The sequence below is a fragment of the Corapipo altera genome, unplaced genomic scaffold, assembly GCF_003945725.1.
Source record: "Corapipo altera isolate COAL_440 unplaced genomic scaffold, ASM394572v1 24b, whole genome shotgun sequence".
Taxonomy (NCBI): Eukaryota; Metazoa; Chordata; class Aves; order Passeriformes; family Pipridae; genus Corapipo; species Corapipo altera.
Window position 1 is genome coordinate 13,683,777 of NW_020884888.1, and position 144,179 is coordinate 13,827,955.

Genomic DNA, 144,179 nt, shown 5'->3' on the forward strand with positions numbered 1-144,179 from the left:
ACAACTTAACTTTAAGAGCAACCAAGATATTTAAGGAAAATTTCCTCCTAAGATCTTGATACTACGTAAGTGCAAATAAACAAAGGGGGCTAATGCAAATGCAGATATCTACTGCTGAACATAAGACAAAACTCTAAAACATAATATATTCAAGATATCTTTGACCATGATCTAACATTGTCCTAATGACTAAAGCAAGAACATTTAATTTGGTTACAACAATTCTGGCATATATATAAGTGTTCAGACTTCAGAATTCCTGAAAATGTGCAGTCCTTTTGACTTTGTAGGTTTCAAAAGTGTGCAATTCATGTCATTAATTTAGCTATCGAAGTCCAACCACAGATTTTAAATTGGAAGACGTTGACCTTGATATCTTTATTTCAGTTTCACCAACTGAAAAGCAGAGATAACAATATTTACCTATCTCAGTGTCTTCTGATTATTAATTGCTGCTTCTGAAGCAGTTTGGCTATGGAAACATTATTCCTTGATGCTACCCTTCTTACAGAGGAAGTTAAAGGACTTTCTTCTTGCTGGATACGCATGAAACAATCAAAAGGAAATCACAATAGACTCATAGGATGTTTCCAAAGAAAATACAACCACACGGAAACATCTATTTCCTTTACTGAATCAGTAATGTACTTCATTTAGAGTTGTAAAGAAAATACAGGCAATGAGAACAGTGCAGGAAGGAGATATTGCCTTCTCCACTTGGTATTACCTGTTAACTAGCACTGTAAAGGGGGTCAGAAGGACCCTCCATACTTGCCTTCTATGGCATAACATACTTTGAACAGGTACAGCTCTTCAGCTTAATACACTATATCCATACAGAGGAGTATAGATAGTAACAGAATTGAAACCAATAGGACTGCATAGAATTTACCACAAAAGTCTAATCAGTGTTATCTACTGAATTACTCCCCTAACTCCTTCTGTAGCAAATTAATGGAAATATATTTTCTTAAACGTAAGAATTCTGATAAAAAGGGATGAAACAGAGTGAGTAGGATATTTAAAATTGCTTAAATAATGATCACGTGGGAGGTATGCTTTCTAAAGAGGAATATTTTACAGATAATCTGCTTTCACATGAACATCTCCTAGGATGAGTCCCATGATGTTTGTGATTTGTGAAAATCGCATTATGAAAACACTGAGAAACAAGAGAACCACTAGGTGAGATAAGCATCTGTTTGTTTTAACCTGTCAGTATGGCAATTTAAATGATTTCAGGAAAACAATAGATAATATCCTTGAAGAACATTGCATTTCTGCAAAGATGTAAATGAGTATGATCCCCTTAAATACAAGGAAACCTAATAGATAATGCACACAATATGGAAACAATAATAGCCCCACAATTATTCTGTGAGTTTCTGAAATGTTTTTGAACCATACACATCTTATCAGGGCACGAATTCTTTAAATCACTTAAATACGTGCACAAGGCCTTTCCTGAATATGTAAGCATATTTTTCTTTAAATACAAACCTTTGGTTATTCATATGATTGCATATTCTGGTAAACACCAGTTGACACCAGAAAGAGTGTCAACACAGTTATCTCAGGAAGAGGTGGGAGAGAAAAACTAGAAATCCTCTGAGCATGATTCATTGCACATACAAGGAATCACATTTCCAAATATAGGGTCTAATTATTTTGATACTGTATGGAGAAACAAATACAAACTCTGAAATCCTGTACTAAAGCAACAAAGTGGACTTGCATCCACATGGGCTTGCTGGAGACCACTTTGTGTCTCAGTGTCCTGGTTTATATTTAAGAGTGTAGAAGAAATATGTGGAGAAAAATCCAGTATGCTGAATATATTAACTGTGTTTGTCCTAAAGTGCTACTTATAATTTTCTGGCCAGCATTCACTATGTTCTGAAAAGAGAACTAGTTTCAAGATTGCCTCTTGTAGCTCTTGATGGAGCTACACCACACGTATTCAGATGGATTTCTCTAGTGGTTCCAATGAGAAACCATATCCCATTCCTCATTTGCCTGATTATATAGGTATGGATAAGCCATTTAAACCATGAGTCATTTAAAGCATTTGAGTAATGCCAAAATAAGACATCTGTATGTTTGACGTTATATTGTACACTGCTCTGCTGGATTTGAGAAGTCTGCAATACAATTTCAGCATCTATAAAATGGTTATGACATTCACCTTTTCAGCACGAGGTGAGATATTTTGCTGAAACATGTCATTCAGTGCAAGTTATATTCTAAAGCACTCCAAATTCTCACAGGAGAGTGGTATATAGTAATAAATTATGACAGCAACTTCCAGATTTCCCCTTTTATTTCTTTACTCTGTGAAATTGTTTCTGTTTCTGCTTTTATATCAATATTTCTCCAGTACTGGATTGCATTAGATAGCATGTCCAACCCCCAGTTTGAATTAGACAAAACTGAAACAGAAAGAGGATTAAAACCATAATATTTCAGAAATAGAAACTGGGTCACATATTAAGGCTTTCTCTAGGGTTTGTCAGAAAGATTAAAATTAGAATGAATTTATCACTGACTTCTTTACTATTTGCTGAGTTGGGGCAACAATAAGGATAGATGGACATGTACCTAGGGTGCTTCCATGACTCGAAGTCAAATACCACCAGAACCTCTATCAAATGGTAATGTCCTTATGTGTCAAATATCCCAGGAGTAGAGAGATGTACCATTATTGTCATTCAGGAGCAAAACCTCAGGGAAGGAAAGGCTCAAAGCTCCCACAGTCATGCAGGAAATCTGTAGAAGAGGAGTGAACTGATCAGAAGTGTCAGAGTAGACATGACACACACTTTCTCCATATGGAATGGTATCAGCAGGCTTATTCATACCAGCATCAAACCAGCCTATTTTTGGTCACATAATTTCACAATAAAGGAAGAGGAAGAATTTTAGGTAAATGTGAAGCGAATGCATGGTTATCCACTGTATGTGGAAAGTAATTCCTTTCGAGAGGAACAAACAATTTTGGTATAAACATTACTTATTTATTCTAGATACCCAACTGAATGACACATTTTCACACATGTGTGTGGGGAGTCTTCTGCTATAATGGAGTGCAAAAATAAGATAACCGGTCACAAATGAATTCACATGCACACTAATTCCATCACCCCACACACCTCGATGATCTAATAATTATAACCTAGTACTGGAATATATATGGGATTATTTTCCCTAATAATTTTTATACATGTATTAATTTCCAGTATTGTGGTATTTTGGTAAAAAATATCAAAATAAAGAAAAAGAAAATTAATCTTATCATTTGAGAGACATTTTTATCTCCTGCTCTCAATCTTTGTTAGCCTTCATCCAATGAAAAATAAATTCATTGACCTTTCAAGATAGAATTGTTTCCACATTATTGTGTGGTTGTGTAGCATTTTAAAAAATAATATGCAAAGTAAAAAGAAAAAGCAAGTATTTTGAAGAGATGATTTTTATAATCCACTCTTCAGAGACAGCAGACTCCCAGACAAAAATTTTATGCAAAGTTCTGGATTTCCTCAGAATTTTAATAAGGCAACATCTGGACAATAATAAATTTTTAACAGTTTTCTCCCAAGAAATTCCCTAAGGCAGAAATTAGGAGAAATATGAAAACAAAAGTTCCATGCTCAAGAATTATTGAAAAGCCTCAAGGATCTTCACCATCAAAATATTCTACAGTAGCATATATTTGAACAGAGCATCTCTGTGGGACCTTGAACACCATCCATCTCTTCCCTCTGCACTTGCACTGGCTCCTCCATTGTCAGTCTTTTACCTACCATGTTCAAAAATATCAAACCACACATGAAAGCAGACTATTAGTATATTTGATGTACCTTACTAATGCTACAACTGTTGTTCCTTACGGTCTTGAGGAAATAATTCAAAAAGAGTTAAGTAACTTCCAGACTTCCTCCAATGAAGCTGAGCCCCACTGATTAGTGCTTAGGTGGTAGGTGCACATCTTCCACATGCTCCTTGCTATCAGGGAACTGCCCTACCTGATCAGAACTAGCACAATTTACCTTGAGAGACCTACCTGCTACTAACCACTGCTGTCCTCAGGGAGCTCAGCACTGGCGGAGCTTGCAAGGTTTGACTACAAGCTAAGCCAAGATCAGCTAGACAGAAGCCAGTGCCTTGAGGAAGTATACTTTTTCTAGAAAGGTCCATGTTTTGGATTTCAGTAGAAACAAAATACAGGTTCATATTAAAAGCAGAACACCAATTATTTTCAGTCACAGCTAGTAAATGAAATTAAATAATTAGTATTACAATTTTATACTTATGTCCCTTCATTGTACTAATTGCATAGAAATACCAATGGGCTGGTATTAAAAATGCTTTAAACAACATTTAATCTGACTGATCTGGAAAATACCAGCAAGTGAGAAAGTACTACCATTTAGCAACACAATTGCTAATATTTCTTATTCTCAGGCTCTGCTCTCATCATTCAGCTCAAGTCTTTGGTTTCTAGGAAGCATATTGCAACTTCCACCCATAGCTCCTTAGCAGATGTTACTTTTCAGATCAAGCAGGATTTCACACCAAGGTCTTAGGAAAACTGAGGCTCCAACCCTACTCCTTCCAAAGAACTTGAAAAGTTGGACAGTCCTATCAAGACTCTGCTGAATCTCTCCCCACCCCCACCCCTCCATCCCCACTAATAGAGTAAATATGAAAGCAAACTCTCTCTCCTTGTCTCTCTGTAATTGAGAGGAAATGTTTCCTCAGTCGTTTCTTCAAATTAACTCTTTACCTTGAATGCCTTCTTTACAAGTACCTTGCCAGTGGTACACCACCTGATGTTTTTTGACTAGGTTAATTGCACTTTGATGCCTCACAGCAGCTAGCCTGATCATCCAAATCAAAAGTACATTATTTGGCATAATAAACATGGGGTTGGATTTATTAGTCTGCTAGCCCTGCCAAGAACTCAGCAACTCCAGAAAGCAGTTTACTTATATACTTGCCTAAATATTGTCTTGAGACTAACTTCAAGCAGCAAGTTTTTGAAGCTGCAACCAGTCTGTCTTGAGGATCAGTGCAAGACTTGCAGGCAGTAATGCTGAAAGTCTATCTCCAGAGATCCAAAAGATGCTGTCAGTAAAATGCTATACCCCATCTCTTTTAGAACCTTGTTTCCCTCAGTGTCCGTGTTTTCCTCCATGGATCACCTGTTGTGACCCTTGGCATGGACCAGGTTAGCGCTGGGGTGATGCTGACTTGGGTCACACCACGAAACCCACTCCCCACGCTGGTCTTTTGGAGGTTCCTGTTCCTCTCCTGTGTGTGAAGATAGGCAGATTGCTCGAGAGAGGTTTCCTTGTGATCTGAACATTTCCTTTAGTGGTGCTGGTGGAAGTGCCGTGAAAGAGAGGTTCCAGCATCCACAGCAACAGCTTCTGTGCATCTTGAAAATAGTTTTTACAACGTGTTCAACAGAGAGAGGAACTAAGGAAGTGAGGTGGCTCTCATGTTTAATACTCTGGTATTGCTACCCCTGCAGGTACTGCCAGGTAAGGATATGCTGCTCCATCCAGTCACCTGCTCCCAGCACAAACCTACAAAGCAATGGATGAAGAGCCAAATGTCTGCAGAAAAACCTGCCTGATGTGCAAGCAAGAGTTTGTAAAACCCTTGAAGCACTGAAACTGCTTAAGTTGCCAGTTTGTGGGAATACACCAGGAAGGTACCTAAGCAGCTTAAATGCCTTACCAACAAATGCTCACTCAGCCTCAGATTCTTGTCTGGTAGATTTTTACAGGCAGATGAACTAAGAAAGAGAGAAGTACGCTCAGAATTTCAAAAGTGAGTGTACAGATGTCAGATGGGTAAAAATAAAATGTAAACAGGCTTCTTGTTATTCAGAAATTTCAGACACCTTAAACAATGAAAACAACCAAAACTGAACATATTTTATTTTATTTTGGAAACCATGCTTTTGTTCTGATTAGATTTCATTTTTTAAGAATACTGGCAATAACTTTCAGTCTGTTGTGAATTTTTTCCTTAGGTTAAATTGTTGAATGTGAGAAGGACACATAATAGTCATTGAGTCTTACTATTTATCTTACTATTATCTTTACTATTGCACGTGAATCTCATTAAATCTCAATTTCAGAATTGTTTATAAACAGAATGGCTTACAAGCCTTAATGAGGCAAAATGGGGGCAGTCCCATGCTATAGCCATTCCAAAAATCTATTTCTTCAAGGGAAGCTTTGTCTGCATAAGGACAGGTGGTATCTGCTCTGGGTATTTTAATTTCCTGCCTTGGTAATTCCCAGCAATAAATTTTAATGGGATACAGATTATGATAATGACTAATAGTTCTGGGGTATTTGCTTTAAGATGATAATGTTTATTTCTTTGCTTTTATTACTAAATTTTATAAATAGCTGCATTTAACTTCAATTATATTAAGTAGGTTTTTTTCTAGATGAAAGGTTGAGGCTGTCCTCCTACAAATGCCATGAAAACAGCTTTTTTTAAACATATATAATATGAAAGCATTTGAAGACTTACTCTATGGCCTTTCCTCACATTCTTTTAATTTGATTTACTCCCAGAAGCACAAATTACAGAAACCCTGCTTGTCACGTACAAGCTGTGTCACTGAAAGAACCAAGAAACCAGGCATCATCTGTTTTACATCTATAACCGTGCCCAAGCAGAGTAGCCTTGGTGGGAGCCTCTGTGTTACAAGATAAATGGTTACATTAGCATCTTAAGGAGTCATGTAACTGTTTATGTCCAATTAGGTGCACCTTTATGTGGCAGCTTATTGTCAAGCTGCACAGAGATTGAATAATGTGAAATAGTCTCAATAGCAGTTGTAAAAGTGAAAAGTTCAATAGGAAACACCGTGTCTGCTCTGCACCAGCCAGACACCTTGCTTTGAAAGCTCAAGCAATATAACACTATTCTTTGAGAGAAAAGATGAAAGTGTCAGGCTCAGGTAAGAGAAATCAGATTTCATCTCTGAGATCCCCACAGAACCACTACAGCTGTGAGAGAAAACGGATTCATTAATAAGATGGTAAGGTAAACTCTGAACACGAAAAAAGACGACTTTTCAGAATCAAACTTTTTTCCTGTATTGGAATAAGTGTGGTTTCCCTGTAGTTAGCACTAAGTTTTTTCAGGGTTGTTTTTTTGATGGGGTTTGGGTTTTTTTTTTTCCTCTTCAAAGTTGCTGGTCCCTGCATCTTTACTAAAAATTCCATATATTTAAAAAAAATAGTTAGAATTATTTTGGGGTTTTTTTCCTTCTATTTGAAATTACTAGAGCCAAAAGTCTTCCTTGGCTTTTACAGTGAGTTCAGGCTGAGAACAATTCAAATGCTCCCTGCCAGCTTCAGAGTCTCAAGCAAAAATTAAGTTCTTCCAAAATAGAAGTGCTATTCTAAGAGGTAACATTCTTTTGAGCAGTTCATTGGCCACACTAACTGAGCTGGAAACAAAAAGTTAAATGAATGGAGCCCTTTAACTCTGTGAATGCAAATACTTAAGAAATGGATAGGCAATAAGTGTAAGAAGTGAATCCTGTGGAGCTGTCATGCTGCAGGTAAAGCCAGCTCAAAAGCATTTTGTTTGGGAACAGACACATACAGCAGTATTGAATCAAGGGCCTTTCTTTACCAAAGGAAATAATGGAAGGCAGATGGCATTAATACAAGTATAGCTGGTAATGTACATCAGCTATGATCTCAGAGGTGTTTGGAGGTGAGAGAATAGTTTAATCTCCTTCTTTCCCAGTTTAGCTCCTTTGCAGAAGCAGCCAATCCAGGAGCTATTTAATACTAATTCTGATTACAGATATCCTCCTGATGGGGTCTGGGATAACCCCACCAGTCAGGATCAGCAAGAAGCTGCTGCTGGGCTTTGTATCACCCATCATGTCTGGTTTACACAATGTTTTCTTGAAAGACTGTAAACACCTACTATTCAGGCCCCTTTACTTAGTTACATTTTATTTTTCATTCAAACCTTCTTTTCGTGTAAAAAGCATGGATCATACACTGTCTCACCTTGTGCAGAAATACCAGTTTATTTCTCTCCTGTCCATCAGGCAGGGACTCAGTCCCTGAACATTCACCTGCTGAAGGATGTCAGATATATGAGGTTCACTTCAAAGAGCTGTTGAAGAAAGGAAATATCCTATCTGGTTGGCCAAACGGTTCCTTCCCAGTGTTTCCTTGCCAGAAAGCAGTGTTATTCCATGACATTTGAAAGGGAGAAAAGATTTTAGAGGAACTGTGATAAAGCAGGAACTCAATTTATACATGCATTATTCTTCACAATCTAATCTCCAAATGCCTTCCATAAAAATTAAGTGCCTACCATCTCTACAGCTGGTAAACTGTCAGGGCTGATTTAATTACTTGCTTTTAAAGCTCTGCTTCAAAGCACGGGAATTCTGTGCGATCGTTCTCCTTAGTTTCAGTATTTATTTCAAAAGAAGAATTCCACACAGGCTAGCTGTATTCCTGAAAAGTTTTCGCGCTGCAATCGCGGCTCTCGGGATCACGCCGAAGGACCAGCGGAAGCCGCTGCCTCTCACGCCGCGGGTCCCACTCCCTGCCTCTCCCAACCGCGGGTGGGCTCGCCGCGGGCCACCTCTCGGCGCAGCCCCCGCCGAGCAGCGCGGCACGCCCCTGGACTGAGGACGGGGAGCCCAGGGGTGCTCAGGACGCGCCGGTCCCCTACCTGTGGCTGCAGCTCGGCGCCCGCAGGGAGCAGCCGCCCGCTCCCCCCGCACACCGCCCCGACACCGCGCCCCTGCCGCTCCGCCCGAGCCCCAACCTCCTCACTGCGATGCTGAGCGGATTACGGGCCGGCACTTTGACAACTGCTTGCGCTCCCCAGAGCCGCCCTGCCTGCCGCAGCCTCTCCCCGCTCTCCGCGGCGGCGGCAGCTCCCCTGGGCCGGGCCGGCGGCGCTGAGCGAGCCCGGACCGGCCCCCAGGGAAGCCCCTCCGCAGGCGGCGGCATGTCCCTGCCCGGGGACCCGCCGGGCTGCTGCGGGGCCCTCCGCGGGAGCGGGCTGACACTTGCGTGAGCGGGGACAGCGGAACCCCTCGCCCGCCGCGGGGAAGAGCGGCGGCTCCCGGCGGGGCAGCGCTCTGTGGGCGGGGCGGGGGCTGCGGGGCGCCGTGAGCGCCCCCCGGGCAGCGCCCCGAGGCCGCGGAGCCGCTGGCCGCTGGGCCGGGCGCCCCTCGGGGCGGAGGGGAGCTCCCGCGCCCCGGCCCCGGGCCCGACATGGTGCTGCTGTCGGGGCACGGGGAGCAGCTGGCCGGGGAGAGGGTCTGCCCCGCGCCGGCGGCGGCGGAGGAGATGCCCGGCGCCGAGGCGGAGAGCAGCCCCGAGCAGGGCACGGAGGGGGCTGCCGCCGAGGGGCCGGGCGAGGAGGCGGAGGAGGAGGAGGAGGAGGATGACTGCGAGGAGTACGAGGACTTCTCCGAGCTGCCCGACACCTGCAGCATCGCCTCGGACGACTCCTTCTACCCGCCGCTGGGGCTGGATGACGACGACGATGACACCTGGTCCCAGGACGGGGACGAGCGCGACAGCCCCGAGGCGCTCAGCCTCTTCCGAGCCTGCTGCACCAACAACAGCATCGTGCTGAAGGCGCTCATCCGCCAAGGCCCCGGGGAGGAGGAGGTGCGGGAAGCCGACCGCAACCGCCGGGTGAGCATCCCGCGCCGCGCCCCGGGAGCCGAGGGAAGAGCGGCTTGGCTGCCGCGCCGCCTCTGCCCCTCACCGTGGAGCAGAGTCAGAGGGGAGGGGGGCGGGGGCAGCAGTGCGTGTGTTGGGTGACACCCCTCTCATTTACTGGGGTGCTACTGGGGCACGGGACCCCAAGCAGCGAGGAACGGAGAAGGTCGTGAAGCTTTGCCTTGCTAGGCATGACTTTCCACCTTTGGCTAAGGAAAGTCCAGTTTATGGGATGAGAGAAAGGCTGAGATTCGAGTTTTCCCGCGATCAGTTTTGAATTGGGTTTTGTTTTCCCACAGTTTATCGGGGACGTGAGTGGCTGGTAATGGCTGTGTTCAGCATCACTAAACCTTCCTCTTTTCTGGATGTCCATCTGGGATGTCTATCCCCTGCAGTACTTCATACTGTTCACCTCGATAATTTGAACAACTGATAAAAGTTCATGGGGTTACTTTTTTTTTTTTTTTAACTTTCTCTCCCCCCAAAATGTAAGCTTGCTCCTGTTTCCTAGGATGCCAAGCAAGGCTTGGGGTATTCCTGTGCTGAAATCATAATTTGCAGTATTCTCCTGGTATTTATTTTGTTGCTGGTAAACTATTTTTGGAGTCTGTGTCAGTACAAGCTTTGTGATTCAGTTTTTGCCTGTTACTTAGTTAATTGCAAGGACAGAAGTGTACTTCACTAAATCAGAAGTTGAAAACTTGAGAAAGATGTCCTGGGTAATGTGTAAGTGGGACATTTAAACAGCAATATTGAAGACTAGCAACAGCAGTTCCTTTCACAACTATCACTACAGTTTGTATTAAAAATAAGAAATTTCTACTTTTAGTTTGCATAAACAATCTGCAAAACATTTCTGTGACTAGTCTGTGACAGGAATATTTTGAAGGAAAGCCTGTGTTATTTTAATTGGGCAAGTGACTTGCACATTCTAGCAACATAAGCGGTCTTTACTTCAAAATAAATGTCATCATTTGTGTTTGGTGCTGTTTGGAGAAGGGCTTTTCTTGCATTTTAGATGTATGTACTTGTAAGATTTTTCCTACAAATACCTTTATTTCCTCTCCAAAAGATTGGTTTTAATACAGATTTTTAGTGATCTAATTTATCATAAATTTCTGAAAAAGATAAAAGTTTGTATTAACACATCTGAGGGAGCGGCAACCTATGGCATGAGGGTGGGAATGAGCAACACAGGGCAGAAATATTTTAACTCAACTCTTCTGCCCAGGCCAAGTTATGGTGTTGTTATATTTTAGCTGGTAACACATGAGATCCAAATATTCATTACAGGAGATTTTGAAGATCCTGCAGATATACCTATCCTTTATATTAGTTCTGTCCTTAAGCTGGAGCCCAAACTCAGCCGTGACACTGTGGGGGGGTTTGGGCTCCAGCTGCTTCTGAAGTCTGCTGATTCAGTGTGTCTCAAGCGTGTGATGATGCAGGAGGTTTGGCCCCACCATACCCATGGTATAAAAGACCAAGTGCCCCAGAGCTGTCCTCTCTGAAAAGGTGGCCTTCCCACCCAACAGAGGGTAAGCAGCTGTCTGTGAAGCTGCAGAGATCCCCTGCCTCAGGGCTGGGGTCCTGTAGAGGTGAGTCAAGGGGTGTAGAAAAGTTAGTGTAGGCATCAGCCCGTCATCCTGCAGCAATTCCTTCGGCAGAGGTGATCAGATCAGGGTTGTGAAAACAGTGAATTTACCTATTTGGACAGCTCCTCCCTTCACCACCCCCCTTCCCAAAAAAGAAGTTGCTCTTTATCTCTCCAGCTTCACAGAAAGGAAACAAAATTGTAACTTGAATCCAAAAAGAAAGTTTCTCCTCTCTGTTCATACTGTAAAAAAATAAAATAAAATTATCTACTCGGACAAATATTCCATTTGACCTACAATTAAACACTGACATCAAATTCTATTTTCTCCATTCTTTATGAAAACAAAGTAAAAGAAGTTCTGGAATTCAGCAACTTCTGAAACTTTATGAATGATGTGGGAGACATTTGTTCAGTTGCTCTCTCTGCCTCCCTCACAGAAGTGCCCTAATCACAGCGGTTCAGAGCAGGATAGTCTATCTTTTCCAGATAGATGTGAATGGGATGGGAGAAACCTTTTGACCAGGAAGCTGAAACTTCAGGTTTCAGGGCTACAGTCCTGATGTCCCCTCAGGACATCAGGGAAATTCTCATTATTTTGCAAAGGAAAACCACCTTTTTTTCAGAGAACTTTACCTGACAAAAGGTAAGTTTTGCTCAGGTCTTTTATTGCACCTTCTGTGGATTTTTTGTAGCTCTAGAATTTGAATATAAAGTCATTGGATATTATCCATAAACAAAACAATTTTGCTGCCACAAAGTAACAGAAAAAGTTACATACACCAGTGATGCTAATGAATTTTTTTGGTTGCTGAAACTTTTAATGGTGGCTTTCAGCATCTTCTTTCACCAAGATAATGTTTGTTTACAATGCTATCTTGCATGCTTTTATCGGAAAGCTTTTTTTTTTACACTGTGAACAAATAAGCCAAACTTTTGTTTGTTCCAAGTTTTTGTTTCTTTTCTGTGAGGCAGGAGAGAGAAGGAAGAATAACTTGCTTTTTGAGAAGTGGGATGGTGAAGAAAGGGCTGTGCAACTGAGTATATTAACTATTTTCACCATCCTGATCTGATAACCTCTGGTAAGTACAGTAAAGTTTCATTTTCACAAAATAAAAATCGGGCTTTCTTCGGAATAGGCAAAGCAAGTAACAGGTTATTGTAGTAAGATGATACCATATTTTGATTTTGAAAGTGATTAAAGTCTGCTCATAAAATGTAGCATGAAGAAGAAACTTCAAAATGCCCTAAACTGGGCACAAACAGCCCTTCCTTTGGAAGGAATTAGTCTTAAAAATGCTAGGATCCAGAGGCAACCGTACTTATTTTCTTTCATCCTTTTTTGTCAGAATACATCAAATTGTCTCTTTTGAGTCAATTTGCCAAGGCTTTTTGTGTTGTTTCTTCAGAAGCGTGTTTTCCCCATACTCTGTGAGCTGCAGAACCTCCTGCCAGGCGCAAGTTTTCATTAAATTCACCTTCCTGCAGTAAACCAGACTTCACAACATCTGATTTATTAGTCACCACATGTAGCCTGAAGATCTGTACCTTCCCTGTCTCGTTTTCGTTACTGTCAAGACAACAACAGTTGTCTGTGGACGACCCCCAAAGGGCTGATCCCCCGATCTTCTCTTGTACTGCTGTCTGACATGGAATCCTGAAAGACTGGCTTGGTACTGCTGATTTCCTCTCCTTGCGCAAGCTAATACTGAAATAATTGGAAAATAACTATGACATAATAATACACTAATTGTACATCATGCAGGGTGACCTCTCGTTCATTAATGTTTATGCATTTACCTGCCACAAACTAGCACTAGAGAGGGATTTGAAAATATATATGGGAAAATAAAATCATGGTTCAGATGAAATTTCCTGACCTGACTGAGACTATAGTGTCATCTGGGTAATGGTGCTACTTTTCACTGTGTTGCATGGAGACTGGTTCTGCCTCCTCACTACCTACATTTCTAGAATTTCAGATATTCGCATCTCGTAATTTTAACATCATTTAATATCAAATTTTGCCTGGTGATCAGGATTATAAATATACTCAGAAAAACAGAGTTTCAAAATCTGGTGTTACTTAACTGCAGAATGCAAGCAAATTTAGAAATTTGCCATGACAATAGCAAAGGCATTAAGAGATGGGGGAGAGAAAGAAAAGAAGCTAAAGAACATTCCCTTGCCAGATTGAAAATAGTCACTGCAGCTAATCCACAGAAAGGTTTTGTGTTAACCTTCTATGTGGTATAGCCTGTATTAGTAGGTATTCTGTAAGCCTGTGTTTTAGGGGTGATCTAGGTGTGAGAATATTGTTGTAGTCTTTTTCAGCTTTTTGGTTTTTTATGTCATTGTTCAATGAGTCTTTTGTCCAGTCCCATAGGTAACTATGGAGATAACTGTGGAAATGTTTCTCTGAATGCAACCTAGGCTTGTTTGTGCACTGTACGCTGTGAATGTTTGTTTGGGAATGGCATCACTCATCCAGTTTCCTTACTGGACCTGTGACAGTATCCAAGGCATCAGGCATGTCATGTTGGTCTCCTTGCCCTATGCTGCAAACTGCTCCTTAGCAGGGCAAAGTGGCCCGCTGGCTCCGAACTACCACAACAAACTTCTTCAGGCAACTCAGCCAATTTAGGGAGTGTTGTCCTTCAGTTTTCCACAGAGAGATGCAAGTGAATCCTACATGGGGCTGACACCTGAATTTGTCTTTGCCAAAGGGCTAGGCTTGTGAAATTGCAACTGGTTGTGAAGGACAGGGAGGCAGTGGCTCAGCTCCCACTTTCTGGGTGAGGGAACACTGTGCTGGACAATACTTTTCTAGGAAGTCTTGTATCACAAAAAGATGCCAGAGCCTGTGTAACACTCCTTTAACCTGTTTTATTATTTTCATAATCTTTACAATGCTAACTTGTAAAAATAAAAAATAAGCAGTCCAACATTTTGTGACGAGGGATGAAGAACTCCCTGTCATATGTTGCTTTTCAGTTGTGCTGGCACATAGTGTAAGACATCCCATGTCAGAGAAAGGCTTTGAAGAACATCATCTGCTACAGTGCTGGGAATCCTTTTTTTTTTTTAATTATTATTTTCATAGTTTCAGTTCCTTCTTATTATCTTATACAAGGTATTCACATGAGAACAATTGTATTGAAACTTAAAATCAAGACTCTAAACCATGAAAGGGAATTTTTTAAGGTAAAAGTACTTTTAAAAAGACCCTGACAGCAAAAGTAATCTAATTTAAATCCTTCAAAAAGTACAGAAATACGCAAATACAGTAAAAAATACCCCTGGAAATATGTGTTTGTGCTTAAAAAGGAGGTAAGCAAGTAAGGCAAGGAATAATAGTTATCAAAATACAGAAGCTGCTCACAACAAATTGGGAACTCTTCAAATACAGTAATTACAGCTCAAGGGAAGTCATCAGAAAGGAGGAGATAGAGCATGGAAAATATGAAGTCAGCTGGCTAAGAGGGAATTTGGTGAGCTAACCAGAGCATAGGCCAGATTGATACAAGTAGGCACTTGGAGGCATTATCAGAAGAGCGTGGGCAGGTTAGCTGTCTGCTTGCCCTTGTCTGCATTCATCTGGAGTGTAAGGCAAGTAATACCTTTGTAAACCTGGTGCAAGAAGATATCCTTTAAAATAAGTTGACTGAATAACTTGACTGAAGAAAAAGTATATGCATGGAACACAATTTCTGTGGAGTAAAGAGAACAGTTAATAAGGACCATGAGGGTGCGCAGACATAAAGAATGGAAATGCAGGTCTTTAGTAGACTGCTGGAAATGCATGGCCAGACCTGCTGCATTCTCCATGGAGTTGACAGGTAGTGAGATATAATTTGTACTTAGTGTCAAAAGCAGCATCAGCTAATAGATGTAACTCTTATTGAAATGGATAGATACAGATTTAAAGGCCACATGAGAAAGTTGTACAAATTTAATCTAGTTTCAAGTAATGCAACTTTTAGAGAAACCAGATGAAGAGTAGTTTCCTTGAGGAATGTTGACAAATTGCTTAATGCAAAGTATATGGAACAGAAGGGATGTTTTCAGTCTGATAGTAGCACAGAAGTAAAGCTCATATCAACCTTTAGTTCCAGTTTAAGCAGTGTTTCATGTTGGTGTCTTAAATCAAGCATGTGGACTTGAAGAGCTCCTCAGAGATGCAGGGATGATCCTGGCTACCCAGGTACAGGTTGACTCCAGATGTTAAAAAATATAGCTACTTTTCAAATGTAATGATAGTCTAACAAGATTGGTTGTCTGGGAAATATGTCATCAGTAATTATGACAGATATATAATGGTGTTTTTAATATAACTTGTGACCTTGAGTTGCCTTACTGCCTTTTTCTAGAGGAATATTTAAGCTTTATTTCACAGTGCACAAAGTGACACTGCTAATTCCTTCATCCCATTAGGAAATAAAAATTTATATTCTCATTAAGATATACTCAGGAAGGAATATTGGCAACTAATTTCCTCCTGTAAAGGTTCCCAAGATTCCTCAATAAATTTTTAGGGAAATTTTACTGAGAAATCTTGGGAAATTAAAACAGATAGCACTGCTACGAACTATTTGATTGCTCTGAAAAAGTGGGTCCTGTTTAGTTTCAGTAGCCTGTAGGAGCTGCTGGGCTTTAAGTATGCTGAGAAAGAAAAGGGATTCAAAAGCCTCTAAATTCCTAAAGTCTTTGGCTCCAAGCTAAGAATTTACCCGTAAGGTAATTGCCGTAAGGCAACGTCTGTACCTCATCTATCAAGGCTTTAGGTCTCAAGGCAAGGGCTCCGAGGAAGAAAGAAGAAATTTTCCTGTCTTAGGCACTGGGTTCAAAGCTGCCTGCTAAGAAGTACCACAGGAGCGGTGAATCCAGGTGCCAGCTGTGAGGGACAGCAGGTCTCCAGTGCCACATCTTTCAGCATCATGAAGAGCCGAACTCTCATGTGCTTTGTTCCTGCTAGTGCTGGAAGTAGTGGTGTGGGCTGTGGCTCTCGGAGGCTCAGAGTGAACACTGACAGATGGAAAGGCAGGGAGGGAGATGCTGAGCCCCTCATCAGGGAGTTCCCTTTTCAAAGGTGTGAGTTTTGCTTGTTTTTCACTCAGTCTGACTTGTTACTGAGTTTCAAGGGACATTTCAAAAAGGTTTTTGAAAGAGGCATTAATGTTCACTTTTGTGTGCGGCACAGAAAGCACTTGTTGTCTTACTAATTGTAGTCACACAGTCTTGTGTGTGTGCTTGGGAATATAAACTGTGAAAATAAGTAATGTCAAATGTTGAACAATGAGTACAAATAATCAAAATATCTATTTGGAACTATTCAGACATTTCAGCAGGTACTGTTTTGTTCAAAATCTGTTCTACTACTCAAGAAGAGAGAGATTGAAAGATTAAAAAAGCAAAGCCCTGTTACACATTTTGGAAAAGATTGCTGTGTAACAGAGGCCCACAAAAATCAGCTGTTTTACTGTCATACTGCTACATGTTGGTAGTACTTCATCTTCACAGAAGAGAATGATAGTGAGACTGAATAATAACTCTTGTATGACTTTACAGGTGCTTGTTGCTTCCTGCCAGGTGAGCCTAACGTTCATCAGGTTTATTTTAAATTACATTTCATTAAAATACATATTTCTTCTTCAAAAGAGAAGTAATATGTAATCACCAAGTAAAATTCACAATTAATTTTGAAATATAGGTAGATTTGGAAGGTGTAAGCAGCCTTGTAGAAAATCTTGCTAGATGAGCATGGAGTATGTGAGTGCATTGCCAGAGGAAACCATTTCTGGCATGAGAGCTCATGCCCAGCTACTCAGAGGTAACCTGTCTGCTGTGGACCAATGATGACCACGTAGGCGGTGCTTGGCCCAGGTTTTCTCTGAATCCCAAGCGGTTTTCCTAATTTACCATTGGTTTTTAGGCTTTTCAATTCAAAGTGCCAAAACTAGCATGATTTGTTGTGTTTTGAAAGTCACACTGCTACTAAAGTTGCTATAATAGCTATTCAAGATGGTATAATTGCTATTTGCTGGAGACTTATTTCAGATATGATAAGATAGCTTCCAAGTAGGATAACATAGATCATAGAATGCTCCAGTTTTTCCAAAATTGGTATTTTTATCATTAATTTTCTTAACTTTTCCAGTTTTTATACTTCATGTATATAAGTTATTAGGTTCTGGTTAGTTTTGGTTGGCTTTTTTAGCAATTGACAGTATATTGCCTGCTAACAGATTTCCTGCATATTCTTTCTGTATTGTCTGTTATTGCACTGTGGAATTAGGTTTATCTTGTGTGACTGAGGTAGAGTTGCACTAAAAACTAGAGGTAGATATACTAAAAACTTCTGATAGATTTTTTTAAATAGAAAAGAAAATCTCTGGAGAATGTGAAAGCAAGAAAGAACTCCCACAAGCTTTATCAGAGACAGGAGTTTACCTTTCATGTTTTCATAAATAAAATTTCTCTCAAGAGGTTACTCTTTTAAATTGTTTAAAATATTATGCCACATAGGTTTCAGTTTATCCATTTCTGAGGGTTCTTTAATTAAATACAAAAATGGAAACTCTCCAACCTTGGCTAAATATAATCTTTTAGCACACTCAGTGTGTCACAATAAGAAATTATCAAGTACCATAAGAAGAGGATGGTTGTCACAGAGTCTGTGGTTGCACATCTGTCAGTGAATTAGCAATTCAAATTGTATCCACTGTGGGAAAAACTCACTATGTGGAAATAGTTCCCATTTTTCAATTCTTTTATTTTCTATTATGTCTGTTAAATTCCACAGGGAGCAATTTAAAAGCAAGCTGATGCAGAACGGGAATGACTCACCGTTGGGCTTTTGTTGCTTCACACGTTTCGGATGTATAACGTTCCGAGCCTGATCCGGTAATACCCTCTCGCATATGAGGGTCTGGAGGTTTTTTTTGGTCTTTTGCCTCTTTGCCTCTCAGTGCTTGAGTCCTTGTCTTTAGGACAGCCTGTGTGTAGACAGACCAACTGCTGGTGGCAAGAGATGCTGCCAGCAGCAACCCTGCCTCAGAACCGGGCCCTGCGGGAAGTTTTGAAGTTTTGTTTCTATTACTATGGAGGAGAGGCCTACACATAAGCCATTGTTACTAATTTTCTGAAGTGGAAAAGTGGCAGATAACAGAATGTATTCAATCTGTTCATAAAAGCAGTCTTTCAGGGTTTGGCACTTTTTCCCCCCTTTTATTTGGCTTTCTTTTTTCTTCTTTTTTCTTTACAAAACATAGGGATCTTGCTATTTGTAGGCAGCTATCTTGCTAATAGTAAAAAGGCTCAGATCACCTGTTTGCCATGTGATTGGGAAACACAGGAAAGGTAGCCATGTATTCATAAGTGTCTTTAGGTGTGGAAAGGGAAGAAGAAAAGGGAAGATGTTCTTTAAAAGGTGGGAGAGTACTTCTGTCTATCTGCAAGTATGACATGGGTTTGATAAAGGTTTTAGAGAAGGAAGAGTCAAAGCTCAACTCCATAAAGGAGTTAATTTAAATATTTTTCTTTCTACAGAGAAAGATTTTCTATAAAGAGCATGAAGTAAGAATAGCTTATTAGACAAAGAGTATAGGATAACAAGTATTGGCCAGTTTCGGAAAATGAAATATCAGAAATATTAATGAGATCTTAGTGTTTAGACTTGAAGAGCCCTTCTAAGCTCTGCAATAAAAATAAATAAAAAATACAAACATAGTAGAGGAGTTTTCTGGTTACACTGAGACAAGCTGTACTACATAGTAAATGCCTAGATGTATGGAGCAACAGCAGCCAGAGGAAACCCATATCTGCGAAGTAACAGGTTATTTTCCTTGCTGTGCTGCAGGAACTTTGGAGGCACACTGCTGTGTTAGGGGAGCCCTATCTGCAGGGAAAACTGGGCAGTATAACCTTTTCAGAGACACTGTTCTACCATGCTGCTCCAGCAGAGCTCCCCAGGCAGAATTTCCAGCCTGGAATTAAACATGCAATGTTCCTGGAGGGCAACCTGGCCAATAGTTTGAGTGGTGAACAAAACCATTTACCTTTTCATGGGTGACAGGGAAGGAAAACACTTAATTTCAAGGTCCCTGGGAATGGAGTGAAAGCATCTCCCTTTTACCTCAGCGACAGGTACAATCCCCCCAGGTAGAGACTGTCCCACAGGCTGCAAGCAGCATCTGTGCAGAAGGATTCTGGTGGCTCTGGGGTGCCCCATTAGCCTTCTTCTAGCACTAGTCAGTGCGATGAAAACCCTGCTGTGTCCTACCACCATTTATGTAGAGTGGGACTGAATCTTCCTTGCCACCTATTTATGGTTGTTCTTTCTTTTGTTTTACTTCACTGATGCTGTACCATCTGTGGGCATTTTGCAGTCCAGAAAATTCTTCCTCTTGTGAAGATGCAACAGGGATGTACCATCAGTGAAGATACCCATGAATAGAACTGCCTGTGGAATCAGAACTAGAACTGAGTACTAAGTACACGATAATCTTGTTAGTACCTTACTTGAATTGAAATAGCATGTAGGCAGTTTATTGAAGTCAGATGTTTCAGTGCATTTGCAATATTTATCTTCATAATACTCCCCATGAAGTGTATGGGATCCATTACATATATGTGGAAAACTCCCTGTAAAGCAAGATAATTAAATGTGACAGGCAAGAGCTGCCTCACCGAATTACAACTGTGGCAATATATATAGTTACCTGAAGAGTTTGAAAAATTTGCATTTGAATTGCAATAATATAATCAGATATCATAGTCCCTTCCCACTATGCATTGCCTCCTAATCATCCTGTTAGTGATACATGAAGCAGACATTGAAATATTTAATGGCCAACTTAGACATTTTAGAAGCAGTGAGCTCCTAAAGCTCCTGAAAGGAGGTGGTAAGGTGAGGGTCAGCCTCTTCTCCCAGGTAACAAGTGACAAGACAAGGGAAAATGGCGTTAATGATGAATCATTGGAACAGGTTTTCCAGGGAAGCGGTATAGTCACCGCAGGTATATCCCTGGAAATGTTACAGAAATGAGTAGACATGGCACTTTGCAATACAGTCTAGTGAACATGGTGACATTTGGTTGAAGATTGAATTTGATCATCTTGGAGGTCTTTTCCAACCATAACGATTCTCTGATTCTAATATCAGCATCCCAGAACAAAAAAAAAAAAGAAAGAAAGAAAAAAAGAAAGAGAGATGGTGAATAAATGTCAGCCTTTCTCTTAAAATGAATCACTCAAATTATTTTCTTCTAAGGCGCGAGATTATGAAATGTCTTTCACTTGCTAATGCTGTTTTTTCTTTCTTTGGGCATTTTTAGCTTGACCTACTTTATGCTTATTACAGTCAGCACAGCTAATTTATGAGCAGAGGCTCCATTCATAGATGGGTGCTGGCAGAGCTGAGGTATTCAGGTATACATCCATGGAATAGCTACTGTGCATTTCACAGATCACTTATCATCCTCTAAGGATCTGAGTTCAAATAAGGAAAAAAAAATAACCCAAAGGTTTCGAATAAGGTGATACTGTTCTCCAGTTCTTCTCATATCTCAGGTCTAACACTCTCTTTTCTGCTATTGTTAAAACTGTGAAATCCCCCAGCTATCAAGTGTCAGCAAAAAGTACTGTGATCTTCCTTTGGAGCTTTAGTACCTGATACTAGATCAGTAGGAACTACCCTCCTGTAGTAGGTACATAGACGGTAACCATGTGGCAAAACAGGTTAACCTCACCAAATAAATGTCATAAATATGTGTGCTCTAGTGATAGATATCACAGAGAGGAGGGATTTTAAAAACACAGGGGCTCCTTTAGTGTTGATGGAAAGAGCAAGTGACTCCAGCGTGAGTTGTGGCAGCAGAGTGAGATGAGGGCCACCAGCTTCAAACTGGACTGCTTAGAGGGTAACACAGCCAGTGTGTTTAAGGCCTTCAGCATCTAGCTCTCTATACTGCCATTATTCTTTGGACAAGTTGGGCATCCAGAAGAGTACAGTTCACAATCCTGTAATGAATGCTAGCCTACTCTCATTCATCTGTCAATCTGCAGAGTTTGAAAATTTAGGTAAAATATTTCCAAATTCATGTTTTGAGAATTTATAAATGGTAAGAGTAAATTGTAATTGTTTGACAATCTTAGAAAAAATGATAATCAGTACTGATGTTTCTGTAACACAAAATAGTAATTTTACTTGCAGTTGTGAGTTTAATGTGTGTATAGGACCTTCTTTTTCTGTTTACTCCTTGCCATCCACAAAATACATTTCTCTGGGGAGGAGGTTTTTAAAATAGTGCTTAGTTACTCAGTTTAGATTTTGAGTACTTGTCTAAAAATACCGTATTTTCCTCTTTCTTGTGTAAATTCAATTTCTAATACAGCGATTGCAGCAGTTCTGGTTTATTACTAAATTGTTAGTGTGCATCGTAAAAGAAATAGCAAAGCCTATAGAATTCAGCAGCTTATCACAGAGGAAAAAGCTAGTGAGCATTGTTTATGTGATATAAACTCTAATAAAATTATTCAAATACTGTCATCATTACTTTCACAAACTTGCTTCTCTTCCTTCCCTGAGCTGTTTCCTATTGTTTCCTTTCAGATTTCAAAGTCCTCAGGGAGTGTATCTGGAATGGCTCTACCTCATTATTGGTGGTACTGCAGTCATAATATCATTCTTAATTATATGATTTTGAAGTCTACCTGTATTGGCTGAGCTTTTAAGATTATTGCTACAGGGCAATATCAATCAGTATAATCATCTTATTTACAGAAATTCTACTGTGCCAATATACAATGTGAGATTTACAAATGTTAAGGGGGAGAAGGGGATTTTTGGCTGTAGGCTTTTGATTCTGATGTTAGTTAATTGTGACAAGCCTTCATTTTGGATATTTGATATAGTTTGGTTTTTTTTCCAGAAGTGGATTGAAGGAGCTGGACTTTGAGGGTAACAGGAAACAGCCTGCCCATAATTTTCAAGTAGAAATGAAAAGATCAGATCTTCTGCTCTTAAAATTATTACCATAGTGCCAAGTATCATTCTCTATTTTGTGTCAGAGAAACAGAAAAACAACTCCAAACACCTAGAAAAATATTTGAAAATGCCATGTGTCAGGGGAAAACCTGTTACTGTTTCCAGGTGCCTGAAAACTGAAGGAGAAAAACATAATTTTTATCATTCTTCCACAACTACTCTGTGATCTCTTTAGCTAATAGAGATACAGAGTTCTTAGAACATCTAAGATAAGAAACTGCAGCATTTTGTTAGTTATTGTAAACCCTCTAAAAATGTTAGCTTCCACTCCTCAAAGAAAAAAAAAGAAAAGGAAAAGAAAAAAAAAGAAAAGAAAAGATAAATGAAAAACCATATCTTCTGAGATCATGAGAAATATGAACTTGTTAAGTGGAAGGTGACCATATTTGTTCATATTTTTTTGGATTCCATTTCTTTTCATTTCTGTAAAATTTTACCTTTCTCATCAATGTGAGTAAAGGAAGATCTCAACAGACCTTCCTGTTGCTTTTACTACACTGCAGTTCTTCTACACAGACGTAAGCCACCTTGATTCCTATTGAATTAAAAATAAAAACCAGTGGTAACTGACAACTTCACAGCCTGTCTCCAGATCAAGGCATTTTGAAACAGTGATGAAAATTTTAGCAGGAGAAACCAGGAATTACTAAGAAAATTGATTTTATATTCTCTGAAAAGATTTTTAATCTCTCTAAGCTTATAGGTGTTTTTATCGTTTAATACTTAGGTCAGAGATATATGATGGGAGAGGCATGTACTGATGAGGTTCCTCATGCCACAAACAATTTAATATGAATGAATGAAAATATATGGAAAGTAAAATGCTATTAAATCAGTAATTTTCAAATCTGGATGTAAAAGCTATTTTCCTTGTACATGAACTTAAAAAGAGAAGGAAATTATAAGTTGTTAGTCTTCCAATAGAGCCAAAACCTTGGTTATTTCTTCCCTGTGCTTTCTAATATCCAGCTGAGGAGGATAAGTTAGCACACACTTTGTCAGGGACACTCCCCCACCCCCCCACTCCACTCTTGACTCAGAAATAAAAAGGATCATAACCTGAAAAAGAGTCTTTGAAATCAAGGTACACATGTCCTTCAGTTTACTGCTACTGTATGAGTCATTGCCTTCTTGCAGCTGATGCAATTTCATCTGACAACTATCTTCTAACTGAGGCATAGAAGGGGGTTTTTGGCTATCATTGAGTTGAATTGGGCACAGTCTGGTGGGCTTCAGTCACGAGTAGAATACTCTTTGTGAAATAAAGGGCTCAGAGACTTTGAAGTCTACGTAGTTGGAACATCACTTCTTACCTTTTCAGAGCTGAAAGTATTCGTTGTACATTTCTTTGGCAAAAGAACAAGTTGAGAGTCAGACCTAGGAAAAAAGACATTTGGCATTGGGTGATAAAATGCACATTAGAGGAATTAAAAAAATGCAGAACTGAAGGTACGGCCCTCAGTGCATTTGCTTCTAGAGATCATGGCTGAAGAAATAGCTCCTCTGTAGATTTGGTAGTAATGAAGGACAGCGTGGTGGTGTCATAGGCTCTGTAGAAGAGAAAAGACTCACTCCTAAGTCCGCATCCAGCCACAGGGCAAGACAAGGCATGTGCTGGCAGTAGGTTGTGCTGCTGGTGTGCCTTACAAGCTCTTATGCTGAGCTGTTGCTATTAGAGGGCTCCATCTAAGCAAATAGGCTGGCAAGCTGAAGAGAGTGGAGAGTTCAGTGGAGAGTTCTGAGTGGAGGTTAAATGCTGTTGAGATTTCGTGTTCCCAGACTATACACAGATGGATTTAAGGATGCTCTAAAGGTGTGTTGCTGAAGGAGGACAGCTAGTGCTCCACATAGTCAGTTATGAAACAGAAAGAAGTGCCAAGAAAAAATAAATCTAGGCAAAATATTTACCATTTAGCAATTTAATTGTGGTATATTTAATCATTAATCAAATCCAGAAATGCCAATCTTCTGATTTTGCCTCAGTCTCCTGAAGAACTACTTGATTTATCCATGAATGTGGCCTGTGAGTGACTGCTAAATGGACAAGAAAAATGACTGTTACTCTTTATGGGGTGGGAATGTCATGGTTTTTGCTCAGTGTCATGTATGTAATTGGGCTGCACAGCTGAAAATTTACGTTAAGAATATCATACATTGCTAGTAACAAACCACCAAATTCATAATAGGATATTTAGTTACACCAGCCTGTACTATCTTCTTTTTAAAAGTAGAAATACCTCTTCATCCTAGCTTTTTATTCTAATTATTCCTATTTACTGCCAACCACCCAATCTTTATCCAATGGTTGAGGAGTTTCTTTCTCTATCGTGCTCTTTATGAAATAGAAAAGTTGCACAAATATTAATGGAATCTTCTTTGCAATATTTCTTCAAAATAAGTGTGATTCTCTGTTCTCATCTCTTAGGAAATTCCATTGCTTTGGAGTTGGGCACCACAGAAAGGAAGAAAATTGTGTTTACGAATCACCTCTATACTATTTTAATGGACAGGTCTCTCTAAGCAACGAAATCCCATTTCTACCAAAGGCTTTCATTTACCGTACAGGAATCTCTGCAGTTGTTGGTGTACCATTGTTTATACCTTTGGTAGAAACACACTTCAGACCTGAGCTTGCCAACCTGTTTGCTTAGATAGAGCTCTCTAATAGCGTGAGGTCAGCCCTTACAGTTTGTGTGGCCTAATGCCATACTGAGCCGATGGGAAGTATCCTCCTGGATACTTGGAAATCTTGGAAAGCAACACAGACTGCTCATGGATGTGCAGGCCCATTCATTAATTCCTAATTTTTTCAAGACATGAATAATATGGCTGCAGATAAATGCTTGGCTGCATGAAAATGCTAGTCCAAAACAGCTGTGACGTTTGGCCAACACTATATACAAGAAGATATAGTCTTCTTGTGAACACTAAAAGCTGTCACAAACTGAGGTGAAACCAGTCAGGTAGACAATATTTTTCTGTATTTCTGTATCCTTTTATACAGAAGGTAAAAGGTAAAGGTATTCATTTGCAAATCTTCAGCTGGAGAAATTTGAAAGCTTTTGTGATGAATTTTAGTTTCCAACTGTATATTGAAAATTCCCTTTAAGCCAGCTATCCTTTTTTTAATTTTTTTTTTTTTCTCCAGGGGCCTGGAGCATCATTCAAAGGTCCCTTCGTGTGTTCAGATACTGTTCTCATTAGTGAGCTGCTATCAACAAAAATGCCATCTTACAGTCAAGCAGTGTCTTGACATATCCAAAGACTCTGTTGCAATTCAGCTGTTGTGGAGCAGAGAGATGTGTCAAGCTCACCAGAAACAGCTCTGAAAAACTTCCATCAGATGTATTTGACACATGCTGCTTTTTTTGTAGCATGTTTCTTTTCAGCAAAAGCTGTTCTTCTGTTAAAAAAACTGTGGTTTAAATGTCTACCATTTCTTTCATAGGTATAGGTCCCTAAATTAAAAAGTAGATTGTTTGAATTCTTGGACTTCTGACTTTATAATAGCTGTTTTACAGTTTATCCCAATATTCTCCAATTTTATGAAGTGGAAGAACTGTTTCTGGATTGTTTGGCTGAAACTGTTTTGTAAAGTGTATATATTGTATTAATGATTTAGCAGTTTTTACAAAGGCAGATGGTATCTAGAAATTCCAAGTACTTGAATATAAATTTGAAATTGCTCCTCTCTCTTTTTTCCCCCAGATATTTAATTCTATCATCTCCAAATTCAATGGTATGTTAATGTTCAATCCCTCCCTATGTTTCTTTATTATTTAGATGAATGGAATGTATTCATTAGAAGATGAGATTCCTAGATTCAAACACAGAGGCAGAAGATGCCTTCCTGCCTTTATTGCATGGAGCTAGACGCTCAGCTGAGTTAAACAGGGTGGTCACAGCTCTGTAGCGTGGTGATACTACTGTGTCCCACCTGGATATTCCAAATATGATTTTCACCTTTCCCGAATACACTGATACCCGTTACAGCTGCAGTGGTTGATTAATCCTTATTGATCCAATTGAGATAATACAAGAGAGAAATTTAAAATGGGAATGCACACTTCAAAACCCACAAACCTGCTTTTCAAACACATTCTTCAGGATCTTTAAAAGTTGAATGTAAAAAACCAGTGAGCTACCAGAGGAAAAAAGGTCCTTCTGAACAGATTGATTCCATGTCACAGTGTGTGTTTTCTCAAACAAAAAAACTGGACTGAGCCTCTTTCAAATTAACATTGTGGATGAGCCCATTCCCTAAATACAGCACTAAATTAATGTGAGGCTATTCAGTAGGACTTGCAAGCCAGTAGCAGCAGTGCTCTTGATTTAGCCAAGTGCTAGTCTGATCTTTCAAAACTGTGATTCTGACTTTTGTTAAAATAGAACACTTTTCACAGGGTGATGCTAAACCTTCAGGAAGGAGCCATTCCTTAATGGTAAGCCTGAGGCATGCTGAATTTCCTCTCCAGTGGCTTTGTGCAGCCTACTAGTTTCTTTATTACTTAAATAGACACAACTGTAGGTTGATGGTTTTTATAGTAAGAGTTCTTGCTTGCTAACCAGCCATGAATATTTCAGAGCTGACAGTGTAGGTGTAAGTCACAAGAGCATAACCCTGTTTGCTCTTGACCAAAGCACATTTACATAAAAAACAGAAGTCTTACTGAAATACAGATCACATGTTCTGCTGGTAATTTAAAATGTGATCATAGTCATCAGTGTTTCTAAATGTTATAAAAGATAAAAAATATGGGAATGAAATTTATGGTGTTTGGTCACGGTGCATTACTTTAAAATTGCATACTTTGTTTGAAGGTAGTGTTTTCACCTAGAATTAAACATCTTCAGGATTCAGAGAGTGTGAATTTATCAAGGTTGTGTTTAAAAAATTAGTTATTAGTGGCTCTTTATTTTCTTGTTTGTTTTTTTTTTTTCTTTTCTTTTATGGATACCCACTTTTCAGGGCAATTTGTGGAGCACTAGTAATAAGCCACACATAGGTGGGAAAGAGTGAAAGACAAGCCTGAATCCAAGGAGTAACAGTTATAAAAATCCATTTATTTTTTTTACCTCCAGCAGGGTCATCTGTGATATTCCACAGCAGCTGCATTGCATTGAGCTGTGGGATTATAGGATTGCAACCTTTTAGAATCACGAGACTTGACACTAATCCACACATACCAAAATCCACTTTAGATCCCTGAGTGAAAAACAGACACCTCCCATCAATTCACCACAGAGGAATATATTGCCCAAAAATCTTGTTTTCTAATGAAAAGCAGGAGAGCCTTTTCATATTTCTGCACAAAAAACTCCTTTCACTTTGTTAGAGCTCACGAAAGAACAAGAATGGGCATAACTGAGTGGAAAACCAGCCTAGGTAAAACCAGATGCATATCGTTGACGAAGGACGCTCTTTCACTGTAGAAAGCAAACAATAAGGGCTTTCAAGAACCTGAATACTCTGACATCCAAAGAACCATTGTCCCTTGCACTAGTTTATGATAATCTGAAGAGGAAAGATAATGAAATTCCGTCAGTGGGATCTTTGTTTGATAGAAGTAAAATAGTAACACCTGGTCCAGGTGGAGAACCTCTTTCACACCTTGCAGTAATATTTCAACATACATTTCTATCTGAATGTCAGGATTTGCCTTGCATTTCTGTGAACAACAACGACTGGTTGGTGTTACTGTGTTGTCACGCTTGGTTGAAAAGAGGATTCTGGCTGTTGCTATGTGGTAGCACTTCTAGACTGAAGTATGTAAGGTGAATCTTATGGGAGAAATACTCTCACCTGAGAATCATTTCTCATTCTGCTGTTCAAGGGCATCTGGTCTTTTTCCACCTTTGTTTTCACTGGGGAAGAAAGTTTACCACATTTTCTTGGTCCATTTAAGTCAATTTCAGGATCAATAAGCTTATTATTACAAGATCCACGATCAAGAGAAAGGATTATTATTAGAGGTGTTATAGAAAAGGTAGCAATGAGGTTCAAGAAGCAGAGTACAGGGTTGGTTGAGAAGAAGACACAATGAGGGTGTTATGTATACACTGATGTCATTATGAAGTTTAATGTGAAATGGCAGTCTAAGATGGGGGCTGGGCCTTTATTGCTCTTACCGCTTTGTTAGATCTAAAGGTGAGGAAATAGGATGGTACTTTTATGTGTGGCATTTTAGAATCATAGAATCATGGGTTGGAAGGGACTTTAAAGCTCATCTGGTTACAACCCATTATGCAGCACTGTGTGTAGCATGCAGGCAGTTCCCCATCCCTGGTGTCCCAAAAAGGGTGTGCAGTTGCTCTTCTTGGTGAGTATAGGGCCTCTGAAAGGAAGAGATTTCATCCTGATGGGTATTTTTCTTCATCACAATGATTTCCTACTGAGGAAAGAGACGATTTTTTTGGTTTAGGTTTTTTTTTGTTTGTTGGTTTGGTTTTTTACTCTTTTTTTTGATGTTGTTTGTTGGTTGGGTTTGGGTTTTTTGTTTGCTGGTTTTTTTTGGTTTTTTTTTCCCAGTGGCAGATTAGCTACTGATGGACAGATCTCTTCCTGGGTTCTTTCTTTACAAGATTTTGATTTCACAACCAAAAGGCTCAGAGAAACAGAAGCAAAATGAATTTACAGAAGTTGGAGGAAAAGAAACTTCTTGGGAAGGTCTCTCCTAATACAACAGTGGGAGCTCACTGCCACAAGAGGATGCTTGCAAGCTCATCACTGGTCATTCCAGAGAATTTCACAGTGAAAATGTCTTGAGTCCTTTAAAATATTCTTTGCAGAAGACACAGATTAAATACAATTATAAGTTCTGACAGAGTGGAAGGTTGTACATTCATCTTTTGCCCAGTGTCAAATTGAAATTTATCTTTACAAAGATTTTGTGAATCATTACTTTTGAAGAGGTCTCCTGAAAAAACCTATGTATTCAAACACTCTATTTAGCCTCTTGCAACCAATCTAAGCTTTGGCCTGCTGGTGTTTGACAGAACATAACAAAAATGAAAATGCACCTATTAAAAGAGGAGTTAAATCATATGCTTTAAAGTCAAAGGGAGCTCTTTTTGACAGAGTTATGTCAGTGCACAAAATGCATTTCATATGGCTTCTAATATGCTATGCTACAGCGTGAATGGGCTACAAAATATATTTTTGAAATGTTGCAAACTCTTCTTTTCATATTAAATGTGTGTGAATATATATATATATATATTTAGAGATCCGGAGAGAAATTATCAGTAGAGTCTGTCAGGAACAGGACTTATAGTTCACATCTAAACTGGTTTCCCTTAAGGTCTTTTATGGTGAGTGAGTGCACTGCATACAGGTCACATCAGATTTGGGTTACGCTGTTAGATAATCTGCCTTTGACTATCATTTTGTTTACCTCTTAGGGGTTTTGTCTTTCTGAAAATAAAATAAACAAAATGCTTCAATGATATAAATGATAGGAAGACTACAATTGCAACAACAGATTTTAATGAAAATGAAAAATTTTCAAAAATGTTTTACATATAAGTATTTCCAACAAAGGTGTAGTTTGAGCTTCATTACAAACACACTTTTTTCCAGTGGTTCCCAAACCTGTTGCAGCTTTGAGCAGCAAATGGCCAAAGCAGCAGGTGCTCCCAGCCTCAGATGTCCACAGGAGGAAGCAGTCAGCACTTTGCTGCTTTGAATTTATCACTACCTGTTCCAAGTAAAGCATAATAATGTGCTGTTCATTTAAGGATCCAGAAATACATCATCCTTGTTCACAGAATGGTTTCCAGCCATTGGAAGTCTTTATGAGCATTGCATAACAAGCCAGTGAAAGAAAAAGAAATGAAATCAAAATCTGCTCCCCATTTGCTGGGGCAGGATCCTGATGTTGGTGGGAGTCTGTTGCATTGCCTCCCAAACCCTCTGCGGTTAATTGGTTGCTAATGTTTAAAGCACCTTAAAGTATAGACATGGGATTTGTGGTAAAAATGCCTCCAGGGTTTAGATCAGGATCCCCTCATTAAAGTTCTGAACATAGAATCATAGAATCAGAGAACGGTTTGGTGTGGAAGAGACCGTAAAGATCATCTAGTTCCAAACCCCTGCCATGGGCAGGGATGCCACCCAGGTTGCTCAGGGTCCCATGCAACCTGGCCTTGAACACTTGCAAGGATGAGGCATTCACAAATTCTCTGGACAATCTGCTCCAGTGCCCCACCAGCCTCACAGTAGATAACTTGCATTCTTTTCTGAAGCCAGACCTCTCACTTTTTTAATGCAGAGTGACCTGTGTTTAGCACAGATACTAAAGTACGGATAGCAAAGAGAACTGTATAAATGTGGCTGCCATGTATCGTGTGTTACCACTGTCAACATTATCAAAATTTAGCACAAACATTTGACAGTATTAACACTGATTACTACATGCAGTACAAACAGGTAAGCTAGGATTAGTAAAGGCTGCATTATTTATGAGGAATCATCACTATTTATTAGTTGTAACCAACATGACAGTTTAAATAAAATGAAAATAAGAAATTTAACCTGGTAAAATTTGTGTTACTTCCCCTACCATCTTCCCACACTATTTTCTGTCCTTTATAGCCAGGCATCCCCCAAACAGAACATAGAACCCTTTCCCAAAAATGGAATTCTGGGCTGATTTGTCATGATATTGAATCCTAAGATAATTTCCTTTTAGCGACTTCTGCTATGACCAGAGATCTCACATACATTGGAAAGCTTTATTTTGGACTGATTGCACTACATGAGATATCACTCTGAGGGAAAATGATCCCAGATTCCACTCTTTCCATATATACTTCTTGATTCTGTATATTGCTTGATTGCACAACCATCTCTGCCACTAGCAAAGGAACTTCTCCAATCTGTTGGAACTTCAGACTGATGAGTACATTCCTAATATAGTCTCTACTGCTCTCACTGCAAAATAATATAATATTTTAACAAAATTGGTCCTGAGCATGAATGTGCATGCCTGCTAACATCCTGAACAATTTGTTTTTAAATATGTTTTAATGGAACCACATTAAATTTCCTAACTCAAGCACCTTAGCTTTAAAATAGGCCTGAGTTAGTTGTAGCTGCAACTAGCTCTTGTTCACATGTTCAGGAACTCCGTTCAAGCTGAGGTGCAGAGAGGAAAGAGCAATAGAAGATTTTTCATGTGACAACATAGATCCAGTTGTTTCAAGGAGTGTCACCGAGGTCAGCTTAACTCATAGGAAAACAGCTGGCAGTGCAGCCAGCCTCCTGCCACTCAGTTGGCACAGTGTCCCTTGGCTCATATTTTTTTACAGGGTTGTTTCCACTGTTAGATGTAATCCTGAGTGTCCTCTGCTTCTGTCCTGCTTCTGCCATGAAAAGGATTGTTGAGCAGATATGATACAGTGAGGAGTAAAGTGGCCCTTTTCTCCGGTGATGGGGAGAAGAGGTCTTGCAAGCATTGGCCATCGGTCAGGTTATACAGTCAAAAAATATCTTCTGCATTTCATCAGCCCTCCAGCCCTTTGTACATGGTGTGATTTGGTGAAGCTGTGTGAGGGAGGAGAGGTTGCAGCAGATGCTGAGAAAAAGAGTGTGAGAGAGAAGACACCCTCCATGGCTCCTGGAGCATCTGGGGAGAGGGGCAGGATGAGGTGCAGGGCTCCTGAGTGCCCAGGTGTTGTCTTACCTGGACTTTGCCTCATGGGAAGATGAGAATTCCCTGCAGGAGCAAGGAGAAAAAAAGTATCACTACTTTTGGTGTAATGGTCCAGTTTTCCTTCTATCAGGCTTCCCACAGATTGAAAATTATCTGACTCTTCAGTTGTCCTCTCGCCCCAACTTTGATCAAGGGAGCTGTGCCAAGAGGCAACTAGATGGCTGTTGATGGGAGATGTAGGGCAGTGTAGGAGCTGGGCACGTATTCCATCCTCTTGTGGAACAGTGTACGACCCTTAAATCCCCATCAGTTCCAGGGTTTTAGATTTCCTATTTGCTTTTATTATGTGTCTTGATATTAAAAAAAATAGAAAGGAGGGCTAATACCTTGTAAGTACCAGTATTGCCATATGATAAAAAAGAATATAATTTCCTATATTTCCCACCAACTGACTACACAGCATGTGTTTATTTGTCTTGTGCATCCCTTATGGCTCTCGGAATTTACTTCCCAAGATTTGTGCCAGCTGCTTATATCACCAGTGATGCTGAAACCAAATCAGACAACGTACACTTCAGTAAATAAGGAAAGTCACACTATTTCCTGTTGTCTGGTTTATTACACAAGGCACTAGTTTTCTTCGTTGTGTAATGCAAGCTTTTGAGGCATAGGAAAACAAACTTTCCTGGGACTATTTTTAGAGGTGATCATAGAGATTTGGATTAGAATAGATAAAGTAAGGATTACTGCAGAGATGATACATATACTAAGCTATACCTTTACTTGAAGACATGTGACCAGACTGATTCAAGAGGTGTTTACAAAATAAGTGAATTTGAACCTATCCAAAAAAATGGAGGGGAAGAATGGTGGGTCATCATCTGTGTGTCTATAGACTAGCCTGTGCTTTTATGTAATGGAGTGCAGTTCATGATGAGAAATGAATCAGTGAGTGATCATAATGCTGCAAAGCAAAGGCAGCAATTTTACACCTTCAGTATTCAGGCACTGGAAGGGGCAGTGCCATTTGAGCTTGCTTTTGGATACAGGATTGTGCTTCTGGCTATTATGTTCCTCTGCAGAGCAGGCAGTGAGTTTAGCACGCTGATATTTCATCTCTGCTTGAATACCCTTCTGTATTTCTCGGATCACTTTCCCTGACAAAATTAGATTCTCCTCCCTTACCCACTCCAGGCATGTGGGGTTTTGTCTAAGCAACAGTAGCACAAAATTTATTTAAATTCCCAGTTCTTTTTTTGTCACTTTCCCAACACAAATTTGTATGTGACTAAGCTGTTGTAGCCCTTTCTCTAAAAGGTCAGCCTAAATTATTTTATGCAGATAATATTAACGTTTATGTGCTTGATGGATTTCTGTAGCACATCAACACCACTACTCATGGAAATGATGACCTGAATAATTACCTCATTCCAGTCACTGTTGAACTAATCAACCTAAGCCAAATATAATACAAGCTCAATCCACTTATGAAAGTTTCTCAGATTGCCATATGCAATCTGGAGAGTTTTGTGCATGACACACAAATTAGTATATAGATGGTAGTGGTGCTCAGTGCTAAATTTTGCTCTTAGCACAATGTAAATTTAGAATCTCTGTTAAGAGAATTTTAGAGTTTCTAGTGGACATCAGAATTTCCCTCAAATGACTTTGGGAGATTTATTTTTAAATAGTTTACCTTATTTTAATTTATTTTTTTTTTTTTGCTTTGTATATAAGTTATGTTATAGTGAGTGATACCTATATATAGTTCTAATAGTGAGTTTTGTACAAAACATATGAATTATTTTTTTAATGAATCAACAAGAAAAAGTTTAAACACAACTTTTTACTCCTTTATCTTTTTTATTCTTCCATTTAATTATATTTTTTGTCTAATATGTTTTTAACTTAGACATAATTTTCATAGTTGTCCTTGCATGTGATTATGGATTACAATGAATCATTATCTGACTTAATTCAATTACATGTGGTTTTAATCATTGCTGGTAAACCAACCTCGCAGAATAGTCATTAATGCTTACAGATGCATGCAAAGGAAACTGGGCAGTTGATTTATCAAGATTCTTATGAAGGGCAGTGGGTAATATCAATTTAGTCTTTTGCCAGACTCATTTTTTTCTGGGATAATAGGCAAAAAACTATAATAAGCTGTTTTCATTCTCAGCATTTTGGTGGAAAATAAGTTGCCTGAAGAGATTTTTTTAAAAGCTAAATTAATTGCATGTTGTATGTGATTTGCTTGCTGTTCAGCTTGAGTTCAATACTGATCCTCTAATATTTCTTGTGATTTCTATTATCTGTAATGATCTAGTGGACAAATAGCCTTACATCTGTAATTTTGTCATAATATCTTAATTATAAAATTATCTCCTGAGATATCCATGACTTCACTTAGGCATGTTCTGTCATCACAGCTGAGCAAAGCAGAGTTTATTTTCATAATGGGAGCACTATTCCAGTCTTACATGAAATCAAAGACACACGAAGAATTATCAGTTTAAACAGAATCAAAAGTTTCACTGCTCAAGGAAGGTGTTGCATCATCTGATTAACTTCATGTAGTCCCATGCCTGAAATGTTCATTTATGTGCTCTGGGATGAAAATAAGAAAATTAGTTATAAAAATAAATAATTTTTCCCAGACTGTTTTGGCATGTATTCCAAATAAAGTATCCTTAATTTTACTCTGTCACTTCAAAACAAAGGGGGATCTTTCAAAACTATGCTAAATATATAAAAATCAGGTATGTCATATATTATAGAAAAACTGTGGGAAAACTCTGTGAAATGCCAAATATTTCACAGAGGAAAGAGAGAGTTCTCAACACCTGGGAGTATTGTGGTTTCTACTTGGAAAAAAAAAGTTACTGAGCTGATTTTCAACCACCCCTTATGTGGAAAAAAAGACAGCAAATGTTAATGTAGTTGATGTGATGGCTGACTCATGCTTTCTTGTTTGTCACAGAGAGTCTGTATGAGATATTTGAAAAACGAAATAGGATTTGTTGCAAATCTTGTTTTATATTTAAGGTCTCTTCTGCACAGAGGACTAAAACAGATTTTTATGCCTATTCTCTTTCATTGCTCTGGGAGCAACTCTGGCCACTGATGGGGAGAGAGCAAGTCCTTGAAAAACAGGGATACTGTGCTTGCATGCTGTGACATATGTACAGTTGTACCATTGAATAATTGATTATTATTATTATATTAATGGGAATAGTTTGAGTTTTTATTATGATTTAAAATAAGTGGTGGCTGTGGATATATGAAAGGGAAGAGAGCAGAAAGATTGCTGTTGAAGGACGCTGTTGAAGTCTGAGGGAAAGGACATACTTTTAAGAATCACCAATTTTCCTTTTTCCTAAAGGTTTCACTGTAGTGAGTATTTCTGAAAATGGATCTTACTGACAAAAATAATAGTAAAACTCAATTTGAAAAATACATTTTTTCCCCATGTACACTGACCACTTCATAATTGCACCATGACCCTTCATATGAGAAGCAGAATAATCAATGCCTTGGTAGAAAATTAATGTCATCTCTTTTCTGAGAGTAATCAGATTGCTCAGGTTTGGTATTTTCTAACTAAAACTAATTTATTTTTATCTTTTTAAAAAACATTACGTGTACAGCTGTATTTTCCTCCAGACTGCTGTGATACAGACTACTGCTTTACTGATTGCTTCGAAAGGCAGTTTGTTGAAAGCAATTTTGTATCACTTATATTTAATAATTGGGACTGTTGAAGGAGTTTTTAATATATTATGGTATTTATTGGTGTATGAACTTAAAGATTCCAGACTAATAACTCACATTGTTATTGACTGATTGTACATCCTGGATGATCTGCTTGTGCTACCTTTCAGCAAGCAGAATACAGACAGGGTCAGAAGTGGACACAAAGAGAAAAAAAAAAAAAGATGAAAGAAAAAGCAACTTGGTACCACAAATCATTATAGTATCATTGAACGAGGATTTGGGAAATAACCATCAAATCTAGGAGTTTATTGCAACTTTCATTCTAAAGCTGTAGCCTCTTGAAGCCCATTTCAGTATCTGACACATTTGAAAGTGTTATGCAAAGGAAAGCAGTCCCTCAGCAAGCAGGCTGTCTCACCCTACGGAACATGTAATGGGTGAGGGCAAGAAGGGAGCACTCACTGCAGCTTTACAGCCATGGACAGTGCTGGTAACCATATGGTAGAGAAGGGATTTGTTTTTATGTCCTCATGTGATTGCTTGTTTTTCTTCTCAACCAGGGATGGCTGGGCACACACTCCACTGAATGTCAGATTCTCACACTCTTATCTGACCCACTTCAGACCTGTATAACCATCCTTCAAGAATGATTTTTCATGCTACTGCATCATATAATCCCTCAGGAAGCTCCTACTCTCTGTTGTCTTTCTTTATCCTTAAGCAAGCAGTCTTTGATAGCATCTTTGCAAAATAAACTTCAGAAAATGTTGATACCTTAATAATCCTTCTGGTTTGTAAACCCAGAATGGTGAATGAGTTTGATGGATTTTGAGATAATTCGTGACTCATATCTGCTGAAATCAGAATGCCAGTGTTGGATGCATTAGATCCTATCTGATGGACATACCCACTAAAAGTAGGACAAAAGTCCCAAAACACTGTAATGCAAAAATCTCTCACAAAAAAGACCTAATTAATTATTATTGTTTTACAAAATTTTACTGTATTTTCATAATCTTTTAATTTTACTCATTTACAGTTTGCATTTCTTTTACAGAGAGATCAAAAAAAAGAACTTTTTTTTTTTAAGCATCTGATAAATATTTTTAGAAGACAAATTTTTTCAGTGAAAATACACTGTAAAAATATCATCTAGATACTGGGTGAAACAGTTTTTATCCATTAGAGATGATATTCTTACAACGTTTTTGGAACAACCACGCTCTTAAAAAATGTCTTTTTTTTCAGTGAACAATAGAACCTCACTTCTTATTGTCAAGAGTTTCAGGTCTCAAAGTTATTGTAGACTTAGTTTTCTGCTATTGTTAGTAACTGGCATTTTACTGAATGACTGGGCAGTGTTTTAAATCTGCAGAGCTTTTGGAGTTGTAAAGGACTATGTCCTCAATGTTGGGTGAAAAATGAAATTATTAAAGAAACTAAAATAATGCTGAAGTTCTTACCAAGTGGACACTGACACATTTTTTTAAAAGCTAAAAGCTATTACATTGTAGTAAAACTGGGATTAATCAGAACAATCCCACCAAGAAAGTAGATACATCTGAGTGAAAAATTATATATATATATGTGAAAAAAATTACTTTTAGAAGAATCCTCTGTACAATTTCAATAGAAGGCTTTGAAGCATTATAGACTCTTCTCAAGGAAAGAGAGATGTTCTTTATAAAGCAGTGGTGGGTGTTGCTTCATGATAAGGACAAGGGAGAATTGAGAATAAAAGAAAACAGAGTAATTATTTTATTGAAAGATGTAATTGAGAAATAACCTACACAGCCTCTGAACAGCCTAAAGAGTTGGCAAGGAAGCTGTTTGCCACCTAAGCCAACAGAACTATCCAGAAAATAGTGGAGCAGGACACTGAAATATTAACTAAATAGTTATAATGATAATAAATCAGAAGGCACAGTTTTGATGAATGTCTCTGTCTCAGTAGTGTCCATGGGGAAAAGAAATAAAGAGAATGTGTAGGTAAGACCTGCTTAGCAAGTGATGGAGGAGTCAGGGTGGTCCATTCTGTTTTCATAACCAGGTCCTCCTTCTTGCTAGTCTTTTGCGGTTATGAACTTGTGACATATCTGTGTGAGTGCATTTCAGGCAAGCAGGGTTACCAGAGTTTGGGATTTGTGTTTCTACTCTTCTCTTTTTGGTAGTCAGATACTGATGCTGAGCTCAAGAAAACTGAGTTATGTGTTGGCAGTGAAGAGGGAGCACAGGGAGCATTAATTTATCTGCACCTACCCTCCTCTAAACCCATCAGCCCTATGCAGTAATGCTGCCCAAGTAATACCGAGGACCAGAGACAATGGTGTTCATCCTAGTGGTCAAGTGAGCAGCCAGGATTAAGTACTGTAGTTCCATTTAATTAATGACAAGTGTATTTTGCTGTATTTTAGGGAAATTGTCAGTTTTACCCCTGTGGAATGAAATATTATCTGGGTACCAAGCAGAGTTACAAGGTTTACCTCCTGTCTTGGTTTGCTCCTGGAAGTTTTACAGATTCCAACCGTCATAAAGCACACTAAACAGTACCTCTAAAAGCAATTTAATTTTATTTATGGTTATATAAAAAAAGGAGATGCAGTTCTAATGGGAAACCTGAAGTACTTAAAGATAGCAACAGGCAGGATGAACACAACTCCTGCCTAACACTTCCCCTTCAGAGAAGAAGTAGCCGTTTTCCAGAGAATTAATATTCAGAGCAGGTCCAGTTCATCTTACCTGCTGGCTTCATTTTATTATACAATAAAAACAGATTTATTCTCATTTGGGTATAGAGTATATAGCCATATAAACATGAGCCATTTATAAGCAGTTACTTTGCATGTAGCATAATGTAATACCTACTCTCTTAGGTATTTCTGAGGAGTATCAAATGTTACTTGCCAAAGGGCAGAGATAAAAAGGAGTGTTTGAGATCTGAACATTGTGCCTGGAGCTAATCACTAGTTATGCTGATACCTTTTCAGTTCTTCAGTCTGGAAAAAAAATAAATGAAAAAGCAGACTAGTATGCTTCTTCACTGAACTTTTTTGAGTCTGGTAAACCTCATTCTCACTTTATATTTTACTTACAGAATGGTCTTATCATTGCCTGTTACCAAGGTTATGTGGATATTGTAATAGCCTTAGCACAATGCCCTCACCTTGATGTGAACTGGCAGGACAACGAAGGGAACACAGCTCTAATTACAGCTGCACAGGCAGGTAAGGCTCTCTGTATCACCTCTTACACTCAGGGTCTTGGGAGAAGTGTGTGTTTTGGCTACTTTTTTAGGATTGTTTTTCAAATTGCTGAAAGAAATTAAACTAAATAATCCTGGCCAAACCCACTCCCAAGTAAGTTTGTCATTGTTTTCTTTCAACTGATTAAACTATAGTAATATTTATCCAGTATATTAAGACAGCAAAAGTTATACATTTCTGGGTAGATGCCATTAATTATTTTAACTTAAAAAATAAAGAAAATCTTGTCCCAAGTGTGCAATATTATACTGCTTTGTTCTTTTAAGCTTATTTCTATGTTTGCTCTGGCAAACAACAAGTGAACACTGTGGACGTGTAATGTGCTGTATTATTGCTGATTATGTATTTTCTCCCATGCTTGTTACACCTACCTCGGTGAGTCTGTAGTAATTCCTGACTGTAGGAAAATGTATCATCGTTAACAAATACCTTATCTGCTAAGACATTCTTCATCCACTGCATAGTTAAAAGCAAGAAATCCTCAACAAGATTTAGTGTTTGCCAGTGATCCTCTTATAACAGACTGATATTGACATCAATCATGTTAATCCTGATGCAAACTGGAGTGAGAGCAGGTTTAGCCCCAGGTTTTCTTTTATACCTCCCAGCATGGTAATATTCAGTGAACCAGTGTATCAGATCACTTAAATGCAACAGAAACTACCAAGAGAGCTGCTAGTTTCAAGTGTACAGTTAAAAACCCTCAGTTGATTATTTCTGTTAAAACTGAAAGGCTGCACTTTAATCTTTAAGGGAAGCTTTAGTTTTCTCTTACAAGTGTTAACAAAGTGCCAAAGCATGTAAATCAGGAAAAATTTTGCCAAGGATGCCATCATCACTTTGTAGTCTAAAAGCTTTTCCAAGTGCTGCCTAGCTCTGCATCCCAGATTTCCTTTGCATCCCTCAAGCACGCTCCTCAAAGGCAGTGACTTACAGGGAAACGTACACCTAGCCTTTACCATGTCACTGCAAGATGGGTCTTGAATCTGGAAGAAACAATTGTGACCACAGTAGTCACATTCATAGCAAAGTCATGAGTTATGGTAGCTTTCCAAAGAAAGTGGAGAAGTCTCCAAAACTCTAATCTACTTTTATTTATCCACCCTAATATAAATTTGGACTACAAAAGATTTAACACTCATTCCTTCCTGACCTTTATAACTCATGATAATGAGCTCAGAATTAATCCAGTGGACTGACATTCACTTGACACTCTCTGCCAGTACTTGCTATTGATCCCCAAAGCAATTGGAAATGACTGTAGTCAGCAGAAGCTTATACAAACCCCCAGCAACTTGGATGTTTTCCCCTGCCTGTGATAATCCTGAGCTACAGTGTTAACACTAGTTATTTAATTAATTATCACAAGATGCTGTAGTGTTAATAGAGATTACTGCGAGGTTAACATTGCAATCAGAGGAGCTACAGTGCAATGGATGCTGCTTAATTATTGCTGAATGTTAAGTAGTAATGCTGAGCAGTGTATTATAAAGATCTGGAAGCAAAGCTTATACAAGCTTGCCTTTAGAGGAGAATTTATTTGTGTGGGTTTTTTTTTTTTTTAACTTTAGGCCATGGAAATATAACATTTTTTGCAAAATAAATTATTCTGAGATCACTGTTATTTATACCGAAAGTATGGGTTTTCCTCTGGAAAGTCTAATAGCAAATCCACAATATTTCAGTTAATTGTAAGGTAATATCAGAATGTTTCAGAAAGTGCTGCTATTTTGTTATGATCCACTGGCCAAGTGAGCCATCATGTATGTCAAGACCCCAAAGAGGAGCTGGATGGGAAAAAAGCTGCAGTCCAGAGGAATTGTTCCTTATGTTGCAGAGGCTGCATTTGTATTATGAGGTACAGATGCCAAGGGAGATGACAGAGAGGCCTATTTACTTGTGCTAGTGGAGTTTAAAATCCACACTTGCTTATGCTATTTAATGACTACCCCGATGCAATGCTCAAATCTGAGTCTCAGAAGATAAGTGAATTCAGTTTCTCATATTGCTTTTGATAATTTGAGATTTTCTCATTCTTCAAAAAAAGTATCTAAAGCTGAAGTATTTGCATGAGCTGTCCTGAGAAAGAGAGCTTGGATAGATCAGTGAAAAGAGGTACTTTCTTAACAAGCTTACTGGTATTCAAAAATAACTGCAAAGTGTCCTGCTTTGTGTGTAAATTTCAGGTTTGAAAATTGGTCTGTTCATTTGGTTTCTCAATATTTCTTATTTCTTATATCCCTTTTCAAAGACAGCTTGCCTTCCAAAACTGTAAATTCGTTGCAGCCTACAGCAGGTGGTGCCCAGAAATGAATGGTGATGCTGTTGAAGCAGAAGCAAAATCATTAAACATCATTACGAGGACAATGCAGAAAAAAGCACAGGGATTGATGCAAACAAGAGATTGAAATAACAAGTGCAAAGAAAGGGAGGAAGGAGAGTGATTTAAAAAAGAGAAGGGAGAAGGAGGAAAATTACTTTTTTTTTTTTTTTTGTCAGTTCTGTTCCTGATGGGGACATAGCTACACCAGTGTAAGGTAATTGGCATGCACTGGTGTTCAGACAGAGTCATATTTGCTTACAGAGTATAGATATTTTATGTTACAGGGACCAGTTTGGGGCAAGGCTGTAGAGCTGGGAACACAAAATTGGAAGTTATCCCAGCTTTCATTCATTAAGAAAGACATGAGAACATGAACACCTAAAACACCCAGAGGATAAAGCATGCTGAGTGTCTTTTGTTCCATCCATTCACCACCTACAAACCAAACAAAAGTGTTTTGGAGGTACAATTCAAAATAGCAGTGTTATTTGACAAAGCATCTTCCTTACTATGCAGCTTATCCTTCTGCCTGTTTTACAAAGATTATTAGGCAATATTGTCATCATTACAGGCATTTCCTTTGTGGCAGCAATTAAGTGAATTAAGCTATTACAGACATCTGTGCTGATCTCTAAGTATGGCTCCCAGGGAGAAGAAGTGTACCTTTAGCATGCCAGTTCTGGTAGAAGATAGATCTGGCATGCAAACAGCAAAAGTCTGATTTGAATTCAGTATCCCAAAACTGGCTGAGGCCAGGCTTGTTTATTTTAGAGCTACATACGCCTTTCATAGCAGACTTTACATCACAGAAGACTCACCTGGTTTATGATTTAGGTACACACTGCTAGTGCATCCAGACACAGGAGAACCAAAGCAAACTTCATGGCCTTAAATCAAAAGCGTATGACAGGGATTGAACAAAAACTTGGCAGCTCTGAGTTTTGCTTTGAATTTTAGATCTGTTTGAACTAGAAATCTGAAGCAAACCTCAGAGGATAGAAGATCTTGCAGAACAAAATTGAAGAGGTTCTAAGGAATCCCTGAGACATGAAACTTCTGAGAATCTCAAACTCCTTAACTTTCTTAGTTATTTTATTGTTGGTATTTTTTTCTGTCTCATTTAAGGCCATCTGTAGTCCCCTGGAGAGTTTAGGCTGAGCAAGGTCTTTCAGGATTAACTCTTAGCATCACCCCAGATTTGCAAAACATCTCTTACTGCAATTATACTTTTGACAAAGGGAAGAAAATCATTAGTGATGTAATAACTGCTGAAAAATCCTCCACTTTATTATTTCTCCTTGTTTCAGTTTGTCTCTGGTTTCTGTGGTCAAAAAGCAGTATTTCAACTGTTCCAAAGCCTTCATGAAGACACATGCTCTACATCAGCGAAACAGAGAGTGTCGTGCAAAACAATTTGGGCACAAAGACTCTCCCAGTAGTAACCAATACCCTGTTAGGATTTGATCTTATTCCATAAAGTCAGTGGAGCTGAAGTCTCTGTATTGAGTAAGCAGGACCAGGTCACTTGATCTTGCCCTGAATCCAGTTTCACTTTTGCTTTGTTCTTCTTGTTGTGGTTTGCTGAATCTTTATATTTTATTCTCATCAGACTGCACAAGGTACTGGGAGTTCTTTATTTGGTTTTCTCAGACTCTGGAGTTTGTCTGCACTATCTCTACATATGCTCAGGTTTCAGGAGAGTCTCCAGTTATGCAGAAAGGTAGCGGAGCATAAAAAATTATAGGAGAAAAAGAGTAACATCTGCAAAACATCTTAAATTAATCAGTAAAGATTTTCTTAACTTGTTTTTCAAAGTGAGTGCAGGACTGTGTTGCTACAAAGTGACTGCTGATTAAATTTGGACCAGATGTGACACTATAGATTTTTTAAATTGTCCTATATAAATTATAATCTGCTTCAGTACCATTTCTAGATGAATTTGAATGTCATGCATCACAGACTGCAGAGTGATATGAGAGAATATTCTTACAGCCCCTAGTAATTAAATTGTGATTGTTGCAGCTGCCTGACAGACTGCATTATTTTATAAAGCATCAAAGCATCATAAAATGATTGACAAGTGAAGGGGAAACTGTTTTAAATGAGTCATAATGGCACTCGCTATTTGCCTGAGAGTCCAATTATAAAGACTTGATGTCTTAATTGATCTTCCAACCATTTAGCCAGAGATGTCTTCAAGTCCTCAGTAGGCCCTTGCTGATACCAGTTATCCTGGCATACAAGGCATGAGAATTTTTTTACTACCAAAACTGAACATCATTTTCCTCTTACCGGTGAGTAGACAAGTGGTTTTACACTGTCAGATGGAAAAATAAAAATGTGGGATCCTGCACAAAATAGTCTTTTCTCTCATATCAGGCCTGACATGTTTTTTAAGTATTATTGGCTGAAACAACTATACGTAATCATCACTTTTTAATGAAACACCATGATTGTAAGGCTCAGTTTTACCAGGGAAGGGAAAAAGGTGAACCTTTGCAGTCAGTTACCCATGGTGATGGGCCATCCTTCCTTAAGATGTAGGGATTCCCTTTGCATTGCTACTCACTGAGTCAAGAAACTGGGGCCCCTTGCAACCTCAGAGTGAACCATCTCTGGCCTTCAGTTATTCCCTTACCTTAAACTGACTTTTCAGAAAGGAGAACAACTTGAGAGAAGTTGTTTCACCTTCTATCCCAACACTCTGGTCACAAGTCAGTGCCACTTAAGGCTGATTGCAACCGTCAGGCCAAAGGCTGATAACTGCAATGACTGGAAGAGTACACAAAGAAAACAGATCTTATTAATTATCTGCATTTTGTAGTTATCAAACCCACAGGAGTAATTTTTGATTTAACCTTGAGAGAGTACCTTCATTCTGTGATGTATTTTCTCTGCTTTTTCATTTCTTTAAAGGGCACATAACCATTACAAACTATTTGTTGAACTATTTTCCTGGGCTTGATATTGAGAAGAGGAATGCATTTGGATTCACAGCACTGATGAAATCTGCAATGCAGGGCCGAACGGAATGCGTGAAGGCCTTGATGATGGCAGGTATGCAAAGTGCTTTGCTGCTTCTTTGTCTTCATCTAACTAAATACTAGACAGTCATACACAAACACCAAGAAGAAAACTGGCTCTTGAGATGTTTGCTCTGTGAGCTGTGGTGCAGCCTTCCCTGGAAATGGGTGCAGCTTTTAAATAAGTCATAGACAAGGTGGTGAAGGCACCTGCTGCAGGTTCAGGGGCACTCAGTTTGCCTGTAGAATCTCATCCAGGAGTTCTCCAAGAGCTGTCAGGGTGAGATTCATTGTCTCCAGGAGAGTTTTGGGAGCAGAAGCATCAAAATTTGTAGAAAAGGAGTTAATGAAATTCATTATACAGCTAGGGAAGATATGCAGGTCTTTTGCTACCTGCATGATGGTAGTGGGACCACAGCCAGACCTCCACTTCTGCCTCCAGCTGGGGCAGGGACTGGAGAGCTCTGGAGGCTCAGGCTCCCATCAGGAGAGTTGGGTGTAGGAGCCATATCCCACAGGGAACACTGGTGGGAAATTTGGTAATGTGGATTTTCTTCTAATGCCTCTACAGTTCTGAATTTGGTCTCCAGGTTTATGGGCAACAGGGCACAAGCAGGTCTGTCTTTGCTGCAAGGAGGGAGTCATGGCACAGGGAATTAGCAGGTCCATCTCTTGCCAGCTGTCTCTCTTCACATCTGAGAACAGGAATTATGTTTCTTGCTATTAGCTATTGTCTGCAGTTGAATTTCCAGCTGTATTGCACTGCGAGTTGAAGGGGTCCTGGAGAAGAGACTCAGAAGGCCCCTGGAGGGGTAACAGCCTCTACAAGAGTCATCCTAGCATAGAGCATCATTCAGCCACAATGTTGTATGGTATTTTAACATTGAGTAATTTGTATATAAATCATTATATACTAATTAAATAGCTAGCTTATATTAGTATATATTCTTGTATTTCAGTTGCAGATATTTGACACAAATTAGATATTATGGAAATTATAAAAAATGATATGTGAATATCATTACTGTCTAGCCCAAGAGTCCTACAAGTCCATTTCATTGAGAGAGATCTTGAATGAGTAGTTCATTTCAGTGATTTTGCTGTCATGGAAGTCTAACCGCTCATAATCAAAATATTTTAAGCCACAGGAATTTATCAAGCGTAGTGATATTACTATAATTCATTTAATACTATCCAGTTTCTAGACATAGATATGACACAGAAAATGTTCAGATGATGTGGTGACTGGCATGTCATTTTCTGCAAGGTTCTGTAGCCTCTTACACTGGAATAAGGGCTTTGGAATTAAATCATTAATTCTGGAGTTAAATTTTTATGAGAAAAAATTATGAAATGACTGCTAGAAACAGATGCACTTTCTGGACTAACACATTCTTTGTGCAGATGCTAGTCTGGAGTTTTCCAGTGCCCGTTATGAATCTTAAAAAGAAACTTCAATCCTAAGACTTTATGACTTGTCTAATTTGCCTTACAGTGTCATAGCCTTCTATTATTCCCACTACAGATGTGATGGAAGCTTGTTCTTTCTGTTTGGGTCACTAGAAGCTATTTCACGACCTTTCAGCTTTGTAGATAACTCAGTCCTTGTTATTCTGATTCTTGTACAGAAAGTACTGACATCAAAGTTCACTGTTGTGGTTGCTGCCTCTGGCATCTGAATAGCCACCTTCTTGTTTTCATGATTCAAAAGAAAACAGAATATCGCGGAGAACAAACCTTTAGCCATCCAGAAAATGGCTTTCTTGTCCTCTACCTTGAGTTTACCTACAGAAAGTTGTATCAGCCTGTTTGTGCATCAGAGACTGAGGATACCAAAGATCATCCACTGACTAAAGAGGTCTAGAGTTATGCTCTTGAGTTTCTACATTGCAATTTATATACATGTTTTGGTGAGTATTTTGCAGTTCCTCACTTTTTCAGCTCAAAATAAGGGACACAAAGGAAGTGTGGTAAATTGCCTGCACCCATTTTAATATCTGAGTACTTTCTAGCACTGCAGAGTCTGCTGAAATGGAAGGAGGAAGATGTTCATTCAGAATGGATTTAGAAGTTGTTTGGGACTTAAGGGATACTGAGTGACTGCTGACAATAAAGTGCTACTGTGCTGAAGAAGGTAAAAGGAACTGTTATTAAAAGATTTGGTGAAAAAATCGATTTCACAAATCAATCGGCAAAGTTCTGTTAAAACGTAAAAATGCATGGCAACATAAGAAGGAACACCCATAATCAGCTGTGGGTCAACTTGCATAGCTACAAAGCAGGTATGTGTGTTTAGAGAAGAGTTACAGCCAAGAGGTGTTTAAACCTACTGTTTGTTCAGTGGCTTGGGTAAGACCTCTATGGATGGCCAGCTACTTATAGCAAATGCAGGAGGTCAGTAAGGCAAAATAACTCACTTTCCCAGCTGGATTTGAAATCTGGATTGAATGCTGGATGTAGCACAGTCAGATGGGGAAAAAGGTAACAGCAATGTGTGACAGATGGTTGGAGCTGGATTGTTGAAGTGACTGCTCTTTCTGAAATTTGAGTTCCTGGAGGGTGGCCAAGGTCAATCACTACAAGATTAAGGCACTCTGAGACACTTGGACAAAATGTTGCTCTTTCAAAGTGAGTCTTTGGAACGTGTGAATTTGCTATTCGTGAGTGCACAGCGAGTAAGGGGGAACTCAGTCTCTCATCGGCAGTTTGTCACAGGCTGCTGCGCTGCCAGAACCGCGCCACTGCCAGCACTCATCAAGCAAGTCAGCCAGAAATGCTGGTTGTTATTCACGTGTCAAGCCCTGCTGTAATCTCCAGTGTAAATTCAGTGCTGCTTTAGTAAAGTTGTCAGAGTGGCCACAGATCTGGAGACTGAGTTTTAAATACTGCCTATAAAACAGGGTGGTAACAATACCTGAGCTTCCTCACTCCCCATTTTTAAACTCAGGATGTCAGTTTTGCATCTCAAGGGACATTCAACCTTCTTAATAAAACACGATATTGATATCCTAAAGGAGCATGTCTATTCAAACTAATTGTGCTGAAAAATGATCTTCAGGGCAACTTTTTACGAAAAGCAAGGCAAGGGGCAAGTGCAGTTTTCCTAAAAGAGAACTTGTAGGCTATGCTTACATTGAAATGACAATTAGTTCAATAAGACAGCTATCACATTTACAAAGGGACATGACTATTCATGCCTATTCCAGATAAGGCATTCCACTGAATGACAGTTTTGTTGAGGAATGTCTCCTGACTTGTACAGAAAATCAATACAACTATACTAAATCACACCTTAGAAGAGATTTTGTGATACGAGGTACAAAGTGAGCATTGATTTCTGTTGAAAGGTTGGGATTTCAATACTCCATAGTATTCTTTTCTGAGATAAACTTTCCAAAAGCCCTGGGGACTTATCTGTCAGGAGCAGGCTACTCCTCAAAGGGAGGTGAGCCAATGGTAACAGCATGGCCTCAGCATTAGCCTCATCAACAAAGGCACTCGAAGGAACAGAGCAGGGCTTGTGACAGGATCAGCCAATACTGCAGTGGTTGTTGGGCAGTCTAGGTGACAAGGGATAGCCTGTAGAGACAAGATAGTCCTGAGGTCAAACAAGAAATTAAGTCTGTGGATCAGGGTCCAAACCAGCAAGGCACATGGCCAGGCTTAGCTCAGTCAAGGAAAAGAGCTGAGTGCAGTTCCCAGGCAAAGGTGGGGAACCCCCAGTGAGCACTTTCCCACATTGCTCTTTTTTAACAACTCTGATCCAAGGTCTCCTGGATGCACCATATCAGAGCTGGAATTACTTTTTCTTGAAGATAATGGTAAACAGCTATCTATACCTCTTGCTTGTTTACAAGCTGAGAATTAAATTTTATATTTGAAAACAATTCCTTTAGCTTCTCTTCTTCCTGTATTAATTCCTTGCTTGTTACATGTACAACAAGGAAACAATTTCCACATAGTCTGCCTGGTCCCAGTCACCTCTAGTGGGAAGGAGGACAGATCCAGGTAAGTGTTAAGGAACTAGGGCAAGAGGCCACCTTGAGATGTGAGAGATTCAAGGGTAGGAACTTTGTGTAGGAAGTTTCAAAACAGGCTAGTGAAGCAGGAGGGTGTATGTTTGGATGTCTTTTTTCCTCCCCAGAGTGGTTTAACTGGAACTTCTGCAGTCATGAACCTCATCAAACCCTGCTGCCTCTGAGATCTTGCAATCCCTTCTTCAATCCAGAGCTAATGAACTCTTTGATTTGATTGACTCTTCCTCCTCTTTGCCTCCTTTCTGTCTTCCAGTGTGGGCCCCATCCTTGACTCGTGCAGTACACCTGTGTTCTCTCTCTCTGAATTGTCCTTTCTGCAAATTTCACTCAAATTACACTTAAACTGAGATCAGCTCTTTTGCTTAGGTTATCTCTGTCCATATTCACTCTTATCTGTGTCTCTAGCATCCTCTTTTTAGCAATTTTCTCAGTTGACTTAGGAGTCAGCTTGTACTTAATAGGGTTAAAAGTGAGCTTTTGATCACTTTCCCCATACTCTCTTTTTTTCCTTTGTTTTCCTGTAATGCCAAAACTTCCTTTGTGAGGAAGGTTATATCAAACCCATCACAAACCAATTCCTGGTTACCATTCCTTATATTAAGTTCCTCCTTATTCTAATTTGAAATGCTGTCACGAAGATAATCTACCCTGAAGAAAAAAATTATCATGGTATTTCTCTACTCTTTTCCTCAGGTCTCAATCTCTGGACATCTCCTTCTTCCAAAGTTATGTCTTTTCTTTTGTGGAAAGATCTGTGTAGGTCTATTTTGCGTTTACTGTTTGAAAACGGTGCTTCATCTGCTATAGAAGCCCTTCAGTAAGTCAAATGTTGTTCATATTCCAGCTTTAAACTCTTTCAAGGAACCCAGAAATTATCTACAGGGCCAGTAACATGTGCAAACTGTGACTGAATGCTGCAAAGCTGAGTTACATTTAAAGCAGTTGGGCAAAGTGCCTGGCCCAGGGAGCGTGCTACAGACCTGCTGAACAAAGTCTGCACACTGGAGCACGCAAAGCTCCCTCTGAGATCAGTCGAAGTTCAAAGGTAGAATATAAAACAAAGAATTTTCAGCTTAAGAACATCTCTGCCTGAAACCAGCATATTCACTTATTGTCCTATTGATTTAATTCATTCACCTACATGCCCACATACTGTAAAACATCAAGATGTGTGTGCCCAGGTGGTGTGCCCAGGGTCATTTTGGTGCAATTCACAGGATATGTGCCAGTTGTCAAGTCCCTGACACATCTATGAGATTCTTTCTAATTGTTGACAGCAAGCCAGTTTTTGGGCATATCTTTTGTAATGTGTTGGGCATTTGCATCAGTGTCCTGCTAGCTTCAGCTTCCAAAACTACTTGTTGCTGCTCGTTCTGTAGCAATTCTTCCACAAGTGCACTTTGTATTGAGCTTCCACTGTCCTTTACAGAACTCTTCTGTGTAAGCAGAACTGGGCACATGCCACCCTCATTGACAAATGCCCACAGTCCCAACCTAATACCATAACTGAGAGGACTTCCCTGCAATTTCCTGGTTGACAAGGAATGTGGGTATAGTACTAAGAAGTTGTAAAGGAGGAGAAGAGTGTAACGCAACTTGAAAGCATAAGAGTGAAGAACAAGGGAAGAAACCTATCTTTGGGGGCTTATGGGAACATGAAGAGATCAAAAGGAAGGCAAAGATGGAGAGGGATGGAGAAACATATGAAAAAAAAGAATGGTGATAGAGACAGATGTCAGAATTGAGGGATAAAGATCATAAATTGGGAATGGGAGGACAGGTCACTGGAAATCATTTTCTTTCAGGACCTAAGACTGTACTTCAAATGTCTAGGCCTCTGCTGTCTAACCAGTGCCCCAGCTGCCTCTCATGGCTGGTCCACTTGGCAATAACAGTGTGTTTTTGCTACCAATTACTTAATTTTCTTAGGGCTGGTAATCTCAGGTAGATGAAAACAGCTGTTCTGGGTTCAGGCTGAAGGTCTCACTCACTATCTACTCTCTGACATTTATGGTAACTTTCCTTATATTTGTTCACCCTTGTTACCATCCTCGCAACATTTCCTAATTCCATTCTGTCCTTTCAGAGATCATCATCATCATGGATGGGCTTCGCGAATGAAGATTTGGGGCAAGAGAACATGAATTGCACACTTGTTTTCTCTATTCCCCCTTTTTTTCTTTCTGTTTTTCTCCATTTTAAACGTGTTTCTAGAAATTCCTTGTATTTTATTCGCTATTTTCACCCCTAGTGAGCAGTGTGTTGATATTTTCATGGAACTTGTGATCACTAGCCCAAGATCTCCCTTACAAGTGGCAGTGATCAGTGCAAAGTCCAGTATTCTATATGGGGAGGATTTTTGTGTACAGAATTGCTTCTTTCCATATTCATCAGTCTCCTTGTCAGCTAAGTGAATGGATTTTAAAATGCCAGTCAAGATTAAGTGCAGCTGAAATTCATTATTTCATTATTTGTATTAAGAGAATTTTATATATACAGCTTTATTATTTTTTAGTTTGTTTTAAATAAATCAGGAGTTCTGAATATGAGGAACCTGATCTGTCCTTAGTGCATCTTCATTTTGATACAAATATTACTGTGTATCTAATATGACATTTTCTTGCAGGGACTCACCTCTGATTATAGTAACAAAAGTGTGGGCACTTCATTAACTAACACTAATTGGTTTTCATTGATTTTTTTTTTTTGAGGGGCAAACGTCCATGCAACTGACCCAAGTCGTGGACTGACTTCATGGGAATGGGCTTGTTTCACAGGAAGATCAGAATCTGCCTTCATCATGCAAAAGTTGATGGACAGGCCATGCCCAGAACAGTTTTCTGATCAATATAAACCAGAATGGCCAAAGATGAAGGAACTTCTTGCCAAGGCTGCAGAGCCGAAAAGCTGTTTGCAGAAGATTTCTGAGTGTGTACGGGCAGCTGTCTCATTCCGGTCTTTCTATGGCCCAGAAGAAGATGGGGTCCTTGACCACATGGTGAAGGTGACAACAAGCTTGGGCAGTCCTTTCATTGCTCTGGCATGCCGGACTGTCTGCCCAGGCAGCCCACCCTCTGTTGGTAAACGCAGACTGGCCGTGCAGGAAATCCTTAAGAAGCAGAGAGCAGAGGAGATCCGATCTCAAGACAAAGATCATGTTAGCAGCTACGAGAAGCTCTTTCAGAACTCCAAAGTCACAGTGATCCCCAAGAAGAAGGAACGTCGAGCCAGCCTGCAGCCCATCAGCCTTGCAGTGAACACAGTAGCCACGAGGAAAGCAAGCCTCCTACCGCTTCACCTGCTTAGACGGAGCAGTGTCAGGCCAGGATTTGTCATTCCCAAAGTCCGTGTCAGCAAGGCTCCTCCACCCACCTTCCAGCCAGAAAAGGCGAGAAGGAGGAGCAGTGCAAAGGATGATCCCTATTTGCAGATTCCCAAATGGAGATACAAGGAGCTAAAAGAGGAGCGGAAGAAGGCAGAGGAACAGGACAAGAATAGAGCAGCAGACACTCAAAAGCTGAGGCAGGTGTCTCCTACCCGAAGCAGGACCTGATTTAAAGGCAGTTGTTTAGAAGGTTCTTGAGCTACTAGTCTTGTTATCTGAGCAAGATAACAGACTGAATGCCTTTGTGCAGGCCCACTGTTCATGGAGCTGAAATACTGAGCAATGGCCTTTAAAGCGCAGAAATACAGCAAGGGTTATACCACAGCATGTCTGATGCTTGAGCACAAATGTATTTTGAGGTGGAAGACTTACTAAGTTTACCTGTCTGCTGTTGAGAGGAAGTTCTAAGTGGTGCAGTCCTCTTGCAGATTCCTGTTTTACCAGCTCCAGGTGAATGACTGAGAAACAGCTTGAAAAACAACATATGTGACAGGATTATATTTTGTGTTTGTTCATTTTGTAATGGACAAAATGAAGGAGTTGTGCTTTTGACACTAGACATTCCTTCCTCTCCTTCCATAGGTAAATGTATTGCAAGGTTTTATAGTAATAGTGAAAAGTTTAAAACCAGTGTTGGTGGCAGTGAAAATCCAGGTCTTCAATTGTTTTGGATATACTAAGCACTTTATTTCTATTCCAGTAAACAAAGTTTAAGGATAGGTATTAAACTGTACAGCTCTATACAGTCTGTATGGATACAGGTCTTAATGCATATTGTTTGCTCTGTTAAATATAAAAAGGGCTGCATATGAAATATCTCTGCAGTTGAGGTATTCATATCTTCTGCAGGTATAAATCAAGGGCAGGGACTGATTTCTTTGAAGCAACAGAGAAGCTGAGATAAGATTTGAATGCCACCATCACCTAAGATTTGCCTCCCCTGTTAGGTTTCCCTTTATCTGTTATCTGTTGTTTCCTCTTTAGTCTCAGGGAATTTTTTGTCATTGCATTTAAATGTGAAATAAGGGAGATGATGAGGCACAGGTGGGCTTTTTGTTATTTAAATTCCTGTTTTAAAAACCACCTTTTATTGTGAGCCTTTCCAGATTATAGCCAGGACAAGAAAATTAGGCAGCTTGAAGAAGTTCAATTTTCCCAGGTATCAAGTCCAGCTATATACTAAGAAATGCAGTATCAGGTAGCTCAGGCACTAATGTGGTCAGATGTCACTGTAATCTTTGATACTACACCTCTGGGTGCCCAGGGAGAGCAGTACCTCACCCCTCTCTCTCAACACTGGGAGAAAACCTTCCCTAGTATGTAAGTGCATCTCCAAGCAGCAGTTCCCACAGGTTGCTGAAGGTTCTTGCAGTCCATGTTAAGGCTTCCTTTGGTTTTACCAGCAGTCAGCCTGAGCAGCCTGTCAAACCCTGGCAAATTCTGATAAGGAAGGGCTGTAAACCTGCTGCTTGCTGAAGAAGGACAATGTTCATAGAAGTAGAGGTCAAACACAAACAGCAAGTCATGCAGCACATCTCAGGGTAAGGTTTTGCTCAGGTTTTGTGCCTGTTTGAACTGAAATGTGCTGTGGTGTGTCCTCCTGAAGGTGTAGCTGTGCTGGAAGCCAGGCAGACCCCACCTGCTGCTGTCACTGGCTTCTCCCTTTAATTAAAGAGAGGGGAAACTTTTCCATCCTTTACTCCCACAGCACAAAACCTGGCCGTGGTCTCACTGAATTTGTAATGAAACTGTGCATGTCATGGGAGAAATAAATTCAGCTGATTGAAAACTAGTGCTCAGATCAGCACTGCCAGCTCGCATCTGTGGTGTCAGGGCTTGACAGAGGTTATGACAGATATCTAAAACAAGGATTTTGCACACAGCTTGTTCTTTTTACTTCTTGCTGGAGTAGCTGTGCTGGCCAGACTGCATTGCCAGGTACACTCCCAGGTCGGAGCTGGAGGAATATGCACCTGCTAATACACTTCCTGTGAATATAAAGAGGATTTTAGTCTGCAAGTGCATCAGTGCTGTGCAATTCATAGGCACCAATTTTACAATGGCTTTGGAGTAACCAGAATATAAGTTGAACTTATTACTTTGGAGAGTAGGAAGACAATCTTTTAGCTGTCTGTGGCAAAGGTATCGGGATGGATTTTGAATTGAATTGGATTGAATGGTTTAACTAATAATTTTTTTTTATTGCCAACATAGCATTTTGAAAATTAGCACTCAGATTCAGTATCTGAAAAGCAACCTGTGCTGCAGGTGAGCACTAGAATTTGCACTTTCAGTATCACTTGCAAGAGACAGACAATTGACAGGTGCTCTCAGGGATTAACATACAGTATGTTAGAATTGGGGGCTGAAAATTAAGCCCATTTTCTAATCCTTTGTACTTTACTGTGTTTATGTGCATAAATATGTGATATTTCCATTAAAAGAGGCACAAGCTGTTAAACTTATTTGGCAACCTTATTCTTCAGAGGGGTTTGGGGATGCTGCCTTTCACTTTTCAGGAGATCTAAAAGCCCATTCACTTTCACCAAAGGACTCATCAGCACCACCTGAAATCAGTTTGGTTTCCCTGGAAGTAGTCATTGTGGGTTAACTTCCACTCCTTGTGAATTTTTCCATGGGAGTAAAAGAAAACCACTACATTTGTCCCCCATCGGGCTTTGTCTGACTATCTCGGTGGAGAGAGAAGTCGCTGCTTTGCTGGCCTGTGGCCACATTGCTCTGCTGTAAACAGGTGGTCCCTTGGCACCCTTATGGACAGTATGACTCCATTTTGTGCATCTGTGTAAAGCTTTGCACTTGCTAGTTTGGAAATGCAGGCACAGGTCCCCATTGCCTTCCTCTCCTGCTGCTTCACTGCCTCCCAGCATGGTTTACCTCCCAAAAAAGAGCATGCAAACCCTTGGCAGCACCGCCTGGCACCTGGACGAAGGGAAGGAAGAGGTGCTGCTGGAAAAGGATGCTCCCACAGAGAGAAAAGGGACACTGATTCTTAGGGTTGAGGAAGGTGCCTTCAATACCAGGCTGCAGTCTCACACATTAGTGGAAAGGATACTTCTGAACACTGTGAATGAAACTGGAGCACGGGCTGTTTCTTCCTTCACATTGCTTTCCTCAGTACACTCTGAACATGTCACCACAATGCTCACTCACCAGGAAGCTCCCAGCCCAATAGGCTGACTTAATTCTGCAGTAAGAAGCAGGGATTTAATCTAGTGATGGTGGAAAGTGAAAAGCCCAAGCATTTCCCAACATTCTCTAAAATTATATAGTGGTTTCATCTCTGGTGAGCAATGATGTCATAAGGAAGAGACTACCATGGAAGGTTTTTCATTTGGGAACAGAGAATTACATATAATTGCCTCCTTGTGTCAATATGTATTATTCATTTAGAGTTTTTTTTTATGTCAATGAAAAGCTGTTTCTTAAGCCTTGACAAAAATCCTCACTGGGCTTCTTCATTGAACGTCTTTTTCTTAATAGTCCTGAATTCTCATGCTGTCCTGCTGGTGGACAGATATTAGGGCAGCCAGTAAAAAAAATCTTGAATAGAAAAATGGCATACAGATATGAAATGTTCTTTGAGGGTACTTCTTTTTTACCATCTACATTTCAGCAGATCACTTCCAAAAAGGACTGAAATTAGAACCCAATATGTAGAATATACTGACTTGCAGATGGTCTGAACCAAAGCCTTCCCTTTTCTGTAATTCATGAGATGCAGCTTGGTTTTGTTAGGTCTGCTCATTGTGCTTGAAGACTTAACACTCCACAGTTTGTTTGGATACCCCACAGCCATGGGTGGGCGGGCAACAAGCTGGAAAGGACATTCGTGTCCATCTCCTCAGCCCATGTATTTCTGCTTGCCCCCCAGCAAACCGAGCATCTTGCTGCACTAGTTTTCTGCAAAATACTAAAGAAAAGTATTCTAAAGGATAATAAATATTAAATGAGCATAAAACAAATAAATTAAAAACATTAATAATATTACAGAATATTTACACAGCAGTGATTTTGGACAGAGTTGTAACAGAATTGATCAGGGGTTGGGGAAAATGCCATCTTGACAACAAGATAGTCAAATAAACCTGTCACCCAGCAGGCTGACCACCAGGGACCCTCTCCAGACTGCAGAGCAACCCAACTACCAACAGTTATGAGTTAAGACAAACACTAAGCCAAAATAACAACAATTAACAGGGAACATTATATAGGCCCTTCCCTGTGTACCTGTGCTAAAGATGTTCAAGGTGGCCAGGCCTACCCTTTAGAGAAATAATGCTGCCTGTAGGATCTGAAGACCAGAGGCGGCCTGCAGGGAGGTGGCAGGCTGGCTGCAGGATACACACAGATCACACAATGAAAAACTGAAATAATCTTGTTCAGAAAAGGAGACATCAAGTAATTGATTCTGGTATAGACATACTCTTTAAATGGATCTAAGATTGCTCCTCTCTGTTAACAGGCAGGCCGAGAGGTCATTTTTGAGGCTGGGAAACACAAACCATGGCTACAAATATGCTGTGAGGCAAAGGCTTCCTCAGAAATGAAACTCTTCAGCAGTGTAACTAGCTCACACAGGGATAGTCCTGTATCAGCTCAGTTCAATTGGATACCCCTCAGGAGCTGTAAAGGTTGTCTGATGATCCTGGAGACACTTTCTCTAGAATCTACCTCCAACCTATATGAAAAAAACCAAAAGAAACCCTGCTACAAATCCCCAGGTATCATGTCCCCCAAACACCTTTTCTGCTTGCAGAAGGTCAAGGTAGGGGTTACTTCCAGGGAAAGACTGTTTGGAAAGTCCACCAAGGAACAATACAGGAAAACTGTATTCTGAAATGTAGTGTTTGAAGTATTTCTGATCACAGCTCTCAAGTCATCCAAGTAAGAAAAGAAAAAGTATTCATAGACACCTCTAGGAGTATTACAGGCCATCCCATTATTACAAGGAAGCCTGGAGAATGCCACATGGCAAATGAGAAGGGTCAACTCATCTTGCTTTGGAGAACAGGAATTTTCTTCTTTCTGGATAATTCCTATGTACAGCTAAATATAGCATTTATGGAAAACTTCATAAACTCTGGACCCTTTTTGCATTGGCTGAGGAGCTGATGATCACTGGGAAGCATAAATGACATCAGCCAGATTCATACTTAGACCAACACGTGTTTTAAAATGCTAAATACACTAAATAAAGATATCCCAAAGTTGGCAAACTGGATGCTCCAAATCAGATCCTTACCTATAAAATACCTATATAATTAAACAATTTAATGATATTAAATTAAACCTTACCTATAAAACTACCTATTGGCAACACAGTCACACACATTTTTCCTTCATATATAAAGTAATTGTTTTATATATAAGTTTACAAATTTATAAAATATATACATATAAAAATCCTCTTACTTCCCAGTGATAATATGGAGCACTCAAATATGTTAATGATGACCATCTCTAAAAAAGCTAGTATTAAATAATTGTTCTGTGAAAGGAACAAATTCAGGGAACAATATGTAGGCTACAAAGGGAAAACAGACCAGCTGCCTTTTCACTGAACACTGGAGCACTTGCATGTGAAGAGGAAGGGGATTATGTGAAAAATTGTACTTCATTGGATAATTAAAGTTATTATGCATAATCATTTTGCCTAGTCAGGTTTAAATTTGCCACTTGTCTTGGCACATTTGAATTTACAATGGTCATAGGATGCTTTGGTGTCTATAAAACTGTGCACAGGTTTGCGGATAATTAGTGGGCCAAATGCTGCTGTTTCAGTCTGCTCCCAGGAAAACAGGAGGTTGGGAAAACGGGTTCAGGTGGTTCATTTTTCCCTTCCCATTGTAGCAGCTTCCCACTACTTAGCCTAAGCCCTTCCTCCCAAACAGATAAAAAATAAACAGAAACCCTCAAGAGGCAGATGTGCAGAATCCATGCTCACAGGTGCCACCCTGGATGCATTCAGTGATTTCTCATAAGGCACTGGTCATGCAGTGAGCTCCTTTAAATGTGGATCAAGAAAGGGGCACAGGAATTGCTTCAACATCTCTGCTCCGTATGTGTGCACGTGCATGTGTGTGCCCATGGTATTTTTACTCCTGGTGCCATAGTAACTGAAGTCAGCTCAGTGCAGCTTTAACCACTAAAGCTGCTTTCTGAATCTCTATACACAGCTTTCTGCTGACAGAGGCGATAAAATATTTACTTTCCAACCACATCCGGCAGCAGGAGTTAAGGTTTACTTGTGTTTGCTGCCATTATACTGAAGCTTCTTGCAGAAGCCAGTAGTGTGGGGATGTTCTGCATTACTAGGACACAAATCAATAAGAAAGTGGGGAATTTAAGTAATGGTCCCACTAAAAGTTCTGTTCCAAAACAAGGTGAAGTAGTGTTTCAAAAGAATATACAAACATAGTTGTACTGAAAGCAGACATGCTGTATGATCAGCTTGGCTGCTTTCCCAGGGAAATGTAGTCGAATAGTTGTCATGCAGCATTTACCCAGCTTCTGTGCAAGGGAAATGTGGCCTTTGACCACCTGGTATCCTTTTCCAAAAGCTGCAGTCACAGCCTCCTGAAGTGTATCCATGTGAGTGAAATAAAACATTTGTTTGGTGAGCAATAGAACCAAACAGACCAGCCATATTACACTAATTTTTCTTTGTTTTCCTCTCAAAAATTTGTTTAGCAAACTCAATTGCAACTAATGTGCTCAGTTAAAAACATTCTTTGTGGATGTTTTGCATGATCAATTTTTCACTTGTGATTTTTGAAAAACATGAGTTTTATTCTTTGCATGGTTGACTACATTATCCCTTGTTTTTGTTCATGGGCGCAGTGAGTGGTGTTTGCCTGTGGTCTCCCAGCCACTACAAGGCGACCTCCTGCAAGAGCCTATCTAGGCTTATATAGGGTTTCCTATATCTGCCCTGTTCTTTGCTAGAAGAAACTGTCAGCTGCTGAGTGATTGATCCTCAAAAACCAGTCTTTGCTGTGTGACAGCAGCTGTTTTGGTCATGGTAACTGATGGGCACTAGTTTTGGTTGTATGCTCAAACTGGGCTCTCCACATTCTTGGATAATCACTTGCCCAACAATTTGCCTGCTTATGAGCCTTAAATATCCTGAACTGTCTTAGAGTTTCCCTGACTGACTAAGCTACCGTGCTTAGTGAGAAAGCTGAGAGAAAAGCGCTGTGTGTCAGCTGTCCAAAGAGGAAATAGCCACGTATCATGACAGGCTGGTCTATATTTAAAAAGAAAACCAAAAAAACCAGTTGAGCAGGTTTAACTGAAAATCAAGCTGAACAAATGTGCACAAACTCTCTTGGGTTGGTTTTAATCAGGCTAATATTCACTTGACTTAATCAATCAGAACCAGTTTGAGGTTAAAGCAATATAAATTATTTACCCTGAAATCAGCTTCCACACAGACAACTGTGTCAGCTTAACTAAATTGTTTCCAGTGAAGAGGGCTGCCTTTCCATACCCTCGACCTGGGGGAAGGCTTTGACCCGGTATTTCTTCTGACCTGTGCTGGTTTCCTTGCAGCTTTTGTTTTTTCCAATGAGGTACTTGTTTCTCTCTACAGCTGGTTACTAATGAACTCTCTCACAGACAGCAGAGTCAGTGGTGTCTCCTGGAGCAGTTTAGTGCCTCTTGCTCACCTTTGGCTAATTACCAGTCTCACAACTGCCACGGACCCTTCCCTTCATGCCAGCTCCAGCACCACGCTGCAGCTTTGCTTTGACATTGGGATTTGGGAAACTCTAAATGCCTGCATGCAGTGCTGGGTAAGAGCTGCATTGTCACCATTCTCTGCAGAGAACTGCTCTCTTTCCGTCAAGTAAAACACTGGCTTAATCTTTAATTCAAGGCTGTCTTTTGAGGATCACAGCCCCAGCTCAGGAACAAAGTGAGCCTGACAACAGTCACAGGCAGAAGATGAAATATTAATCCATGCTTTCGTGACATCCAGACTGGATTATAGTAATTCCCTGTCTGCAGGTCTCCCAAGGCCGCCTCCTACAAAACACAACTTGTACAGAAGCCAGCCATGGGATTTAACGATGTACTGGAGACAAACAGCTCACCTGCCAGACTCTAAACTTGGGTCTTGTCTGGAGACCTCTGTTCCTTCTTTATCTCCAGGTATGCTCTTCAATTTTCAAGTGTAGATACCATTCATAACTGTAGCCATTTTTAGTCACTAAAAAAAAAATCTCAGCTTCAGGATGTGTGAAAGAAAAAAAGTGCATAAAATCTATAAATATGGTAGGAAAGTTCTACAGATATGGTAGGTAAACTCTGGCTCTTTCCCTCCTAAGCCCATTATCCCAGGACACAAAACATATGTTATATTGGTCACTCTTCCTCTATTAGAGGATTGAATCACATTTCCTCAGGGCAAGAATTAGTTAACTTGAAAAAGCAACAAAATGAGGCCATGTGAAGAGCTGTGTTGTACACCAGTCAACTCACATATGACTAAAGTAAAGAGAACGTGAGGTTGAATGAGAGAAAGAAAACCACCACCACAGAAAGTTATGGCTAAAGAAAACACTGAGGGAAGAAAACAAGTTAAAGCCAACATCATCATCTGAGTATTTCCAGAAGTATCAAAGCTGCAGCTGTTCCTGTGTTGAATCAAGTGCAGGGCTTGTTCCAGCCAGACTTGCTTACTTCCTATGTGCCTCAGTTTCCCCCTGAATTAAAGAGAAATATTTTTCTAAATCCCAAGTTAATTCATAAGGTCAGCTCTTGGTTATCACGTAACGAGGGAAAAGGATGGATTGGAAAATCCACAGAAACAAAACCACATAATGAAAACTATGTCAGTCAAGCAAACAGAGCACATGACAGCTATTGGCTTTGGAAAACCACGTAAAGCTCTTTATAGATGGCAGAGGCAGTTTGGACAGCAGGGGCCAGAGTGGAGCCTGAGGTGGTCCCAGTGGCAGCCTTCAGATGTTAAATGATGGTTAGGCCAGACACACTCAGAAAGTAGATCATGTGCTGCTCATGGCTGGAGAGTGGTTGAACCCATAAAGTTTCTGGAGACAAAGAAGGGCAGGAGTGCTCATGCATTCTCTACAGTACAGATATATAACATCAAAGGTATCCTTCTTCAAAAGCCACGGGGAATAAAACTGTATACTTCTCTCTGAATAATAGGAAACTGATAGTATCTTTGGTCTGTTTTTCCCACTAAGTGGTCTCCTTAGGTAAATGAATATTTGTTCTATTGCAAAAAGTACACTGAAAGCTTTGCCTAGAAATGCAAGACTGAAAAAGTTTTGCATTATATACCACCATCATGCCCTACTTTTCTGAAGAGTTAAAAGAGTTCCAGCCTTTGAAGATTCCAGTGGGCTATTTAACAGATTTATGAAGTTATGAAAGCAAAAGTCAGGTCTGTGCTGTATAAATGCCATTAAATCCCAGTGTTGCCATTTCCCATTAGCTGGGCTCTTCTGAAAGCCTAGTGCCAGCTGAGAAGACACATCAGAGGATGACACTTAAAAGGAATTAAATGAACTCGGGGCAGGGAAAAAGAGGAGAGAGAGGCAGCAGCAGTAACCCAGAAGCTCCAGTAAGTCAAACAAAGTCAAGATCTAATTTAACAGTGATCATCCCCTACCAGTTATTTAAAAATCACATTAATGTATGGACATGAGTCTCCTTATAGAATTGTGGACTTATAACCACTCAAAATAGCCTTTGGATTCCTAGACCCAGGGAAGAGTGAAGACACCCTTGGGGCCTGAAGGTCTCTCCCCTGTGCCAGAGCAGACATGCTGGTCATGTCACAATTACCAAAACCAACCCAATCCTGTGATAACAAAGCTTATGAAATGAGTGCAAGGTTCCTTGAGTATGTTTCAAGAGAATAGCAGCTATTCTAGTTGGGGCAAGGCTGCTTTTTAAATAGGCTGTGCAGTTTTCAAGCATCAGCTTTTTCTCAGTTCCTTTGTACTTGTCCAGAAACGTAGTTGAGAATGCTGATGTTTGGATGGGATTGTAAAACCTTTCTAGGCACCAAGAGAGAGTCATGAGTGAGCATGAAGCAGGTGGTGATAAACTAGGCACTGGGGACGACCCAGTCAGCTACACCCAAGCACTGTCACAGGCTGGAGGAAACATAGCACTTTCTCATCTGATTTATACAAAGTTATTGAAGCAAATAGAAAAATTAATACTATGGTCAGTACAGGAGTCAGTCATCTTATTTTAATATGAACTTGAATGTGTTTTACCCTGCTTTCAGCTTCAGTTTTAATGATGTTGTCGTTCACTAACCCTGAGTTTCGGAGCCAACAATGCTATTAAGATACGTGAAGAGTACTTTTTTTTTTTAAAGCTAGCTTTAGGCAGTCAGAAAACCTGTACATCACTGCACTGGTTACACTGCAGGAGTTTAAATAGGAATTCTTGAGCATCATACTACATCCGCACCTCTACAGCAAGGTCTACATCTGCGAAATTCTTTGGAAGCCACTCATACCTTTCCCAGGATTCCTTGCTAAGTGTTTCTGCTAATTTCAATTATATGCACATCTTTCCTTTGAGAAAATATCTACTGAGTTGGGCACTGAATGCTGGGATGCTGGCAGAGCGTGTAGCTATTTAAGGGCTTTTTCACATCTGTTTTCACAGGCAAACCCTATTAAATTGCAACAATAAACCACATGGATTTTACTGGTAAGCAATCAATTTCCATGAAAGATAACAAAAGCTTTCACTGAAAGGGGCTAGAAATCCAAATCCCTTAAAATCTGAGTCCATATTCTAAAGACCATGCTCTAGGCATTGCTGTAAACACTGCTTATTGAGGGACTTAGTGTGTGCTTTTCTTAGGTTACTCATAAGCATCACCAGAAGACGCAGTCACATGCGGTGTGTAACCCCATATTTTATGTCTGATATAAACTCAAAACATATCCCGTGGTCCAGAAGAAAACACATTTTTTGGCTCCTCTCCCATCAGCTGCTCACCAGCAAAAGCCTTCCCAGACTCTCCTAAAGAGTAGTGTCTGGCAGCTGGATGCCGCTGGTCACCACAAACGCCTCATGTGCTGGGGCTCCCTGAGCTGCCTGACCCCCAAAGACTGTGCAAGGTAGTGTCCTGAGAAGTGGCCCTGGCAGTGGCCCTCCAAATTCCTACATCAGTAACACTGGGGTGTGAAACCTCAGAGACCCTCACCAAGGAAAGGTACAGAGATCATATTCTGGTCTTCCATGTAGGTCTCTGGCTAAGACCCAAGGCTGTGCACTGCATCATCCATAGAACTGACTGGGAGAGAACAACACCAGGAGACTCACCTCTAATACAAAAGGATCTCGAGAACACTCAAAACCACTGCTACTTTATAACATATTTTAGGCTTTGTTGTTGCTCCAAGGCAGCCTTGAAAAGCCTTGTCTTTGAGTAACTAATTGTTTTTTTCCCTGATGTACGATGTCTGTCATGCCTAGACTCTCCCAACTTAGCTGACTCCAGGGGAAATTTCTGAGCAAAGCTGCTTTGGTGTTACCGTTTCTCCCCTTGCTGAGAGGTTCCCATCTGGGATGTCAGCAACAGCAAATGCACAGCTAGGTGCTCATGCGTGTATTTCTCATGCACGTCCCAGTTGTTACGTCCAAAACATACATGCTCATGATTTGCTTACTCTGAGTGCCTTAGACAAAGTAATCATCCATAATTATGTGAGCTGCATTCATTCCTTTTAAGAATTGCACCTTCCTTAAGAGATCTCATTTCTGCTCCTTCCAGCCCCAGGTTCAACACTTCCAAGGCATTTCTAGAAATGTAGAAATGTAGCATTTCCCTCTCAAAATATCAAGGCTAGAACAGCCCAGTTGCTGCAGCACCACAACATTATTTTTTTGTTAATATCTTCCCCAAATTCTGCTTGTCTTCCAAACCATCCCTCAGTGAATCTCCACTGCCTGCCCGACTCTCACATTCAGTGGCAGTTTTAGGGAGTGAAAAGATGCGAGTTCAGCTTGAGGTCTCTCCCCAGGATGCTCTCCCAGCCACTGCTTTGAGTCACCTCCTCACACCTGGATGAGTTTTTACCACTAAGGAGTCTAGCCTACCACAAAACAGTACCAGTTGCTACACCAAATTTAATCTGTGGCTTTGCGAGGCACAGGCAGGAGCCAGGCATGATAGGCTGTCCTTGAGAGTGGCAGCACTGGAAAAGTGAGATGCCAATAGATGACACAGGCCTATGTGTTAGATATTGCTGCCTCAGCGTGACTCCAGGTCCAACAAGCTTTGCTTACAAGTGAAGTCCCTCCTCCTCCCCCTTAGCTGGTGTTTTTGCAGAATCTTTCTCCGTCTCTCTTTCTTTCCTCCCTTGTTGTGGCTGATGGGAAGGGCTGTGAAGCCAGAAAAAGTCTCACCCAAATCTGCATTGATTATGTTGAAGTAATGCTCCAGCCAACTCTAGCAGATGCTGTCAACAAGCTGTAAAGGGATTGAAGATTCCTTTCTAAGAAGCATTTCTGTTAAGTTTGCAGAATAAAACCAAGTTCACCTCTTCTTTTACATTGAAGAGTTTCTGCTGCACAGCTGATGAAAGGCAAAAAGTCTTCAATTCTATTGTTATTAATGCCAGCAAACATGTCTGAAAATACACATGGCTCATATTCATTTCTTGTAGCTTATATTACCTATTAGAACTATAATGCTATCAAAGTAATGTTCTCCATTTACATCAGCTCCAGCATTTTACCTTGAGTACAAATGCTAAGCTATCAAAATGCAGTGCTTATAATGAACACAAAGGTGCCATCTTTATTTAGACACCTTTCAGAGTAGTAGTGCTGGGTCACTAATGCTGTTTAGAATTGCTTCTCAAGGTAATTGGTGTATCTCTTCTCCCTGAAGTGCTGTGCTTTAATCTTTTCACTCAATAATCTTAGCCACAGAAATATTTGTATTTTCAGAACATAAAGGACTATAAATCAAGAGTGAAGTTCCTGCTTGAATCTGACTATTCAAAACATTTCAATAGCATCTGCAGGCTGAGCAGACATCTCACCAATTGCTTTGCAGTCTTGCTTTATTATAGGCAAAGCAACACATAAGTAAAGGAGAAACTGCAGACCAGTAACCCTGGGACTGCTTTTGTAAATAAATAAAATAGATATATATTTTTAAAAATATATGTTTATTTATAATGTTTATATCATATCTCAAGAAAGGGCTGTCATAGGGCTTATGTTTGTTTCTGCTGAATAAGGAGCACTTGTTTATTAGGAATGGTAAAATTAGCATATTTTTCCCCTAGTTATTAAAATCAAGTTTACAATTATACAACATGTACATGTACACCTGTATGTTACAACAGTTATTTTTCCCCCTCTTCCTATCTAGTAAGCTAATTTACTCTGAAGAATTTTTTTCTACTGTTTTCAAAAGAACTCAAGTTTTGACTCATATCATCTTTTCTTCTAAACTTGCTGTTCCAGAAAGGAGCACTGCACAGACAGATGCTCCATCTTTCAAGGAGCGTTGTTGAATTCCAGTCTCCTATTTTGGAAATCATGGGACCTACACAACAACAGGTTGGGGTCATATTTTGCATGACAAATTTCATTTCACTCTCTGAAGCCAGGGCTTTATAAGCCATTTGTCAGCAAAAAGCCCATAAATCAACCGTAAAAAAGTGCCTTAGCAGCAACCAAGCTGCATAACTGAAGATGGGACACAACCATCTAACCCCAGCATTTCTCTGCAAAGCTCCACAAACACAGCTCATATACAGGAAAGGATTTGCCTGCAAGTGTACTCCTCCACCACTTTTCAGGTTGATAGGCTTTACAGTGTTTGAGAAGAGAGACATTTGGAGGTCCCTATCTACCTCATGGTTTGACACTCCAATCCTGCAAAATAAATCCGAATTTACCTCAATTCCTTGGAGAGTATCACTGAAGTTAATAGGACTCTAAACACAAAGTAGAAATCATTTGAAAGATTGGTAGCCTGCAGGGGATGGAAAATAAGCTGCCTTGAAGGAACCTACAATTGTAGGAATCCTAAATCTCCCAGAAGAGATCTGCTTAGACGATACTGGTAAAATTTTCCATACTGTTTAATGTATAGATTTTGCCTTTTAAGATTCTGTCTTTTAATCCGCACCCACAGAACAAAATCATTCCTGTTGTGAAGGACCATCCATTATAAAGTGACACAGCCTGCACACCATGACAGCCAGGTACCAAACTGGGTGTGTAAACAAACTAAAGGTGTGACCCTGGGGGGAAGGGATGACTCATTATAACAGTCCAATCACACTCTATACTTTCTATAAATATTTACCTTAGCAACAACTGGCTGAGGGTGAACCAACCATCAGAAAGCAAAGCAGAGCTCCTGTACTATGAAGTTTCCAGTGTGTATGTTGTAGGAGCTCTTTCTGGTGCGGTGGAAAGAGAGGCTGAGCGTTTAAGCAACATCCTCATAATAAGCTCAGTTGAAACACTTACTTAAGGCTTCAGCCTTTCATTCCAAACCCCTCCAGTTGTCACAACTGTCACATCAGCAGCGGGTTAATATTTATTATGTTCTGGGTAATAAATCAGACCCTAAAAGAGAATTCTTGAATTTGCTATTCATTATCTTTTATCCAGAGGGAAGGAATTAGGTAAGGAATTAGCTTCTAATGTGAGCCTTTTTATTAGCAACTCAGATGCAACACAGTGAAAAGCTAGCTGCAAAAAGGATACGTGTTCACCCAAACTCTGTGTTTCAAAGTATCTGATCTGCCATTGCTTAGAATCTCTGGAGTAAATAAAATCTTACATCTTAGTTTTTGAAACTGACTGTTCTCTCTCTTTGTAGGTACTCATGCACATGAATAATAATTAGGTCTTAGTTCCACTAGAATATGTCTCAGTTCCACATCCTACACACACATATACCCAGGGCTGCCTTTTGCAGCAAAGAGAGATAATACATATTTCTTTTTGCTAACCCTTGTAGGTTAGAAGAACCAGAAGTTTATTAAAGTTTGCACTTGCAGATTTGACTCATTCAAAGGCCTCTCCCAAGCAAACAGATTCAAAGACATGCAGATTTACAAATCACTGTCCTTTCAGTATGTAATTAGGCAGTGAAAATTGAGGTCACTGAGCAGCATAAGAAATGGTCAGTATACAGTTCTAAAATGATATGATAGCTCTGTTTCTTTGCTCTCATCATGTTCTAACAAGTTTTACAGAGCACAACTAAATCTACTTCTATGCTGATCCATTTACTATTCTATTTTTAATACTTAAGGGCTACTGCTCTAGTCACAGCTCCTGTTCCCTACAGATTTAAACAGATCAAAAATTAAAACGAAGTGCGCAACATTCCACCGGCATGTGCCCCCACTGCAGAGTGAGATACATCACTTGAAAAATTAAATAAAGCTTAAGATGAGGTGTACATGACTTTAGAAATAAGGCTGCTTTCATTACTTCTTTAAATACCAAGCAAAGTTTTCAGTTAAATACAGTAGGTTCATAAGAAAGAATAAAACAAGGAGAAAGGTGATGCCTCTCTTCCTTCAGACCCAGACACTGGCTTGCTGCTGCAGAAAGGCATTGAATGTACCCATGGTTTCAGTCATGTCTGAAACATAGCAAGATATTTGTTATTTCAGCCACTACCAGCATGCAGAGATGCAGAGATTAGTAGCTAGCTTTTGCTTTTCACTTTAACTAAATCCACTGTTCTATATTTCAAGAGCCCCTTCTGCTTTAAGAGGGAAGCCAAAGTTGCTGAGCTCCCCAGTGAACTCACTCCACCGTGCAAGAAAGCAATGTCATTATCCATCTTAACGAGGTATCAGATACCTATTGACACCTGAGACAGCCTACTACAAGCGGCTTGTAAGAAGTAATTTTACACACCTTCATAACCTGATGCTTATTTCTGAGCCAGAAAGGATAAAAAAATTTTTACTGAACCAGCTTTAGTCACGTCAGTGTGAGAATATACCAAAGATAATGTGATGTGTCCTTGCTGATGCTGACAGTGACCAATAAACAGCTGATCAATTTTTATAATCCTTAAAACCACTGTGGATTACTAATGCTTTTCTTTTTCTAAAGCTACAAGTGACCTACAGAATGCCAGACACTCAAGTTTTCTAAAAATACCTCCAATGCAAGCTGGACAGCAGAGATTATATTACAGGGCTTCTTTCAAGGTCACTTGCAAGATCTCTGCTTACCACGGCTTTCGTATCTGCATTTCAGCTTTGTCGCTGGCAGCGTTGGCAGTGTGTTTTACAAAAAATCAACAGCATCCATGCATGCCCATCAGCTCCAAATAATAATAAATTACATGTTCAGAAAAATGTATCATATTCTCACCTCAGATCAGCATTCTGAAGCAAAGGGAAACACTCATTGCAACAGAAATTACTTTGTTCATGGGGAGTTTTGTCAAATACAATGCATACCACCTCTCCTCTTAGGCTTTCTATCTAAATACTAGTGCTTCCATTTTATGAAAAGATTCAAAAAACGGTATATACTAGATGCAGTCTCTTTTCTGATGGGAGATGAGGAAAATCAATAAATGCACATCTGGAAGGAGACCCAAGAATGCAGCAACAAGCAAAATACAAAACCTCTACTCTCCTAAGAAATCACCTTTACTATTTTATATAATACAATCATGTACAGCACTTACCAAAGGTTACAGCTACAATGCAGATTTACTTTACCCATCTGTTGAAGAAATCTGAAGATTTACTGCTGTAGACTTGACTCAGTTTCTTCTCATCAAGGCTCCTCCAGTACTATGATCTACATCCCTCTGCATCCTTACAGAGCAGATGTTAGCTGTAACCAATTATATTTGCATCTTTATCTTATGAGGGAAGTGTGCAAAGAATTTAAACTAAAACAGAGATTTGTCTTAATTCTTTACATCATCACAGCATTTGACCAGCAACATCTTGTTCTGTTGTAAAAGTAACTGTATCCATTCTGACATACCCCATTTTCTAAAATGCAATTATGTGTATTAACCCAATAATATAAGGTATTAGCCTAGACTTAAATCTCTTTTTAAACTTAATATATTCAAATCTGAAGGGGACATAAGAAATAGTTTATAAAGTCCACACCTCCTTCCTCCACGAAAACAGAGAGTATTCAAAATAAAGTTATTCCAAAGGGATAAAAATGTATGTCTATTCATTCCCTTCAGCTTTGTGTGAAAGACTGCTGTGAATATTTTCATTAAACAGTCAAGAGCATATAACGATCACAATACCGCAGATAAAAGTACAAGACTTCTGTTTCAAGAGATCTGGTGACAAAAGAATAAACCATACCACTGACATTAGAAGTAAATTTAATGTCTAATTACTAATAACATTTGTAACACGGCTGAAAGCAAGGTCATGGAATTTCAAATAACTACGGACAACTCAATCAACAGCATGCAAGACACCATGCACATGTATTTTCCCAAAATTTTAACAAAAGAAGATGTCTTTTGAAAAATCTAGAATGAAAAGGAGGCTCAGAGGAGACCCTATTGCTCTCTACAACTACCTGAAAGGAGGTTGTGCCAGGTGGGAGTCGGTCTCTTCTCCCTAAGTAACAAGTGACAGGATAAGAAGAAATGGCCTCAAGTTGTGCCAGGGGAGGTTTAGATAGGACATGAAGAAAAATTTCTTCACCAAAAGGGTTGTCAAGCATTAAAACAGGCTGCCCAGGGAAGTGGTGGGATCACCAACCCTGGAGATATTTAAAAGACATATGGATGTGACACTTGGGGACATGGTTTGGTGGTGGACTTTGCAGTACTGGGTTAATGGTTAGACTTGATTACCTTAAGGGTCTTTTCCAACCTAAATAATTCTATGATTATGTGATTTCAGTCTAAGGATGTAACATTGCAATAGTCCTGAAACAGTAAATCTATCATATCGCCACTGTATCAATAAATTTGTTGTATTATATACAACTACACATATACTAAACACAGGATGCCCAAAGTATCAGAAAGCTTCCAGACACACTGCAGCACTTTCTCCGAATTCTTCTGTGAATCACTTGTGTTATGGCATGCGTTAAGTAATGTTGAGTGCAGCTTTATGAAAAGTTTGCCACCTTCTTTTTCTGAAAGAAGATTAGGTCTTGAAAAAGCAATGGAAAATGTTAGATTTCCTTTACCATACTGATTTATTACCAGGCTTAGATTCTATACTTCGGAAAGACTGAGCTACCATCTCCAATTTCATAGTGGAAAACAGCATCTCTCATTCTAGCTCGTGGCATCTACTTTTTATTTTACATGAAACTGGACTATTCAAAACAGTTCATCCACTGTGCCATAAAATTTCATAATAAATTTCACTATCTATAAAATGTTATTAGTCATGCAGCAGTCTGTAATAAAAACTCATAAATCCCAAAAAGCTGCACCCTGCTGATTTACATTGTACTTAGAGGAAAAAAAGAGTCCAATACACAACTTCATGCTTTATTGTTGCATTATTGCCACATTGACAATTACAGAAAATTTATTTTGCAGTCATTTCAAGATAACATCTGAACATCTCCTGTGCTTATATGTCATTGTAACATATTTTAAAAGCATCAATAATCATCAGTAGGAAATCCAGTTCACCAGTTATGATTCTTTATTTTGAGCAAGGTAATGCTTTGGTAAGGACACTGATGTATAAACATGGAAACCTCCCAACAATATATAATAGGTTTTCATACAGAGACATTTTCTAACCATATAGGAATTCCTGCACTCTAAAAGCCACTAAAGCTATCTTAAGAGCCATGCTCCACTGTACAAACTTACTTATCTATTTAAGTAATCAAAGACAAAATTCATGTATTGTCTACATATACTGTATATATTGCATTAACAACCAGGAGCAGTAGTTTGTAACTCAAACGCATCCATGTTCCTAACTTTTAGTATTGCAATGGAAATGTGTTGTTGCTTTTAGAAGCAATTCTACCATTCATTACAAGACATGGAGCAGAGGTACCCAGTCCCACCTAATCCTGTGCTTCTACACCTGGGTTTAGTTTTCCACTGCAGTCAGTGGAGCCAAGAGTGATTCAGCTCAACTTAAAAGACACTTCCCTTTGGTCAAGAATGCCATACCTAAACTCCACTGACTGTTTGATTGCATCACCACTGACTACAGCTGAGGTCTAGACACTACTGCAGATGTAGGCACAACACGAAGGAGAGTTGAACCCCATCCAGCTCCCTCCCAAGGCAGCAGGTACCAGCATCAAGTGACTGCGATGATCAGCTTCACTGTTGATGTAGGTCACTGACAGCTCCTGGCTGCACCATCAACCACTTCCTGTCCTGAATCTGCAAATATTCCTGCCAGCAAATTATCTCGTGTAGATATTCCACGAGGCTTAACAAATGCTACCCTTATGAATGAGTTACTCATGTGTGAATCACTTGTACACTCATAAGCAGCTACAACCAAGGCCTCTGCTGCACCAACATCAGAAACAGAAAGGATATTTTAAAAATTATGCATATTTTAATACAGAATTATTCTTATAAACTACATTCGTTCCTTAAGGCAAGTACGGTTATCTAATTAAACTGAAATTCAGGACTGCATATACAGATTGTACATCCTTCCTCGGGTGTAGAATAAATATATCCACACAGAGGATTTGCAAAACATCATTTCCATTTCAATCTTATGAAGAGATGGAAATGTCAGGTCACTCTCACCCACATAAGTGAGTTATTCCACTTGTGAAATGGGCCATATTTCCCATTATTTCACTGCTGTTGTTTTAAATCAGCTGCTCAGGAAATAATGATTTAATCTGCAGAAATTCTTAAAAATAATGTTTTTTTTTAAAACTCTCCTCATTGGTTTTATACACTAATTGATTTTAAACATAAATGAATTAGTAAAGCCCAAAGTGATCCCAAACTTTCACTGATTTGCTAGGTGAATGGTTGCAGTGCTAGCTCCCACTTTTTTAACACCATTAGAAATTTTATAAACCTGAGAGGTACTAAAGGCCATATGGTATTTGTAGTCAACTAAAAACAGAAGGACACTTTAAAAACATAGGCAGGATGTAAAAAAATAATTTTTCTGTTTTTTACAGAGATGAGTTACAGAAGGAAAATGATAGACCTAAGTGATTTTGAGCTGAGCAATCAAAAGATTTAATTATGTGGTCAAAACTAAAACGATTGCTCTATTGGAAAAATAGCTTTTTTTCAATCCCTCATATCACAACTGTCCTTCACAATAAGACAATTAGGAAAAAATACGATATGCAACAGAGGTTGTGTCATAAACATGTTTGCTAATGGTACCTCTTAATTTCATATGGGGATATCAAATTCTAACTTAAAAAAGTAAACAGATATTTCACCAATTTACTTTAAGTTCAATTCCAGAGGGTCCTGAGCTCCTTCAAGTTGTTATTGGGATTGAGAAATCATCACCTCAAAAATACAGGCCCTTAGTGAAACCCATGAGATCAGAGATTGGTTGCCTACAGCAGCAGTGTTCTTGTAACTCTGGTTTCTCTCTCCTCTTCATACCCACAGACCTCCAAAGGGAAAAACCTCAGTCAGACTGTGCAAGTGCAAAGGGGTGTAAAGAAGATTCAGCTGGATCTCTGCCCACTTGAGAAGGTTTTGGGGCCCTTTTATCATCTTCCTAGTTGAATTCAGAGGGCACAGTCACTGGGGTGTAACACTGTAGGATACTGAACACTACAACAGTTCTACATAATCCAGACAACCAGCGATTTCTGTCTCAACACACACAACAAATGGTACAGGTACCAGGACCAATGGGCCATTCTTCCCTACTGGCTTAGAATAAAACTACATTAACTATCTGCTATTGCGATGCCACAACTAAAAGTAAAATTTATAAGCTCATTAATCATATTATTCATACTAAAGTTTTTATCTTGGCAATAAGAAAATATTATTAAAAAGCACCCCTGATCAGTAAATATTTAATAGAGAATTTTCCATCTGGGATAACAACTGAACAATGTCTTCATTCTTATTAACCCTTGACAATTAAAGAAAAAGAAACAGCATGTTATTTTAGAGGTCAATTTTACTGATTTGACAGTGTGAATCCTAAAGGGTTTTTGTCTTCTCTTGAAAACTTATTCACTGACAGCAGTTTGGCTGAGATCCTGATGGACAGATCATTTGCGGGGCTGATGGATGTGCTGTTTGACATGTTGTGGGTGAGGAAGCTTTTCCACAGAAGGATGTGGTTTCTGATGAGCCACCTGAGCTGCAGCTGGAGGGAAGTCCTTATCACCCTGTTCAAAGAACAACCAGGAAAAAATTTAAGAAATCCTAAAAGTGTGCTTTCCAGTTCAAATGGATCTAAGATTTTAAAAATGTGAAAAGCAGATGGAAAACAGTGCTGCATGTTACTCTGAAGTCCCCCGTACACATCCTATTACTCCAATCTTTTAGTCAACTTCAAAATTTCTCTTTCACAAGTCTCACTTGTTCCAGTTACACACACCATCCAAGAATATAGTATCTTGATGTGACCCAAGGGAAAAACACCCCAAGCACTCCTCTCTTCAGACCTGTTTGGTTTTCACAAAGCAACTAAAAAGAGGAGACTATTTTAAAATAAGTTAAGGTAGCATGAAAAACTACCTGCACAAGAAAACCTACTGTAGAAATCACAGAATCATATAATAGCCTGAGTTGGAAGGGACTTTAAAGATCATCCAGTTCCAACCCCCCTGCCATGGGCAGGGACATCTTTCACTAGACTGGGTTGCTCCAATCTGGCCTCGAACATTTACAGAAATGGGGCATCCACAACTTCTCTGGGCAATCTGTGCCAGTGCCACATCACCCTCACAGTACAGAATTCTTCCTGATAACTAATCTAAACTTATTCTCTTTCAGCTTGAAACCATTTTCCCATGTCCTGTCACTGTATACTCTTGTAAATAGACAGCTCCATCTTTCTTGTAGGCTCCCTTCAGGTACTGGAAGGTTGCAATTAGGTCACCCCATAGCTTTCTCTTTTGCAGGCCGAACAACGTCAGTTCTGTAGGAAGGAAGGCAGGATCTAAAAGTACTTGTGACTCATATCTTAGAGGTGGCTGGCTTTTAAGTTTAACATGCTCTTTTAACCAGGGCTGCTAGTGTTAGCTCTCACATGCTGCTGCTGGGCAGCCTCAGTTCAGGTGTAACACTTATGTCACCTATTTACCACTGCCATTTCTAGGGTCAGTCCCATGAGGCTTTCAAAAAGCAATGGGAAACAAATACTATCAGTGCTAAGCGACACTGGGAGAATAGCATCACAGCTTCTCTCTTTAGAAACCGGGACAAACATATTATAAGCCAGGAACTCCCTGTATTCCATCAGCTCACAGGGCAACCACCTTACACAGGGCTATTTTGTACAAAGCTGATGTCTCAGATGGCCTGTTTCACACCTGACCCTATTTCAATCTACTCCAAATTCTTCTTTTCTATTCTAATTTGTTTGGTTGGGTTTTTTTAAATCACTATGTTAACTTGTTACGTTTTGGGTTGTTTGTTGTTTTTTTTTCTCTACTCCAAGTTGCTTCCAATTTTCAAAGATCTCCTCAGACTTGACATTTTCTGCATTCTCTCCCCAATGCTGCTGAGTGCCCATTCCTTATGGGCTAAGGAAAATGGCATCAGTTCACTCTTTCCACCACAGGATCTGACACAACCACATTACACACCCCAGTGATGTAAGGCTGTCATGATAAAGGTAACCATGAGCCATGATAAAAACCCTGTCACTATACACAAGGCAAAAATTAATGATCATATGATTAATGGTTACTTAATATTTATTTATTTATTTATTTATTTATTTATTTATTTATTTATTTATTTATTTAGCTTATGGATTTCTAGGCCTGGCCTAGTGTTAAAATCTAGGGAATAACAGCTTGAATCCCCAAGTACCTCCAGACACAAAGGGCAGCTGAAAAACATCTTCAAACATGTATCCTTACAGACAGCAGTGTTGCTCCTCATCACAGATCAAGCTATAGCAGCACATTTAACATGCAACTGCTTCCAAAGGAAATGAATGCAGTAATAACTAGCTTAGATATAAAAAGATGATCCAATAAACTTAAAGTGCTAAAATTCAAAGTAAAACGGTGGAAGTAATTTCAATAAATAATTTCAATTTCACACAAACCCAGAAATAATGCTTAAAGGGCCTTAAACGAATATAAAAACCATAAAGCCTCTTCACACAGAAGAGGAAGGGGTATGAAAAAGATCAATTTTGCTCTGATCGGTGATAATTCTGAAAAGCCTACAGTAATTTTTCTATGACTGAGAGAAATGTAATGATAATCTTACCCTAGCAATGACACCAGAGATGAACACCGCTGGTTTAGGTGGGCTGAAAAAAATAAGAGGGATTATTTTTACCAGTTATTTAGAACATAAAAGTGAAAAGTACATCACACATGTAATGAGAAAAAAAGTGGCATTTCTGGTAACTAAGGAAAGTTTCAAACAGACAAGACAAAGTGCCTTTTCAAATGACTACTGCCTTACTAGTACTTACTCCAATCAAAAACAAACCTGTAGATTTTAGCTGCTATTACTTCACATTGCTTGTGACAGCAGTAAATGGCTAGTCCAACAACACTGTTTCTTACTTAAAGCTGAGAGTCTTTGTTTGCATGGGTTTCTTAATGCTCAAATTTTTTATATATGCTGCCAGCAGTACTTTAGGCTTAGCATATTTGTATTGCACAATGGAAACTGTAGCTGGACTAAACTCACTGCTGTGTTAGAGAATGAAATAAATTTCAAGTTTACATCTGTCAATCAAATGAATTAGGAACCTGAGTCTCAGAAAAAACAACACTCAGTACTTTAAATCACAGATTTTCAAGCAGATAGTTATCTACTCTGTTACAAGAAGAAGAATCGTGTCTGCAATAAAACAAATATTAAAAAACATACAGCAAAGCCTATCCTGCTTTTTCATTTGCAGACCCTCCATCCATGCCAACAGGAACAGACTTTTCATAAGTAGAACTTGACTGAAGCATAAGTGATTGGTTTCTCTGGGTCACTGATCTACTGAAGTGCCCACCTCTACCTGGAGGCCACAGCACAGCCACCAGCTGTTCACCCTGGTAGCATTGCCTGCACGTGAATTACAGATACTCTGCAACTTAGTGGTCTCCAGGACAAGTAAAACCATACATCTGCACAGTCTACAGAAGGAGTGAGACCTGGAGCTCCAGAAAATCTCCACAATACAGGTAATTCTTCTTTAAGAAAAGCATGTAACCTGAGGAATTGCAAAGGGAAGGAGAGTGAGGAGGTAAAGGCATCCCTCCCTCTGAGCATGTCTGTCACTGAGGACTCAGAGTAGGTGGTTCATTAACCTGGACCATGAGAAGGGTTTCTACCCTGTGATGTTATGTCTCACAAGGTTGGAACAACACAAAGCAAACACAAATCAAATGATTTATTAGAGGAATGATAGTGATTATTATGATGGACTTTACAAGTACACAGCTTGTAAAAATTTATTAATGTGAAGTTAAGATAACAAGCAGCACAGTATTACACCTTGATATAATGAACTCATAAATATTGCCTCGTTTAAGTCATGGTATTGCTACACAGTCTCTGAGCACTCTGGTTATTTAACAAGGTTCAGAATCCCTTCTAGAAATTTTTAAAAAGTCAGAAAGAGAGGATTAGGAAAAAGGAAGGGAGTTCTGCTCTAAAATACTTCCATTAAAGAGCAACACTGATATTTCCTGCAATAAGAAATAATATTTTGATAGCTGTATTAGACTTTTTCAATCTAATTTTCTGTCAGTACAAATTAATAACAAGCAAAGACAGCAAACACCATCATTTCATCCTAATTGTACTGAGCCAATTAGTATGTTACAGTCTGCATGAGACTTCCTGGATGCTGAGTAACAAACTCAAAGAAATAACTCACTGAGAAAACACAGATGTACATACTGCAGTGGCTCAAGGTACGGTTCACAAACTAACACCATGATATTATAAAGAAAATGCACAATAAATGGGGGAAAAAAACCGTGGCAAGTTATTCTTCAACGATACATGGAATCTGGCTTTAGTCACACTCAGAGACACAGTTTTTTGCTTGACATTGCATTATTAACGATATTGGATAGTGAGAAAGTCAAGTCAGATGCATTTTTTTCTTATATTCTTACCATGACCTTTCAGTGTTCATTATGCTTGGATGATGCATGAAATTCAAATCAACATTTCCCCAAAAGAGCCTGTATTTGCTGAATGCGCCCTGATTTGTTTGCTGACTACCACAGTGTATTATCTGCTGTGTGTTTCATACTTCTTGCTTTAAAAACAAGTGCAATGCTCCATGGCTCTGGCCAACAGTGACAACCAGAAGTAATCTCTTACATAATGGTTATTACAAACACAGCTTTTACCTCTATAAATTGCAAAAATACTCTCAGAAACCCTGGTCTCCTGTTGAAATGTCATGCATTCAAAGGACCCAAGCTTGCCAGTGTTCCCTGAGTACATAATAGAGATGGACAGAGTTAGAATATTTGGTACATTTCTGTACTTATTTTAACTTACTTGTATGTTCTTTTGTCTCGAGAACTAGGCTGAAGATCCTACAAAGATCATTTTCAGTTAATCTAAAAGCCAATTTGATTATGTTTCAGATAGTATTACAGAAGCAGCTATGTACATCTTTATAAAGAAGACAAAAATCAGCAATACTATTTTCCTTGTAAAGACTATATTCTTCAGATATAAAGCACGTATCTTAAACTCTATCATGAAATAACATTTAGCCTTGCTTGTATGCAATTGGTTCTGTGACTATCTTTAGTTACACTGCCTTACAAACAGGCTACTGACTAGGACTATCCCACGGGTGTGTGGTAGGCACTGAAACACCTCATGCTGACTCACCCAGGGTTTGTGTGGGACATTTTAGGATAGTGCTGATATACAGTGAACAAACTGATAGGAAATCAGAGTTGGAAAAACGTATCTCCTCCCAGATGCAGCTGGAACAGATTTCTCCTTGACTTTCCCCCTATTTTGTCCTCTCCATGGATTTTTGACTGTACTCTTCTTGCTTTATGCTAGATTTACAGCTTTTAGAAGGAAGAACTAATGGGAAGGCTGTCCTGACTTCCAGCTCAAGTGCCTCTACCCTCCATCTACAAAGATCTTCTACAGAAATCCTGGCACTTGTTTCTGGTTGACTTGAGTTTCCACAATCAGTTGTGGGTGCACACTGTAATGACACTTCTTCACCTCTGTACTTAAGACATTATACATGCAAAATGCTTTACTCCTATGGAAGACACAGCAGTCTAATAGGAAGCTCATTTCCATGCATTAATTATTCTCTAGCAGGGAAAAAGACAGAAAGCTGGCCAAAAATGCGAATGATTGAGTGTGTCAGTATTTATGTTCTATGTCAAAGCCACTGCCTTTCCTCCCATTTTTACCAGATTACATTGTTCCACAAAAAAATCTTTAAAAATTTAATATTATTAATTATCTTTGATGATCTATAGAACCAGAATCAGGCCAGAGCATGCATAATTGCACATCTATACTAATGAAGAATTCAACAGATCAGAGAAAGGCCTGGATAATCAGTCCCTGATTCATGCTTTAATTTCATTCTTAATGAGAGAAATCTTTCCACAGATGAACTTTGTCACAATAAATTCAATCTCTACTGCCAGATTCCCAAACCATTGGCTTTTGTGGACCCAGATAAGCCGCCAGGACCAAAACTCCGCAATTGCACTCTGGGATATCTACTGGGACTGCAGTTTTGCAACATCACTCATTATCTTCCCAAGAACCTCCTGAAAATAGAAGCAAATATGGAGAACAGGCACAGCCTATCATTGCTACATTTGTAAAACACTTTCAAGTGCTTTAAATTCTATTGGTGTTTTATGCAAAGCACAACCTACATTTCCAGTATTTTGTAAGCTGTGATGGTTGCTCTGAGGATATACTTAATCTGATGAAAATCAGTTTGACAGATGTTGCTTTGAAGATGCAGCATTCCTTTGTCTAGGCATCAGTAAACAAGAAAGCAAAAAACCCATTATTACTTTCTGACAAAAACTGATTTTGTTTATACATATATGTGCTTTACAGCTATTTAATGCACACATTTATTTAAAGTTAATTAATAGCCACAGCTGATACTGTGTAAGGAACAAAACAGCATGTTTGCCAAGACTGGTTAGTGTTTGTGTCAATACTTTCAGAGCAAATCCTTATTTTATTGTAACATATGGAGAAAAAGAACACATCTGTTAAGATCTGAGCATTCAGAGAACTTACCCTGATTTTACATGTGCAGTGCTGCACCTGCCTAACATCAGATCCTCTACTGGATTCATTTATCCTGACCGTATTCAAATAAAATAAAGACTTTTATTATTTCATAATACTTAGCTTAAACAAGATCTTTATCTGACATGGCAACTAAATCATAAAGAAGATGAAATATTTGAAAATATCATTAACTAGATGAAATGAAGCATTAATAATATTAAAATCTTATTCCTTCACCTTAGGGGGATTAGTTGAACAGACATACTGTAAAGATAAACACAGTGGCATTGGAATTACTGTGAAATCTCCTACAGGCCACAGAACATACATAGGGCAGCTGAGTATTCATCCAACTCCATTAAAATAGAGCAACTGAATAAATTAGTTTTCTAATTTAACAGGGAATTTTATAGTTAACTGTATCTATCTCTAAATACAGTGAATGTGCACACACATGTGCAGAGGCTGTGCATGCATACATACACAGATTCACTGCTATTTCAGAGTGGTCCCAAATGCAGAACAAAGCAGAGCACATTCCCATAGCCATGGGGGGATGAACACCTGCAGCCACTCTGCCGCTTGCAGCACCTAAATTGCCTACTGCATCATTACTGGATGGGATGGATCAGATCTGATGCTAGTTTCCAGCAGCAGTTGGAACAGCAGATCCAGTCTGGAGGAAGGACTATGAGCATTGCTCACAGTGCAATCCAGAATAAAAGACTACGTTTAGAGTTGACAAACCAGGCAACAGACCCATGCATATGCACAGTTTCTTTCCACATGAACTATAAGAGTTCTGAAATGGGAAATGGGTCTTACTGCAGCCAGACAGTGTAGAAGGCAAATGTTCCATGTACACTGGTGATCAGAAAAATCACAGTAACATGCCAGGACAAATAAAGAATGAGAAAAAGCAATGAGGTGTACTTCACAGTATACCTCAATCACAACACTTCGTTCAGGCCAGGAACGTTCTAAGTGAAGAACTAGAGCAGAAATAAAGACAGAAAAAATAGCTGAGAGCATGGAGAACCTTCTACATAAGGAGAGAGCTAGAACTATTTACATACAGTATACAAAGGAGTGGATAATACTGCTCTCATTTACCTTCTTTACCATATAAGTAGAGAGTGACACTTGTAGAAGACATACATTTAAAACTAGTAATAGCAGATACCTTTAAAATACCATAGAATTAAGTGCAGAACCTCCTGCAAATAAGGCAACAATACCAAAATTTCCATTACGTCAACACTGAAAACATGTTAACCTACTCTAAAAAGGACAGAAGTGTACAGATGCAAGGTTTTTATTAAGCTAGAAGACTTTTTTGTCAAAGTAGGTTAAAAAAAAAAGTTAAATAATTAAAACTGCATTAAACTAATCTTCTAAATGGGAATGATTCATATTTATCTTTTCATACTCGTGGGGATTAATGATATGTTTTATCCCTGGTGATCACCTTTTGCTGTTTTAAGTAAGCTTGGCGAAGAGACATATGGAATATATAAATAATAGCATGACCTGTTTTTTGAAGACTTCAGAACCACAAATCATGTCATCATTTTTAAATATCAAAGAGTAACACTGGAGTTTGTAACCTGGTGTTTCCTTGTTTTAATCAAATCACTGAGTGGTATGTACTGCAACTTATAGTTGGCCTCTTGCTGTGGAAAGCAAACGAGAAATTCCCATGACAGCCATGAAGAAAGCAAAGGAGAAATTCCTGCAAACCATAGAGATACAATGCAGAATCTGGAGCTGCGCTCAACTCCCTGATCCACAGGTAAAGGCAGCACACAGACAGCACACCTCTTGTCCATTCAGCAACCCAAAACAGCAGTGACTTGAAAAACCTTCCACTCAGCAGCTTGCCCTTTATTTCTCTGCTCATTTCCAAATAAACATCATTCACTTTCCTTACACTTTGCTTAGGCAAGCAAAATGAAAACCATATATGAAATAGTGTGATCTGCAGTTACTCAGTGATCCCCCAACTGTTCCCTTAAGAGAGCAAGTTGTGTGGTTTTCTACCTTGCCCTGGCATAAATGGAAAGTTCCCCAAGTATTCCGAACAGATTTTCATCTTCAGTCAACAAAATTTCAGACTTTAATCCTGCCCTTCTATTTCTGGAATTAAAAGTTTTGTGGCCAGTTGTTCAAACCACCCAGCTTAATCTCCAAGGTTGTTTGGGAATTCATATTTTCTGGTTATGAAACATGAAAGTTAACTAGACTTAGTTTCACTCTAATGCCTCTTTAAAGATGTCCAGATACTTCTTTATAGGGGTGTCTATTTGAATTTACATAGTTGCCTTTGATTTTGGCATTGTCTGCAAAAATAAATTTCAAGATGATTAAAACCACACTGAGATGATTAAAAACACGTTTCTCAGCAAGAGAATAAAACTAACAAGCACACTGCTCATCAGTTTGCCTGAAATACTTTTCCATTGGTTGTAATTGGTTTAGGTTATTAATTTTCTGGACAGAAAAGTAATAATTAGTCTGACTGACTACCACAGGGAAATATTTTAGCTGATTGCGTGGGGACATACAGTATCTGATATTCTATGATAATTTATCCTGTTGAGGTCATTTATTTATCTGCCAGTAGCTTTCAGACCTTTAAGATCATCCACAGGATGGCACTGTTGAACCTCTGAGTCTCGTGTGTACAGTGAGTAGGGAACCACCTCAAAAGAATCCAGATGCTGCAGCAAATATTAAAAGCAGTAAAAAGCATAACTTCCCTTCGATGCCAAATCTTGATAAAATGCAATACGTATACACACACACACAAAATCCATACACATACCAATAGACACTACTTTTGGAAAACAGTTTTCTTGTCCCCATGTACTAGGCTGTGCTCTGATACACCCCATGAAATAGTTTCCACTTAGCTAAATTGTTCCTCTTCCTGTGGAGGCAAAATTAATGGAAGTTTAGAACAAGAACTCAATGCCCTTCAGGAAATTTCAATTACTATTTGTTTTGCTATTCACATATAAGTGAATTGGGTGTCCCAATCTTTTAGTGAGGTTTTAAATCACTGGTCACTACATTTAATAGCAACTGATTGACATTCATTGTTCTTACATTCAACCCATGTTCTTACTATCAACCCATTGCAGCATATGGTCTGATTAATCTCACCAGCTTCCCATTCATCTTTGGTTTTAGTGTACGTATTAGCCATAAAAGAAAATTATTTAAGAAAGATATCCACCATCTCTTATCTATATTGTTGTACCAGATAGTGCTATCAGAGAATAAATTTCTCTTTCATGTCTTCTGATCACAAAATGAAGATTTAAGTATTTCACCTTTTCTGTAGACTCAGAGGATTTAGAAATAGTCTGCAGTTCTCCAACTGCTGGTTGATTTATTGAGGTTCAGCCCTGTTATTGCAGTAGCTACAGTAGCTCTTAGTGAACACCAATGACAAACTTCTCACAGGCAGTGACTGCAGCATTAGCCCACTTAATAATCTGTAAGCACTTAACTGTGGAAAAAAATAGAGGTATGAAAACTGACATAAAGCAAGTAGTGCTTAAATGGTGACACTGCTCAAAGGAAACTCTAAGATAAGGAAAGAAGTAGACTTTAAGAACTTGCAAAATGACCAAAGACCAAGGCACAAGGGGAGAAAGGACCGAGTCTCCTATGAATTTGTCAAGTGCTGAAGTGCATCCCTATGCATGTTCCCATGACAGCAACACACTTCCATGCTGAGAATATCACGACCATGGGCCTGTACTGCAGTGTCTTGGCTACAGAAACACATGAGCCAGCTGTGGCACTGCTGTAGCTCCTCCATTTCCCAGAAGATGATAGATGGTATGGAACTGGAGAAACAGCATGCCATTGTACTAGGATGTCAGTGCAGTGAGCAAAATACAAGAAGGTAGAACTTAACGAGAAGGAGAAAATCTTATCACTCCTGCCCAGGTGAATCTGTGTTTGTCTCAGACACGCAGTAGTGGCCTGGAATTCCCCAACCTTGCCTGTTAAGAGTTCATAACCTGAATTTTGCTTTCCGATGTTTCACAGTATTATTCTTTCAGTAGATGTGCATCTTTCACTCTCCTATTGCTTTGAGCATTGCGATACCATTTGTTATTACCCCAAATGGCACCGCAGACACGAAGTCTAACCTGCATACATGTGTCTGCACATGCGTAAATACTACATCATCTTCCACAAAGACACAATTGTTGTGAGGAGCCTTCTCAACCCAAATTTACACCGTGCATTCTGCATGGTTTCCACTCTGCAGTTGCAAATGACTCTGCCCGCAGCACAACAGACCTTGATGTCAAGTTCTCCCCCATTTCAACAGGCCACTCCTGGGAAAGCTCTGAGCACCATAAAGAGTGTTGTGGAAGGTCATGAAGACACTCTGGTAGTATAAGATGCCATGCTGAAGTTTGTGTGAGCTGGCTGTTACTGGCCAGGAATTTGCTTTAGTTACAACCCTGCTGAAGTTATTGACACAATTTTCCCTATTCTCAGGCAGCAAGTGGAGGTATAAATCTTGTCATAGGAATAAGAGACCAGTAAACCCCGGAACCTGGAATTCCTCTTAATTCAGACATAGAAAACAGAGAAAACATTTTTTAAGTATGCAGTCCTACATTCAGAGCTCACAAAGAAGCAACAGAAGACAGAATTAAAAAATGTTTTAAACTCAAACAGCTTACTTTCAATAGCAAGAAAACCTCTAACCCCTAATACACTTAGCCCAGGTAGGTTTTTAATGTGACACAAGACAAAGAACAAAGTTCTCTCAAAGGGGTTCAGACACAGGTGCTTCTTTGTTTAAATGAACTTGGAGAAATATAATTTCTCCACAGAGAAACTGACCTCCCTTGACCCAAGAGGAAGCAAACCCTTCATTCTTCTACTACCATTACTACACCTGTGCTGAGCTGTAGTGGTCGGAAAGGCAGCATCTTCATTTTTCATCTCTAAACATCCAGTCACCCTAACACAATTAGAATAGGCTGTTTCTTCCTTCCATATTTATCTTAAGGGTTTAATCTAGAAGGTCAATATCAGATATAACTATAATCATCTGCAAAACTTCCACTGTCAATAGGACTGGAACGTGGTACCAAGCAAACACAGAGAAAACGACCTTGAGGAGATCAATAGCAATGGGATTCAAAGCATTATAATCCAAAGGATGTCAAGAGAAGTTCTTAGATGGTAAGCATTCACTCAGTGTGAAATAAATGTCTGTCTCTGTAAAGTGGTAATAGAAGCCATGACAATGCAAATGGGTAACAGATCAATGTGCTGTTAAATCTGAACATAGTCCTAAAGTAGTATCCATTCACTTCAATGGGACATAGAAATCTTAAAGCAACTACAAACTCCTCAATGTGAATACCACTAGTGATTTTTCTGTTAATCTAACAAGCATGACTACTAATTTTCTAGTTCAGTCTGTTAGATCTGTCATGTCCTGGTGTTCCATTTGTTTGAATGCCTTTTAATTGCTTTAATAACAGTGAAAGCAGTTCATTTCCTCAGAGAAGTACTATAGCACCTGCAGCATGGCAGCCGACCACCTGGCAACATTACCTTCTACCATACAGAGCACAATTAGATGGCATTTTTTCTGTTTGTGATGCACACATAGCTTTGTTTCTTCACTTTGCTTCTACAGGACAAACAGATTCCTCTCTGCGGAATGAAAATAAAATAAGCATGCACAGTCTCAGCTGAATTTACATTTACTAAATACCAGCAGTACTCTTGGTATTTTATACTGGTAGTTTGTACTAGTATTTTATACAACACATTTCCATACACAGCACAACAGAAAAGAAAAAAGACACACTAAAAATTACTCATTTTATTTCATCCACTACCTGGTGGGACAATTCTGGATGGAGAACTGTCTGAAGTTATGTGTCTATAGCTCTAGCTGAAGGGTGTCCTCAGCAAGAACACAACTTTTCCAAAACAACTGCTTCGGAGTAGTACTTCTGGCCACTGTCTGGATGTTATAACAAAGGAGTTCACTTAAGAAATCAGTAGCTACTCACCTTTGAAAAGTTTACCTATCTAAGTATAAACTTAGGTTATATTAGCAAAAAAGATTTCTAAAGATTCCTTGATTCATCTGTATGTTTCAAAAACCTATTTCTGTCATCCTGCGTGTATTTGGACATAGAAACATTTTAATTAATTTTTTTTATTTATTGATTAAGCAGAATACACCTGTTGCAGGAGCCCATTAACAGGCAAATGCAGAGATCTCTCCTGATTCAAAAGATAATTTTTACTCTGTGTAGTTCAGTGGAGACCCAGTATGTCAGTTGAAAGATTAATGAAAACAACACCACAATCAGATTTTCAAACAATTAAAAAGTGAAAATAGCAATCATCACAATTACTACACCTTCTATCATACACGTAACCAGGTGTACAGCTTGTAAATGCTACATTAACATAACTTTTCATAACGTGGTGTGACTTACTCATAGCTTAATTATTTTCAAATTTTCACATTTTGAAGAAACATTTTGTCACTATGACACATTTCCACTACAAAAGTGTATTTTCCATTATTTATCTCTTGGTTCCATTTTCTTATTTCCTTTCCCACCATTAAGACCCCACCATTCCCCCGGAACATAGAGCTAAACATCTGTGTAATGCCTTCTATTTTAAGAGTTCAGTATAAAAAATATCCCAGTTCAGTTTTCATTACAAAAGGAAGAGGTTAGAGGGAGCTCAAGATCTGCAGGAGCAAGAACCAGAGGAAATTTTTTAATGGTGCTTTTTGGCAGAGGGTACAGGGGAGCTAAGGATGCTGTTCTTCTCCCCATCTCTAGCTACCTCTAACAGCCTCTAAGCCCACAAGGCCTAGTTCCCAAATCAATACTTTTTTGGGTTGTTTTTAATAACAACACAGTAACTGTGCAACAGTGTTATTCATCCAAAAAGTTAATCATCAAACTGTTTCTTTTCTAAGAAGTGATGACTTTGGATAATATACGTCGATGTTTTCCTTAGAAAACAGATCTGTAACTTACAGTATAATCACTTCATATGTAAATAGAGAAGATCAGGAATTTGGAACTTGTAGCAGCTAAATTTTGCTGCGGGCTGGAGTGCAAGATGATGCACTGCCTGATTCAGCTGAACTCTTCTGAATTCACATGATCTTAGACACAGCTGAAAACCTCTGCAACAAGAAGTCTTAAAAATACTTTAGAGGAACTGCACCAATTTGGATCTTAACTGTGTTCCTTTTTTTAATCAAAGAAAATTAAAGATATACTGTCCTAAGATTGCTAAGTCAAAGAATACCAAGAAAGGATTCAAATGGTTGTTCCGCTCACATCAGAAAAACATACCATGAAAGAGTGTAAATGATAAGAGACAAAGACAGGAGAAATCATCCTGACAAAAATGCATGTATTTGAAAAAGATCTCAGACTCAATTAAGGCTCTAAATTTTGCTTTGGTAACTTACAATACAGATAATCTTTAAAAACTGGGCACAAAAAAAATTCCAAGCATTCATTTAACTGAAAATGAAAGATATTATTTGAATTTTTAATTAGGAGAAAACTGTAAAATGTAAAATAGCAAAGGTCAACGGAATCCCACAAAGCTAAAAGTAACAATACTGTATTTTGGGAAATGGTATCTATCTGTGGTCACTTCTCAGTCTCATAGTGATTCCCAAGAGCACCTACCACGGTAGGTGCAAATAAGTGGTGAGGCTAAAATTCAGGCTGCTCCCAGACATATAAAGCTGTGGTTCAATGAATACGCAGTATGTGATGGGAGCTGAAAAAATGCCAATCGTGTACTATGACAGGTTTTTGGTCACAGCAAGATAGTTCTCCTTAAAAACTCAAAATAAGAACACAAGAAGCCAAATTAATGTCTGATACATTTACTGCTTGTCCTCCTTTCACATTATTTCCTGAGATCACATTTTATAAACCGGTATGCGTAAATTTTTGACCAACAACCACTCTGCACGCTTTTTTTTATTTCAAATACCTACCCATTCATTCTGAGTTTATCACCAGCAGGAAAAAAGCAAAAAGAGCAGGTGTAAAGAGAACATCTTTAATTTATCAAAAGGCCAAATAATTTTCTAATTTTCATCCTCTATATTTATGGCAAAACTTCGTATTAACCAATGTGGCATTCCTATTATTAACCTGCGCTGTCAAGAGAGGAGACAGACCTCTTGTGTGTACTTGCTCTGAATACTCGCTGCTATGACATTAAAATTGACAGAAGGGTATTGGGCTCCTGTCATATTTATTTAAAATCTTCATGAAGAAGAAGCCCATGGAGACATACCCTAGGCACCCAGATGACAGCAATACTATTGCTGCTACATAATGGCCAGCTGCAAACCGAAGTTTAATTTCATTTTTGCCTATCAGAGGGATCTCTTCTAGCTACTTCCAGTTATAAAGAAATTTTCATGAATTTTACAGCAGCAATCCTCATTCATAACTGTAACACATCGAAAGAAGTAGAAAGTAAAAAAAGTGTACAGAAGCTTTAAGCGAGAAATGCAAGTTTGTTGTGAAGCTTTGCTGTGGAGAACAGTAGCACTTCCTGATGTAACACAGAGAGGATAACAGAACAGTCCACAGCTCAGAAAAAACAGGGTGCAATCATGGTACTTGATCTGTGAGATGAAGTAAGAAGAGAACGGACCACTCTTTCCAAGGACAGTTCAAGACTTTTGTGAGTACTGGGTAAAAGTACAGTAGGAGAGGAAACTGAAAGGAGAGGAAAAGGAAAGGGAAAGGGGAAGAAAAAAAAAAGGAAGGAAAAACAGGTATCCTCTACTTTGGCAGTACTGCTGAATAAGCATCAGGAAAAATTTCCAAAAACAGAGTCAGTGTGTGAGCTCCTGTGACAGGCCCAGATAACAGGGCAGAAGAGATACCCAGGGACACGCTTCATGTTACAAGAACAAGCGATCTTGTTTTGTAGACAACAGTAACGCTAGAGAAAGCACATGAAAAGACAATGCAAAGATGCCACTGATTTGCCTATGAAGTGCTTTGATGTAGATACTGCAGGATATCAGTAACAGGCACGTTGCCATGGGCTTACCGCCTCACACAGACAAAGAGCTCGGCTATGACCTTGTTAAGCACGCAAAGGGAGACAACACTGGTGCACAAATATTCTCTCTTCTCCCCCTTTTCTGTGTGGGTGGACTAATTACAGTCTTATGTATGCAATTCCCCCCTCCCCCATTTTTTTGATGCCATGTGGAGAAATGATCCAAGTGTTTTGTAGCCTATGCAGGGTAAAGGAGCACTGTCATTCTTCTGAAAGATCATCAAAAGACAGATCTGCAACTCCTGTGGAAAGCACTGATAAGCTATTAGCAGTAATCAATCACCAGGCATCTATGGATGAGTTTTGGTACCTCTGCTATTTCCAAAAGCCTGGCTTCCATATAGTCCACTGGAGATCCTCAATCTTCTATGAATTAAAAGGTTATGATTTGAGCATTTGAAATAGGAAGCCCACACCATCCTTTCATGGCTGGGCTTCGCGAACGAAGATTTGGGAAGGGCTCTACCCACGTTTGTCACAAGCACGCTGGTGGCTAAAACGGCCAATACGAGACAGATGTCTGATTGCAAAAGGTACAGCAGAAAGACTCCTTAGGTGGTAAATTCCGCAAGGCGCGATTCTTTCTGCGTTCCACAGCACAAGAAAAACACATGACAAATTGCCCGTTCTCTGTATCTGTCTGTGTTGGCATGACACAACCACAACGTGTGACAAAAAGCATATACCCAGCATTGTGTCAAAGGGAGAGCTATGATCATTCATGGAAGTAGCAGAAGTCATGCTGATTTTAGTCTGCATTTGCTTTACAGAGCTTCAAGTAACAGTAGGGTGTTGAATTGAAACACTCCAGAAAACACAACCTAAGCCAATTCATTATTATGAAAGTCCACCTTGAAGTAATTCCTGTCTGTTTCTGTCTAGGTCTCACAGACTGGCAAGCAGCCTCTCATAACTTTCTCATCAACCACTCAATGTTCAGAAAGTCTCATTTTTATTTCATCAAATGTTATCTCACTGTCACTCTCGGCCTCTGAAGTAATTTTATCAGCTGTTACCATTTCTTTTAGGTATGGTAATCTTGAGGAACAAATTAAATAAAAACTTAAACCAGACTGACAGGTGTGACTTCAGTAGTGGGTTTTTAATGGATATTTAGAACTTCAGGAAGGCTTGTAATTATTTCAGGTAGGTCAGGGTTTAGATCAGATCAAAATATTAACATACCAATGGGAAAGTATAATTTGGTGGTGTTTGTGTCCTTGGAAAATCTAAGGAAATCTATTCAGTATCATCAGCTATTCTGCACATAATGCAACAATTTGAAAAGCAGTTTGTAAACTTGAACTCTGGGTATTTTCATTAATATACCCTGCTGTGATTTCCAAAGGGGTTAGGCATTAATAATTTCTACTGATTTAAACAGGAACACTGTACCACAAAAACTGGGTGAAGAGTGTCAAATAGGGTACCTGCACTTGAGAAACTATTTCTGAATTTTCAGTAATGCATGACTTAGCCTGCAGCATCACTGTCAGAGAAGCATGACAAAAGGAAAACATCTGACATAATTCTTGGTGGAAACTTGAAAATAATTTGAGAATGAATGAACACATAAACAGGATAGAACAAAAGAGGTAGTTGTTCACCATCTCACATATGCTTTTTTCTCTCTAAACAATTTGATTTTAATGATAAAGAAATACAGTATTGTGCAAAATGTGGACTTGGACAGTCCAGAAGATCATAGGCCAGACAATGCAAGCAGAGGCCAACTCAAACACTGTTGCTAATGTGACCTTGTCCCTGGACCTGCTCTTCAGTATCTTCCCTTGTGGTTTATCTGACTGCAGCTTAGGCTTTGGTAGCAGTGCCCATAAACAGATGCCAGGCCACAGATAATGCTCTCATCCCTGCATTGATGCACTAGGTCAGTGCTCAGGGCAGGCTCTCTCTCTGGATGTTCAAATGCCCACGGCAGTTGTTTCGCTCTGAAGATCACTGGCTTTTTCTTCCTTCATGGAGAATGTCACTGTATGTATTTATCGGGTTTGCACTTATCTGACACTAGCAGTCTATTGATCAGAACTCTGGTCAGACAGTTTGGATCAGTACAGTTATAGAGAACCAAGGGCCGATTACATGATGTCCCACCAGGCCAATTTATAACATGTGGGGGATGCCTGCATAAGGTCACAGTCTGAAAAGGTTAGATGGCTCTCCTGGATCATCCAGTCTCTAGTATGAGCTGCTTGGGTGGTTCCTCCTGGACAGTGGCACAAAGGACAAGTGCTTCCCTCTAAGACTCCTCTTACTAAAGGTCTGCCACTACACTTCAGAATGATTTTAAATTTCTGTCTTGGATTATATCACTTCTTCAATTTAAGTCTCTTAAGTCAGCTCAGAGTATTGGAAACACTCATTCCTAACATTCTCTGGACATACTATCTACAAATTCATAAACCAAAACTGCCTTCAATGATTTGAGAACTAAAAGAGTCTAGTCTAAAAGACAAATAACACTGAAAAAACTAATAAAACCAATTACAGAACTGTAATTACAGAGCAGTCCACAACAGAACCACAGAAGGGTTGAGGTTGGCAGGGACCTCCGCAGATCATCTAGTCCAAGCCCCTGTTCAACCTTGGCCACCTGGAACAGGCTGCTCACAACATCCAGGTAGCTTTTTAATATCTCCAAGGATCAAGACTCCACAACCTCTCTGGGAAATCTGTGCCAGTGTCCAGTCACTCTCACAGGAAACACTTTTTAAAATTGATGTTCACATGGAACCTCCTGTATTTCAGTTTGTGCCTGTTGTCTCTGGTCCTGTCACTGGGCACCACCGAAAACTGCATGACTTCCTTTTCCTTGCACCCTCCTTTCGGGTATTTATACATACTGAAAAGCTCTCCCTGAGCCTTCAGGCTGAACAGTTCCAGCTCTTCCAACCTTTCTTCACAGCAGAGGTGCTCCAGTTTCTTCAGTATTTTTGTGGCCCTTCAGTGAGTTGACTTTGACTAGTAGATCCAACTCTCTCTTGTACCAAGGACGCCAGAACGGGACACAATCCTTTGGCATATCAGCCCCTCCTCCCAGTTTTGTGCCATATGCACACTTGCTGTGGGCACAGTCTGCCCTATCACCCAAACCATTAATGGAGATGTTGAACAGGACTGAACCAGATCTAGCACTGACCCTGGGGTACACTGCTAATTACTGCCCTCTGACTAGACTTCCTTCCACTGATAACTGCTCTCTGGGCTCGGCTATTCAGCCAGTTTTCAAATCAACCTTGCTGTCTGATCATCCAGGCCATACTTCATCATATCTACTTTATAAAGATCTTAGGGTAAACAGCACTGAAAGCCTTGCTGAAGTCTAGGTAGACAATATCCAAGGGTCTCCCCTTGTCTATCAAGTTGATTATTTCCATTGCAGAAGTTTACCGAGTTTGTCAAGCATGACTTCCCTTTGGTGAATCCATGTTAACTTTCCTATCACTTCTGTAATAGGAAATGGTTTCTAGTGCCTGGAAATGGTTTCCAGGATTAGCTGCTCAGTCAGGAACTGACCAGCCTGTAGTTCTCTGGCTTCTTCTGACTGCCTTTTCTGAAGTGCTTATAAACATTGGGAATTTTTTTCTTATTATTCCAAGAGTTTCTGTTAGGTGCTTCAAGAAAACAAAAAAGTTATTGGAAGAGTGGGACTGAAATGTCAAAATTATGAATAAGGTATTTTATTCTTCAAAAGATTTTATTTTTATTTATCTTTTAACGGAGCTGAATGTTTTGTGTCAAATATAGTTCCATATAAAGCATCCAACACTTTTTGAGACAGATTATGCAGTGATTATGCTGAAATAAATACAAAAGATAGTTACAGAACTATGAACTCATGAAGTGATGAAGACATCTACAGTTACATTTTATGGTTTAGAATTAACTATATGCATGTACATTCCTCTATGAAAAATAGCAGAATAGCGGATTTCAGCAGTATTACATTTTTACGGTCTTAAAAGTTATTATCTACAAAAATAGTTTTTACATAGTGCTATTGCACAGTAGAATTTGATTTCCTCCTTCCTTGCATTTATGAAGTCAACTTCTGCATAAAACAATTCAACCATTCTAATATAATCATCTAACAGATGAGAGACTTCTGGGGTATGGAAACTCCAGAAATTATTATACGGAGACCTATTTGAAATATGTGGCACATGTAACACAAAAAAGGTATTGTATCACTGATGTAAAGTCTAGACAAATCTTGAGCACCTAAAATGTCTGGGGAAGATTAATCTAAAATGCCTGGAAGGTAAACAAACTGGAAAGCAATGGGCCTCTACAGTCAACACTGTTCATCTTCACAGAAACTGTGTGGATTAAGAGACATTAAAAACTTAACAGAAGACCAGTGAACTTATGACACAGCAGCATTTCAGTCAAATCCCATGAAAATTAACTTGCAAACTGATTTCCCCCCACCTCCATTAGCCTTTTCACCCTAAAATAAAGCTGTCCAAAGGTTGGCTGGTTGCTGTTTAATCCTATTTTGTGGGAGACCAGAAACATGATAGAAAAAACAAACTCTGTCAGAGTTACCACACTAAATTACAAATACAAACACTTTAAAAATCCAGTTGTGAGAGCAGAGAATAGGGAACCACTGATAAAAGTGACACCACAAAAATAGTTCTACAACTGCAATAAATAAACCATGGCAAGCAAATTAAATTAGGGTCTATGAACTGCCTGTTTATAGGTTGGTCACAGGAACCTGCAACAAGCCCTTAAAAAGGAAGACATAATACTCTTCACATTAAAGTTTGCTTTGGCTGAGATAATTTCCACAGCCAGGAAGAAATGCACATTTTATAAATAAGGCCAATATCAAAACCTTAAATGACAAGCTTCTCTTACTCTAAGATACAAGGCCAACCTTTTTCTACTGAAAACACAAAGCTCTGAACTACAATTTCTGTCCATTTACACAACAATACAGATATTTAGACCTTAGGCTTTCTACCACTCTGTGTGCTCAGGTCTATTCAACCAGTTTAAAAAAAAATCCAGTGCATAGCTGGACAGCTATTCTTGTCCTGTACTTTGGCAGCATTAGTTTATGCATTGCAGATGACTTTATGAGAGCTTCATCCAAGGTAGTGTCTGTTTTGACGAGAATGAACCCCTTATCCATGGCAAGAAGCGCTCTCTGAGATGCTAAACTGGTTGAAACAGGAAGACGATAATCTTAGATGTCTTATATTACTATCCACTGAATTTCAAAAAACCAAGTAAAATTACCTCTGTTTCTCCCAGTTACCTTATGATCAGCAGACTGATTATCTAAGGGTTGTTTTCTGAGATCAACTGGTTCTTGCAATTCAGCTAAGGGATAAATGCAAATAACAAAGATCTTGAAGAGATGTACAGCAGAAATGGGGTAGGACTTGCACAACATTACTAACTTGAACACACTATACATAAGTCAGACCATATTACCTCTCAACTGACTAAAACTTCATCCTGAAACATCTTGAAATACTCATGTGTGACTGAGGACAGTTCCAACCAGGATTTGACTTCCTCCATAGAACAAGGCTGTCTAATCTCTGCAAGCAGAAGTATTTACCACAGAAAGTGCTGATCCTCTGAAAAACAGGGATGTAGCTTAACTCTTTGAGTAACTGCCTTCAAGGGCAGGTAAATTGCTCTGCCATATTGAGAGTGGAAGCAACTTCCGTGACATTGGTGCAGCTTATTGGAGAGTCTCACCTGTAGCTTCTACATCAAGAACATTCTCTTTGGCATTTGTGTGTGTGGCAAAAAAAATGAGGTGTTGAGGAGACAGCACTGCTCCCATGATGGTCTAAGGCCTTAAGATGCTGTGATTTGTAAGAAGCTTAAAACTTTAAACCAGGCAATCTGCACCTGGCAATTTGTTCCTAATAGTGACCAGTTGCAAACCTTTAGCAAAAGTGGTAATGACTAGATAACATACACGGTGATCACTTCCCCGCTATTCATCTCAACTTCATCTGTTCCCATCCAATTTGGCAATCAACTGAGACATTTCGGAAGTCTCATCATGGCCTTTGGTATAAATGTACATCTTAAAACATTTTAAATTAACTTACATTCTCATCTAGCATATACCAAGGTAGAAAACAAAATTGTGCTAATGGTATGTAAATCTTTTAAAATGAAAGAGGCTGAGAAACCGATAGAAGGGAGGGATGAGGGCATGTATGAACTGGACGGTACTTAACGGAATTTAGATGATTCTACTCAGTTTGTCTCTAATAAAAAAGAGTTCACAAATTACACTGAATGCTCAACTCATTTGTTTTATATGTTACCCTCATATAACCCTGTCCTTCTTCAGCAAACAGACCTCTGCTGATCAATGATGATTACACAAGAGGTCCCCTTGCTGTAACAGGTGCCAAGAGTTCAGCAAACAAGCTAGGAAATCCTCAAGAAAGAAAATATCCAGGACTAAAGGAGTCTAGTCATTTCCCAGAGCAGATGCCAAAGCTATACTTAGCAAATCACATAACCAAACTTTTCACAGATTATACATTTTTTCTTTTTGTTTTATAGTGTCCAACTTGAGATCCTGAATTCAACAAAAGAAGGCCCAATGAAAATAAAGGTAACAGGAGCTACAGTTGGAAGATACCAAGTGCTACATGCAAGCTAAGTATTCTAATATGACTGTGTCTTAGGGTCAAGTTGACCAGCCACTTAACTGTACTCTCTGCACTTTAACATTAAACTCAGCTTCTTCACACCTTAAGAATGTTTTAAAAATAAACTGATGCTGAAAGCACCACTTCTAAGCACTATCAAAAAGCCCATGAGGAAATTATTCAGAGACTGCTGTGAAAAAAGATTTTTAAAACGTAATAAATAGGAACTGGAGCCACAGGAAATTCAACAGGGACTATAAGAAGTTAAGCAAGTAGCTGCTTAATGGCATAAATTCTGTGGAATAAAGCAAGTTCTGAAGAAAACTTGGAGAGCTGACCATTCAACTAAAATCTGTCATTGAATATGTAGATATGAACAGATTTAAGCCCAAATTTTAGGTTTGGGGGTTTTAGTTTGTTTGTTTAAAGCCTTACTGTTACTTTAAGAGAACTTTTGCACATATGGATCTTCTGATTGTTATCATTTCAGCATGATGGTCTAATAATTAAGAGAAGTTAAATCTAAAGCAATTGTTACTGAATTCTCAAGTCTGAAAGAACAGGCAAGTTTTCTGCAGCTCCCACTGCTTTTGGAAGAAAACATCAAACTAAAAGTCAATGAAGGTTAATGTGATTTCTGTTTTTTAAGCTTAGCTTGGCATAGTAATATTATTTAGGCTATCTGAAATCTTTCTTGCAGCAGGGTAAGGAAAAAGGAGAAGGCTTTTTCTGGTCTTCTGAAGCACCTTTTCACAATGGGTGCAGGGTTGCACATAGCTCATTAGATGGGATGAAATCTCCAAATTTGCTTTTAACAAGTGAATTGGAAAACAGATTTCATTATGCTAACAATCACAGTGATGAAGGTTTGTAGATAATTATATTCACCGGAAGTATTAGTTAATTAAGCCAGAAGTATAAGTGATAGTAGTAATGAGCTATCATCCTCTGCGCTGGCTGGCACTTCATGAGGTAAAGACACTCTGCTAATACCTTGTGTCTAGTTCCTGGCCACAAAGGAGTAGGAGCAGCAGAATTAGAAGCAAATACATATTTCTGCACTCCCTTCTGTTTCTCAGATTTTATCCCTTCTAGCATTCGACTTTGAATATTGATTTTGATCTCCTCCTTCCTCTCCCTCTCTCTATCTAAGTCTTTATTAATTTCATTAGGCCTATCACTCAGTTTTCTGCCCTATCTAGCACAGTACAGGTCTCTCTCTCTCTCTCTCAGACAATCACCTTCCCGTTATCTTTTCAGACAACTGCAATCTTTTCTTCCAAGAGCCTCCTCCTAACTCCTTGACTGTCCCTTCTTCATCCTAGAAAGAAATCCATCCCCTCAGGATCTTTAATTCTTCCCATTATTATCTAGCTCTGATAAATTACTGCTTGGACACTTTAGTCCCTGCATATTTCTACAGCCAGGATCCTCTGCCGATTTACTTCTTGTTGCAGGATCAAAAAGGAACTTCAGAAAACAGAACATTTCTCTGCTGCTGCTGCTAACCAGTACCCCTGCAGAGATGACACCAGATTGCAAAGAGAGAGTGAAAAAAGCAATTCCTTTGGAAAGAAACAAATGCTAACATATCTTTAAGAGGCAACTTAATTTGAAAGTTTTGCTAAAAATCTTTCTGGTAGTGTTGTGAAGCTTTGGTCGCTGTCACAAGGCAAGAGCTGATAAACATTGTGTCACTTCTTCTAAATAACTGCTGAAACAAAGCAAAGAGAAGAAACTGATGGCAGCAGTAAAGACAGTTGCCTACAAAGACAGCACTTAGTCCAGATTGGTGCCTGAAGTCTTACCTTCCTGACAAATCACTGCCTTTTCTATTTCAAAGCCAGTCTCACAGCAGCATACAGTAAACTGCTTTTAATTTTTGAGAGAACTGACTGAATTCTGTGACTGCCCAAAAGGTAATGCCTAATTACACTAGTCTGAAGCGATAACAATAAAACTTTGATGATTCATACAACTGGTTCCAAGTTTATCTATGCCAGTTGCCAAGCAGTTCTTTTCAGTCTTCACTTTGATCAGAGAAAGTGACCTTGCTGTCCTTTTAATGCCAGCTGTAAAATAAGCTGGCAATTAGTTCTTTAAAGTTCAAGTGACTCTAATGAAATCTCTTATGACCAAAAATGCAAATGAATTCTTTAGTTCTACATCTTGGTAGTTTAGGGAACTGAGATTGCTCTCTGTCCCAGATATGCTAGAGTAGGGAAAAAACCATTAACAGAACCAAGAACATCAGGATAAACACACTAACATGTTGCCAGAGCTAGCAATATTTTTATGCCTATGTTAATTAGCAAAGATTATGAAACAAGAGTACAACAGTTTTTAAAAGCATTTGATGAAAAGAGCACAAAAACTTGCGTTATTTCTACATAAGCAAAACTTATAGGCAGCTGTTCCTAAAAACACGCATGTTTCAGCTCTTTCTTTCTCATTAAGTCAAACAACGGTTAGATAATAGAGCTGAAAACGATTTTTGGTACCAATGTATTTATCACATTTCCCAGTACATCAAGCTGTCAGAGTAACAATTAGTTTCATTTCAAATCAAACCTGACAGGCAGTCCCTTGGTGAAAGAACACATGTTAATTTAACTAAAACACATACCTCTTCTCTTTCAAAATACCTTTTCCATCAAGAACACAGCTTTTGAGATACTCTCTTCCTATCATTCCACAAATTCTTACTGCTAACACAGTGAACCTCTAACTTACCATCAAGTAGCAAACAAAACTGAAATCCAGACTTAGATGTTCCCATCACTTACCTAGCAAAGCTGCTACTATTGTATAGAAACAAGATAACTACTTCTATATCAGTCTGTTAAATAAGGATGACAACCCCTTATGAGGAACTGACATTCAGTAAGCACAGTACCCTCTACACTTCATTGTTTATTCTCAGACAGATTCTTTGTCTTTCCATGCCCTTACCGTTTTGTAAGTGAGGTCTACAAAGTATCTCCAGGATTCAGGAACAATAACGAAAGTCACACAGTGGGGACACTTGATGTTTAGCTACCAGAAATCAAGGACACTGAAGAACAGCTGTCTTCCCACATCAAATGAAAAGAAACACTCTAAGAAATGCCAGGAAAATCAGCCTTGAAGACTTGGTATTTTTAATTCGGTACCAGCCAGTGTTCTCTCTTATTCACAGCCTCATCTTCCCTCAGGAAGAGGTGTCAGACATAAAACAGCAAGCAAACTATACAAGAATCTGTATCACATGGAGGCTGGTATTTTTTTGAGGAAGATGGTTTATACATAAATGAGACTATAAACATTGCTATTGTAAGTCTTTCTTTTTAAAACACTCCAAAGCTCTTGTCTGCAAAGATATCAAGTTTCTACGTCAAATGTGCTTCAATTAAATACTCTTTTGGGGGGGGGGGGCTTTTAAAAATACAGTAACAAGCTATTCAATGGTTTGAAATTTCACCCCCCAACACAGAAAACAACTTAAGTACTCCATGTAGACATAGAACCACCAAATGGTTTTGTTTGTGGAGCATCCACCACTTCTCTGGGCAACCTGTGCCAGTGCCTCACCACCCTCACAGTAAAGAATTTCTTCCTAATATCTAATTTAAACATACCCTCTTTCAGCCTAAACCATTGCCCCTTGTCCTATTAAAAAGTCTGTCCCCATTTCTCTTTTAAGACCTCCTCATAAGCAAAAAGCCTCAACGAGGAATCCCTGGAGCCTGCTCTTCTATAGGCTTAACAACCACAACTCTCTCAGCTTTTCTTCACAGAAAAGGTGTTCTAGCCCTCTAATAATTTTTGTGGCCCTCCTCTAGACTCATTCCAACAGGTCCATGACCTTCTTGGGGAGGGGGGGGCAGAGCTGGATGCAGTACTCCAGGTAGGGTGCAGCCCAGGATTATGACTGGCCTTCTGGGCTGCAAGTGCATGTTCAGCCTCCCATCCACCAATATCCCCACAAGTCCTTCTCTGCAGGGCTGCTCTCAAACCATTCATCACACAGCCTGCAGCAATACTAGCAATTGTCCCAATCTAGGTGCAGAACCCTTCACTTGGCCATGCTGCACTTTACAATGTTCACACTGGCTCCCTTCTCCAGCCTGTGATCAACCTCAACTCAGTCCTTCTGCTCGCTTAGGCAGAAAGTGCCAAATTACCTGGAAAAATTGATTTTTCTCTTTTTAACAGACTTGGAGTATGTTAGACAGATTTTCATAGCCTCCTCACAGCATTCTTGCAGCATGTTTCATTAAGGAAACTCAAGTTCAGCAGCTGTGTTTACTGCATGCCAGGTAATGAAGAACAAAAACATTCAAGTCTTACACATAAAACCCCAAACTTTGCATTTGATTCATGTACTTCAGTAAAAACTAACACAGGTCTCCACAGAGCTACCAGAGCAGTGGCATAGTTTAACTTTAGATACAGAAGTTTACTTCATAAATATGTTATGGAACTGTGTACTAGATGCAGCTTCTCAGTGGGCCCTGATAGAGTACACAACACCAGCAGGACATTTGTACCTCAGTGGTGATATTGCTGCACTAGAGAGCAAAGGTCTTAAGTTTAAAGGCAGACAAAAATGGGGAAAGTGTTTTAAGCTGCCATCTCCACACCTTTGCTTACCCTAAGAGTGTAACAGCAACCCGACTGCCTTGCAGGGCTCCTCAATAATATCTCATCTCATTTGGCCTAAGTAGAAGCCAGCTTGCTGTCCTTAAAATGTGCCTCAGCTCCTGAAGACTTTATTACCCAGAGCAGGAGACACTGCAGATACCCATGGATAAAAGCTAAAATGGCCCTTAGGGCAAAAGAATAATTGCCTGCAATTTCTCTTGGATGATCACAGACAGGTGGGAACACAATCCAACAGCATTTCACAACCAATTTTTTTTCAGAGGCTGCTTATAAAAGTAAACATTTATGCTGCCTTTTTTTTTTTTTTAATTATGACAAGATCATAAATTTACAGAATTTGTAGTTTCTAACTGACAATTAGGCTCACATAAACAGAATCGTTCATCTCTACAAAAATGTGAGGGGAGAAAAAGAATTCAACTTCATCCTCTCACAAGGTCCTTAATTCTTTTCTCCTCAAGAAGGTATTTCAAGTTGGAGCCAGAGGGTTATCAGTATAGTCTGCAAACCCAAAAGCACTAGAAGCTGGTTCCCAGCTAAACTGGAAAGCAGAGCACAGCGCTCAAACTCTCCGTCAATAACCTCAGGCAACAGATTCCTCCTAGCTGGTGGAAGTGGGGGAAGGAAGTTATTTCTCAGTCTGGCTGCAGCCCAGACTTCAGCAATTTTATCTGTTAATCAGCACAAAAAAGTGTTAGCTCATGGCCAGCACTTTCAAGAGAGGCAGAGCTCTGGCTGCAGAAGACATTTAGCTGTTTGATCAGCTGCTTGACCCTGCTGATAGCATGCTGTCCCTACCTCCACCTTTCTTTCTCTCCTCACCAGCAAACCAGAGACAGGAATCTAATCAAGATACTATTCCACATGAATATTTCAGACAGTAACACTACTGCCAGCTGCTTGGAAGTGTTTCAATCTGCAAGGCAAGGCAGGGACTATTGTGCAACTGAAAGAATTTTCATCGGTTTCTCACGTTGTTGTGGTATTTGATCATAAAAACCCTTCCCTCGCTACAACTCCTGGATTGTTTAAGACTAGGAGAGATGAGTAAAACCAAAATAATGGAGGTTTTTGCTTATCATGAACCTTATAGGAAAGAGCTCCAAAACCAGGATGGCCCAAGAATGGAACTGAACAGGCAGGTCCTTCCTGAGGTCAGTCCTACCTGCCAGCTTCAAGCTGGGTTTAAACTTTGTGCTTGGTGCTTGTGATCTTCCTTTCAGAACGCAGCACCAGCCACAGCCCAAGCACCAGTGCTGCTCACCAGCCTAGCTGACACCCCCTAAGCTAAATGCCCTGCCACTGGTGAGGAACTCCAGAAGGGCATCACTAAACTCAGCAAAAAAAAAGGTTTGGATTACAAAGGCCCCATGAAAATTAACAGAAAGTAGTTTGTTGAAAGGTACTAAATACGAAGACACAAGAGGGTTCATGCTTTCAGAAGACTCTTCTTGCCTCAGGAAATGCTGCTGCTGCTTTAGCTTCAAGAGATTTACTTTTTAACACTGCTGAAGAAGTGTCTCTGATCCCAGCCACTGTGTGGGCACATGACAGACATCAGTTCTGATCATTTCAGAATTGTCTGTAATTACCAGCTGAGGAGCGCTACCATGGAAGTCAATATTTATGCAGCCAATACTACTTCCACCAAATGTGAACACTTCCAGGACTTTGTATCCAAAAGAACACCACTTTCAAATTATTTCAAGATGCCTAGCAGCAGATGGACCACAGATTTGCATCCTAAATGAAAAGTATCACACCAGGGCTGCAGGGGGCATGTGGGTGAAGAGAAGTGCATTACTTACTACGGAAAGTCATGAACACCAAGTACTACAGGCTGAAGTAAAGCAATTCTACTCTGCATAAAGATTTTCCAGGCTTCTTTCCATACAGTGATACTTCATCTCTTCCAGCAGTTTACTTTAGGGAAGTGAAAGCAAGCCACGGATGTACAGAACCAAATTAAACTTTTACATCAAAACCACCCATGCCTTGACATCCATCCAAAGATTGATTAGTCTCACTAGAATTTATTTGCAGAGACTGTGCTAGTTTGACTAACATGTGGCACTTAAATTTTTCACCTATATTTATCAGCTTGTTTTCTCAACTTTCATCTGGAAAAACAGACATTTCTCCACAAAAATCTCTGCCACGTTTGTGGTAAAATTCTTTTTTTTTCAGAGAACTCTTACATTTCCTTCCTTTTCCATATTTCAAAAGCTAAAACATGGTTTCTAGGTGGGTATTTTTCCCCCTCTGTCAGTCAAACTGATTTTGGCAGATCACGAATCACCAACCAACACTGCAACTCTTATCTTCCTTCATCTTAAGAAAATAAAACTGAAATACTTATAAATTGAGGCTCTTTTCCTCTCTTTGCTTTTCATCCTTTTTTTGTATCTGCTAGAAAAGCTCAGTGTGTAGTTATGTCCACAACTATAGTCTGAAGAAACAAGGAAAGAATTAATCATATTCAATTTATGCCACATAGTAAAGATAACAGATACAAACCTAAGGAAAGCCTAGGAGAGTTAAGGGGTTAACTCATACACTGTTAAGCCAAAACCAAATTCCTGGAAGCAGTCCTTGGCAATCAAATCTTAAAAAACAAACAAACGTATGTATGCCTTGACTTCACCCTCCTCCAGACTAATTCTCAGAATCTAGCCAGGAGACATTTCCCGAGGTACTGTAAACAGTATCAGTTTTACGCCTGAGCAATTAGATTTACATTTTTTCTAGCCCTTTTTGCCTATGGAATCTTGCATGATTAAAGGTATTATTAATATCATCTGCAACAGTGGTGAATCCAGAGAGCAACACTGGTTTTGAGTCATTCCCTGAATTTGCTATAGAGCCTAAAGGCATGCTACAGACATGGGTGTAGGATACAGAGACCAGATCTTCATCTAAGGCTATGGAGGCAGGCTTGTTGACACCACGTGAGAGTCTAACATACTTATGCTACTTACAACAGGGTTAAGAAAAGCAGCAGATTGTTAGAATAATTTAGAATTTAGAAGTTTTAAAATGCCTTCCTAGAAGGTGCTTCTAATTTAAGTCCCTAAACATACACCACAAACATTCTGCAGCTTAATGTAGCAGTACTCCACAACCAACTAATGCCACCATGGCTACTAAGAAGCCAAATTCCCAAATACTTTTCTCACTGAGTTTCACTACACAAACATTTGATGAGATCACCATTTCTTCCCAATACATGTCTTTACTAAAATGGTAACTGATCTTAATGTTAAGTCAGCCTGCAATTACAGTGTTAGACCACATACCTTCCTGCCTCAGTGGGCAGCAATGAACACGTGGGGAAGGAAATGAAGATGGAGCTTGCAAAGGAGTGCTTCCGACAGTACTCTTCAGAAATCTGCTGCTCGGAAACTTCCCAAGCCAGAGACTGTGTTCTTGTATTGTCCTATAGTACCAACTATATTCTATGAATTTTCCAGCAGTTTTCGTAACCCAAAATTTCTTTTTGCAGAGTTTAGTGATGTCCTTCTGGAGTGCCTCACCCTTGGTAGGGCATTAAACCAAGCAAGACAGCTCTGTATCGTCAGCAGACTTAAAAGATTTCACTCTTTATTTCCCTACTGAGGTCACTGACAATGATCAATGCTTTTATGGTTGCATACATTAAGTCATAAGCCTACCAATTCCATAAACACAGCTTTGCTTTAGTCATTAGGATTTGAATCCTAATGCATGACTATTTGCCCAGAAGCTTGGCTCAACACTGCCTTCCCTACTGAAAGGGGAGACGTGCTATGGAATTTCATGGCAGTAAACACTCACCGAAATTATGGCAGACTAAACATCAGCTGTGAGAATTCAATAACTCCAATGTTAGCAAAGGCTGCAAAAACACAAGATGACTTCTGATGGAAATTTACTGTTAAATTTGCAGACACTTTGTCCCATTGGATAATCTTCATTTTCACCACATTTTGTAGTAACATAATTAAGTTCAAATAAAAACAAATGGATGCCATTTATCTCACAGAAGCTATTTATTTGCCAAGGTTTCTCTCTTAAATATGTATATTAAAATAGCTTAGAAAAGGAAATACCAAAAACAAGCAAATGAAGAGTTCATTTGTTTCAGCAATATGAATGCTGATTTAGATTCAGCAGATGAATCTATTACTTAATTCCTCTGTTTGCATATTTTTTCATTTTTGCATTCCACTTAGTGCATATAATAGTGTTAGAGAACTTTAGCTCAGGATTTTCTAGAGAGAGAATGAGCGGGTTTTCAAGGTAAAGTTACTGTAAAGTTACCCCAAAATAGAGTTTATGTTTGTTGGCTAAATATTTGATATGACTGGTATTAAAATCTGAATGAATGACCAAGTGAAGAAAAAAACTTCGGTCCATTTGGTATGCAGAGAAATCCAAAAAATGCAAACAAGGCTCCTCATTAAATAAACTCAGTTACCATGGGATATGGCAGAAGACATTCTCGAGGATCAGAAACTGAAAATAGAGCATAGGAATAAATCAAATATCATGATGATGAAGGTTAACAGTATGATTCTGCAAGAAACTTGAAAAGAGATCTAAACAGTAAGATGATAATTTATGCTAATGTTAGTGAATTATTCAGAATAAAAAAAGAAACCTGAATATAAACAACCTCAAGGGATCTCAGAGGAATGACAGAACAATAAAGGGAAAGAGAAAAGATGGCACCATAATAAACGCAGAATACACACACTGGGAAAAACAATCCTAACTGTATCTACATAATGGTGGGCTGTACCACAATTATTAAACTCAAGACCAAATGTTGGAATCACCAGGAAAAGATTTTTGCAATCAGCTATTTAAGTAAAAGGCAGTTAAAAAGACAACTGGAACTCAAGAACTACTAAGAGAAAGAAAAGAAGCAGAAAAATATAACTATACCAGTGTGTAAGTCTGTGGTATGCTTTTACCCTCCATACTGCAACTCTAATTATTCCACCACAAAAACAAAGATAAATGAGAACTCAAGGAAAAATATACAGTAGAGAGAAGGAGGAGAAGGTGAAACAAATACAGTTGTTTTATATTTTATTTTATATTATTACAAGACTTGAAGGACATGGCAAAAAGTTACCAGGCTTTCAAAAAGAAAACACTTTTTGCAGCTCACACTACTTGGACTGTGATGCTACCTTCATGGGAAGGTGATTATCAAGGTGAGAAATGTACATATGGTCAAAAGAAGGCTAGAGAAATAGTAACTAGGTGGAGTGGCAGTAATTTGATTAGCAAGTTTCTAAGCAGTAACTTGGATTGCTGGATATTGGGAGAGTTCCTCGGGCTCATTGTACACCAGCTCTTTTTGTACCCTGTCCCAAAAGGACCATCTGATGGGGAGTGCTGCACAGACAGAGCTTCATGCTGGCCCTGCAGAGACACCATATGCTTTAAAACAGAGGAGACAGAGATTATAACAAGGATGGAAGTTCCTCTTTCCTTCACAGTATTACCCTTTCTTTATTTCTTTGGAAGACATGGCAACAGGCAGGGAGAAGTATGAATTATGCAGTGAAGGATGAACTATACAGTGTCTTAAAAAGCCATTAGGTAATAAACCTACAAAAGTTTTAAAAAAATGTGGAAGAATGTGGAAGTTTTAAAAAAATTGGAAGACAAAATCTGGTGCATTAACTGCTAGCAGTTATCTTCTCTTTTCTCCTTCTATGACAGGGAAAAACAGTGTACACTAACTTGGCAACTTCCTCTTCCTAGTAAAAGGTATTAAAACCTGAAGGAATTACCAAAGCAAAAAAAAAAAAAAATCTAGCCTACTTTGTATGCACAGATTTCCAAAAATGCCAGCAAGACCTCTCATTATACTGAGTTAGCATGGGATAAAGCAGGAGACACTCTTGAGGATCAGAAACTGGAATAGTCAAACACAGAAATGACACATCATTGGCTTCAAAACATACATTCGAAAATTACATAACTATTCCTATTAGAAATATGCAGCTCCTAAATAGCATATTTTATTTCTCTGCCTGACACATAAAACTTTCACAAAAGAGCCAAGTCCTGATCACCACACCAGCTAAGTTATCAGTCAGCTCTGCATAAGAGTATGACAGGTACGCAGAGGTCTCTCAGCATTAGAACTCTTCTCAGAAAAAAAGGTTTTAGGAAACACAACAGGAAGAGAACAACTGGCAATCACTAACAGAGAAATAGTTTCAAGGGCAGGACACAGCACAAAATAAGAACTTGAACTGGAAAACAAGGTGTCATAAAGGGAGATCCTCCAAAGGGCAGCAGCAGGAATAAATAATATGTCATCAACAGGAATGCAAGTTTTCTGCAATTGTGTTTGCTTACAAGACATAACAGAAAAATGTAGTATTAAACTTCAAAGCCATACAGAGGTCATCCAAACCATCCTGAAACAGGGAAGGAACCAGAACAACCAGTCTTATTAGCCAGAGGGCTTATATTTGGAGAAAACAGCAGAAAACAAAGCTCTACTCCTCAGAAGTTTGTTTGGTTCTGGCCTTTTTTCCCTATTGTAAACTGGAACAAGAATAAAATCTTTCAAACACACCAACAGAAACAGAATTGTGTAATCTCTGAAAACAGGAAATTAATTCTACAGCAGTTTTCAAAGCAATAAATAAGAATGTTAAATTTCATTTACTCAAAAGCCTTCTAAATAGCCTTATGTGGAAAAATTTGTGGTAATGCTATTAGTGTCGCTGTTGATATAAAACAGCATGCACATGGCTAAATACACTCTTCCTCTAGAATCACAAGTTAGCATGATACCAGAAATAAAGGAAGAAACACAGAAGTGAAAAATACTCAGTTCAGTTTGCTAAAATTTCATTCCATCACCTCCCATACAAAAGTAACATTTTAACAAACAAGCCAAACAGAGTTGTGCATTAACTGGTTGGTTAATTCACTAATGCTCCACAAAGTCAAAAGTCAAATATATCACATGCAAACAAATTGTTTATTAGCAACAATACCGTGTTGCACATTAGCATGTTACTATGTTGCATGCAAAAACAAAAGACTGAATCAAAAATAAAAATCTGGCAGCAGTAGCTTTCATAAGTAGAGTAATGCAAAGTACTCTTGATCATCCTAGCAATCACCAAGCAGTAAGCACAGTTGACCAAGGCACGTTCTAAATGTTCACACGAGGTTACAGTCTCAGGAGAGTGACCATCAGCACTGGAGGGCAGTCAAGCTTATTAGCAACATGTACAACGATGCACATAGTGAGTAATGAAACTCTGCTTATTGAATTATTTTGAAGATTTTTCAGTAGTTCCAAATACTCTCAAAAGAGACACCTCAACTTAGCTGTTCTAGCAAAAATACAGCCTGTAATACCTGGAGCCGCATATTTTTTTATTTATTTAAAACAGAAAAGAAGGCTTTAGAATAGGCTTTGGGAAGCAATGACAAACATTCAGCACTGCAAAGTACCTGGATCTCAAGGACTCTCTGATTCAGTACTGCAGTATGAGGTGCTTGATGAAGTGTGCCATAATTGAGAGCTAGTCTAGTATTTAATTATAGCTCTAACAATCTGAAAAAAAGAAGAAAAAATTTAAATTTCAAGTTTATTAGGGAAAAGAACTGAGCACTTTGGTTGTCACCAGCCCACAACAAAGCCAGCTCCCCTATGAACAAAGTTCTCATCTGAGCACCAGGTTCACCACCTTACATATATTCCAAGGAATGAGTCCCAAGAAAACTGAAATTCATCAGAACTAAGATTTGTGTGAATGTGGCTAAAGTATTCTACTAATTGCCATATATTTAACAGAATGTCTGTGACCAAGGCACAATCACTGAAATGTTACAAGCTTACTGCAGCAAACACTCCCCCAACAAGCAATGTGCTGCACTGAACAGCTCTATCAGCTTCAACGGTGGTGTAAATAAAGCTCTGATAATGACAATATAACAAATGCTTTCAGCATCATTTTTATTTATCTCTCATATATCTCTTGCTTCTAGTACCTGTGTCCTGGGAGTGAAATGAATTTCCTCCTGTCTGGCCCAGTGACAGTTAACAAATGATAATTCCAAGTTTATTTTAATATTAAACTGCTTCAAAGTTTGGTGCCTGATGCAGCTGAGGCAGAAGAAACTTAAGGGAGAGAAGGTGCTACTTGAAGAACTATATCCCCCTCCTTGGCACACATGGTGTCAATTGCACACACCTCCTACTCATTTTCAGTTCATGGTAACTTCACTTCAAACACAGGTTTTCGATGCTAAATGAGAAGCATCTGGTCCTCTGCAAGCTTTTTCTAGTAAAAATTCATACCTTTAACATTAGAAATACTCTCAGCATTGCCAAACACCTAAATAATAGAGATTCAGGCTTAGTTGGTATAGTGAAATGGATTGGAGTATAATTCTGAGTTCGGAAATTTTTGTGCTTTATAATGCCTGTGTAATATCTGTTTCAACACTGTATGTACCTTCAGACTGGCATAGTGACCTTCATTCCATGCATTCTAATACTTCAGAAAGATACCAAAAGAAAAGAACTAAGCAAAATGCTACCACACAGGCTATTAGTTTAAGATCATTTACTTTTCTCTATCGATGTGAAATGCTGTGCTAATTAAGCTGTGCCACTCACAAGATACTACTTCCCATCCATTTTTCTCTCACATGACTAAGCTTTTCTCACCTTCCTCATGACACAGAATACAAATTAAAGACTTTCATTCTTTTAAAATCTTTTTTTCTTACACCAGCTTGGCTGACAATTAATCTCAGCTTTCCAGCTAATTTCATAAGACAGCATATGTTTCTTTGGGACCGAACTTGGCTCTTGCTGAGCCGGATGGCATATCTCCTATTCACTTTGAGGGGGAGAAATATCAGATCTTTTTTAGTTCTTTCACACATGCACACAGTACTTCAGGAACATGAAAAGAGCTATCCATATAATGTCATAACTGGCACTTACACTGATGGATTTATCAACTTACAGCTTCAATCATCAAGAAATATTGGAAGCAAGAAACAGTCTTTCAGAAGACTCTCATATATTTCTGTATGAGAATACTCCATTCATAATCTTGCCTAGCTTTTCCTCCATTCCCTACATTCACAGATCTTTTTCAGTTCTTAAATGGAGATATTCACAGCCTATTTTCTTGTTTTACAGTAGTTCTGCATTTAAAAATCAGTATTACGCATTCTTTTCTCTCTCCATACAGTTAAGTCTATAACTGCATAGGCATTTGATAGGGTTCAATAGAGGTCACAGCAATTACTTTGCTACTTCTCCATGTAACTGGTCATCTGCAGAAGGTATTGTCCTGAAAAATCACATGAAAATGGCCAATATTGCTTTCGGGTTTTATAACTAAACAAATTGTGCACATATAAACTTTAGCAGAGTTGAGCATCTGCTAATCATAAAAACTCTGTGCAAATGATTGAGACACAAAGATGAATAATAAAGTGGAAAAATGCATTGAAGGCAACACTACTTATGTAAAGGAGAAGAGTGTGACACCATTAAGAAGCTACTCCTCTAACTGTTAAGTGAATTCAAATCCAAAATAATAAATGTAAGAAGGAGGAAGGGAAAAAAACCAACAAGCCCTGAACACAGAATCTTTTCAGAAAATAGAGATGTTTTAGAGAAGGTAGGAGTCTATTTCCCTTACTGCACTATGTTCACTATTCTTATTAATAATATTATAAAAATATAGTTGCCTTTTTTTTTTTAACAGCCCAATTGCCTCCAAAGCTCCACATCTGAATAACGAGAGCTCAAAGGCCAAGGATAGGAATAAAAATCTTTGATTCATATCCATTATATCCACACATATAATCAAGTTACAGTTTTTATATGTCAGTACAGTCTGTGAACATAATCTCTGTGCAAAGCTGCATCAGTTCATAGAGGTAACAGAATTAGGCTCCAAAGAGTGGGGGGGTTGGGGGAGGGAAGGTGGTTTAGAAATACGGTGGGAGAAATTTTAATTCTGTCAAAGAAGAGGATCTGTATATTGACGACAGATGCTTGCACAGAGTATCAATCAGTTCACTCTTTCACAGCTGCCTGAAGCTCTGACACAATAGTGCAAGAGACCTTTGAAGCCAACACTTAAGCGGCTCTGTTGCAGAAAGGGAGACTCAGTTGGTCCTCAGTCCACCAAAGTCACACATTTCCTCTCCAAAAACTTAAGCAGAAGATGTAGCAGTCTATCTGCCCTGACCTGTCTCTTCCTTTTAACCTTAAATATTCACCATGCTGAGCCAATGCCAGCTTACATTTCCAGTAGTTTGGTTTTACAGATGCACGAACAGGGGTAGCAAGGTCTTTTTCAGCTTCATGTTGGTGAACATGGGATAAACATTAATGGACTGTTCACTGAGTATTTATGGAAGTACTATGCTACCTGCTCGCAGAGGTTTGATTTACATGTTCAACAAGCTGTAATTTTTTTTCTTTTTTCTTTTTTTTACTTACAACTCTTAAGATTTCCCTCTGTGAAACACCTGTTGACCCTACATCATCAGACTACCTACCATGGTGGAAACTAATTCCTTGAGCGCAAGCGAGCTGAACACTAGACATCATTTCCCAGATCCTAGCTGTGCTAAAGAGCAGTTACTCCCAAGTTAAAGAGTCAGAACTCTGACTCTACAATTTCTGCTCCAGAACAGTAGGGTAAAATACAATGAGTAGAAATAGTTTCAAGCATTTCCATATTCAGGGTGTAAACAAACATACAAATCTTCTCTAGTAGCTTAATTATATAATCCACTTTATATTTTTTAAACTCTAAAAGAAGTTTGGTCAACAAGGGTCCTTACGAGGCAAAAAATTAAACACATTTTAGTGACAGCAGAATCTGCAGTGGCAAATGAAAAATGGAAATAATGCCTACAGCTTATTTCTTGTCAGTTGCAACAGAGCAAAGTGAGGGAAAGGAAAAACAAATTTACTCTTGAATGAAAGTATGTATCTGCAGACAAATTTGAGATTTCCACTGCACTTTCAAAAGAAAAAAGGAGGTTCAGCTTAACTAGCATATTCAGACTTAACAAGTAACACTGAGCTGAAGGATATCAGGGGCCTTCAGCAACTCCTCTCTCACCATGTAACTAAGTACCAAGAGCGGCTCTTTGACATACGAGCACCCATATGCTTCATTAGCATGATTTTACTTTTGAGTCACCACATTCTAAATTACGCTCTCATGGGTTTTTTTCTTTTTTTCTTTCACCCAGTGAATATAACTAAAGCAAATATCCACACTGTTAACTGAATTAAAATCCAGGCTGCATAATTTATTCCTTCTAGAGCTGATGGGTAAGTCAAACATAATGCTGGGTTCATAATCTCCAGGCAAGTTTAAGATACAAATCACATACAATTTACATATATAGAGAAACCACTCCAGTGAATTTATATTGAGTAGTTAAATCACTGTAATTAACCACTTTGTTTCAGAAATATAACAAAAGAGCATGAAAGTCTTTAAACATAAAAGTCTTTGCAGTTTACCCTGTTTGTTAAAAATAAGCCTGATATTCGCTTTAAAGGGGTTTTTTTTATATATCCTGATGCTGATAGATAATTATAGTTTCTTCTTCTTGAGATCCCAGAATGACAATTAATGAATCTCTTGTGCAAAACTGAACAAGCAGCTCTCACTTCAAATTATCTGTCTTTCAGGAGTATTTATTACGTCAAGAGTCAGATGCTGGCTCAGGAATGCACATGATACTGCAAATCTCTGTTAAACATGCATTAATGGGCTTTTAATAGAGCCCAAGACTATGAGTAGCCTAGTTATTCCAAATAATTTCTGTGACAACATACAGTCCTGAAAAATGATGATTTTGGTTCATAACCATACTTCTAATTATAAGTTTCACCTTCCTCTAGCACCACAAAAAAACTCCTTCCAGTAGCAATCAGTATGACTTTCAATCAATAAAAACTGCAACCATATAAAAAAATCCAAATCAACACAAGTGATAAGCAATTATAAAAACATAAGAAAATCAGTAATGGATCAGTCCAGAAGTTCATCCAGCCAGTATCCTATCTCCAGCTGGCTGATCAAAGTCACTCTTGTTTTGAACACATGTGCCAAGAAACCCACCTCACAGTCTAGTTTACTACTGACACTTTGACCAAAGGGCTGCCACCAGCTTTTGGAGATGCCACGTCTTTAGTTCACCTAAACCAAACAATGCAACTTCTCCCTTCTTTCATCAAGTCTTCTCTATATAATCATATCCAGCCATTCCTCTTTAAGTAAAACTCTATTTATACCAGACACATAAAATTATTTCTACCACTCAAGGTTGAGAACTGCCTCACAGGAAAGGTTTAAATTTGTATAAAATTGTCTTACCACATACTGTTTTAAGGGATCACAAATCACCATTACGACAAGTCTCCCTATCTTCATGAAATGAGCTAAAAGTTGCTAAATGACTGAGGAAAATAAATGTCAAAGAAGATATAACTAGTGAATGTTAAAGTCACCTTTATCACAGCACAGTTAGCTATGTCAGGGGCTTTCACCTGTATCAGCTTTGTTTACTTTAAGACTAGACTTGACACAACAACTTTTTCTGCAACCAGGCTGCAAAAACAATGCTGTGTCTGAAGCCACAAATACTTTTGTGAACCCCAGCAGAAAGGCTTCTTGCTGAGCAACTGCTCGGATTTGTGCCATCATGGGGAGGACATGTGCTCTCAGAATTTCCAGAGAACCCTGGGAGAGACTGAATTCTTCTGCTTCCATTTACTGTCAGTTCCACTAATCTGTCCTCAAGTAAGCCTGCAATGAGATTAAAATAATGACTCAGTCATTCTACCCTCCCTTTTCACAAACAGATTATTCTTCTGTTTTATTCTTTTCTCCTACATCATTGTCAGCTGGCCATATCACCTGATACAGATTTCCTGAAGGGCTGTTTGCTCTTTTTAACTTCGAATGCAACAGGGAGTAGAAATTGCATCATATCAACAATACTACCTTAAAATGGCAAAGACTAAAAACATGAGAGTAGAAAGTTAAAAACACAGATGTCTCCATATCTGCTTAGCAAAGGGACATAAAATATCAGCTAGAAAAGCCCCACAAGTACGTTGGTGCTGGAGAAAGCAGAACAAAATGCTCACTTCTCCTCTCCTGACAAACCCATCCCCATCTCCTGATAAACCAGTCTCTACAGGCATCAGAAATCCAAGGATATTCAAAGGGCACCGTGAGTCATCAGGAACAGACACAAACTCCAGGGGACTGCACCTTCCAGCACAAAAGCAGCTGACATGCTGCAAACATAATTTAATTTTGACTAAGAACAACAACAACTTTATGTACTGTGGTCTGTGAAGTTTGCTTATTCTGTCTTTGGCTAAATACATTCTTGCTCACATCTATAGCTTGTACTAACACCAGAGCAGTGCAAGTATTCCCACAGGAGCCTACAACAGGGACATTAAACCCTTTCCCTTACATACACAAAAGGTTCCTCATTCTATCAGGAAAACAACTTCTCTCAAGTCGTAAACCAACTTAGTGTTTTGTATTATAACTCATGTTGGTTCCCACCTAACTATGCTCTTTATATCCCCCCACTGCTTTCTTTTTAAAGAGGATTAGATCAAAGAAATAAAATAGTTTAGCCCAGTGCTTTCTGGTTTAATATACGGGCTCGAGAAAACTGCGTGCACAAGTGCCTAATACAGACCAACAAAGTGTCCTCCACGTAAAACCAAAGCAAAGAGCACACTCCAAGTACATATTTTGATAATCAACTGATCAAGTAGACAAGGGAATGAATTTTATGATGTGTAACAGCTAACTATTCTCTAGTTAATAAGGTAGCTCTAGAGGTCATTAAACTATCTCCTCTGCCATAAAAGCATAAAATTTGCTCACAGACCTGCTTTACAATACTAATATACGGTGTGTCTTTGCATCTACAGATCAGGAGCGCACCCCTCTCTCAATCATTCTGTTGCCCAGGCTTTGTTTCACATTGTGGATTGGTCTCAGGCCAGTTTACCTGGATTTCCTGAAGTGGAACACATAGACCAAGGAGACACCTAACACATGCCAGCTAGGATTGGTCCTTCAGTCCAGACAACCAAACTAAGTAATCTCCAAAACACACAAAGCATGAACATTAAGTCCTCAGCACCCACTGTTTACCCCCACAAATGGGCTTCTGTTGTGCCACAGCACCTGCTACAGCAAACATAGCCACAAATATCAAGATTAAATTTTAACTTTTCCCTCCACTATTTGAGTGAGAGAGGGAAACATAATCTTTCTCCAAGAAAGGAATAAAGCACATGCTATATCATAACAGAGGCTTAGGTCTGTGAACAGATACAAGAAGTTTTCTCATTTGGATCCTAATCAGGCTCCCTCACCACGAGGCTGGCATGCCAAGAAAAGATAAGAAGGTACATAATGCTGTGCTGGGTCTGGGTGAGGTGGTTAATTCTCACCATAGCAGCCTTTTCTGTGTTGTGCTTTGCACTGGTAGCTGGAAAGGTGCTGACAACACACGAGTGTTTTGGCCACTGCTGAGCAGTGCTTCCACAGTACCTAGGCTGTCTCTCCAACACTACCCTCTCACCAGCAGGCTATGGGTGGGCAATATCTTGGGAGGGGACACAGTCAGGACAGTCGACCCTAACTGACCAAAGGGATATTCCATACCATCTGCTCAGCAATAAAAGCTGGGAGAAAAGACGAGGAGGAGACAGGGAGCATTCATTATCACCATGTTTTCTTTCAGAGCAATCACTACATGTACTGAAGCCATGCTACCCAGGAAGTGGTAGACATCGTCTGCTGAATGGACATAGTGAATAAATATTTTGTTTTCCTTTGCTTCTGTGCAACATGGGCTTTGCTTTTGCTTTATTAAACTGTCTTTGTCTTGACCCATGGGGTTTTTTCCATCTTGTTTTCTCCCTCCTCATCCTGCTGAGTAGGGGAGTAATAGAACAGCTTGGTGGACACCTGATGTACAGCCAAGGTCAACCCATCACAACCACACCTTAAATAAAATGATGTATCCCCAAGCAAAGTTTAAATTGACCCCAAGAAACAATTTCTTACTTAAGTCAAAACTTGATTGCAGTACAGACTCTTTCAACTTATATGCCACTGAGCAGAACTACAAGATGACCAACTTGGTTGATGAAGAAAGGACATAAAGTATAATTTTCCTGCATTGTATTTGAATATATTAAAATTACTTTTCTCTTCTTATAAAGGTGCTTCCTCTTCCAGTTGTGATTTAGTAAATAAACATCTTTGTTCTTATTTATACAGACATTTTCACAACGCCATTGTTCTACATGTAAAATAAATATAAGTCAGTCTCCTTACCAAAGCACAAGAACAGATCTCAGGGTTTTTTTAAGTTGAGCAAATACCAAGAACAATCCCAGGCAGTAAGTTAGTAGATAAACATTTCAGGTAAATATAGTCCTGGCTACAAAGAAAAACATCTAGCCACAGAAAGCAGCACAAAACTAGGTGGCTTTTGTAGGAACAGAAGTACTGCAACAGTTCACTGAACCCCCCTGCTTTCTAAACAGCAGTAATCCAATAAATCTACTTAAAACTGCTAAGTAACTGCTGTCTTAGTATTTGCCACCACCAAAACTGACAGATTCTCATCTAAAATAAAAGCAGATAATATTAACACCATTTGTTTTTACCTGTCTTTTCAAAAGCACCATATTGTCAAATATCTCACAGAGAAAGGATAGGGACTACAAGGTAAAAGGAATCACTCAGCACATAGTAAGACCATCTCATATGAATTGACAGCGCAATGCTTATGTCCAAATGTGCTTCTTTACAGTCTGAATTCAGACATTTTAAGAAAGCTGAGGTTTTACTTTAACTGTACTTTTTTCTCCAATCTTCTCTTACCTGGCAGGATCATTTAAAAGAGGCTTAGTGATGTGAAAATTCCCAAATTCTCCAATTCTCTTGAAGGAGTGTCTAACTTGCTACTGCTTTATGATACAAATCCAACTGTATCTTTGGTTTGCTATTTACAAGGAAAGCAAACTGGTGATAAGGCTCAAGGTCATGGAAATTCACTGTAGCACATGCACCAAATCAAAAGTGCTCACCTGCTGGTTTCCCAGTCTTGGTCATCCTTATCTTTTTCTTCTTTGGCATCAGAATTGTGTGGGTGTTTCTGCACAATCCGCATCCCACCAGCTTTCACTGGAATGAAAATTAAACAGACAAAACAAACCTCAGTCAAAATACCATAAGAAGAATGTTTTAAGCATGACTCTCCCCACCTGCTTCCTGATAATTTACAGAGTAGTTTAATGGTAATTACAGTTTGAAAAAAGGGCCTGAAGGGTAAAAAAGCGGCAAGCCTGAGGAACAGCTACTTCAGGACCACATCTGCCATTCTCTTTTACATCATGCCATCTTTGCTTATCCTGAGAAGCTGCAGGTCATTTTATCATCTGCTTTCAACGTCATTTCAGAAAACTCAACGCTGTTTTGACTCCCCCTCTACCTCTTACTAACTTGTAGCAGTCAAAAGAAGAAAGGCCACAAACATGAATGTTAAATACTCTGATAGAACAAGAAGGGTCAAAGAAACTTACTTGCCATTTCAAGTTAAAAAAGTACATCTATAATAATAGTATTTATACAAAAAGTACTTTACAAATAGTGTAACAGAAAGCAAAGCTTAGAAGGACTGTTAACTTGCATGTAGAACGGAGCTTTTTGTTTTGTAAAACATATTAGCATTTACAACATTTCAAATGCTCACATCATTTAGTTTTAGAAATGATGCAAATGTGAAAGCATCTCTTTGAAACACAAAACAAGAAGTGAAAGCAAATCCACTTATGTTCATCACTTATCCACTCCAAATCGCAATACAAAACAGGAACCAAGCCAGGCTTAACACTGCAGCTACAAAGCAGAGCAACAGGCAGGCTGCTCTTGATCGGCTTTCTGTTTCAATAGTGTACTTTTTTTTCTTCAACCACTGCTACACACACTTACAGGACAGCACAGAACAAGATGATGCATCTCATTAGCTAACCAGATGGGTTACACTGCCATCAGCAACCCCATAAGAAAACCACTGTAGTGGTCAGAAGTCAATAAAACCACCTACAGACCCGCTGGTTTGTGTTTCACATTGCCTCGACACAGCAAGCCTTAGTCAGACTCGGCAGAGATGTCACAGCCAGAGCGAGCAGGATGCCAGAGCAGCCATTGGAAGAAGCTGAAGCGCCTGCCAGCATGGCTGGGGGAAGCTGTACTTCTGACAGCTCTCCTGTGTCCAGCCACAGAGGGATTAGGGCACCTCACAGCAGTTCAGTGCTAATCCCTGAAACCTAGACACAGGTCTAGTGCACAATTCTTTACCAGGACAGCAATGGAAAGGACACCACTGTGCATAAATTCTACAGCCTGTGTGAAGGCAATCAGGAAAGAGAAAGTGATCTGCCCAAGGAGAAAGTGACAGCTCTTTGGCCCTGCTTTTTAAAAACAGATTTTAAACTTTTTATGATATTTGAAAGGCAAACTTCTGATTCAACAAAGGTCATTAACTAAAGTTAGGCAATGAACAGACAAATCCAAAGAAATATCTTTCAAAACCTATCAAAATTGTGTCCTCTTACCATGTATTAAAAAAACAACCTCTAAACCCAGATCACTAATCATTTTGTGTTCTGTCTCCAGAACTTATACTCCAATAGGTGAGAAATATTTCACATGGGACAAGGAAGGAAAGACAGTTTAAAAGCTATATTTCTTGTTGCCTAAAGTGAAGCAAAATTAAAATTCCAATGAATTTCTCTTGATTCAAGCTCCTCAGGAATTTCAGTTTGTTTGCAAAAGCAAACACCAAGAGTTCTGCCAAGTGCTGTGTTAATGAAAGTGATTGGTATGTTTTATTGACCTTAATTTACAAATTAATAATTTGAATTAATGTCTATATTTAACATCATTGCACAATCTGTTATTATTTATTTCAAATTACTTTTTGTGGAAGATGCTGTCTCCACAGCAACATCTGCCAGGGTTACAAACGGCACCTCTGAACAATACACACATCTCCATGTCCTTCACCATCTTGTAGAAAAGTAAAAAATCCGTATCTGAAGATTTAGTGCTAATTTAGGTGGTCTAAAAATCTCTCTCTTCTCATAGTGTATATCATCAAGCCACCAGTCACTTGTTTTCTCTTTATCTGTCACTGGAAAAGATATGCAGCTAACACGTTCAGATTTGTCTGTATGAAGAATTAACAGGGATTAAAAAGCAAATAACCAGACAACTAAAAGGCATAATAGTGACTGAGTAATGCAGCAACTTAATGTTTTTTTTAATCTGATTTTTTGGAACTAATATCAGCAGGAATAGCATAGACACCTTAAAGTACTTTGGTGCATAATTAATAATACTTAGTAATCTGAGATTACTGTGCAGACTTGGGAAACCAAAAGAAGAATCCAGCAAACAACTGCCATAACCATGTGCATTTCTGAGACCAAAAGTGAAATAATTAGATTTCTAGCATTCTATACATATAGCTGATGTACATTTCTGCCACCCATGACACAGCATGCTCATACCAATCTAGTTTCAAGAGATTTATCTTAAGAAGATAAAATACTCTTGCAGCAAAATTCACCTTCCTTTTCAAAAGGTTTCAACTAATCTACACTACATTAGAGAGAGACAGAGAGAAAAAAATTATGATTACGTCCACTAAGCTAAATAAAAACCCACTCTATTTGGAAGATTTTCTTGGGAGTTATGAGGATTCACCTATTTCGTACTTGCCTAGCATTTACTACACAATTTGGCAGATGCTTACCGTGGTGATTTGTCATTTAAAAATCACCCTTAAAAGAGCTCAGATTTCCTTGTAATAAATCCTGCAGAGAAAGGATCTAAATAAATGATAAACCACCTTTCAGAACGCTGTCAAAAATCAGTGCCCAGAAGTGGATGGTGTCAACAAAAATGTGTTGGCATTAGGAAGAAAGCAGCTCCTGTGCTAAAGAGCAAGAGGAGAGCTTAGGAGGGACTTGAGCTAAGGCAAGAGGGGACCGGGAACAGCTCCCTGGGGTGGTGGCAGCCAAGAGACCACCAGTCTCTAAAGTGTGAAATAAAGAAGAGATCACCTGCCAGCATGCTCTGAGAAGAGCAACAAGTCTGTTTGCCTCACCGCTGGATATAAGACAAGTTTTGGATTTTAATTACCATCTATCATGTTTTTCCCTCCTTGAGAGTCAGACAGGACTACCTTGTCTGTCCTGTGAATGCCAGCCTGTGGTCCTCTTAATGACATGACTACTCCTTCAATCTAGAGTGAGAATGCACTCTACTTTTTCTTCTCCTCCCCCCACTGTTGTGCTTATTTCAGACTCCTCCCAGCCTCTGAGACTGAATTCTGAAATAAACCCCACTGAGCTGGAGCAAGTACCAAGTACCTAGAGAAGCACTATAGATAAGCAATGGCACTGGCCCCAGCTCACTCACAGTGCAGGTTTCCCCTTAATAGACTGCTAGTCGCAGCATCTGGGGAGGAACTTTTAGAAATCCAGATTATAACCAAGAGTTTTAGCAGGTTCCCCTTTTCCTTGAGTATGGTATTCAATATTAACATGAAAACTTATTTCTTATGTACTGTGTAATAACAGATTCCATTACAACAAAAAGGGAAACACAAAATATGCCCTTGTGCAAGATTAAGGGAGCATACCCTAGTGTCCAACAAAGTACAAACAGAGGTAAAAGTTATATACCTTCATTTCATAGAAATCTTGGCTCAGAGCTATATTTTTTTTAGTGCAGGAAAAAGCACATAACTACTTTCATGAATCTATTGTAAAGCTTCATAAATAAACTATTAACACAACCACCTTGCTTTGTCCCTCCACAGTATCTACCAGAAGAAATGAACAACTAAAAGCATAATTAAGCACACCTCTTTAGAGGGACTGTACAAACCTATTCAGAAACGTATTACATGCACGTGCATTTGATCTCACTGACAGACAGATATTTAATAAAGATCAAGTTAAGGCCCTCTTAAATTTCAGAAAGAAGTTCAAAGTCACTTCGTACACCCTGTTAGCAGCCTGAAGTCTTGAGGTTTCTTTCCATTTCATTACCCTTTGTCTTTTCAAGTGCTTTTTCTTCCCCCATATGTGAAAGATCAATGCAGAAAGGGAGCCAACAAACAGACTGCACGCAATCAGTAAGTGAGGGCCAACAGTGCACATGAAAAACAATAGATTTGCTAATTTTGCTTTTAATTTGATGACCGTAATCCTTACTAACTTTTATGTGTCAAAATCATACTCAGTGGGGTAAGACATCGGTAATTACAGGTAGGGCTCTTTATACAACTGTATGCAGCAAAACCTGAGGCTTTAAGCCATTTATCAAATGAGATACCTTATTCGCATCTTTGCTAGGAACTTGCTTTGTTTTTTATGAACACAATTCCACTTGTATTTATTTTTGTAAAAAATCTTTTACTTTCATTTTATTAAAACTTGCTTACAGACTGACCTATTGCATTGTTTTAATATTCAAGCATCTAAACCAGCTTGATATACAGGATTAAAACCTAGCTTCACACACTAAATATAAAAACTGTTGCAAGTCAGCACGTTTGTTGTGGTTTTCTAAGTGTTAAAAGAACACAGGGCCACTTTCCTCTGCCAGATGGCTCAGAACCACCTTCTTCCAGAAGCATCCTGGAAGTTAGCTTCTTCCTGAAGGTACTGTACATAGTGTTAGTTGTTTTTTCTAACCTCAAAGACAGACTCGGTAATCCCCTTCGTTCCAAAGCTCAACTGGTGCATGCTCACACACACAAAAAAAACAACAGGGATGCCAATGATCTTAAAAGGTTGAAAAAGTTCTTCAGTTCATATGTGGGCACGTTTTACACAGAAAAAATAAACTGAAATACTCAGCAAAGGAAGCCTGTACTGTACTCCAGTCGTGCTTTTGCACTGTGCATCGCTAGTTTCTTTCGTAGAGAGGCTCACTTCAGGTCTTTTAAAAATGCCATCTGTTTCAAAAGACATGTTTTGAAACATGCAACACTCTCAAACATGCAATGACATCAGAAAATACAGTCGTAAAGCATCTAAATGAAAATATATGCCATTGACAGTGTAGCTGGGAGACAAAGCTAAAGCAATGTAAGGTTTTAATGATCCCTTCACTCTGAAGCTGACGTGTACCTCAAGGCAAGTCAGCTCAAGAGCTATGGCAACAAAAGCTGTCAACATTGGGAGAGATGCTTGGGTTTGGTTCCCTGAAGCAGCTCAACAGGAAGTCAGGTCAAAGCTAATGCCATGACAAGGGAGGCTGCAGGACTAGGATGACTCTGCTTGGCCAAGAGATTGGCTTAACTCAACTGCCGAATTATATTTGCCATGCAAAGCAAAGCCATTATTTCTTGCTTCTAATATCTGTTTAGAGGAATCGCAGGTCCTCATTATAAAAAGAGTAGAATTAAATAAGGGTTCAACAACCGTTTACAAATTTAGCTTTAAATCTCATCAGTTGATGTGAATATAAAACTTACCACCTGTGAATTTAGAATTTCAACAGTTGCTACTGAAACACTTCAAAAAAAAAAAAAAAAAGCTCGCCAGAGAGGAGCTGCCGTCCATGGACGGCGGCAGATGGGTGTCCCACTGAATGTGACACACAGCTCCTACCCTGACCACCCCTCTCCCACGAGCACGCAGCAGCGGGATGGAACGCGACAGGGCTCCTTTGCTGGGCAGTTCATAAGCAGCTTTACTTGTTTCCTACTCTGCCAGCCTCCAGAATTGCAGCCAGGAGCGCGCAGCCTGCTCTGGCACTCACACCGTGACGCCCACAGGCAAAATGGATGCACAGCGTACTACTAGTTTGCAGTGCGTCTGCTCGCACTCAGTTCGCGCTGTTGGAACATCGTCTCCGCGATCCAGACTGCTCCGTTCCCGTTCCTCTTCCCACCATCGCCAGCCCCAGGCGGTGGTTCCGCAGGCCGCCCCTGCCTTTCGAGGGCAGGATGTCGGTGGAAGACAACGTAGTCTGCCGGGTGAGACGCCAAGCTGCACACACCCGATGAGGGTTTGTCCACAACCAGAGAGCTCCTCCGGGAGGGACAGGCTAGGGAGAGTCCCCTCGTCACCAGGAAAGCTGCCGGAGGGCAGGGAGCGCCGATGGCGAGCAGGGCTCAGGATCCCATCCCACCTGGATCCCACCGCACACCTCCGGCAGCCAGAGCGCCACCACCACACGTCGCTCCGGGCGGCGGCGCCCGAGCAGCAGGGAGAGGAGGAACCCCCCGGGGCTGTTCGGCACTGCCTGCGGCGGGACCGGCCCGAAGCCAGCCTCGCCCTGCTCAGCAGCGGGCGGCACCGGAGCGCACAGAGCGGTGTCTCCGCGGGGAACTGCGCCCGGCCGGGCTCTCTCGGAGGCGCTCGGCCCCGCCGGCCCGCGGCCGCCACGGCCCTCCCCCCCCGGCCCGTCCCCCGGCGTGGGAAGAGAAAGAACGGAGAGACGGGAACCGGCGGCCGTACCAGCAGGAGGGTGTCCGGCCCGCGTCTCTGCTTTCTCTTTGGGAGGCGAAGACATTTTTACTGTGGCAGCGGCGCCGCTCCCGCACCGCGAACCCGCACCCCGACACGGCACAGCGAGCACGGCCAGCGCCCGGACCGCCCGCAGTGCCCGGCACGGCGCGGCCCCGATCCCGCTCTGTCAACGTGGCCGCCACCAGGACGCGCCCCCCGAGGGGCGGCGCCGCCACCGCCCCAGCGCGGCCGCGCCGGGCCCGCCCCAGGCGGGTCGGACGTGTGCTGTGTTACGGGGTTATACACCCTCGTTATTTTACTTGCCGAGGGAAAGTGGCGTAGGCGGCCGACGGCGGGATTCTGAGTCGGCTGCTTGTGGCGCTTCAAATAGTACCCGTCATTAGCGACTAATTGGCTTGTTCACACCTTGCGCTTTGTTGCGTCCTGCCAAACTGCATGGGTGTGAAGTGGCACGTGTGTGAAGAGAGCGCTGTGCTGGTTTTGGCTGGGGTAGAGTTAATTGTCTTGACAGCGGCTGGTGTGGAGCCGTGTTTTGCGTTTGTGCTGGAAACGGCGTGGATAACACAGGAATGTTTTAGCTATTGCTGAGCAGAGCTCACACAGCGCCAAGGCCTTTTCTGCTCGCCTCACCCCATCAGCGAGAAGAATGGGTAGTCACTCGGAGTTGGGAGAGGACATAGCCAGGACAGCTGACCCCAACTGACCCAAGGGATATTCCATACCAAATGTCATCATGCTCAGCACATTTAGCCGGGGAAAGAAGGAGGAAGGGGTAATGTTTGGAGTTACAGCATTTGTCTTCCCAAATCACCATTACACGTGATGGAGCCCTGTGTTTCCTGGGGATGGCAGAACACCTGGGACTGGGAAGTGGTGAATGAATTCGTTGTTTTGCTTTGTTTGTGTGCGTGGCTTTGCTTTCCCTATTAAACTGTCTTTATCTCAGTCCACGAGATTTCTCACTTTTCTCGTTCTACCTTCTATCCCACCAGGGGAGGGTGAGCGAACAGCTGTATGATGCTTATTTGCCGGGTGGGGTTAAAACCCTGATAAGTGCCAACCTTGCCTGTGCTTCAGATCTCATTAGCTTTGTTTGAAATGACAGTGCTGATTCACATCATTTTAAGAAAATTTTTCAAATGCTTCAGTTATGTTTTCCAAGTCACATGGAAAGGCATAGAGCATGATATTTGAATAAATTATATAAGCAGCAAAGTGTAAACCATACAGGCCATTCTGATTTTCTTTTATAAGTTGATATAAGAAAGCAAGTCCCCCAGAAGATGAGTGTACAATGTTCAGAAGTTGAATGCCCCCCTGTCCCCTCTCCACCGAAGTGGTGTAGAAATATTTCATCACACAATTTTTAGAGGGAAAATAATATAATAATATTTTAATTATTTTCTATCACTCTTTGTTACATCTGTGTTGCCATTGCCAAAATATATGTGGTGAGTAAATACAAGTTTGGGGGATTTTTTTGCAGCAGTCCAAAATATAATTACATCATGGTATCCTTAACAGCTAGATTTAACAAATGTTGCACAAACATTGTAACTAAGTTCTTACATTTTTCTGCTGGGTCACTTTAATTCTTACATATGCAGCACTTTAGAGTCTGCTGTTATATTTTCAGCTCTGTCACCTTCTGTGTAGCCTAACACAAATTACTCTAGTTCCCTTTCTAGTCTCTGCCAAAGTCTATCCAGATTAGATTTTTTTCTGGCATAGAATTACCTCCTAAATGGAGATTTTAATGATTTTTTTTGTCTACTGTCCTCTGAACTCGAATTAAAGTATTACATTTTCAGTATTTCTTCGTTTTCACACATATGTTTGGTTTGGATTTCACTGTACTGGTTACCAGAGGTGATAGATATTTTTGCTGTTGCAGGTTTCATCTAAACCAAATGTTATAGGTATGAAATTAAAGAAAATGTGCTTTATGACATTAAAAGGCCCACAGGCGTATAATTTTTTTCTCTAACAATCAGTAATAATTTCATATTTCAGTGCAAAGGTTTGGTATGTGAGGATGAACTGGGAGGAAGTATTACATCAAATATGGGTTTTGGCTGCTCTTGTGAAAGCCAGCAACATGTCCTAAGGTTATGGGACTTCACATATTGCCATTAGCATGGCAATAAGCATTTGTATGAAGGCTCACTGTGGCTTCACAGGTAAGATACAATATCCATCCTGAGTATGTCAGAGACACAGGGCTGAAACAGAATGTTTACTGAAAGTGCAGCTGTGCGTTAGGTTTGGAAGCTGGGATCTCAAGGCAAACCATTCCGGTGCAGAAGGAGCAAGGACTGGAAGAGGGGAAAAGAGATTGAAATAGGCATTGAGGAACAGGAGGACTTGTCCTAAGTGGACAAGGAGATGAGGTCAAAAAGTTGAGTAGAGAGTGATTGAGAGGTGACATGAGAATTGTGAAGCAAGGCAAGTGCCGCAGTAGAAGGAAGCAAATATCTTTCCTCAAACAGTGAAGTGGAAGCCAGGACTGATTGGGTGAGATGAGGATGAGGAGCCCAGGGCGAAGGGAGGCAGGGCTGAAGGTAGGTCAGGCAGGAGCAAGCACACAGAGGATCAGGCTTGTGGGAGGGAGAGGGAAGGATCTTCACTGCTTTGCAGACTGACCTCTCTATACTTGTCAGTGCATATAATTACTGCCTTCTTGAAGTGACAGGGGCCTGTGCAAAAGCTAAGTTTCTATGCTTGCAGAAGAATTATATAAGTGTCAGTATGATACCATAGGATAGAATTTCAATTTCAGATATTTACTCAATTTCTGGTTTTAAAATGTTGCAAGAAAAGCAAAAAAAATAAATAAATTGAAATTTGTAAAATCCAGCAAAACAGAGTCATGGTTTTTTTGGCAGATGTAAGGCAACATGCATTTCCCTAACTAGTAGTGGTGCCATAATATTAGTAGCAATCATAGAACCATAGAATTGTTAAGGTTGGAAAAGACCCTTAATATCATCAAGTCAGACCATCGACCTAGCATCACCCCTGGAAGTGTTCAAAAAATGTGTGAATATGGCACTTGAGGACATGGTTTAATAGTGAAGATAGTTCACCCTGGGCAATCTGTTCCAATCCTTTACAACCCTCTCCATGAAGACACTTTTTGTAGTATCCAATCAAAACCTCTCCTGTCACAACTTGAGGCTGTTTCCTTTTGTCCTGTCACTTGTTAACTGGAAGAAGAGACTGGCACCCACCTCACTACAACCTCTTTTCACAGGTAGTTATAGCAAGCAATAAGGTCTCCTCTAACCCTCCTTTTCTTCAGGCTGAACAACATCCTTCTCGATTATGCCAATGTACAAAAAATACAGAGGCATTCTTAATGACAGGCAGAAAATGCCAGGATTTTTCAGTCACTTAGTCATTTCCAGCAGGCCCGTTGTTTGTAACAGCATGCACAAATGGCAGCAACAGTGGGAAACTTCAGCGGAAAACAGGCAGAGATTTTACAAAAAGTTGGCTGTAGAGTCACTTCCTTTGCCAAATCAGCCCCACCTGGTGCTGACACACTTTCCCCAGAGACTATAGCAAAGACAAGTCCCTACTGGAAAACGAGTGAATGACGGTATCACAGGACAGGGCACTCAAATGTAGCAGCACGCTGAGGGAAGAATAAGTAAAATCAGGTTGCTTAGAATATTTCATGTTTTAAAGTGTTTTGAAGACTGCTGGATGTTTTAGAATATGAGCATTTTTGTGGAGGATTCCACCACACACCAATTCATGGGTAAGAGCTCGTAATAGATGTCTCAAGTGTCTGTGACATTATCCTGCATAGCCAAGAAAGATTACTCTCCAGCTGCTACTAATTTTACCTAAAATAGCAAGCACCATCTTTTGTGGTGATGGTGCAGGCAAAAACTCCTGCATTAAAAAAAAAAAAAAAAGCCCAACCAAAAATAGGAAAAAAGTCCTTTACAGATCCTAAAGGCTAAGTTAAGGGAAAAAAAACCAAAACAAACCAGAACTAACCAACCAACCAACCAAAAAACAGACAAAAAAACCCCAACAAAAAAAACCCCTAAAAACCACAAACTTGAAGTGTTAGTTAGAGAAGTATGTAAAAGCATGCACTGAAGAACTATTTTCAGTGGCAGTCAGGCCTTCACAGCACTTTTGACAATAATACTAGGTTCTTATTTTTTGTTCTCTATAGCCCCAAGTATATTCAGTAAGCAGTCTATTTTAAAAATAAGCTGTTGAACTATGATTAGGACACCATTTATGTCCAAGACAGTGTTTAACAGATGGCCACAGTTTTGGTGCTTTCACTCGAGACCTGCAGCAAAGTTTTGTGTTCTTTCTGAAAATACTGACATATAGAAAAGCAATTTCTGGGTTCAAGTCAATGGAAAATTATAATAGTGCAACCTAGGATCACTCAGCACTTAAAAGGCAGCTAAATGTTCTGCCACATGACTTCTGCTGTCATTTCCGGCACACATATGCACATGCATGCTGTAAATCCTGGGAAACATGATAAACTGCTCCGTATTTAGGCTATAGGGTAGACAATCCTGTCTCGGATAATAGGGTGTTGCCAAATTTATGGATAACCATCGAGTCAATGAAAACTATCAGTCAATTTTGGTAATGCATCCAAAAAAGTTTTGCTTAAAAACAATCAGTTGTTTTGAAATGTTGACTGTTTTATTTCAACATGTTTTAATATTTTGCTATTTTTAAATATTAAAAGCCATAGAGAAGCTAAATTATTTTCTCTTTTTTTCTTCTCCCTTTTTTCCCCCTGCCAGTTAATAAAAATATCAGTTCTCCAAACAGTTTCAATCCTTTGTGACATTTTTAGGGTGGCATGATAATTTCTGAGAAAATATAAAACAAATCAAAGGGTTTACTTGGGAATTTAATCCTTCGTTTTGACTTTTTGAGTGTGCAGATTTTTATTTGTATATGTTACTACCCGCTACTTAAAAGAATGGGCTTAGTCTGATGCAATCACCAGATGGGAAAGTTCCTGCTTTTCTACTTATGTGGAAATATGTAAAGCTTTTAGCAAAAGCCAAATAGTGTTGTTTCAGTTCTGTCCACTGCTATGCCAGATTGAGGAAAGGGTGCTGGCTTTAAGAGCTATGGTTTGGTTGGAAATCTTCAGGGATTGTGTAGGCCACCATCCAAAAAGGTGATTTTCTTATAATGTGCAGACCTGGAAAAACAGTTTTTGTAAGAAAACAAGCAAACAAGTCTGGGACAAGGAGTAACATGTGCTTTAATAACAATTTTCCACCCTTCCCTTACTAACTGTTGTTGCATTCACTCATTAAAGTTGCTTGGGTTGCCAGTGTTTGCTGATTCCTCCGTATCTTGATGATTTGATTAATTTCATATTGTTACCCGATCTGCCCTGTTACTCTGTCAAGGAACACAAATTTATTTGCTCACTTGATTTACTAATTCAGTTTTCCAGGAAAACCTATATAATTCATTTTTTTTTTTAGAATTAGAGTAAGTTCCCACTGGGGCAAGCTAAATTTGTTGAGTGGTAAAAGTTACTGAATTGAATCACAGTGTAATTGTAAAATTCAAATGCTATTTTTTCCTAGTGTTTTATTAGATTTCCTTGGAAGTATTTCTGTTAAAATGTATACTATAGGTCTATCTTATGAGAAAGGTGGAATGATGATGTTTTCAGAAAGAAACGCTGCAACATTATGTTGCCAGTCTTATGCTTTATTGTCATAAAGTTCAGACTTCTGAGCAGTTATCAAATATTGAATCAGCATGAAAAGCAATTTCTCAGTATGATGGATTACTACTGAGATATAAATCAAATTCAGGAGGCTTGTAGAAAATTAAGAAGTTGTTCTATATGCCCCTTTTCACAAAAGCCTTCTGTTTTTCTGTTAGTGGTTTGCTGCAACGACTACTTTTTACAATTTCTCCCCCCATTTACAATATTATTTTAAGTGTTAAGTTTTAAACATGGTGCGTGCTAGACTGACATAATTTGTTGTATATTTCTTTTCTTTCAAGGACAGTCACAGGTTGTTATTGGCCATATAGCTGAAGTAAAAATTTATATTTACTTCATGTGGGAATTCTGCCTTTAAGAAAAACCCAAATGGAAACCACCATTGCAGTACAGTCTCACATTAAGCTAAAATGTATTACTTTTCATTAAAGTCTTTAAAAATGTCATCACCACTATAAACTAAAAGGCAAATAAAGCAAAATAAAGGGAATAAACCTCTGTGAGTTTCCAGAGGCTTTGCCTTGCAAAATATCACTGTTCATTCTTCCTCCAAAGCAGTGCAATGCAGTTCTGCCTTAGAACACAACTCACAGTGATAATACTACAGAAGTATTCTGATACGGAAGATTAATAAAGCAATTTGTGGATTCAATGGAAGAAACACAGGAAGAAGGGAAGAAGAAAGAGATGGAAAGACAGAAAAAGAAGGAAAGTAGGAAGGGAGATGGAGAGGGAGGGATACACCTGCTGCAACAGGGAAAGTAAAAGTTGTCTTTTGGAGGTTTTTATCTAAAGAGCTCAATATTATGCATAAAGACCATAATTTTCATTATCTACTGCCTTATAATGGGTAAATGAAAGTACAGAGAGGTAAAAATAAGTTACCAAAGCCAAATTAGTAGCAGGATGAGAACAGAAGCCAGGCCCCATGAGGCACAGTTCTCTCTCTGTTGTCTCATTAGTGTGGGACTTAGCAAAGAAACTGTATTTTGCCATGATAGGTAATGGACATATTGCTGCCCAGTTAGAGAGGGTCTTGTTCTTCTGTCTCTGTAGACAATAAGACTTCCCTCCACATGAGCGTAAGTGTGCAGACTCTTACGTTTTTTGACTTACACCACAGCTTCAGAATCAGTGTGAATGGGGACTATGGTTGCTCCTGGGAGCTATTGGTGGGCATACATCCCATTCCTCTGTTTCCCATCCTATTCTGTCTTTGAGATTGCAACTGATTTGAACCTGTGGAAGCTGTGCTATTTCACTAAAGGAAAGAATTAATGTTGGTTCAGAAGTGAAAATGAAGAAAAGTCAATCTAATTTAAATTCTTAGTGTTTCCAAGCACATTGGATTTGGTGGGGGTTTTTGGGTTTTTGTACATTTTATTTCTGACAGCAGTTGACAGCAGAATGTGAGGTTTTTGTGGTTTGAATGGAAACTGAGAACCTGGCTGACTAACAAGCTTTGCAGTAAGCACTCATTACGGAACTGATAGTTGCTTAGTGTCCATATTTCATATGTCCATATTTCCATATTTCAAGTGAGATACTATGGTAAATAACACCAAACTTCATTGATTTCAGTGTCTTCAGGTTCTTTCTATTCTTTCATAGAAATGTTGGCTTCAAAGGGAATTTTGCATGTACCCAAGTATGGATAGTTTGCCCTAGCTTCTAAAAAATAACCTTTTAAGACTCTAGGGTTGACTGCTACAGGTGCTGAAGTGCTGCCATTAATACAAGCTCATCATAGGTACTTTCAGTACTTGACGGGGGGATCTCTTGGAGCTTAGGCACAAGCAGCTATTCCTAACACACAAGTGAAGTTGATATTCAGGTCCCCACAGCAACAGTACCTGACATAGGCTTTACCTGACCCTGCTTTATCCTTCCAATGTAGTCAGACCTATTCTAAAAGACACTTTTTCTCCTGGAAAAGCCTTAGTGCCTTAGTTTCAGACCTAAGATTTCTCTTAACTTTGCAGTAAATATATCAATTGCAATGTTCTGGTCTTTATGCTATGCATTATTTATTTGTATTCCTTACAGAGAACACAGAATTAAGTTACAGAGGACAAGAAATTATATATTGTGGTGTATATTTAGTCCAAATGTGTCTTTGTCTAGAGTAATGTAGTAATTTTTTAATCTTTGAACTGATCTGAACACATTGCTCAATTGTAAATCTACCCAATAATTTTCCTTTAGAAACACTACTTTATGTTACAGAGAAAACTAATTACTAAACAGCAAAATCCCTTTTCAGTTGAATTCTAGATGTCAGATTTCCAACTATAATTCTTCATTCTTATTAGAAAGAGTCTCGGTGTGTCAACATTCTTATTGATGTTTTCTGCTGAATGCTTTGTTATAAACTGAACATAATTAAATGTAAGTAGACTGGTATTTCATCACAGCTCAAGGGTATAAGGCTAACACATTTTTTCTCCTATTATCTCTCCCGTCCTCTTTCTTCTTACATGAAAAGAATGCAAAGTATCAGCATTCTTTAGGGGTGGGAAGTTTTATGACCTCGCCTTAGGAAACTGCAGCATTTGAACAATGGTGGAAGGGCAGTTTTGCTTTTCGGTTGTGTTCCAGAATTATGTCATTTTTAATGAATGTATTTTCAAAGTACTTGCTGGCTGAGAGCTAAAGGTTATAAGATGTTTTTAATGTATGTATCTATATTTTATTTTTCTTTGCACAAAGATTCAGTTTGTTTAGCAGTTTTCACTTTTTCCCGTTTGTCCAGGCTACATAAATTCATTTTTTTTAGCTGTTAGTATTACAATTTTTATACTTTTCACAGAAATATAGTTTTATGTTCACCAATTATCCTGCGTCAAGTGTTTCTCAAAGTATCATTTGGTTTTTCATTCTTGTACTGGGTCTGTCTGGGATGGGGGTAATTCTCATCATGGCAGCCCTTATGGTCCCGTGTTTTGGAGCTGTAACCAAAACAGTGTCAACATAGCAGTGTTCTGGCTGTTGCTGAGCAGTGCTTGCACAGCATCAAGGCTTTCTCTTTTTCCCACTCTGTGCCCTGCAGTAAGTGGGAGAAAGGGAAGTGAGCAGGTGTGTGGGTGCTTGGATGTTGGCTCAGATTACCCCATCACCGTGGTGACTGTGGGAAGCTGAGTGTCAAGGCTACAAGATGATCACCCTATCAGGTACTGAAAGGTGTGGATCTATGATGAGCTTGTATTAATGGCAGCTCTTTAGCACCTGTAGCACCTGTAGCAGTCAACCCTACAGTCCTAAATGGCTTCCAGGAAAATTTGTTCCATGACGAACAATTTGTTCCTCATGGAACAAATTTTCCATGCATGGCTGACTGGTCTGTATTTCTACAGATTTTCCTTCTTGGCCCTCTTGAAGAGAGATGTGATATGTGCCTTTCCCGGTCTTCAGAAACCTATTTTTGATTGCCATGTCCTTTCAAAAGTTATAGAGATCTTGCAAAAGACAGCAGCCAGCTGTCCCAGCACTACTGAATGCATCCCATCCAGTCTTATACGTCCTGCTGGCTTATCCCTAACTCTGCTAGTTACCCTCTACCACGAGTAATGCTTGAGTTCCACTTGCTGTTACAAGGTTCCTGGCATACCTGAGAGAAGAACATGCCAGTAAAAACTGAAGCAAAAATAGCACCGAGTACTTCACCTTCTCCAAATCCTTTGTCAGTCCCTGCCACCACATTTTCATGTACTATTGTTCTTTATTCCCTCCCTTTCCAGCTAAATTCTGAGGACAGAGGCTTTCCACTTCCCATTTCACTGCTTGTACTGCATTTTGATGAATTATCAGAGGCAGTACCAGCCACCAGACAATATATTGACATTGCTTTCTTAAAGAAATACTATCCCTAGATCTTGAATCCCAGCAAATTGAAATTATGACGTTGAGCTGGTAATGGCTGAAACACCAATTTGGTGTTACAATTTGCAAGCCATGTTACAAGGCCATGGGGAAGAATGACTGATATTGCCAGGTCAAGGAAAATGTGCATCAATGAACTAATTGAGGGTCACCACCATCATTTATGGACATTTATGGACACTGAGAAGGTAAGGGGGTGACAAATGGATCATTCTGAATTCATCACATCCTTTTGTCAATATCTGTCCTAGAGGAGTAAAGGGACCCATAATCCTCTTTGTAGCCACCTAATTTATTATTTTTTAATAGGCCATTTCTTTCCAACTCTACTGATTCTGAATTCTAGGCTGTTACAGTATTCCTGGTTCCCCCTCAAGGACAAGTCTGCTAGAAATATTGTCTATTAGGGTTGTCCGGAAACAGCCTCTAGTTCATAGAGATTAAATGGGGAAGTTCTGGCTCCCCAAACTACCTTATCCTTCTGCCCAAGGATTATTGCTACTTCCTTGCCTTTTCATCAACTCCTTCTCATCCTGTTTGCCCTTTTCCATGGCACAAACTTAATCATGGTTTCCAAACCTATGTCTGACACAGCAGTATGAAAGTTTATAAGCCACTTGAAAGACGGCACTCTACACACTGATACTGAACTGCATTTTTGCTGTCATTATCAACAGCCATGAGTCAGGCTTCATGCCACTATTCCCAGTCCATCAGTTAATTCTTGTTTAAATTCAAGCACAGGTTAAAAGTGCAACCTTCAAAAGACTGTATTTGGCATGCTTTTGCTTCTGTAATGCTTGTTAGCTCTGGCCTCCCTTTCTGTGCTCTATTGCTATCTTTTTCCAATGCAGTGATGAAAATAGCTCCATGTTGCTAACAGCTCTGAACACTTGATAGAAATCCCTCCACCAACAGATCACTCAGGAAGAAATGCCCTGTTTCTTTGCTCTGCTCAGCCCCATATATCAGCTGGGGAAAAACCTGTTGTTTTTCCTACTTCTGTTCTTTGACCTTGAGACAATCCTGGAATAAAGTTCTGCTGCATCCAAATCACCCTCAGCAAATGAAATATATATCATAACAGTGTAGCTGCTTTTTAGTTTCATGGGCATTTATCATATGTCATGACTCCCAAATGTGTAGGGAAAAAAAGATAAATTAAAAATACCAATCAAAAAATCTCACACAATCCATCTATTGGAGTGGCTTTTGTGGCCTGTTCCTCACAATCCTTGTCCCACATGGGCATTTCTGCTGTCTCCTCAGCTCTGAGGGGCTATACCCTGGGCAACTGCTCCACAAATGCTGAGAATCCATCAAAGGTAACCTGTGCTTGGAGGACTTGTCTGTTCCTGCAGTGGCCTTGGAGCACTGTGGCAATGACTGAGAAGTACTGTGTGAGAGCCTGCTTGCTGCACTGATCCCAATTAGCTACATCATGGACCAAAAGTGAATCAAACCTCATGCTAAAAATGTAATTATCAGCTGGGGATACTCTTCAGACATCCCATGCCTGACTTATCCTATGAGGTAGAGCTCAGTTGTGTCCAGGGTTCATACATGATAGAGAGATGGAGCATACATTGGTGAAGTCTTAGATGAAATAAACCCTTCTGATTAAAGTGATAGCACACAGTGACTTTAAGAAGCATTTTCAGTTTTGATCAAGTAGGAAGAGAAGTGCATCAATCGGTGATAAATTAATTAAGTTTGCTAATACTCAAGCCAATGAGATGTCTGTGTCTGGTTTGCCAGAAAGAAAACAGCATTTTCAAAGAGGAAAGGGAAATTAGTAGTCAAGAAAAAGATCCAAAGCGATGGATCACCTTTCACCTTAAGAAGTGAAAGTTAAAAATTTTCTGGGAAGATGTGGGAAGATGACTGGGGGTAAAATGATGGAAATTACAGGGGAAGATATGGTTGCTACTCCCTGGATGGAACATGGTCGGCACACCCAACCTCCCACACAGAGTGCAATCTAAGGGGCGACTAAATGGAGAGTGGAGCAGAGTGGAGACACTGTGACCAGGCTCTGTGGAAGCCTTTGCAGAGGAGAGAACTTGGTGGTATGTTCTAGCTGATAAATCACACAACAGCTGAAAACCAAGAGAGATAAAGAAAGATGTCCTGCTGTTGAATCACAACTGTGGCAAAATCACTCTCCTTGGACTGATGCATATCCCCACCCCAAGCTTATCTCAGGTAATATCCTGAGATACCTGCCCACTGGTATGACCACCCCTCACTCAGTAAGATTTATGATTAAAGTCACCCAAGCTCCACCTAAATATAAATAACATAAAAGTAAGTTAAGAGTGGGAAGAAGTGGGGCAAGACTCCAGTGTAACTTCTGAGATAGTCAACGAGCTGAATCTGTCTTCTCAGATCATCAATAGGGACACCTATTGGGTAAGAACTGTGTTCTCTGAGAGCTGAATGATTATCTCAAACTAGCTTTTTTGGGGTTTAGAGCTTGGTAGTGTATTGCTTTGAATTAGTATATTATTTTGAATATATTTTTGCAGTCAGATACTATCACCAGCAATTCTCAAACCTTAACTTGTCCCAATTTTATTCTGTAAAATCTTAGTGTAAGTCCTTCAAGGGTGCTGGCAGTCGCCAACAGTGGGTAAAGACTTGGAGACCCAGGAGGGGCTCTCTCTGTTTAGTGTGTGACCCTGAACAAGTCAGTGGAACCACCCTCCAGTCCAGTGAACTGCTCTGTGAAGAGTCCCCAAAATGGAAGGCCTACAGACTGGTCAGGCACAAGGGTCTCTGCTTTCCTGGGGTGCAGACAGGCTGATGAAAAGTTAAGGGTTTGAGTAAATCTCCCTTTTCATGTGACAGAAAAGAATTTGATTTTGAACATCCTTAAAATGTGTTTAAACAAACATATTATGAAAGGTAACATTCTTTCCTGAGCCAAGATCCTCTTTCATGACCTCAGCCCGAGAATGTTTTCAGTTTTTTCTAGACTGAATCCTCAGTCAAGAGGATGTGAAATTCTAACAGTCTCTCAGCTGCCTCAGAACAAGTGAGAAGAAACTTTAGAGCCAACATAAATAATGACTAAAGATCTGCATGCGTTTTCTGTTTCTTTTGGCACTTTGACTGTAGAAAACTTTGCAACCACCTATTTCAAATTCCGTAGGCAAACATTCTTTTCCTATCGCTAATGACTTAATCCCATAGGTGTAGCTAACCTTAGAACCAGTTTAGTGGAATATTCTTACAATACCCAGCATCCCAATACATTTTTTTTTCCTTTTTGGAGTTTGTCAGATAGGAGTTTAAGTGGAAGAAACATTGTCTGGTGACTTGAGCTAGTCAGGAAAGCAGCAGAGAAGTGGAGGAAACGTTTAACCTAAGAATTCTGCCAGTTTGAGTATCAAAGTGTTTCCTAATACTGAATGAAAAGATTCTTTAAATGTTGAGTTTCATAAAGTGAAAGACGTGCAGCACTGTGAGAAGCAGTATGAAAATGGTCTGTTATAAATATTTGAACTCTTGCTGAGGTGTCTTTTCTCTTTTGTCCTCCCCAGTATAGCTAAAACTAACACCTCTATTGAGCTTCAAGAACCGGGTCAATCAACTATTGAACACGGAGTGTTTGTCACCTAGATGAATGAATAATTAATGTAGCCCCACTAATCTGATATCAAAAGGAAAGAAATATAATAGCAAATATGCCTATGTGTATGGAGAAAAAAATAGCAACATCCTATCTGGTCTGCTTAAGTGATTCACAGACATGAACCTGAGCTAAGGGTGCAAACTGAAATGCTTAGTGAAAATAGGATGACTGAAAAACCAGAATAACTTCTTTTGCTGGGAAGAGAAGTGAGATGAAGGAAGAAAATGTTTCTGAGCCTGTTCAAAAGGAAGCACGGAAAGTATTTTCTGCTGAAGATTTTGGACCTAGAGATGAAATCACTGCTGCTAAGCTTGGCTATTCTCTAAGGTAATGAAAAATTCAGGCTGCTTGTATTTCTGTAACTTTTCAGTATATCCTGCCTCTGAATGTAACTTAGCCAAATCTAGAGGTAGAAACCCATTTCATTTTCTATCCACTGTAAGAATATTTTTTTAATGATTCTTTCTCTATTAAAAGTTAAGAAAGGGTTGGGGAGTGGGGTGGGGATGCATTTTGAAGATATTCCTAGAAGCTTGGTTAAATTTTTGAAAGGAGATCCTGTAGTCCAAATATTCAAAATTGCTTTAGAGGCAGTACAATCCAGAGAGGCAGTGTGGAAAAAGGAGGGTAAAAAAAGAAATAGGAGCTGATGAATACGAAGTGTAATCACAAGAACATTTTTTAAATCATTGATGTCCCCAGAAGCTGCAGTGAAGTTTATGCAAGTTTCTGTTTTGTGAAACAACTAAAAAATTGTGCTTGCAATCAGAGACAGAAATGTGGAAAGCATGGGGAACTCATAGTATATAGAGAAAAATACTCTAGGGGACTGTATATACTTTTTTCTTATCTTACTGTGTATATTTTAAAGTCTTTTCTCAATAAGAAAGTTGCACCCATCTGCTTAGGAATGCAGTTTTAAATAAATACGATAGACATTCCTATTTGAGCTTAAACCAATTTCTTTTCTTTTTAATTCAGGACAAGGAGAAGCTTGCATATGCTATACCAAGTAAGAAGGTCTACACAAGAACCTACGCTCGTTAAAGCAGATTGGTTTAAAACCTGGTTTAAATAAAATCAGTGTGTCTTTCTGTTGTGAAGAAGGCTTTCTTCATGTGCACTGTCCACATTAGAGGCAAGCCTGATAGAAGTATTTCACTGCTGAGGAGCTGAAATAGTTCTGATGATTCACCATTTTTCAGAGAAGTACTTTGAAAAAGAAGCTAGAGATAAGGACATTTATCTGGCTTACAGAAAAAAAAAGTAAAAAGCAAACACCAACATCTCAAACAAACAGGAAATTCCACATACAGCACAAAATCAGACCAAAAAATCAGGAATTAAATACATTGAGAGACAGAAAGGCTTATTCAATGAGCAGCATTAAGGAAGGTAAGATATTCATAACAGCAGAGAAACATCACATTTAGCTTGATGAAGGAACCATCTGACACATTAACAGAATTTAAAGCATGTCATGTTTAATAATGAAAGACGAAAGAAGAGTTACTGATGTGTCTTTGATTTTAAGAGGTTGAAGCCAAGTCAGAAAGGCTGCTATGTTTGCATGTCATAGGCAAAGAAGAGCATACACAAAGTCATGATCATTCCTATCTGTTCAGAACATAAGAGAAGTGCAATCTGGACTTCCAAGAAATCAGTGTCACATTCTACTGCAAAGTGAGTGGACCACTAGAAATCTGTTGTGGGAGAAGGAAGCAAAACTCCTTTCTCAATAAGTTGACATGAAGATTTTCTCTTCTCCAGTGGTTCATATATCTTTGTAAAAACATAATAATTAGTAGAAGGGAGTCTGTGTAGAAGGCAGACTGTACAGATCAAGGAAATAATGCAAAATACAGAATTTGAGAAGAAATAAATGGAAAATTTTGCAATATTTTTACTGGAAATTTTCCTGCTTTTACAACCATCTGTAGGTTGCAATGAGGTGACCATGAGAGAAATATGAAAAGATAAAGTATATGGGATTCTTTCAATAACACAGAATGGCAGTGAAGGGAAAAAAGCAATTCTGATAATAAATGTAAGCTAGGGAAAGAAAGAAGGCATAGCTGAGAAATAGGAGAATCCATGGACTAAAAATACCGAGTGGTAGTAGTAGGAGACCATTACATGGCTGACTGCAGACTAATTGCATTTGTTCAGTCATTGTGAAAATGGATACAGATGGGATGCACAAGTTTGGAAGTATCCTACTGTTAAAGAGAAAATAAAGCAAATGTTACGTGATAAGCCATTACCTAAGATGATGTTGGAGAGAACTCAGAAGATCATATGACTAAAATATTCTTTTCTGCTTTAGCAGCTCTTTTAATTAAATTTACTAATTTTTTTTCTCAGCAAAAAGGAATGTAGGATGGTGATTGGGCGGAAAAAAGGAGGAGGCAGATCTGAGCTAGTGAGATAGGCTTCTTCAGTCTGCCACTGAGTAAAGCTTCCTTGCTGGAAGCTGAACTTGTTTTTGTCAGTGTTAGAATTGGTTGCAGAGATTCAGTGGCTCAGTGAGTGTTTTTGAATTTTCTTCACTGCTGGGCTATTGCAAGTTCTTACTGGGATGCCTTCAAAGGGACAGTCCAAATTTAACAAGCTTTTTCTAAGTGGACACAGCTGGGGAAACAGCTGATATCAAAGTTAACAGTTCCTCAAAGGTCTGAATACATTCCAGATTAAAAAGGAGAAAAAGAAAAGCCCAGACCAGTCTTTTGTATCTAATTTTCATATACTGATAGTACAGCTAGTGGCAACTGGGACTCACAGCTGTTAATCCTGACTGCTCTGACTTTATTACATGGTTTCTGGAAAGTTACGTCAAGTCCCAGAAAATCTTGTGGTTTTCAGAAGGAAAGCATGAAGTATAAAAACCTCTGTCTCCAGCTGCATAAACAACACAGTAGAGTCCTACTTAGTTCTCAAAATAGTAGGAGATGGTTGATGTATGCCAGGGAAGAAATCTGCCTTGCCAGTTAGTGTCCATCCTTTCCCACAGTTCAGACAGATTTACCACTCAGAGACACTGGGCAGCCTTTGGGCCAGATGGCTGGCACGTGATTCTCCAAAGAAGAAGAAGAATGCGGGTTCCCCTTCATTGGAGAAATCATCAAATGTACATGGCAGTGCATTTCTCTGAGCAGGGTGACTGCGACATTTAGTGTGAGTCTGTTAGAGAGCCACTTCACTTTCCATCTGTGCACCACAGGTAAATCAGCTTTACTGCACGCACTTTTCTCTTTATTTGTCTCTTAAAACACACTGACACAAAACTGGTACATGGTTTTTTGCAAAATGCTTTGAGGCTGCTGGATAAAAGCAGAAAGAAAATGCAAAAGATGTTTTGTGGATAGATGTAAGTCTGAAGATTAAAATACTTCTGCGTGGTGAGCAGCATTGAGATATTTATGGTACTTCTTTAGGCTCTGTCAGTTACCCAAATAAAGAGGAAGTGCAGGCCCTTGAGCTCTGGTAATTTAACACAGATTTTCATTCATTTTGACTAAATTGCTACAAACTTATGCAAGCCACACTAAGCCTGAAGAACAGGAAGCAGCAGCAGGAAGGATCTGTAAGAGATGACTCTATGGCCTTTGAAGAAAATTCTAGAAAACCATAGATAATATTAAAATTATACAACTCAGAAAATTGAATTGTCGGGGGAAAGGAGCTTGTGAAGAAAGGAACAATAGAGAGGGGGAGACAGAGCCGGTGATAATAGTTTCAATGTTATTTAGAAGAAAGAGGAGGTCAGACAGAGCAGTATACACCAAAGAATTGTGTCTGGAGCTTCACAAACCAGAAGGAAAAGCTCACACTCTTGCTAGCAATAATCCACATTTCTTACATTTAGCTGACAGCAACAGGAAAGATTGAAAAAGCACTCCTGCAGGTACATAACTAAGAAACTTTAGACAGCATTGCTATTCACTCCTAGAAGGACGTATACTAAATATTTAAATCAATTTAAATGCAACTGTTCTGTTCTAAGTCAGAGAAAATCTGCAAGTGCATCAAAGATATGTGAGGGTTTTGGTATCAGGCTTTCCAAGGAAAGGACCTGAAAAGCAATTACCTGAGATGTAATACCTGAGCATCTGTCAGTCATGTCTGAAAACCAGGTGCTTAAGCTGATATGACAAAGCCATTTTCCAAACATGTGGGTTGTGGCTGCAAAGGAGAGGCCCTAATTAGTATTCACCGATGTGTGTCCTGTGGACTCCCAACCTTGAAAGCCTCCATGTAGTCCTCCATCTGAGCCTACAAAAGACTAAGAAGAGATGCCTAAAGCAGGCTACATTTTTAACAGTGTCTCTAAAAGCATGGCAGGTCTGGTGAAACAAGAGCCAAGCTTCCTGGTGGGCTAGCTGGAACATGGAGTTTGCTTGACAGAACAGAGTACAAGAAAAACTTATTACAGAAGTGTTGTACAAGCAGTCACCACTAATATTGCCTAGTGTTTTATCATTTATCTAAGATCCTTACCATCAAGACTTGTATGTTTACAGGAACTTCTTGCTTGTACTGTACTTTCCTGTATTTAGCTCACTATATTTTTTATCTTGTCTTTTTCTGCCCTGAAACAATGTGCTTGTGTGTTAGTTGTCCGTGTTCCACTTGCAAAATGGCTCTTCCCTTCTGTCTGGTATAATCATTGTCTTTTTCTGTACCCCATCACTGCACAGCTGACTGGACTGGGACTGCTGGTTTCCCTCAGGGGATGTTGAAGCTCCGTTGCTGGCACCCAGGCTTGAATGATGGTGCCCCTGGGTTTGTTATATGGCTTAAAGCCCCTCTGGAAATTATTTGCAGCAAATGCCTGTCTAAAGCAGGATGCCTAGCTCTGCTCTCCCATTGTCTGCACTAGTGCCGTCTGGTTGTCCTCGATGCCTCACTAGTTGACCCAGCATGGCCAGAGCTGTGACAAGTGGTCAGTATTTAATTGTAGGTTCTGTGACATTTCTTTCACCACATGCTGCATGTATGTTCAGATCAAACTAAACTGCCAATTTATATCTTTCATCGCTATACCTTTGACATTTGATTTATTTAGAATTTCTGTACTTTAATATTTCATTGTTGTGCTTAATCACCCTTCAATAACTAATATTTGAAGATCTTCAGGGAAAGCATTGATCAGCTGCATTTTTTAACACAGTACTACAGTTTTTAGTTAAGTAGCCAATTAATTTAAACAATGAAAATATAAACAGGTCTTTTGCTCTCAAATTGCTCTGCTAAGTAGTTATTATCTAACAAAGTAGTAATTTAGTTAGTACATTTTATTTCAGAAAATTCTTAATAATAATTCCTGTACCTGATTTCAAAATGTAGTAAATACTCTGTCCTAAGTCTTCACATCTTGACACGCATTTTTCTTGCTTTCATGATATTTCCTACTATATATGTATGATATTTGGGTCATATGTCTGGTAAATTGAGCAGAGGCTTCAAGTGCCATGACTTCGTTTCTCATGGCATCAGTCCTTATATGATACAAATAATATGTCTTTCACTGGTTAAAATGATAATTTCAGTGGTTTTAGGAGGGGGTCCTGAAACCATTATTCCTATTGTAAAGCACTATCTTTTAGTAAGACAGGCTCTTCAGAGTTTATGGAAACTTAATGAGAGAAACAGAACTGAATAGAATTTCAGGATGCACACTGCATGTGTAAATTCCAGGAGGTTAGAAATAAGAGCAGCTGCGTGGGTGGCATATGTGTCTACGAGTCTGGTTTAGTCCCTGCACCTTGATATCAGTGGTGTCCCTAACCAAGTAATTTAAAAATAATTATTTGGAGAGAATCACTTATGTGTCATATTGCCTGATGTCAGAGCTCTGAAGTTTCAGGTACATAGTCACCTGAGTGGGAGCTCTCACTAGGAAACAGAAATCAAAGATCCCATTTCCTCAGAAGACATATGTGGAAGATTCAAATCCACATTAGTGGTTTTGTAGGATAATATTCTCAACAATGAAGAGTTCCTTATCCCAGTGGAAGGGAGTAGGAGAGACTGTTCCTTCTGGGAGATGCCTCGTGGCAATGGTGTCTCTACCAATACACTAAACAAGACTAAAGAGTATTCTGTGGTCATGAACTATGTAGACCTGGCCTGGCTGGCTTGACCTGCATGCATCCATGACATAGCAAGTAGCCTCAAGTCCCCTTCATGGGGTGCTTCTGTGGCTCCAGGATGTAATTATGTTTCTGCCTACCTTTTAGTTCATAGGGTCTGAAGCAATGAGTGCTCTGAGTAACACAGCTGGTTATTGCTGAAATAGAAGCTATGTGTTACATGCATTATGATGTGATGACAGCATATAAAAATGTTTGTGATTGCACAGTCACAGTGCACTGAAGGACAGTGCAGGTCGGACAAATGTGGCATAGTGTTGTCCATGCTGCCTAATATTCTTCGTCTTTGGTTCAGCTGTCTCAGAGGCTGTGGGTAGGCGTGGGCAAATCCATGCTAGGGACCGTGCTAGCAATGTGGCACAGAGTAAAACAACCACGGAGTGCTTGAACATGCCTCTAAATCTTGTTCTAGTAAGATGCACGAGCACAGTCAGAAAAGGATCAGTGCATGTGCAAGAGCAAAACTTCAAGCATCTAAGTAGCTTGACTGCTGGAAACAAAAATGCTCATTGGAATAGAAAGGAGCTTTTAAGGATCAAGTGCTTAAATTGATTTCTGGCCTTCGTGTGCCTCAGTTTATCAGCACTGAGGGTAATTGCATGCCCCTCTACTCAGTGTTGTGAGGATGAATAACAATGATTTTACAAGATTGAAATAAAATAATAATGATGGCCCAACAAGAACTTCGAGTATTTTGGCCATGAGAACAGATAAGCAGTTTGACTGCAGTAATATCCTTCAGTATTGTAGACTCTCTCAGCTCTGTCAACCACAATTAACTGCACTATTGTGGTTGACAGGTATTTGGAATTGGAAGTTTGAAATCTTCCAATTCCAAATACCTCTGTAGCCATTTGGATGACCACTGAAGCAGTGGTATGCACCTAAGCCAGGTTCCTTTGATGAGGATACCAAAAATTGATATGTTCTTGTCCTCCCTCCTTTCATCCAAATCTCCCACATTACTCAACAAAGTCCTCAAAGTATAGCATGTTAGCCTTCAAGGTGCACTGAGATCCCAGGTAGGTTAGGCTCTATCTGTTTTATACTTATAACCCCCCTCACTCTCCAGCAATTGGAGGTTCATTGCAAAGTAATGGTCCTTCCCAGGCTGGGCTTAATTCACATTATTGTACACTGGATAGCAATCTGCCTGAGGCCTGCATTTGAGTTCTGTCAAGTGCTGTCGGAAATCCCAATTAGTTGTTTTGTGCTCTGTAGACCAGAGAAAATATTTTAAATGTATTCTTATGTATCGCTTTTGGAGTGCCTTTAAATCTGTGTTTTATGGGGCTCCTCTCCTTCAGTCTTTAGTGCAGTTCATGTAATCTATTACTGCTTCCAATCACTGTTCCCTTTGAAGGACACACTATAGAAGAACTTGGTCTTTTGCCTAAGCACATAGCATGGAAACCCCTCTCTGATGAAGACAGGCTGAGATAGCTGTGTCCATTCAGCCTGGAGAAGAGAAGACTCCAGGGAGACTTTACTGCGACCTTTTAGTACCTAAAGGGGGCCTGTAAGACAGATGGGGACAAACTTTCTAATAAGGCCTGTCACAATAGGACAAGGGGTAATGTTTTTAAATTAAGAAGAAATTTTTTAATTAGACTAGATATAAGGAAGAAATTTTTTACAGTGAGGTTGATAAAGCAGTGGAGCAAGTTGCCCAGAGAGGTGGTAGATGCCCTATCCTTGGAAACGTTCAAGGACAGGTTGGACAGGGCTCTGAGCAACTTGATCTACCTGTTCATTGCAGGGAGGTTGGACTAGGTGATCTTTAATGGTCTCTTCCAACTGAAACTAGTAAGGGTTAATAACTTCAGTGTTTGACCTAGAATGTGTGGACTGGGTTGCAGGGAAATGGGAACTCTGTTTTTGAGAACTATGTGCTCATTTCCAAGGTGATATATGATTACTTCATTTGTGAAAGTACTCTGTACTGTTCCCTGGGCACTCTGGGCCCAGTACAAAGAACACTGCCAGCAGGTCGATGAAGATTATCCTTTCCTTCTGCTCAGCACTAGTGAGGCTGTATCTGGAGAGCTGGGTCCACTTCTGGGCATGGACATACTGGAGCAAGAGTGAAGAGCCATAGAGATGATGGAGCATCTCTCATACGAGGTAAGGGTGAGAGAACTGGTATTGTTTGTTCAGCTTGAAGAAGAGAAGACTCAGAGAGGATCTCATAAATGTATGTACCTGAAAGGAGAATGTAGACGAGGTGGAGCCAGACTTTTCTCAGTAGTGCCCAGTGACAGAACGAGAGGCAATGGGCACATTGTCACAACTGACACTCAAAAAATTTGACTTAAACCTAGAGAAAAACACTGTTTTTACTATGAGGCTGCATGAGCACTGGAACAGGTAGTCCAGAGATGTTGTAGAGTCTCCATCCACAGGGATGCCACCCTGAGCAACTTCCTGTAAGTGACTGTTTTGAGCAGGGGGTTTGAACTGAATGTTCAGAGGTCCTTTCAGTTTCAGTGATTGTCTGATTTTGTGATTC

At 39.5% G+C, this 144,179-nt stretch overlaps 2 protein-coding genes across 2 annotated transcripts; one reads left to right on the forward strand and one right to left on the reverse strand.

The window, feature by feature from the left end:
- The first annotated feature begins 9,217 nt into the window (after nt 1-9,217).
- On the forward strand, nt 9,218-54,198 carry ANKRD33B (ankyrin repeat domain 33B). The gene is made up of 4 exons (XM_027644036.1): nt 9,218-9,716; nt 38,852-38,981; nt 44,260-44,400; nt 51,115-54,198. Exons 1-4 carry the CDS (start codon nt 9,288-9,290, stop codon nt 51,954-51,956), a joined length of 1,542 nt encoding a protein of 513 aa, XP_027499837.1. The 5' UTR covers nt 9,218-9,287; the 3' UTR covers nt 51,957-54,198.
- Nucleotides 54,199-70,287: 16,089 nt separating this feature from the next.
- On the reverse strand, nt 70,288-122,415 carry DAP (death associated protein). The gene is made up of 4 exons (XM_027643980.1): nt 122,245-122,415; nt 115,789-115,885; nt 75,196-75,238; nt 70,288-73,133 (listed from the first exon to the last, which is right to left on the reverse strand). The coding sequence occupies exons 1-4, from the start codon at nt 122,297-122,299 to the stop codon at nt 73,014-73,016; spliced, it is 315 nt and encodes a 104-aa protein (XP_027499781.1). The 5' UTR covers nt 122,300-122,415; the 3' UTR covers nt 70,288-73,013.
- Between the last annotated feature and the right edge of the window lie 21,764 nt (nt 122,416-144,179).

Excerpts from the sequence above, each read along its gene's own strand:
- ANKRD33B (XM_027644036.1), top strand. The coding sequence starts at position 9,288 with ATGGTGCTGCTGTCGGGGCACGGGGAGCAGCTGGCCGGGGAGAGGGTC. Across the intron at positions 9,717-38,851 it reads AAGCCGACCGCAACCGCCGG|AATGGTCTTATCATTGCCTG; the intron begins GTGAGCATCCCG and ends TTTTACTTACAG. Across the intron at positions 44,401-51,114 it reads GAAGGCCTTGATGATGGCAG|GGGCAAACGTCCATGCAACT; the intron begins GTATGCAAAGTG and ends TTTTTTTTTGAG.
- DAP (XM_027643980.1), bottom strand. The coding sequence starts at position 122,299 with ATGTCTTCGCCTCCCAAAGAGAAAGCAGAGACGCGGGCCGGACACCCT. Across the intron at positions 115,886-122,244 it reads GGCCGGACACCCTCCTGCTG|TGAAAGCTGGTGGGATGCGG; the intron begins GTACGGCCGCCG and ends TTTTCATTCCAG. Across the intron at positions 75,239-115,788 it reads CAAGACTGGGAAACCAGCAG|CCCACCTAAACCAGCGGTGT; the intron begins GTGAGCACTTTT and ends TATTTTTTTCAG.